The following is a 144,179-nucleotide window of genomic DNA, read 5'->3' as shown; positions in this document are numbered from 1 at the left end:
AAGGGTCCTGTGTACATTTGGAAGTGTAGTTCTATTTGCAGTGTGCGACAGGTTTCCATCAATTTGCTTTGTGATTTTATACGGACATTTAATAAGAAAAGTTTGAAGCAGAAAATGAAGTTGTTGCAAGATTTAGATCCTTGCAGAGTGAGACAAATGACAGGTTTGCGTGGTCATTCACTGGCTTGTCTTTCCAGGAGAGTATGCCAGAGTGTTTTTCATCATTTCAGGATGCTAGCAGTGCATCATAATAAAGTGAGAAAATTAGTGAGAATGTTGTATTATGCTAAGAGTCCAGCAATTATGCTTAAACAGTTATGTGCTGCTCTTTTGCATGGTTCTGAAATAGATGTGAAGAATCTTTGTGAAGAAATTGAGTTTTGTTACTTTGGTAGTAAAGATGAGAATGTTCAAATTGACCCTGAAGTAGAGGGTAATGTGGAAGATAATGTACAGGTTTCCAGTACAGATAATTTTCAGAAGGAAATTGCCACGTTTCAGATGAAATCAAGTGAGAGGCCTAATTTCACTTGTGTATGTTGTCGACGCACTTATTATAAGAATCAGACTAAGGTAGTGGATTTATATGCAAAAAGTGAAAGGGTAAATAATAGTGAATGGAAGGATTTTGCCACATACTTGATGGTAGAAAATTATTTTGATTTGGGATCGGATCAACGTGTGTGTACTTATTGTTGTAATAAATTAAACCAAAACCAGATGCCTGCTAGGGCAGTTCATAATAATCTGGAATTGGTTGAGATTCCTTCTGAATTGAAGGATTTAAATACTTATGAATCTATTTTGATTCAAAGTATCCATCCCTTTCAGGCTATTGTAAGAATGGAGCCAAAGACAGGGAAGTTGCCTCCAGCAGATTTACAGAGAGGATTAAAGGGAAGAGTTGTTTATTTGCCTCTAGATTTGAAGAAAAACATTAACACAATTCGAATAGAAAAAGTGGAAGAGGAACCTCTGGTTATCTTGGTTAATGGGGTTCCGACAAAGAATAAGAAAATATGGCAAGATTTAGTGGATGTTAGGAAAGTCAAAAAGGCAACAGTGTATTTGAAGAAAAATAATAAGTACTATAAGAATGTATATGTTGCAGAAGAGGAAGTAAGTGATGAAGAGGATAGCGATTTGTGTGCTGGCCAAATTGAGAAAGTAGAGGCCTCTAAAAGTGAAGAAATATATGAACATTATAGTGTTTATCCTTTGCATTCCAAGGAAGTCATGGGGAATGCTATTGAGTTGTTTCAAATGAAACAAGCCAAAGGGAGTCCCATTAGTGTTTGGGAGGAAAGTTTGGAAGCTCGGTGTTTCCCACAGCTATTTCCCACAGGTCAAGGAGGAAGATATGATGAGCGACCTCGTGAAATTCCTGCGTCTGAATACCGGACTTTACGATTGTATGCAGAAGATTCTAGGTTTCGGCAATGTATTCCCTATTTGTTTCATCTCCTGTTTGAAAGCGATCTGTCTGGACTTTCATATGCAGTGAACCACATCTTAAAAAGTGGTATACAGATGCGAAACATCTCGGCAAGTGACTTTATGCATAAAGTCAATGTCCAAGACAGTATTTTGGATTCTCACTTAATTAATCTCATGGCGTGTCAGCGTGGTACTAATGAGTACTGGTACCGTCGTCATGGTGATTTAAAATGTATGCTGAGGAACTTAGGAACTCCGACATGGTTCCTCACTCTGAGCTGTGCCGAGTATGGCTGGGAAGACTTACTTGAATTTCTACGAGAGGCAAATGGAAATATTGAAAACATTGAATTCAAGACACCTGGAGAACTGTGTTCTTTGGATCCTGTGAATGTATGCAGGTACTTCAATCATAGATTTGAAGCAATGATGTCTTTCATCACAAATAAAAAGAATCCACCTCTTGGAGAGGTGTTGGATTTCTTCTGGAGAAAGGAGTATCAAGCAAGAGGTGCCCCTCATATACATATGTTGCTGTGGATCAAGGATGCACCTAAATTTGGAACAGATCCGGATGACTTAGTGATGAATTTCATCGAACAGTATTCTACGTGTGCTGTTCCAAACGCAACGGAGAAGAAAAGTCTAAGAGAACAAGTTCTACGTTTCCAAAGCCATCGTTGTGGAAAGTACTGTCGTCGTAAATTCAGAAACAAGGACAAGTTCTACACCAAATGTCGTTTCAACTTTCCACGACCGGTGATTTCTAAAGGAAGAGTGAACAGTTTGATGTCTTCGCTGCGACATAATGTGACGAGGAAATCACCCAAGAATACATACAATTTGAAAAGGAACGAAGAGTCCAAGTACATCAATGACTACAACCCAGTGATTTTGTCCATGTGGAATGCCAACATGGATATACAGTTTGTGGCTGACAACTGTATGGCTGTGGCTCGGTATGTGACATCTTACATCACCAAAAAAGAAAAGACCGAACTGAAGGATATGTGGGAGGACATTTCCCATGAAAAGAGCCTCAGCAAGAAGTTGTACAGTTTCAGTCTGAAGATGTTGTCGCATCGAGAAATCGGAGCTTACGAATGTTCTGATCGATTGTCTTCAGCAAGTCTCTATGCCAAATCCAGGAGTCTCGTTTGGGCGAGTCTTGGTCTTGCTGCAACGCGAAATCGAGTTCTAAAACCTGTTCGGGAAATTGAGTATTTGGCAGAAAAGGAACCAAACAGTACCGACATTTTGAAGACCAACATGTTGGATACATATTATCCAAATCGAAGCAGTCACCTTGAGAATGTTTGTCTATATGAGGTTCTCCAAAATTATATATTCAAGAGGAACATCAAAGAAGATATTGAGAAAGGAGTGTATGCTGTAATTGGAAGTGAGGGATGCCTGGTCAAGCAAAGAAAATGCCAATTAGTAAACCATCGAAAATTAAGTGGCGAATCTCCAGAAAAAAAGGAGTTTTTCTATTTAGCACTTTTGCAACTTTTCAAGCCTTGGCGTGCAGAAGAGGAACTGCTTGGAGATTTCCTCTGTTACGAAGACTCTTTCAATGCAGCCAAGGAGTCCATAGAATGTCCTGCTTTTTCTAAATATCAAGAAATGCTAACTTTGGAAATTGAGCAGGAAGCAACGATTGCAGCCGAGATTGCCAGAGACAGTTCTCAGGACAGTCAGAGTTCTGTTTCATTGAGTCAAGATCCACTTGGAGGACCTATTATCGAAAATGAAGCTGCCACTGCTATGAATGAAGTAGAAAGAGCCATGGCACATGCTCAGGAGGATTCAGTTAACTTACAAGACTTGGAAAAACAACTCAACGTTGAGCAGAGGAAAATATATGATGAAGTTACCAAGGAAATTGAGCACGGATTAAGTCATGAGAAGAAAGAGTGCTCGTGTACGTCGTTGAAGCCTGTCCGACTGTACGTGAGTGGAGAAGCGGGAACTGGAAAAAGTTTCCTCATTAAAGCAATCTCTTGTTATTTGCAGGAAAGGACTGAGTCATCGCTGTCTTGTGTTGTCACCGCTCCTACTGGACTGGCAGCACATAATATTAAAGGTATTACTTTGCATCGTCTATTGATGCTGCCGGTGGAGCATGACAACAAATTAGAATACAACAAGTTATCTGGAGATGCTTGCTGTGAAGTTTCAAGAGTTTTGAGGAAAATGAAACTACTTATCATTGACGAAGTAAGCATGGTTTCCAATGTCATGCTTGCCTTTGTGCATTTGAGAATGCAAGAAGTACTTAAAACTGAATATGATGTCTTATTTGGTGGGAAACACATTATTGTTTTCGGAGATCTTCTACAGCTGACACCAGTAAAAGGTCAACCTGTGTTCAAAATACTCACGCATGAAGATACCAGGAAGTGCCTAGGGAGCATTGGCAACGTCAATATATGGTTAAACTTCAATTATGCAGAACTGCATCAAAATATGCGTCAGGCAAAGGATGAAGATTACAAGAATATTCTACAAGATATCAGAATTGGAAAAGTGACCGAGCATGGGAAAGAAGCTTTAAATGCACGGTTACTGTCAAATTTGTATCCCAAACAAGAGATTGTGCCTGAGAATATTTTTCAGAAAATTACTGAGAAGAAATCCGGGATATGTCTCATGCCAACTCTTGCAGAATGTGCCATCTTCAACAACAAAATGTTGAATTTAGAAAAGCAAGACATTGTGAAACTGGAAGCTATCGACAAATTAGAGCATATGGGATCAACAATTATTTTGTCAGATAATTTGAAATCAAAATTGGATTCATTAGAGAAGACTATATCTAAGACAGCGGGTTTTGAAAAGACTCTGAATGTGTGTTTAAATTGCCGAATCATTTTGAGACGGAATTTACATGTAGAAAGAGGTCTGGTAAATGGATCAATGGGTAATGTTGTTGATTTTGAGAAATACAGAAATAGAGATGGAATAGAATTTTTAAGAATTAAATTTGATGGCATTGAGGAAGTACAGCAAATTGGTCGTTGTTCTGCTAGGTTTTTGCTTGTTAAAGACTTATATGTTCGCCGTAAACAGTTTCCTGTTTGCTTGGCATATGCGGTGACAATCCATAAATCGCAAGGTTTAAGTGTAGACTGTGCATTGGTGAATATTGGCAGTTCTGTGTTCAAGGAGGGTATGGCATATGTGGCATTGTCACGAGTTAGAACTTTATCGGGATTGTACTTGATTGACTGTGATGTCACAAACATTTGTGCAGATCTAGATTGTGTTAAGGAATACAATAGGTTAAGAAGAGAGTATGCGCCACATTTGCCTCAATATCCTTTGTTTGAGAAACGTGTGGTAGGCCGCAAACGTAGAAATAGCAGTAATAGTAGGGAGGTTGTTGCAAAAAGACTAAAAGTCAATGAACCGAAAATTGTTAGCAGAAAGAAAGTGGATTCTGTTGAAGATGTTGTTGGTTTTCAATTTGAAAACAGTTCTGGTGTCAACTGCTATGCAAATGTAGTGGTTAATGTTCTCTTCTCACTAGAGAGTTTAAAAGAACAGATTCTGTTGAATTCAGAACAAATTTTATGCTGTTTGTTGAATTCTGTTTTCGAGAAATGTAGCAGTGATCGAACAAAAGTAGAAAGTGTGTCTGAAGTTCCTTATCTTTTAGATGAATGTTCAGGTCAAACAGACTTCTCTGAAAATAATCAGCAAGATTGTCAGGAGTTTTTAATGTATATGCTTGATATATTGCAAGTTGAGGGTGTAGATGTAGATCAACTGTTTGGGCTTTCTTATCAATGGCAGCATGACTGCGAGAACTGTATGGTATCAAGTACTACTAGTGTAGACTCAGAAAGATTTATATATTTAACTTTGCCAGACAGTAAATCAGTGTCCTTTAATAAGCTAGTAAATGCAGCGGATCACAACATGGAGTGTAGCCAATGTAAATGTGATATGATGTCAACATTATTTATACGTAGATATGGCCAGTATGTCATTTTAATGATTCAACGATGTAGGCCTGATGGATCAAAATTGTCAACTTTAATAAAAAATTTTGTGGCTTCTCAGCTGTCAATATCAGGGAGGACTTTTGTTACTGTAGCAATTATCTATCACGATGGTCCATCAACAACATCAGGACATTATACAGCTTACTTAAAGTCTGGAAACGGCTGGTCATTCTGTAATGATTCTGTTGTAACTTTCAAAAAAAAATTGCCGTTTGACCTTAAAAATTCTTACCTGGTGTTTTTAAAACCAAAATTTTAAGTAGAGGGAATGTAAGTCTGCAATGCTGTCTCGATTAAAAATCCAACTATATAAACCTGATGCAAGTAAGTCTGCTTCATAGTAAGCAGTATCAGTGTCATAGGAAAAGGAGAACATGAGTGACAAAGAAGACTAAGATATTAGTAGTCCAGGATTGTGAAAATAATCTCAAATATTTTATTTTTGAAAGTTGCGAAAATAGAAAATGTCGGGATTTGATTGGAAGAATTACAAGACTTGCGAATCACGGCAACATGATTTGGCCTAGTGGAAACATGTGATATAATGAGAGAAGTTTTTTTTCTATGTAACATATTTCACGTATCGATGGAGGTTTTCTTTCAGAAAGTGGCGGGCTGAAAATATTTAAAGCACAACAGAGTGGATGCTGTTTATAGGAGATCGTTTGACGTCATTGAAAGTAAGTTAATTTTAAGAAGTTTTGAAATCAGATTTCTTAGGTTGTATGGGTTTTTTAAACACAGTCATTTTGATTGTGTTTTTTTTTCCCCGCTGTTACATGATGAATACCTTCAAGTCACTGATTTAAGTGAAATTTGATACATTCTGAGAACAGCAAAAATAAACCATTTAACATGTATAATTAATGTTATGCTTTTTGTCCTTATGATATACATTAAGAAATGTGTGGTACATATGGGTAAGCTGAGTTCTGTAAATATCAATTTTAATGCTTAGAGTGCTGTACTTCTGGGTAGTGTTTTTTTTTTAATAAAAAAAAGAGGCCTCACCTCAAAGAAAGCTCTTGAAAGCACACATCTTATTTGCATCATAAAACAATCATTTACAATGTTAGACACAATTTTATTATGGCTTTACATCTTTTTTGCGCTGCTATTGCATCACTATTGTGAGACATTAGCAGTGCAAGAAAAACATCATGTTCCAAAATAGGCCTCAGTTCAGCAACATCAAGATACAGTTTCTTTCGAATATATATCTTTAGGATTGTGTAGGGGACGTAGAGAAGCAGAGACTTCTGTAAATGTCAAAGTTGTTGAAAAACTGTTTGTTTTTGAACCTTTTCCCTTGTCTTTTCTAATTTTTAAATACATGTTTTAATATTTTTTGAAATGTTTGTTCTTTGTTTTACAGATTGAAAGTATGAAAAAATATTTAAAAAAGGTAACAAGAATTATAAGGTAAATGTTTTCCACTCTTTTTACCCGCAATGCACTGCTGATGATGTCATTGACACTATCTCTCATTTACTCTCTCTAGCTGTCTTTCTTTTTACATTATTCTCTGATTACTTCCCTTATACTAACTCTTCTTTTTTTTAAAAAAATATTTTTTTAGTTCGCTTAAATTTCGCGAACCGGTCAGCGAACTTGAAGCGAACCAAAAGAAATAGAGCTTGCCAGAGTGATAAACATTCTAGCAATTTTGTTTGAAAGGGGAGGTAGTTCTGAAAAGAACTGTTTTTTTTTGTTTTTGTTGTTTTATATATTTTTTTTATTTTTTGAACATTTTTTGATTTTTTTGTATTTTTAGAACTGTTTTATGTTTTTTTTGTTTTTTTTATGGAGGGAAGACAACAAAAAACAGGCTTTCAAAACGGCTCAACTGGAGCAAAAAAAAGAAAATTACTTTTTGGGTGCATTAGGGCATTTATGATTTTCATATGCAATGTTCATGAGGTTGACACTCATGTTGCCATATGACAGCATATCACCACAGTAAACACAAGATAACTTTATGTGCTGGAAGTTAGGTTGGATGTTTGGCACAGTCTCTTGTGCCTCTCTTCCCGTCAAAGACAATGTAGATGTAGATCTTGCCACAGGAGTTGCCGTCGGATTGTCTACAAGATCCCTTAACTCAGCCCGGCTGTAGTTCAAGGGATGCCACCTGCTCATGTGACGATGCATTGTATAGTTCCCCATACTGTACTTCTTTTCTGTGCCTCTCGACAATCTGTAGTCACAGATGAGGCAGGTGGCATATTTTGCATTCACTTTCTTTGTTCCAGGAGGGATGGTGAAAAACTACCAGATGAAACTGGATTTTCGTTTAGAAACCCGGGGCAACTCATCAACAAATTGTTGTTCCTCTCTCTCCTCTTCTTCTTCTTCCTCATCTTCCTCCTCTCTGTTAGTCATAATTTGACTAGGTGGTCCTCTCTTCTTATGAGGAGGTGGAGGTGGTGGTGGGGGTGCACCAGCTGCAGCAAGAATGGAAGCCATTGTGGATCTTCAGATAAATGGTCTTTCTCTCACCAAGATGAAAGTCAGAGTGAGGAAATAAGGAGGGGTTTACATGATTTGGGGAAAACAAAAGTTCTGAGCCAATGAAAAGTGTTATTTTTAGGTCACATGACCTAGTCATACATCATTTGGAAACCAAAAGTGAAATGAACCAATGAGAAGTTTGATAAACAAGTCACATGACCTGTTCCGCTTACGTTACGCGGCACGCGCTGCGTCCCAGATCGCTTCTGGTTCGCGGTCCGGAGCCCTTCCGGGAGCGCTAACGCGATGCGTCATTAGACGCATTACGCGATAACGTGATATGTCGCACTTCCGCGACGCGTCACTGTTCCGCTAACGTAACGTTGACCGGTTCGCGGACTAGATCGCGGCATCAAGATGAGCTAACGGAAAGCTTCCCGATTCGCGAACTAGAAGCGAAAAAAAAATTAAAAAAAAAAATCATCAATAAATATCTATATATATTTTGGGATTTAAAGAATAATACATTTTACAGCTACAGATGTTAGCTTTTAAAAAACCAATGAAATTCACTGAAAAAACCATAGGTTATAGACCATATATAGTTAGAAATTTGCATTTAAAAAACCATTGAAATTCAATGAAAAAACCATAGGTTATAGACCATATATAGTTAGGAATTCGCATTTACAAAACCTTATTTTACTCGCACAAAACCATTGAAATTCCATATATAGTTAGTTGCACTAACTATATATCGCGCACCCGCAATCCACTGCTGATGATGTCACATATTACATCATTCATGACATGGTCAGTGACATCACTGATGACATCACTGATGACATCTCAAATGACATGACTGATGACATCACTGATGACAACATCCAGTGACTGTATGTTTCTGTAAAGTTAAAATATCTTTTACATATTGAAGAATGAGTGGATGTATAAGTGTCTGGATGAAGGATTTAGTAGGTGCATGACTGACTGTATGAGTGAGTGATTAAATGTGTCTCACTGAGTGCATGGGTTAGTGACTAAACTGTGTTAATTTGTGCATCATTATGTCTGTTGTTCTGTAAACTGTTGCATGTGTTGATAAGTAGCTATATGAGTAACTATATGGGTTATTTATTGGTTGCCCAAGTATTTGTATGGGAGACTGTGTGTGTTTGTGGGTGGCTGGGAGGTGTATGACTCTGTGCATAGATGTGTGAGCAGTTGATTCACTAGATGTATGGTTTCAAAAGTGCATGTGGAAACAGCTGTATGGGCGGTTGACTGTGTGCATGAGTGTATTGGTGAGTGAATGGATATCTCAGTGCTACATGTCAAAGTAAGTACATATGTAAAGCACAGTACATGTGAGAGTTGACATATATAAATAACTGTGCATAAGAGCCAGTGAATGTGTGAGTGGCTGTATGGATCATTGTGAACTTGTATCAGGGATTGTATAAGAGAGTAAATATGTGTTAGTATATGTTTGATTAAGTAAGGTGTGTATAACTGTATAGTTGAGGAAATGGAGGTGTGATTGATTCTTTGCATGACTGACTAGGTGTGTGAGTAACTCCATGGATGAGTGACAGTCTGTGAGAGTCTGTTTACACTGATTGTATCTAAGGTTATATAAGAGTCTGAAGAGGTTGATCGTATTATCACATGAATGATATCATCAGTGATGTGATCAGTAATGACAAATGAGATGTTATCAGTGATTTTACTAGTGATGTCATTTGAAATATTATCACTGATGTCATCAGTGATGTCACTGACCATGTCATGAATGATGTCATTTGAGATGTCATCAGTGATGTCATCAGTGATGTCACTGACCATGTCATGAATGATGTAATATGTGACATCATCAGCAGTGGATTGCGGGTGCGCGATATATAGTTAGTGCAACTAACTATATATGGAATTTCAATGGTTTTGTGCGAGTAAAATAAGGTTTTGTAAATGCGAATTCCTAACTATATATGGTCTATAACCTATGGTTTTTTCATTGAATATATATATATATATATATATATATATATATATATATATATATATATATATATATATATATATATATATTCCAAACAGTCACACTCACGTCCTTTTGATGAAAGGACAGTGCGAAGTACGGACACAGAATAGCGTGTTCCAAAGTTTCTTTATTCAGCAATGGCAAACAGAAACAATGTCTCTCCGACGCGTTTCAGGGCTCCTCCCCTTGGTCACGAGTGGTTGAACGGTGATAGGTGCAAACATAATATAGTTTCAATCACATGGTGTGCCACAAGAGTGCACATAAAGAAAATACTATCGCGTTCACAGACGCGAAAATAATAATAACAACAAAAGGGATCGGAGTAATTATCATTCAAAATTGAATATATTTACCACATACACACCCAGTCACTCACCCATAGAGTCTTTCACACAGCCACTCAGTTAACCATACAGCCACTCACACACATACTTACCCACACATAGAGCCACTCAGAGCAACCACAGTCCCCAAAACAGTCACTCACACACACTTACCCACCCATACAGCCACTCACAGTCACTCACAAACTCATACAGCTACTCACACACCCACTTATTCACTCATATAGCCAATCACACACACACACATCCATATAGCTACTCAGGCACCCACTCCTACACTGATACAGTCACAATGCCAATCAGATTACAAATATCAGAACCAGCATCACTCATTGGTAGTCAGAAAAAAAGAATAACAACTTAACTTATGCATTGGCTTAGTATATATCGTTAATTCTCAGAAACATTTATGAAACACTTACACTCTGAGGTCATTTTAATCCACCTACCACTGTCAACATCCAGTCTCCCTCCTGGTGGAGGTTATGATGTCACTTCGAGAAAAGGACCCTTCAGTGACAGACCTTATGAACACACTATCTATCAAACCACATTAAGCAGAAATGATATACCTCACAGACTGTGAATGTGTAGTTGAGGGTCTCCGATACAATACTCCTGAGTCTCTGTTATTGAGACCTTTGTGGTTCATTCTCCTCCTCTTTTTGATTGATGAAATGTATTGCTTGGAAGCTGTATGAACCTCTGCTTCTCACCCCACTCTTTTTGTTTGATTTAAAGTAACTGGATGATGTCATCAGTGATGTCACTGTCCATGTCATTGATAATGTAATATGTGAGGTCATAAGAGGTGCATTGACGGGGTGTAAGTTATAGTTAGCTCAGTTATCTATAACTGCTGAATTTCAATGGTTTTGTACTAGTGGAATCTGAGCCTAACTATAACTTCTCCGTAACCGTTGGTGTTTTTCAGTGGATATATATATATATATATATATATATATATATATATATATATATATATATATATATATATATATATATATATATATATATATATATATATATATATATATATATATATATATATATATATATATATATATATATATATATATATATATATATATCTATCACTATAGTGAATATATCTATCAATCTATCTATCTATCCATCTATCTATCTATCTATCTATCTATCTATTTATAGATAGCTGGATAGATAGATCTAACTATCTATCTATTTATAGATAAAAGATAGCTAGATGGATAGAAAGATAGATAGATAGATAGGTAGATAGATAGATAGATAGATAGATAGATAGATAGATAGATAGATAGATAGATAGATAGATAGATAGATAGATAGATAGATAGATAGATAGATAGATAGATAGATAGATAGATAGATAGATAGATAGATAGATAGATAGATAGATAGATAGATAGATGGACGGACGGACGGACGGACGGACGGACGGACGGACGGACGGACGGACGGACGGACGGACGGACAGACAGACAGACAGACAGACAGACAGACAGACAGACAGACAGACAGACAGACAGACAGACAGATAGATAGATAGATAGATAGATAGATAGATAGATAGATAGATAGATAGATAGATAGATTCACTGAAAAAACAAAAGGTCACAGGAACGTTATAGTTAGGCCTTCTACTGGTTAATTATTAAGTGGTACCTCCTTGGGTAAATGCCAAGGATGTATTCTACACTAAAGCTGCCTAATGGAGCATGAGGAAATACCACCAGTATCCTTGTGTGTGTTTTGGCAATATAATTGTTCTTCGTGTGTTTTCATCCAGAAATTTGTGATAACATGAATATTCCTTTAGAAAAGAGGACAATAGTACAAAGAGGTAAATCTCCACCAAAAAGTGCCCTTCTTCATAACCATGTGAAGAAAGTACTGTATTCTTGCCCTGAGGGCCTCTTCATAAGCTCTACATCATCCTGGCAAAAGGCAGTAAGACCTTTGCATACTTCTAAGGGGGAGGGGCCAAATAGATAAAGCTTCCAAGTGATTTTGCACATTTAAATATTCATAGTAAATTAAAGGGAGAACCATGGACTCTGCTCTCACCAGGTAAGAAAGAACCCACATGTCACAGTCACTACAGATTGCGCTCCAACAGATCAAAGATGCATTCACCGCCACAAAGAATTTCGGAGTGTCTTTCAATGTGGAATTGTGGAGAAAAAACACTTGCTTTGCTTTCGTCAAGCCCAGGTGGTCAAGAGCATTTGTCCTTCACAGAAGTGGAGCTTCAATTGGGGCACCTGCTATGTTTATATTTGTAAGTGTTTCCAGTTGAGGTTTATTGTATGCTAAATTAGCATCAGGCCCAGAATGGCCCAACAAAAAACAGGAAAGGGGGACCCCAGACCCCTGGACCGATTTTGGCCTTGGCCTATGTTGGCACCTGGGCCCCATCTCCCGAGGCCACGCCAATATTTGGAAGAGGAGGAGGTTCAACTCACTTCCCCTCACTGGGCTGATTTCTGCCCTGGGGGTCCCATCCCTGGGTCCCACACAAAAACTATTGAGGGGGAGGGCCACGTGCCAACCAGTACATGGGCCAATTTCAGTCTTGGGATGGCGTCTTGCTCCTGGGTGCCCTGGAGCCTGGTTTATAGGAGTAAAGGGTCGGATGTAATTTATGTTTGAATAATTAATAATTAATTGGTAATTTATATTAATTAATTGATTGAAAAGTATTTATGGAAATTGTGTAATTAATTTTAGGTGTCGTATGTGGAGTTTATAGGGGTTAAGGATGGGGTCATTTATGTTTAAAGAATTATTAATTAGTTGTTAATATATATTAATTAATTGATTGTAAATTAATTATGGAAATCATGTAATTCATGTTAGATGCATGTTGAGGGGTTTATAGGGGTAAAGGGTGGGAAGTAATGTATGTTTAATTAATAACTAGTTGCTACTTAATATTAATTAATTAATTGAAAATTCCATATGGGAATTGTGTAATTTATTTTAGGTGTAGGTTGTGGGGTTTATAGGGTTAAAGGGTGGGAAATAATTTATATTGGCTTAATTAATAATTAGTTGATCATTAGCATTATTTAATTAATTGATATTTAATTAAGGTAATTGTTTATATTTTTTGTGTGTGGGTTTTACTTTTATAATTGTAAATATTGGAGAGTAAATTAAGTTTACTTACTTTATAATTAGCTGTTAAATACTATTCATTTTTTAATTATAAATAGGTTTTAATTGTGTAAATCATTTTTTACAGTTTAATTTTAGCTGTGGTTTGTAGGGATTATAGGTGTAAAGTGTGGGATGTTAATTAATTTTTATGAGTTTTTGTTTGCTTTTTAATTAATAATAATTATTAATATTTCTTAAATTGGTAATTAATTATGTGACTTATGGATGTACATTGTTTTTAATTTAGATGTTGGTTGTGAATTGTGTGATGTTATAGGGTAGGAAATAAAAAAAAGCACATTTCTGTAATAATTAATGTTTTTGTTTCTAAATAATTTCTAATTAAACATATTTATTTGTTTGAAAATAATTGTTTATTTCATTTAATATAATATTGTAGGTATTTGTCATATGTATTTAACATGATATGTTTTTTTAAATATTACATATATTTGTATTTAAAACTGTAACATATTTATATATTTTTTCATTTATCTTGTTTTTGAAAATATTTTTGTTGTTAACATAAAGGGGCTGATTAGCATGTCTGCCCGCCATAACCCCGGTAATTGGGACCACACGCAATGCATGCGGCGGTCCCGCATTTGCAATTTGGATGCGCCTGCCATACTGGTGGGTGCATCCCGCATTTTTAACATTGCGGCAGGCGGTGCTGCCAGCAGCACCCACCGCAAGGTTAAAATTGCAAGTTGTGCATTTCAATGCACAACGTGACAGGCACTGCGCGGTGCCTGCCACATAGTACATGAAAATGCAGGGGGGTACAATAGGGATGGCGCGGGCTTACCAGCTCAGTTTACCATACTCGCCTGGGCCCAAAAACATTCACACATTGAACCGGTAATCCAGCTTAACTTCTTGCCTATCAGAATTTTATTCACCTTAGGACTAATACCTGTACACCCTGACTTAAGAAATCCTTGTCACTTGCGCTCTAAGTCCTAAATCTAAGGATATGGGAGTTAGAATATTAGGTAGAGAATAACATTAATCTTCAAAAATTATCACAGACTCAAGGAAGTTTTAAACACATTATCTATGCATTATTTTGTGAGTCAGGTGCCACAGTAGTGAAATTAGGGACTTTGCAAGTAAGAAAACAATTATTAAAACATAAACCGTGCAGGACTTTAAGAAAATGCCTTTAGACATTGGTACCTGGGAAGGGTGAAAGAGGAAAACAGTAAAAGGACATACCAGACAAATTATTGAGCATGGGCTAAACATTTGTTCCGCTCGCTGACAATTTCGCGGACCGCAAATCATGCGAAATTGTCAAAGAATTTGCAATTTGCACGTTGGCAGATTTTTTTTGCTTGGTCGTGCTTCAAAAATACAGTCTTGCGCACACGGCGTTGGCTTACCGTGATTCTGATTTCGCCGAGTTGTTTTCCTCACGGTTTGCGTGCGCAGCGCCATTTTCGATCTTGCTGCGTGATCGCGCGAGACTTTTCGACCGCGACTACGTCATAGCGTCCCGCCATCTTGCACTGCGAGACTTGTTGAACGCGAATACGTCATAAGAGCCAGCAATCTCACACCGCAAGAGAAAACAATTGCGAAGACGTAGATATGACGTGTAGCTGACATCCGTGGGAGATTTGAACAGCTCGCTTTCCCGGAATTGCACAAATTGCAATTCTGCACAAGAAATCTATCGCTGGCAGCATAAACCTCCTGAAAATGATGATTTGGATCAGAATAACTCCTCAGATTGACATTTGGCTGCATTTGATGTGCAAGGAGTACATTTTTGGGGGGGGTTTGGGAGGGAGAAAGTGCCCCACAGTCTCCAACTTCCTGTTCCTGTCCAGCAGGCTCCTCCCAGTGCTTTGTCCATGTCCTGGTCACTTTTCATTTGGATCTGGAGCTGGAAGGATTACTCTTTGTGGCTGCTGCTGGATATTTGTATTTGAGGACTTTTTTGGGGGATCACTTTTGGATTTGAGATTTTACAAGTAAGTTGGTGTTGTTTGTTTGTGGCATTGCAGTTGCTGCAACTACAATTTATAAACCTTTTCAAAACTTTTAAAAATATAAATTGTGGGTACCCACAGTATCCAGTAGGCCCAGGGTTAGTCATGGGTGCATGATAAACTGTTTCTGTGAGTTTTGTTGAACTTAAATATCATTATGGCATGTTATTGAGTAGCTCACTGTTATATGTGGAAGTTTTTTTAAATTTTGGGTTGCGTGTTAAAGCCACACTAGCCAGTAGGCACCAGGGGTAGTCAGTGGTGCATGAACCAAGTCTTTCTGTGGGGTCTCTTGAACCTAAACATCATTTAGGGCATGGATGGCATTGGATTGAGGTGATTTTTGTGTGTATTTCGATTTTTTGGGTGTTGTTGGGGCCTGGTCCAGGGCCTGGCCATGTGGGTGGGGGCCATTTTGAGGCCTGGTCCAGGGCCTGGCCATGTGGGTGGGGGTCTAGGGGCCATTTTAAAGCCAGGCAGTGTGCTTTGTGTCATAGGCCGGCAATTGCAAAAACAACAAGTGATGGACCGAATGTGGATCAGTGTCACACATTCCCCCAGTCAAAAGATCTGGGCCCAAATCCATCGTTTTTTTGCACTCCACACCACCCTGGGTTAGACAATGGCGATATGCAAATCAGCTCTGACCCTGTTGCCCCATGGGAACAGTCCAGTCCGAACTACAAAAGCCATGTCCTTCCCAGAACGGAATCAAGCATCCGAGGACCGGACCGGTTTCGAGGTAACACCTCTCATCAGCCCGGCTAGCTTGACTCCAAGTGGTGTGGAGTGCCTGGGACCCACGTCTGGGCATCCCCAGCGCACTTAGGGCGGCAATTGCAAAAACAACAAGTGATGGACCGAATGTGGATCAGTGTCACACATTCCCCCAGTCAAAAGATCTGGGCCCAAATCCATCGTTTTTTTGCACTCCACACCACCCTGGGTTAGACAATGGCGATATGCAAATCAGCTCTGACCCTGTTGCCCCATGGGAACAGTCCAGTCCGAACTACAAAAGCCATGTCCTTCCCAGAACGGAATCAAGCATCCGAGGACCGGACCGGTTTCGAGGTAACACCTCTCATCAGCCCGGCTAGCTTGACTCCAAGTGGTGTGGAGTGCCTGGGACCCACGTCTGGGCATCCCCAGCGCACTTAGGGCGGCAATTGCAAAAACAACAAGTGATGGACCGAATGTGGATCAGTGTCACACATTCCCCCAGTCAAAAGATCTGGGCCCAAATCCATCGTTTTTTTGCACTCCACACCACCCTGGGTTAGACAATGGCGATATGCAAATCAGCTCTGACCCTGTTGCCCCATGGGAACAGTCCAGTCCGAACTACAAAAGCCATGTCCTTCCCAGAACGGAATCAAGCATTCGAGGACCGGACCGGTTTCGAGGTAACACCTCTCATCAGCCCGGCTAGCTTGAGTCCAAGTGGTGTGGAGTGCCTGGGACCCACGTCTGGGCATCCCCAGCCCACTTAGGGCGGCAATTGCAAAAACAACAAGTGATGGACCGAATGTGGATCAGTGTCACAAATTCCCCCAGTCAAAAGATCTGGGCCCAAATCCATCGTTTTTTTGCACTCCACACCACCCTGGGTTAGACAATGGCGATATGCAAATCAGCTCTGACCCTGTTGCCCCATGGGAACAGTCCAGTCCGAACTACAAAAGCCATGTCCTTCCCAGAACGGAATCAAGCATTCGAGGACCGGACCGGTTTCGAGGTAACACCTCTCATCAGCCCGGCTAGCTTGACTCCAAGTGGTGTGGAGTGCCTGGGACCCACGTCTGGGCATCCCCAGCGCACTTAGGGCGGCAATTGCAAAAACAACAAGTGATGGACCGAATGTGGATCAGTGTCACACATTCCCCCAGTCAAAAGATCTGGGCCCAAATCCATCGTTTTTTTGCACTCCACACCACCCTGGGTTAGACAATGGCGATATGCAAATCAGCTCTGACCCTGTTGCCCCATGGGAACAGTCCAGTCCGAACTACAAAAGCCATGTCCTTCCCAGAACGGAATCAAGCATCCGAGGACCGGACCGGTTTCGAGGTAACACCTCTCATCAGCCCGGCTAGCTTGACTCCAAGTGGTGTGGAGTGCCTGGGACCCACGTCTGGGCATCCCCAGCGCACTTAGGGCGGCAATTGCAAAAACAACAAGTGATGGACCGAATGTGGATCAGTGTCACACATTCCCCCAGTCAAAAGATCTGGGCCCAAATCCATCGTTTTTTTGCACTCCACACCACCCTGGGTTAGACAATGGCGATATGCAAATCAGCTCTGACCCTGTTGCCCCATGGGAACAGTCCGGTCCGAACTACAAAAGCCATGTCCTTCCCAGAACGGAATCAAGCATCCGAGGACCGGACCGGTTTCGAGGTAACACCTCTCATCAGCCCGGCTAGCTTGACTCCAAGTGGTGTGGAGTGCCTGGGACCCACGTCTGGGCATCCCCAGCGCACTTAGGGCGGCAATTGCAAAAACAACAAGTGATGGACCGAATGTGGATCAGTGTCACACATTCCCCCAGTCAAAAGATCTGGGCCCAAATCCATCGTTTTTTTGCACTCCACACCACCCTGGGTTAGACAATGGCGATATGCAAATCAGCTCTGACCCTGTTGCCCCATGGGAACAGTCCAGTCCGAACTACAAAAGCCATGTCCTTCCCAGAACGGAATCAAGCATCCGAGGACCGGACCGGTTTCGAGGTAACACCTCTCATCAGCCCGGCTAGCTTGACTCCAAGTGGTGTGGAGTGCCTGGGACCCACGTCTGGGCATCCCCAGCGCACTTAGGGCGGCAATTGCAAAAACAACAAGTGATGGACTGAATGTGGATCAATGTCACACACTCCCCCAGTCAAAAGATCTGGGCCCAAATCCATCGTTTTTTTGCACTCCACACCACCCTGGGTTAGACAATGGCGATATGCAAATCAGCTCTGACCCTGTTGCCCCATGGGAACAGTCCAGTCCGAACTACAAAAGCCATGTCCTTCCCAGAACGGAATCAAGCATCCGAGGACCGGACCGGTTTCGAGGTAACACCTCTCATCAGCCCGGCTAGCTTGACTCCAAGTGGTGTGGAGTGCCTGGGACCCACGTCTGGGGAAGGACATGGCTTTTGTAGTTCGGACTGGACTGTTCCCATGGGGCAACAGGGTCAGAGCTGATTTGCATATCGCCATTGTCTAACCCAGGGTGGTGTGGAGTGCAAAAAAACGATGGATTTGGGCCCAGATCTTTTGACTGGGGGAATGTGTGACACTGATCCACATTCGGTCCATCACTTGTTGTTTTTGCAATTGCCGCCCTAAGTGCGCTGGGGATGCCCAGACGTGGGTCCCAGGCACTCCACACCACTTGTAGTCAAGCTAGCCGGGCTGATGAGAGGTGTTACCTCGAAACCGGTCCGGTCCTCGGATGCTTGATTCCGTTCTGGGAAGGACATGGCTTTTGTAGTTCGGACTGGACTGTTCCCATGGGGCAACAGGGTCAGAGCTGATTTGCATATCGCCATTGTCTAACCCAGGGTGGTGTGGAGTGCAAAAAAACGATGGATTTGGGCCCAGATCTTTTGACTGGGGGAATGTGTGACACTGATCCACATTCGGTCCATCACTTGTTATTTTTGCAATTGCCGCCCTAAGTGCGCTGGGGATGCCCAGACGTGGGTCCCAGGAACTCCACACCACTTGGAGTCAAGCTAGCCGGGCTGATGAGAGGTGTTACCTCGAAACCGGTCCGGTCCTCGGATGCTTGATTCCGTTCTGGGAAGGACATGGCTTTTGTAGTTCGGACTGGACTGTTCCCATGGGGCAACAGGGTCAGAGCTGATTTGCATATCGCCATTGTCTAACCCAGGGTGGTGTGGAGTGCAAAAAAACGATGGATTTGGGCCCAGATCTTTTGACTGGGGGAATGTGTGACACTGATCCACATTCGGTCCATCACTTGTTGTTTTTGCAATTGCCGCCCTAAGTGCGCTGGGGATGCCCAGACGTGGGTCCCAGGCACTCCACACCACTTGGAGTCAAGCTAGCCGGGCTGATGAGAGGTGTTACCTCGAAACCGGTCCGGTCCTCGAATGCTTGATTCCGTTCTGGGAAGGACATGGCTTTTGTAGTTCGGACTGGACTGTTCCCATGGGGCAACAGGGTCAGAGCTGATTTGCATATCGCCATTGTCTAACCCAGGGTGGTGTGGAGTGCAAAAAAACGATGGATTTGGGCCCAGATCTTTTGACTGGGGGAGTGTGTGACATTGATCCACATTCAGTCCATCACTTGTTGTTTTTGCAATTGCCGCCCTAAGTGCGCTGGGGATGCCCAGACGTGAGTCCCAGGCACTCCACACCACTTGGAGTCAAGCTAGCCGGGCTGATGAGAGGTGTTACCTCGAAACCGGTCCGGTCCTCGGATGCTTGATTCCGTTCTGGGAAGGACATGGCTTTTGTAGTTCGGACTGGACTGTTCCCATGGGGCAACAGGGTCAGAGCTGATTTGCATATCGCCATTGTCTAACCCAGGGTGGTGTGGAGTGCAAAAAAACAATGGATTTGGGCCCAGATCTTTTGACTGGGGGAGTGTGTGACATTGATCCACATTCAGTCCATCACTTGTTGTTTTTGCAATTGCCGCCCTAAGTGCGCTGGGGATGCCCAGACGTGGGTCCCAGGCACTCCACACCACTTGGAGTCAAGCTAGCCGGGCTGATGAGAGGTGTTACCTTGAAACCGGTCCGGTCCTCGGATGCTTGATTCCATTCTGGGAAGGACATGGCTTTTGTAGTTCGGACTGGACTGTTCCCATGGGGCAACAGGGTCAGAGCTGATTTGCATATCGCCATTGTCTAACCCAGGGTGGTGTGGAGTGCAAAAAAACGATGGATTTGGGCCCAGATCTTTTGACTGGGGGAGTGTGTGACATTGATCCACATTCAGTCCATCACTTGTTGTTTTTGCAATTGCCGCCCTAAGTGCGCTGGGGATGCCCAGACGTGGGTCCCAGGCACTCCACACCACTTGGAGTCAAGCTAGCCGGGCTGATGAGAGGTGTTACCTCGAAACCGGTCCGGTCCTCGGATGCTTGATTCCGTTCTGGGAAGGACATGGCTTTTGTAGTTCGGACTGGACTGTTCCCATGGGGCAACAGGGTCAGAGCTGATTTGCATATCGCCATTGTCTAACCCAGGGTGGTGTGGAGTGCAAAAAAACGATGGATTTGGGCCCAGATCTTTTGACTGGGGGAGTGTGTGACATTGATCCACATTCAGTCCATCACTTGTTGTTTTTGCAATTGCCGCCCTAAGTGCGCTGGGGATGCCCAGACGTGGATCCCAGGCACTCCACACCACTTGGAGTCAAGCTAGCCGGGCTGATGAGAGGTGTTACCTCGAAACCGGTCCGGTCCTCGGATGCTTGATTCCGTTCTGGGAAGGACATGGCTTTTGTAGTTCGGACTGGACTGTTCCCATGGGGCAACAGGGTCAGAGCTGATTTGCATATCGCCATTGTCTAACCCAGGGTGGTGTGGAGTGCAAAAAAACGATGGATTTGGGCCCAGATCTTTTGACTGGGGGAGTGTTTGACATTGATCCACATTCAGTCCATCACTTGTTGTTTTTGCAATTGCCGCCCTAAGTGCGCTGGGGATGCCCAGACGTGGGTCCCAGGCACTCCACACCACTTGGAGTCAAGCTAGCCGGGCTGATGAGAGGTGTTACCTCGAAACCGGTCCGGTCCTCGGATGCTTGATTCCGTTCTGGGAAGGACATGGCTTTTGTAGTTCGGACTGGACTGTTCCCATGGGGCAACAGGGTCAGAGCTGATTTGCATATCGCCATTGTCTAACCCAGGGTGATGTGGAGTGCAAAAAAACGATGGATTTGGGCCCAGATCTTTTGACTGGGGGAGTGTGTGACATTGATCCACATTCAGTCCATCACTTGTTGTTTTTGCAATTGTGTCATAGGCCTGCACCCAGCCTGCCTTGCTTTCATCCATTATGCTCAGGGATACTTGGTGGTGCATGGACAAAGTCCTTCTGTGGGGTCTCTTGAATTTAAACATCATTTAGGCCATGGATGGCATTGGATTGAGGTGATTTTTGTGTGTATTTTGATTTTTGGGATGTTGTTGGGGCCTGGTCCAGGGCCTGGCCATGTGGGTGGGGGTCTAGGGGCCATTTTGAAGCCAGGCAGTGTGATTTGTGCCATAGGCCTGCACCCAGTCTGCCTTGCTTTCATCCATTATGCTCAGGGGTACTCAATGGTGCATGGACCAAGTCTTTCAGTGGGGTCTCTTGAATTTAAACATCATTTAGGGCATGGATGGCATTGGATTGAGGTGATTTTTGTGTGTATTTTGATTTTTGGGATGTTGTTGGGGCCTGGTCCAGGGCCTGGCCATGTGGGTGGGGGTCTAGGGGCCATTTTGAAGCCAGGCAGTGTGATTTGTGCCATAGGCCTGCACCCAGTCTGCCTTGCTTTCATCCATTATGCTCAGGGGTACTCAATGGTGCATGGACCAAGTCTTTCTGTGGGTTCTCTTGAATTTAAACATCATTTAGGGCATGGATGGCATTGGATTGAGGTGATTTTTGTGTGTATTTCGATTTTTGGGCCTAGCCATGGGGGTGGGGGGGGGGGGCATTTTGAGGCCTGGTCCAGGGCCTGGCCATGTCAGTAGGGGGGGGTGCATATTGAGGCCAGGCAGTTTTTTGCCATAGGCCGGCAAGCTTGAGGGCCAGTAGGCCTAGGGTTATGAATGGGTGCATGAAACAACTCTATCTGTGTGGTCTCTCTTCTATTAATCTAAACATCCATTTTTGATTAGAATTGCAATTTTTATTTCGGGTCTTTCCGTTTGTGGGTGTATTGTGTTAATATTAATAAAATGCCTAGTTGCAAAAGTATTAATTGAAGCATGACATATGCAACATTTATTTAACTGATGTTCCTCTGGTTTCTTTGCTTCTAGGTGCACAAAGACTGAGAAGTGAGAACCAGGAATCATCCTCCTCATCATTCATCACTTGTTATAGTGCCAGAAAGAAGTCCTGCTGTGGTGTGTGCACAACGTCACGTGACGTCACATGACCACAGACAACTCTGCAACTTGTGCAACTGCATCCTGCTGTTCTTCTGACATCGGAAGTAGATGGGCCCGAAGAAAGGTAGCCGTAGCTCCTCTACCAAGAAAGTTGCCTCGCCACTGCCAGTAAGAAGGAGCAGAAGCAAGTGGCGCCACTTACCAAGGAGACTGGTGTGCAGACTGACACTTTTATTAGGGAAAAAAACTACGCCTGCAGCAGCGGTGTTCACCGGGGACCAAGCTGGGAGCAGAACCTCCGCTTCATTGGTCTCAGTGCCACCACGCCAAGTTAGGGCCAAGCCCATGAGTGGCAGACACATTAATTGTTCTTTCATTATCGACCAGTGATGTTGGCATTGACTCATCACAAACTGGCATCCAATCAACACAGGGTGTAAGTCATCTGACGAGTGTTCAACCACAGGTGCAACAAGGAGAGTCGCAAGGAGCGGCGCAAGGAGCGGCGCAAGAAGAGTCCCAAGGATAGGCGCAAGGAGAGTCGCAAGGAAAGTTGCTAGGAAAGGCGCAAGGAGAGTTGCAAGGAGAGTTATAAGGAGAGTTGCAAGGGAAGGCGCAAGGAAAGGCGCAAGGAGAGGCGCAAGGAGAGGCACAACTGCCCACAATTCTTGTTCCCCCAGAAGTAGTGGCACATGAGGAAATCGAGATTCATGCGGAGGTATCAGCCGAGCAAGCCACTCTGAGTTTTGATGATCCATTGTCTTCCAGATCCCTAGCAAGGAAAAGGAGGGCTATTACAAATTCTTCTTCAAGCCCCCTTTCTTCTGATGATCTAGATCTTGATTGGCACCCACCAATTCAGTCTGAGACGGAGGCACGCCATGAGCCGACAAAGCTAGGTAAAAGGAAGGTTCCTGCAAGGCTTCCACTTATGGGTGATGACAAAGAAGCAGTAGAAGTGGTGTATTCTGCTGCTGATGAAGAGTCTGACGATGATGACCCAGTCATCCCAGTCGTCACTCCAGCCCAAGCGGGCATGCAGCAGACAGACATTTTTACCCTATCAATCAAACACTTGCACCCAGTCAAAAGATCTGGGTTTGATCCATCACCGTTCTTTAGCCCACTCTACCACCCCAGTTCAGACATGGCTATATGCAAATCAGTCTGACCCAGTGCCTCATGGGAACAGTCCAGCCCGAACTGCCAAGCCATGCCTTCCCTAGACCGGAAACAAGCTTCCGAGGACCAGTTTCTGGCATTCCAGCCGTCTTCAGCCCGGCTTGCTTGAATCCAGTGGCAAAGTGAGCAAGGGACTCATGTCTGAGCATACCCTGCCACAATTATGGTGGCCAAAAGTGGTACAAAAGGGGGTGGTAATGGACGGAGCATCCGAACCAATCAAACACTCACACCCAGTCAAAAGATCTGGATTAGATCCATCACCGTTCTTTAGCCCACTCTGCCACCCCAGTTCAGACATGGCTATATGCAAATCAGTCTGACCCTGTGCCTCATGGGAACAGTCCAGCCCAAACTGTCAAGCCATGCCTTCCCTGGACCGGAAACAAGCTTCCGAGGACCGGTTTCTGGCATTCCATCAGCCAGGTTTGGCAGTTCGGGCTGGACTGTTCCCATGAGGCACAGGGTCAAGACTGATTTGCATATGGCCATGTATGAACTGGGGTGGCTTGGTGAGCAAAATAACGATGGATTAAACCCAGATCTGTGACTGGGGGTGAATTTTTGCCATTGTGCAACATTCCGTCCATCATCTTGTGTGGTTTGCTGTTAACATTCTAAAGGTCAGTCCCCGGCTACACATGATGACTAACCGGTACAAAAGGGCCTTTTTTTACCAGTTTGCAGGTTGATTATGCTTACATGCCACCCTGTGAATGAATTGGAATATGTGCTGTGAGTGGGGATCAGTTTTCAAAATGGGTGGAGGCATTTTCTACAAGGAAGAATTATGCAGCAACTGTTTTGAGATGCTTGATGAAAGACACCATACCCATGTTTCGGGTCCCCTAGGGCATATTAGCAACAGAGGGGATAAGTTCATGGCTGCAGTTGTGCAAAAGATGTATGACTGTTTGGGAGTAGGGTGAGAAAGGCATTCCCCTTACCACTTCCAAAATTTGATCTAGGTGCAGCAGATGAACTCCACAATAACAAATACATTAGCAAAGACAACTGATTCAACAAATCTTAAATGGCCTCATTTTATTCCATTAGTGATGCATGCCATAAGGGCGACCCTGTCTAGAACAACTCTTTGGGCCTCTGATGGGGCAGCCTATGTCAGTGGGGGTGAGGTTTCCTCTCACAGCATCCCAAACATCACTTCACTGCTGTGAACTGATGGAAATATTTCTGACTATGCTGTACAGTCGTCAGCGGTCTTGAGGCATCACCATCTCCAGGAGAAAGAAGTTTTGCTCTATCTATCCTCAGAGCCGAAACATCGTTTTAAATCTGGACTGAACCACGCCTTGTGCTCCTGATGAGGCTGACAGCGGTCAAGGTGGCAGGGCGATCTAAGTGGATTCTTGGGAAAAGATCTATTGCTGTGCCAACAGCACCTGAGACAGAGGTAACAGTAATTAAAGAACATCTGTCACCGTAGGAGCTCTGCAACTCATCAGAAAAGGGTAACACAGACCAGACCATTTCCAGGAGCCACACTGAGGGCCTATCCCCAAGTCTCACAGTGGCTGATGCTGTTGAGTCAAGCACACAACGAAGTCTCGAAAAAAGGTACACTTAAAAAAGCACAGAAAGGCAACATAAATATTTCAAAATGCACAAATGCACAGTAGACTCATTAATCCGGACTCTGTGATGATGTTAACTAAGATGCTTTTTATAAATTCTTGGACCACATATGGTGTAAGATGATGGAATAGTACAGCCAAAAATGCAGCCAACGCGTTTCGCCCTAAATAGGGCTTCCTCAGGGCTGCAAGCATAACAGCAAGCATAACATAGATACTATCACATATTCTGTTAGTAGCACAAAGTAATTACATTGTGTATGGCAATATAATAAAATATTCTTCAAAATTCACATATTTAACATTGCTACCAATCTCTTTATTATAATTATCATTTAGATATTTAACACCAACGATTAGAGTTCATTTGCACGTTTCAAGACCCGAAAAAAGAGCCTGAGAAAGAAAAAAGAAAAGCAGAAGTTTTGTGAACACCCCTTGAGTTCTTGAAAGATTCAAGAGAAAAGCCCAACAACAAAGCCAGCATTGAACAATGAGCTATCTAGACTATTTAAAAAAAAAATTCCAAGATTGTCATACAGAGTTAAATGTTAACATGACTAAAACAAACCACACCAGTTACATACACATTTGACACCAACTAGTGCTACTCAATTTGGTCCAAACACCACAACTAGACTCAGATCTCACCAGTAAATAAGTGCTTCAATCTTTTGATGGTCACAATTTTGTCATACACTAACAAAAATATATACGTGTATAGTGTATGCACAATATCAACAATATGGCCTTATTCTCTTTCATAGTAACACAAGCATTACACAATAATGGCTGTTTCTAGGGATTGGTCCTGTCTTTGGTCTTTGCTACTAAAGGGATGGTTAAAAGACTTGGCTCTAGCACTATTGGGTATTTTTATAGTAATAGCTGTATTTTTGTGTTGGCTTCAGTGTAGTAAAGGCATCCTTTCAATTTCTTCATTTGAAGTTCTACCTCCTACAGAACAGGTGATGGCCCGCAGATATTGTAGAATACAAGGGGAGGTAGAGGAAGCATGCAAGGAAATATTTGAGTTAATGACTATTGGCATATAGCATATAAATAAGGCTTCCAGTTTTTAGTTATTTTTACAGATATATACCTATAGAAAATAATTTGTTATGTGTCTGTATTTATTTTTAAAAACAGAAACATTCTGAAAATTGTGCTTTTTGTGAGAGACTATCCATGCTGTCTTTTATGAGTGCCAAGCAAAAGCTGAACAGATAGACGGCGTATAGAGTTAAACCAGAGGATGAGATTTCCTTAAATACAGGCATATGTTGACATATATTTGTAGTGTAATGCTAATATGTAACTGTGGTTGTAGTTTTATATCATATGTGGCTTCTATATTAGCTAAAAGGCGACAGGCACCCATGTATGAGTCCATGTGTAAGAGTTAAACAAATGTGGAAATATATCATTTTGCGAATCCATATGTTCTAAAATAACAAAATGCATAGGATAAATATCAATAAGATGGCAAATAAATATGGTTAAATACAGACGGAAATGTTAAAAAAATAAACACCATAAAACCGGAAGCCCAACAATATAAACATTGAATACCAGTATATAATTTCAACACAGAATAGTCCAACATTTCTTAGACCAACTGAATTTCTCTCAAATGTTGGCTCCCAACTGCAATCCAGTGTGCAAGAAAGAACATATTTTGCAAAAACCCTCAGAATCGGGTGAAAGTGTGGGTAACTAACCAGCACTTCCGATTGGACTTTAATAATTGTATGTTTGTTTGTTTGCTAAAATTCGATTAGTTTTCATTTTTCAAGTTATGACAATGACATGATTTGTTAATGTATCCCTTTGTATGTATAGCGTACATCACTGTGGGTATGAATGTTCCTTTGCATCCATGTACCACTGTAGTTGTGAACCTCATTTTCAAACTAACAGTACAGATCAATGCAAGACTCTATCTAGGCTGCTTGACTAATGTGGATTGACTGGCTATCTCGTGGCTGGTCACAGAAACAAATGGTTCAAAGAAGATAATTGTTTTTGAATTTCTCATCAGCACCATGTCATGCAAACAGAGACGTAGCAAATCTCGGGGTCTATGCGCCACACTCATCCTCCTGTGATTCATTGATCTCAGTGCATCTCACACAATTGCTTCTGACTCCGAGCCCCATATGGCCATTAGTTTAAAAATAGCACTCGGGAGCCTTGCTGAGCGCGTCAGATAGTTTTCTCCTCTTCCCTAAGAACAGCCGTGGTGCGGATATTGAGCGCGTGCATGCTGTCAGGAAATAAATAACTCTGAAACAGCTTCATTCCAGGTGTCACTGACGTATTCAGCCAAAGAAAATGCAAACGCACAATAATTAATTGGAGAACAGGGTTCGCATCGTCAAATGTTTTTCTAGGATTGAAGTCTGAATTTCTGAAGTTTTTTGGGTACCGTATTAAAAGGCCTGGATCGTTGGCTCGCCAAGAAATATTCTTTGAGTGATTGACGTATTGGCAGTTCCTTACAAAAATCAGCCTACCCCACTTGAATGCCTGGCAGTGCCACACCCACTCCGTGCTTCTGCAGAGATTTTGCTCTGATGGTGTTTAAGGGGATGCTCTAAAATGGTTCAGATATAAGTATTTTTCTTCTTACACGTGTAGAAAGCATCATGTCTTATTTGGTCTTTCCTTGTCTTTTACGGGCTGTACTCAAATGTCCTATCTGTGATAGACAAATCGGTAGCATAGCGTTGGATCTTCTCACCTCCTTCCTGCCAGACAGTGAACAAGTGACCCTCTGGAATGGCTATCAATCAAAAAAATTCACCCTTCCTGGAGGAGTCCCTCAGGGATCTGCTCTGTCGCCTACGCTGTTTAATATATATGTCGCCCCTCTGGCAAAATTAATTAAAAATCAATGACTTAAGCTAGTGTCATATGCTGATGACACTCAGCTGATAGTCTCAGTCTCACACTCAGTGGAAACCAAGGAAGCTGACTTTTCCCTCGGTATGTCAGAGGTTATGACCTGGATGAATCAGAACTTCCTAAAGTTCAATACTGAAAAGACAGAAGTCCTGGAATTCGGCCAAAAAGCTTCTATTCGGAACCAGCTCTGGTGGCCTATAGCAGCAGGGGCCTGCCCGGTCCCAGTGACTAAAGTTAGGAACCTCGGCATACTGTTTGATAAAGACATGTTTTGGAGGCCACAGATCAATCAAGTGACCTCAGCATGCTTTTTCACGTTAAAAGGGCTGAGAAAGATACTCCCGTTTATCCCTTTCGACCTCAGAAAAACAGTTATAATTGCCACCATCTTGTCAAGAGTCTACTATGGCAATGCCCTTTTTCTGGGAGCTGGCATTGCTCAAATGCAGTACTTTTTAACTTGCCTAAACACCATCCTACCTCCCGTTCTATCAGGCAACTGCATTGGCTTCCAGTACAACGGCGGGTGGACTTTAAAGCATTATGCTTGGTCCCTAAGGGACTGTCTGGAGAGGGGGCTTTCGATCTGCAATACCTATTCTCCCGGTACCAGCCAACTCGTTCTCAGAGGTCCGCTGCGCAGGGCTTGGTCAATGTCCCTAAGATCAAAAGACTACGATGGGGAGGTAAGGGTTTCTCCCATCTGGCCTCAAGTCTATGGAACGCTATTCCGCTACACCTCAGACAGATCACTAACCGGAGGCTGTTCAGGAAGGAAATCAAGACATGGCTTTTCACCCAATAATCTATCGGTCAGCACTTGTTTAATTACTTTACATAGCGCCAAGACGCCTCGGCAGTAGTGCGCTTTAGAAATACCATCAGTCAATCAGTCAGAAGATGTAGCACAATGGCCGCAGTTACACTTTCTAAAATTGAGTGGGGCTCAAGCCTGAAATTTTAACTTTCTGCCCTAAGTCTGTCACACAAACACCTAATTGGTAGCCATTAGACAGGGAATCCCCATTCCAATGTCTTCAGCAAAGAGCTCCTTTCATAAGACACTAACCTTTCCTTGGAAAGACAAATGATGGCAAACTCTTGGTCCTGCTTCTTTTATAAGCACATGTGCCACAAAGTCTTACCTTATTTGCCTCAACACACTAAGGGGCAGATTTACAATAAGTGACGCATCCCTGCAAATCAGCAGGGATGCGCCACTTATTGTGCGCCATGTCTTCGCCACCATTGATGCGCCGCATTTATAATGCGGGGCACCAATGGGCAAGAACGGCACAGATGCGTGACGCATCTATGCCGTAAAAGCGGCGCATTGCTGGAGATGCGTCACAAGCGCGACACAGCTCCAGCAAGGCACTGGGGGGGGGCCTATCTTGTTAATGCTGCGTCAATCCTTACGCCTGCTTCAAGCAGGCGCAGGGTTGACGCAGCATGGGCCCCAGAGTGACTGAGTGAAATCTTGTATATTTCACTCAGCCACTTTTAGGAGGCGTTCCTGCGCCGGAACGCCCCCCCCCTGCGCAGGAACGCCTCCTTCTGGCGCAGGGCTTTACAACGTGACGCATCTCCCAGATGCGTCACGTTGTAAGTACCCCGCACCATGGCACTTCTTTTGCGCTGCCGCTGCATCACAAAAGTGACGCAACGGCAGCGTAAAAGGCGCGCAAGGGACTTGTAAATCTGCCCCTCAAAATTTGTTCTAATGCTCACTATGTGGATTTTACATCCAAATCCATGTCACTCTTACAACGAGTCCAGAATAGGGCTGCTTGGATTTTGCTAAAAATCCATTGATGTTACTCTGTAATTTTACATAGCAAGCCTGTGCATTGGCTTTTTGTGAATTATTGGGTTAAATTCAAGGTTCCTTGTCAAGCTCACAGAGGCTTTTACCAGCCAGGACCTCCGCTTTTAGATTCCAAACAAAAAAGATACACTTCTAGTAAGGCCACAAGATTTTCAGAATCTCTTTTGAAGGTTCTGCAAATTAAACGTTCAATAGGTCTGACTAGTGTGGATGTACTGATCAACATGGGGGAAGTGACGTAACAAACAGAGCTGCTGACTTTGGAACTGTGGAACCGGGTTTGAGATTCGGTGTCGGCTCAACATCCTGTGATTCTAGGTAAATCACGTAATCTCCCGGTGGCCACAAAAAAGTAATGTGTCCTTGTCAATTGTAACTTGTGCACATGTAAAGTGCTTCCGGTTGAGTTTGCGCAATGTAAAGCTGCAACAACAACAAAAAAAACACTACAAGCAGATATTAGGTCTGATGCAACATACAGGCAGTGCATACATATACAGACACTTAAGCACACATACACACTCAGGCGAAACATATACAGTATATACATTAGTGAAAAACAATATACAAAAGGGAGCGCTTAGGTAGTCCAAAAGGTTTTTACTGAAAGTTCACAGCAACACATATTAATCCATATTATTCAAATATATACATTCTTTCTATAGATGCAATAAAATACAGGAGCCATGGGGTGATATTCCAAAAATGATTTTCCTTTATTCTTCACAACATCAAACTGCAGCCCAGCCAGCGCGTTTCATTCCGACAAGGGACTTCCTGCCAGTTCTGAGGATCATGTGGGGAATTTATGAGCTGCCTGCTACCCTGTAGCCAATGGCTTCAACTACTCCAGAGCGGAGCCCTTGTCTGTCCTTTTGCTACAATTGTGTGTGGAGTTTTGAATTTCGCCTTTACAGGGCGTGCTGGCTCCGTGCTGCCGTTTTGAACTATTGAACAATAACCAAAAAATTACAGCTATTGGTTTACCACTCTGGTGAATAGGAGGTGGCCCACCCAGTCGGAAAAACTGTGCACTATTTGATGTAGATGGTTTCCCCTTTAGCATTATACTGTCATTGTTATAGGCAGACTTTGTTCTACCTTTTCGTCCTTAATTACAGGACTTATATGTTAGTGGTGTCCTACAACATGCCATTCATACTTTTCATTAGTCCCTTTACTGTCTAATACTATAGAAGCACGCGCAGTGGTGACCTTGATTTGCTAAACCAAAATATTGGAGGAGGCCCGCCTGACTCCTAGAGGCCAATCCTGTCCCATTGCAGATTGCAGATAACCCTATCGGGTTTACACAATGCTGAATCTGACCCGAGGTAGTTGCTGAGATTGATGGCTGTTGATGATCCTTCCTGTGAAGCGTCTGTCGCCAACTAGAGTCTTTGATGGATGTGATCTGGTGCATCATGGACTTAGTGGCTACCCTTTAGCGGAGATACACACTAGATGGTACCTGAGAAGGCTTGACCACTACATTAGCATTTTGAAAAGCATTATCATACCAATATTATCTTCTACACTTGCTGCCTAACTAATACCTCTGTGATCGGATCAACCTTTTGTGATAAGCATATTAGATGAGGAAAGGCATCCCATTAGGGTTCCCTAAAACATAAAACCAGTGTAGAAGTATTGACTTGAGGTTCCACCCAAAAGCATAAAATAAAATTGCTATCTGCTGCTCTTCAACAGTTTTCTCTATCATATGACCTAATTCTTTAACTTGAGGCACACTTGAGCTTTACCATACACATTCTTGGAGCAAAAATACGGTATATCTGAAACTTCCAGATGGCGATTTCTCCTCTAAATCTCCTACATTAGAGTACTCCAGTTATCTGTAAAGTAGTTAACGGACCCCTTTAACTAACTGATCCACTTTCTAGTACAGTTATAAATAAGGATCATAGATACAACTACATCTGGTTTGCTCCACATACACGTAAAGCCCATTGATTGCTGCATAGACGACATTTACAGTTCTATACCAGAGGATTGACGCTGAGAAGTTGAAGATGCCTTCTGGCAAGACGAATGGAAAAAAAGCAAAACAACTCTGTAGTGAACACCTCTTCATGAAATAGTCGTACTCTCGATGTGGTTTGAATATTTATTCAATTGAAGTTCAGAAGATATAAAGTGCATGCAGATGTACCAACAGGAAACAGCATACTGAATCATAACATTCTTACAAAGTACAGTACATTACAAAAGGTTCTATTACATATAAGAGTTCTAACAGTTCTTAAAGCAACAAGCGAACACCACACATCCCCCTTCCTTAAAACATAAAGGAAGAAAATAAATAATAATCACTGAAGAACAAAATCATGCAATTTGCTAGGAGTGCGAATAGGTCTACCGAAACTGCTAGACTTAATAACATCAGCATTTTGTGTGTCCTCTGCAGAGGGAAGGTTGGAAACAACATCTGCAGGATTTTCATGATGAGGACAAGAACCAACAATAGTGCTCGTATCAGGACAGAGAGATGCGAGAGAACCATTGAGACACTCAGGAACAGAAGAGCTAGTGCCGGGCACCACTGCACCATCAAAATGTTCAACAACCTCCTGCACATCCCCTTCCTTTAGATTTGAAAAGGCATTCAACCACCAATAATCTCTACAAACATGCTCAATATTTTTTGAAGTCACTTCCTGCTTAGCTAAAGCTATGCGACTCATGTGGTGAATGCTGCCATCCTGAAACTGAACAGTGTTCTTCATAACCTTAGTGATACGCATAGGATCAGAGAATCTGGATTCCAATTTCCCAGATTTTCTTCCAGACTTTACTCTAGCCCACTGTCCAACTTTCACAGCAACTTCTCTAGTACCATGTTTGTTATCAAAGAACTTCTTATTCTTATCTTGAGAGACAGTAATGGAGTGTTTAACACGATCAACATCCCAATGATACCTTTGGCTCCTGCCCATCCAACCTGGGTTAATTTTACAGTGGGGAAATCTTCCACGCATCAAACCGAAAGGGCTCTCACCAACAGTGTCATGAATGGTAATCCTATAAGACCAAATAAGTTTGTTCAATTCATCCTCAAAATTCTTATTAGCTCTTTTTGCCAATTGCAAAACCCCTTTTATAACTCTGTTGACTCTTTCAACGACAGAATTACCCCTAGGGTGATACAAAGCTGTAAACTTCTGTTCAATTCCAATATTGCCCAAAAATACCTTCATAGCCTCAGACTTAAATTGGACACCATTGTCCGTTAAAATTGAGGATGGAAAACCCTCTTTCAAGAAACATCCTTCCAGAAATCTAATTACTGCTTTAGTATCCACAACATGAACAATGTCCACTTCCAACCATCTAGAAAAAAGATCAACTAAAACTAAAATATACTTCAAAGAACCATCCTGCCAACAAACAGGTCCAAGAATGTCTAATGCAACACATTCCCAAGGTAAATTAGGACACCCTAAAGACGACAAAGGAGGATTCAAAGTCTTCTGAGTCTTGTCTGCCTGCTCACAACTGAAACATTCACGAACTTTTCTCTCTATATCGATGTCAATTTTAGGCCACCAATACAACATTTTAATGTTTCTTTTGGTACGAGCTATACCAGGGTGTCCTTCATGGCCAATATCGATAATCTTGTTCCTGATGCCAGATGGGGGAACAATTCTTCCTGCTCTGCAGACAAAATCGCTTTCAACACTTAACTCGTCTCTGACCTCCCAAAATGGCCTTAAATTAGGATCGGCCTTAGATTCATTAGACCATCCACTAACAATTCTCTCCTTGACCTCATGCAAAACTGCGTCATCCTGGTACTCCTTCTGCCAGACTTGTTTAGAAAGACCAGGAACATCATCAAAAAAACCAGCCACACAGTAATCCTTCCATGGATCATTGTCTAATTCTCTTAGCGGTAAAGAAAACCGGCTCAAAAAATCAGCTATGACATTTTTGGTACCAGGCACATACTTCACATCGTATACATAATCCTGTAATCTCATTGACAATCTAGCAATCCTGGCAGAAGCTCTGGAAAGACCATCAGTGGTTAGTAGTTTCGTTAAAGGTTTGTGATCAGACCTTAGTAAAAATTTCTTCCCCCATACATATTTTCTGTAATGCTCCATGGCCCACACACATGCCAATGCCTCTTGCTCTATTACCGAATACTTTACTTCGGAAGGTGACAATGAACGAGAAGCAAAAGCTATAATTACTTCATTTCCTGAACTAGTTACTTGTGTGAGAACACCACCAATGCCAGTAGCACTTGCATCCGTGGTTATAATGGATTCGGCATGAGGATCAAAACCTTGTAGTGATGGTGCCTGTGCAATGTCTCTCTTTATGTTTTCAAACGCTTGTTGGCAAACATCAGTCCATTCAAACACAACCTTGTTTTTCATCAAAAGACGCATATCGTACGTCTTCTGGGAAAAATTATTTACAAACTTCGCATAGAATTCTGCTAAACCCAAAAAGGATCGCAGATCGTCCTTGGATTTGGGTGCAGAAGCTTCAAGAATGGCCTCAACTAATTCTGTCTTGGGTCTGATACCGAAAGTGCCAATCTCATGTCCCAAGTATGTAAGGGACTCTTCTGAGAACTTACATTTGGTTCCTTCAGCCACCAGACCATTGCTTCTAAGTATTTCTAGGACTTCTCTAAGGATAGAGTCATGATGCGTTTTATCTCTCCCCATAATTAAAATATCGTCCTGGAAAAATACGACCTCAGGGATATGGCTGAAGAGATTAGACATCATACGTTGAAATACTGCCGCGGCTGAAGCTAAGCCAAAAGGCATTCGCTTGAACCTATAACAGCCAAAAGGTGTGCAGAAAGATGTCAAATGCCTACTGTTCTTGTCTAAAACCACCTGATGATAAGCAGCTGATAAGTCAAGCGTGGAAAACCACTTCGCGTTTCGTGTCAAGGAGAGCATTTCATCAATCCTTGGTAAAGGAAACTGGTCCACCAAAATGTTATTGTTGAGGTATCTTAAATCTACACAGAGACGGGCCTTGCCATTGGATTTGCGAGCTACGACCAAGGGCGAAACCCACTCAGCTGCTTCAACAGGTTCAATGACCTTATTGGATAACATTTTGTCCAACTCCCCTTTAACCTCATCACGAATTATGAACGGTATATTTCTAGCCTTATGCACCTTCGGGATTGCACCTTCTTTTAAATGAATGCGATGAGTAAAACCTTTGAGTTTTCCCATATGACCCGAAAATACCTCAGGAAATTCCTTAAGTACCCACTTCCTAGTATCCTCAGACTCACATGAAATTAAAACTTGTTCTTTGCTATTGGGGTTAAGAATGATATCCAACGATTTCTGGTCCTTCCACCCTAAAACAGATGGACCAACTCTTGCCACATATAATTTTCCGATTGCTTTTCTTTCTTTAAATCGAAAAATTAATGTTCTAAAACCTAAGAAATCAATGTCATTCCCTGTATAGCTTTCAGCGGAAACATCATTGGTTTCTAACCAAGGACCTATTTTGTCCACAAATTGATCCCTCCAAACATCTTGTGAGACAATTGTGTAAGGTGACCCCGAATCCGCCGCCACTTGGATGACAATACCTCCCACTGATATTAAACATAAAGGTTTAGATGAGGAAGACCCTGTAATGTTTATTACAACCTCTTTTCTTTTTATAAGATTCACATGTGAGTCATTTTCTGAGGAAGATGAATTATTATCACTATCTTCCTGAACACAAGCTATCTTGCTTTTTGGTTTTTGTTTCGACTTGCGATTACAAACCCTTGAAAAATGACCAATTAAACCACACTCTAAACACTTAGCAGCCTTAGCTGGGCATCTTTCATACGTGGCAGAATGCGCATAGCTGCCACACCTGTAACACACCACGTTACTAAAAGTTTTCTGTTCCCTGTTTTCATACTTTTTTTTGTCAAAACTATTTGGTTTTTTCTTTTCATATTTTTTTTGATCAGCATGAAAATTCTTTTTTTCCACAATTCTACCAACCACCTCCTCCTTTCTATCTTGTGACAAGGTAACTTTGGCACACCTTTCTGAAAGTTCCGCTTTTTTCACTAAAGCAATAATATCTTTCAAGCAATTGTCACCCTCCACCCACAATTTCTCTTGCAATGTTCTATTTTTTGAGTACATAACAATTTGATCTCTGATCAAATCGTCATGCAGCTGTGCAAATTTACATTTAGAAGCCAATTTTTTTAAACTAGAAACATATTCTTCAATTGACTCGTGTTTTTGTTGCTTCCTGTGAAAAAAAGAATGTCTAGTGACAGCAATGCAAACTACAGGAGAAAAATGGTCATCAAGATCTACAATAGCTGCTTTGAATACATCCAAATCTCCTTCCGCACTTTGATGTCTGTGCATCTCATTGAAGATGCGAAGCCCTTCTGGACCTAAAGAGTACAATAACATTCTTTTTTTTCTTTCAGGAGTGAAAATGCCATTCACATCTTCCAAATTTGCTATGTAGTTCAAAAAGTACTCCTTCCAGTCTAACCATGACACAACTGGTTCACCCGGGATTGATAGAAATTCTTTAGGAGAATTGATTTGTAAATAAGGAAGATGGTTGTCTCTATTTAGATTGGTATCTCCCGTTGGATTGGATCTTGAGGGTGTAGCTTCAACGGACATGTTGAAGAAAGAAAAATATGTCACAAAATAATGTCAGTAGTTGTAAATAAAGTGAAAGTGTTAATGTTGTCTTTATCTTTTTTTTTTTGAGAAGACGAAAAGTATAGACCTCAGGAATAAACGCTGCATGCACTTTACTAACATAAGGAAATGATAAGCCTCATGAAAAAAAAAATTGTATGATTCAATTTGTTTGTTGTAGAAATCGCTTTCAAATTAGGAAAAATAAATGATAAATACCACACGAAGATCGAGGAAAACGCTCTTAATATTCGTGGTCGCGTTGTCCTAGCAACCACAAGATGGCGGTGGAGAGCGTGATGACGCTAGCACGTTGAAGCAAAGAACGTAGGAGCGCGCTGATGCAATAGAAGTCTTTGCGCGTAGAATCCAATCGTTCCAGGAAATGCTGCGTTGCTGCTACGTGTAGAAGACGTGTGAAGAGCGAGCGAGAGAACGATGGTGGTAAGCGTTAAATGCTTTTCAAAAGATGCGCTGCGCTAACTACCAAATCGCACGCTGGAATCAGCATAGGTATGAAAAGTTTGTAAAAAAAAAAACGATGAAGTTTTCAATACAATATGCGGTGATTCTTTCCCCTCCTCTCTCTTCACGACAGTCACATTCAGTTGTACACGCGAGGGTAACACTTTCAATTTTAAAAAAAAAACGGAACACGTTGGAGCCACAACGTTGTAACCATCCACAACGAGTTAAGAAAAAAAAGGAATGCTTCACAAATACTGCTCCTTTGAGTTACTCACGATTATCGTTGCAGGAAAAACGAAGGTGAAGCGATGAATTCTCAAAGGAGGATAACTCGTTGTGTAATTAGATCACACGTCGTGCCCATCTCGTTGCCAATTCTGTAGTGAACACCTCTTCATGAAATAGTCGTACTCTTGATGTGGTTTGAATATTTATTCAATTGAAGTTCAGAAGATATAAAGTGCATGCAGATGTACCAACAGGAAACAGCATACTGAATCATAACATTCTTACAAAGTACAGTACATTACAAAAGGTTCTATTACATATAAGAGTTCTAACAGTTCTTAAAGCAACAAGCGAACACCACAAACTCCTCTTCTCAGGAGCTCTACTTCAGATGTAAGGGGTGCAACTACCTCAACATAAAATCATCCTAACCCTATAATGTCATCATCATCGGACTCCACTATCAAGCGTATACTCCAGGAAATCTCTACTGTAGGCCAACGGCTGGAGGGTATGGAAAGGTCCATATCAGCTCTTACGACCGAAACCAAATCTATTTGCACAGATATTGCTGGATTTTAGAGTAGGATGGATGGTCTAACTGCACGAGTTGTAGCAGTAGAGAACCACCTCGATGCTGTACCAGACCGAATTCAAAAGCTTCTTGTTAAAAAGATGCTGTAACACCAGGTAAGATCCAAAAATAGGTTTATTGGTAAAACATCACCAACAGCTCTCATCTGCTCTGCCAGCTCCTCCAGGCTCCAAGACTCATCTGAGCATGGAATCACAAGGAAAAGAAGAGAATGTACAGGGAAAGGAATGGCAGTATGTCATAGGAAGAAGCAGGAAGAAGAAACAAGCATATGTACATTACAACACATCCCCTATACTAAGGAAAATGAGGAAAAGAACAATGAAAGAAATGAAAGAAACAAAAGAACAATATATCATTGTAAAGTAGAGATGGAGGCGGATTGTATCTCAAAAGGTTTATTTGAGAGGAACGATAAAACAGGTGGAGCCAGGAAGCACAGCTAAACGGCAGCACAGGAAGGCTTCAACTGGCCTCACATAGAACACGAATGTAAGAACAGTAATTAACATTCTGCATGGTGGCACGCTCTAACGCGAGCCTTAAAGCAATATACAAGGAATAAAGAAAAGCACAACATAACACATCCCCCCCCCTCACAATGATAGGCAAAAAGGAACTGCAAGGGAAAGGCAAGGAACAAGGGAAGGGAGGAAGGAACAAAAAGGGAATAATAAACTACTTCACATAATCCTTAAGCCAACAAGGCAACACTCGTGTCCTACCAGAAACTTTAACAGCAGGTAGTGTGGATGCTGAAACAGCATCACTGTTAACAGAAGAGGAAGATGCAATTGGAAGGGAAGGCACACTATCATGCACATGACCAGTGTCAACAGAATTGGGTTCCTGTTCAATATTGTCAGGTTTATGTGAGAATTCATTTGTCTGACAACCGAGAGAAACAGGAGAATCGGTTACCCCATCCCCCTCCCTTAATTGAGGCAGAGAACTACTAGGCGCAAGTTGAGACTGCAAACTGCTGCCCTGAAAGTAATCCTCAACCCAATCAAAATCAGTAAGTTTGTCTCTCACAATCTCATCCACATTATGGTTTTGACAAATATCCAAAGCCACATCTTTCAGGTTCCAAACCTTCCCGTCACTTAACCTGACTGAGTTCCTAAGAACTTCAAGAATCTGTTTAGGCGAATCAAATTTGTTCTCACCTTTCAAAACCTTGTACGGTTTCCTAATCCTGACCCAATCACCATTTTTAACAATGACATTTTTCACGCCATGGCGCTGATCATAGTAAGCTTTGCTCCTGTCATGCACTAATTCCAAACTTTTCTTGACCTCAATAGGTGACCACTGCTGGACGTTATCTTTGAATAAGCAACCGGGGTTGAACTTACACCTAGGTAACCTGCCACGCATCATCACAAAAGGGGAAACTCCTGTGCAGTTATTTAAAGTCACTTTGTAAGACCACACAGCTTTCTGTATTTCCAATTTCCAATCCAAACCTTTGTAATTCGCAGCTTGTAAAATCCCCTTAATGACTCTATTGAAACGCTCAACAGTTCCATTCCCACTAGGATTGTATAAAGAGGTCGTTTTGTGTGTAATCCCACATTTCGCAAAATAATCTTGGGCAACTTTGGACAAGAACTGTACACCATTGTCCGTTAGGATGTTAACGGGTATACCTTCCACTATAAAAATGTTATCCAAAAACTTCAACACAGTCTGAGTATCCACTCTGTCCACAAACTTCACTACGGGCCACTTGGTAAAGAGATCAATGGCAACAAGCCCATATTCCTTTGGGTCACCTACAGGGCCAAAAATATCTACCGCGATAGTTTCCCAAGGCATGCTAGGAATGAGTCCCTCACTCATAGCTGGTCTAAGAGTCCTCAAAGACTTATCTGCAGAACTGCAAACAGAGCAACCTCTAACAAAGGTTTCCACCTCACTGTCAACTTTGGGCCACCAAAACAAGTTTTTAACTGATAGCTTAGTCCTTACTATACCGAAATGTCCCTCGTGACATAACTCTAAGATTTTTTTCCTCAGCCCAGAAGGTGGAACAATCCTGTCCCCTCTCAGTAGAACTTCTTTTTCAAATGATAATTCAGAACGTACCTCCCAAAACGGCTTCACAGTGCCAGATAAAAATCTCTCTTTTGGCCAGCCGTGGCAAATAAACTTTGAGACTTCCACTAAATCCTTGTCGGCATTGTGTTCTCTTAACCAATCCTCCCTGCTAATGGCCGGGAAACCAGAATCATGAATAAATGCTACACTAATGTTTCCCCAAGGATCATCAACGCATTCTTCCAAAGGAGAGGGGAGTCTAGACAGGCAATCAGCGACAACATTGTCTTTTCCCGGTACATATGTGATCTCGTAAATGTATTCTTTCATCCGCATAGAGATCCTTGCCAACCTGGCAGAAGCAGTAGCTGTGCCATCAGTGGATAAAATGTGGACCAACGGTTTGTGATCAGTCCTAATGTGAACCATTTTCCCCCAAACAAATGCACGAAAATGTTCTAAAGCCCAAGCGCAAGCCAAGGCTTCCCTTTCTATAATCGGGTATCTGCTTTCAGCAGGTGACAGGGCTCTGGATGCAAACAAAATTATTCTGTCTTTACCCTTCTCATCAACCTGTGATAAGACTGCGCCCAAACCCTTGTCACTCGCGTCCGTTGTCAGATAACAATCTAGATTAGGGTCAAAACTAGACAAAGCGCTCACTTTTTGCAATTCCCACTTGATTCCAGAAAACTCTTTCTCACACTCTTTAGACCATTCAAATTTTACATTTTTCTTCAATAGGGATCTGATGTTGTAAACCTTTGAAGCAAAGTCTTTGATGAACTTAGCACAATACTTAGCCATACCCAAAAAGGATTTGATTCCTTCTTTAGAATCAGGTGCAGGTGAGTTGATAATACTTTCTATTAGTGAAGTTTTTGGTCTGACGCCCTCCTCACTAATTACATGGCCAAGATATGACACACTTCTTTCCCCAAATTTGCATTTAGACAGTTCAACAGTCAAACCAGCAGAACTAAGTGTGGTAAAAACTTTCCACAACTTGGTGTCATGATCCTCTTTATCATTGCCAGCAATCAGAACATCATCCTGAAAGAAACTAATGCCATCCATGTCACCAAACAATCTGTGCATTAGGCGTTGAAATACAGCCGCGGCTGATGCAAGGCTGAATGGTATCCTTATAAATTGGAAACAGCCAAATGGTGTGATGAAGGCTGTTAGATGCCTAGACTCAGGATCCAAAACTACCTGGTGGTATGCAGCGGAAAGGTCTACTGTGGAAAACCAAGTCGCTCCCCTTAAGGAAGAAACCATTTCATTAATTTTGGGCAAGGGGAAACGTTCAATCACTATGTTTTGATTAAGATGGCGTAAATCAATACATAAACGGATTTTTCCGTTGGGTTTCCTCGCTACGACTATTGGACTAATCCACTCCGAAGAGTCTACCTCCTCGATGACACCTTTAGCTAATAGACCCTGAATTTCCTTCTTGACTTCATCTCTTATCAAAAGGGGAATAGGCCTAACCTTATGTACTTTAGGTTGCGCATTGCTTTTGAGCATAATTCTATGCTCAAAACCCCTAAGTTTGCCTAACTGTCCGCTTACTACGTTGGTGAATTTATCTTTTAAAATATCTTCCAATTTGCTGCCCTCATCTACGACAAGCACCTTCTCTTTGCTATTCGGGTCTAAGATGATATGAAGACTCTTCTTGTCATACCACCCCAGAACAGAAGGTCCTTTTTTTGCAATGTATAACTTGCCCCTGGTCACCCTACCTTTAAATATGAAGGTGAGCCATCTGAAGCCTAAAAGTTCAATTTTACCACCAGTATAACTTACCGGACTAACATCTGAGGCATTTAACTTATCCCTTATTTTCTGTGTGAAATTCTTTTTCCATATCTCCTCGTTGATAATCGTATATGGAGATCCCGAATCTGCATATACCTTAACTTTAACGCCGCCAAAAGAGACTTCACAGATAGGTTTGCCTTCCATTGCTTCCTCAGTAATGTTCAACATATAATTGCCTTCCTCAGTAATGTTCAACATGTAATTCCCTCTCACATTCTTTACACAACCACCCTCATCATCACTACTTCCATCAACACACTCATCCTCATTCCAAATACATTTGACATTAGTACGCCTGCGGCACATTTTGCTAAAATGGCCAATGAGACCACAAACACTACACTTTTTCCGTAAGGCAGGACATGACTTGTAGTAAGCCATATGTTCTTTGCTACCACAACGGTAACACTTTTTATCTTCCAACTTGTTATCCATTCCTTGGTTCTTATAAGGTTGACTAAAACTTTTGTTATAAGCTTGCTTATTCTGATATTTTGGTGTTCCTTGGATTTTGAAGACAGCCGATGACGCCTTGTCAGAATCTTTAACAGTATCCTTAACAACAGTAGCGCATCTTCCCGACAATTCTGATTTCCTCATTATTGCGAGTACATCGTCGAGAGGTGCATCGCCATTTACCCAAAGACGATCTTGAATAGGAGAATTGTCGTTGTGCATCACCAGCTGATCTCGAATAAGTTTGTCATGTAAGTCTCCAAATTTGCAATCAATAGCCAGTTTTTTAAGGTCATCAACCCATTCATCTACCAATTCATCCTTTTTTTGTTTTCTTTGGAAGAATTTGTGTGTCGATCCCGATCGTCACCAATTGTAAAGTAGAGATGGAGGCGAATTGTATCTCAAAAGGTTTATTTGAGAGGAACGATAAAACAGGTGGAGCCAGGAAGCACAGCTAAACGGCAGCACAGGAAGGCTTCAACTGGCCTCACATAGAACACGAATGTAAGAACAGTAATTAACATTCTGCATGGTGGCACGCTCTAATGCGAGCCTTAAAGCAATATACAAGGAATAAAGAAAAGCACAACATAACAATCATCAAAAGCAAAAAGATGCCTCAACAGAATGATAAGAGTAAACAAAATAACCTAGACATAATCTCTGTAGCGTGCAGGAGCTTGATGAGTTCTCTGTGGAAATCTTCTAGAAGACCCAGCACTTTGACCATCAGGAGGAGAGGAAGGGGAAGAACAATCCAGACTGGGAGAAGAGGAACGAAACACAGGAGAAAACCTAACAAGCCTGGACATGCTCCATATACAACCATTCTGCATAGTAACCACATTCCTGTAAATCTTGGTAATCATGAATGGACCCATGAACTCAGAGAAACCCTTTTTAGAAAACCTAGGTTTTTTTGACCAGAACCCATTCACCAACACTCCACGACACAGGTTTGGTAGAATTCTTCACATCATAACGTTCTTCATATTTTTGTTGATAAGAGAGAATTCTGTCCTCCACATTCCCCTTATCCAAAGGGAGAAGAGATTGAGAAGGAAGCCAAGGAGGGTTCAATTTTGAACAAGCTTGCCTACCCCGTAACCAAAAAAACGGGGAAGACTTGGAAATGTAATTGATAGTGGTGCGATGTGCCCACCAGGTATCACGTAATACATCTTTCAGAGAACCTTTCATCTCAATAGTTCTCTGCACGCACCCCTTGACAACACGATTCATCCGTTCCGCAAGACCATTGGCCTGGGGAGCATAAAGTGAGGTTTTAAGATGAGATATACCATGATCATTCAAGAAAGTCTCCATATCAGTGGAGATAAACTGCACACCATTATCTGTAATGATGCACTTGGGAATGCCTTCAGACACAAACTCATCACGCAAGAAATCAATGACCACTTTAGAAGTGACTGAGGCTACACACTTAGTAGACACCCACTTTGAAGTATAATCAACAAGAAGAATCACAAACCTCTCAGACGGTATCAACAAATCAAATGGACCCATGATATCCAAACCCAATTTAGACCAAGGTTGGTCAGGAATCATTACTGGTGATATTGGGGCCTTACTTACAACCTTAGATTTGTCATTAACAGCACACTGATAACAATCTTTGACAACCAACTCAACTTCACTGTCCATATTGGGCCACCAATACCTTTCTCTCAGATGCGCTTTGGTAAAACTCCTCCTTGTCTTAAGACAGACTTAAGACAGACTTAAGACAAAATCCTAACTTCTGTGAATACCAAAAGTAGTAAGTTCATTCTGTGAATGCCAAAAGTAGTAAGTGCATTCTGTGAATACCAAAATAGTAGTAAGTTTAGGATTGAGTCTTAAGTTCATTCTGTGAATCGGGCCCACAGACTGTTTCTGAAGGCTAAATGGAGACTTGAAAAAAACGGGTGTGTGGGGGGTCGGAGGGGGAATATTTACTGACCTTCCTGCTCGCTCCCCTATGCCTAGATATGAAACACAAACAAGAGCAGGTAAGGTCTATACATGATGTGTATCTACAATAGTGACTAAGCGGCACTGTTGGTGCGCGTATGAGACACAGGGTCTGTCAAGACAGGTTACTAAGGGTCACATAAAGGGCTAAAATAATTCCCATCAGACCACCCATGTGGTGGAGTTTGCGTCATATGGGAACAGTTGATCAGCCTCTCCCAAATCCGACCAATAGTGTCAATAAGGTAAAAGGTTGTCAAAGAAGTCGTCCTGTTGTGACACCATAAAGTATTATGAATAGACAGAGTGCAGTGCTCAAAGGAAAATCATTTGCATTAAAATTGACTACCAGGACACCGAGAAAACCGTAACATAGAGGGCCAAGTGTCAATATTAAAAACACGCCGAGTAGTAATACTGCTCCGAGGCGCTATGAAGTGTGGTCGACATGTTTCAGCTCTAAGAGCCATTGGCTCAGCTTTCTTCAGGACCTTAGACAAAATAATAACTACTGCAACTACATATGATGTGTATAACTGACAAAAAATTGTGCTGATACATAATTACAGAATTACATATACACCAGAAAGTGGTATACTTGAATGTCCACTGGATGGAAAGAGATGTCATCTTCCCAGCTTTGTGTGGGTGACGACCTCACCTAACCCGGCAACCGCTCGGGAGAATGAGGCCCCGCTCTGTCCGTCGGTGCTCTCGTGACAAACGCGAGCGCTTGTCACGAGAGCACCGACGGACAGAGCGGGGCCTCATTCTCCCGAGCGGTTGCCGGGTGAGGTGAGGTCGTCACCCACACAAAGCTGGGAAGATGACATCTCTTTCCATCCAGTGGACATTCAAGTATACCACTTTCTGGTGTATATGTAATTCTGTAATTATGTATCAGCACAATTTTTTGTCAGTTATACACATCATATGTAGTTGCAGTAGTTATTATTTTGTCTAAGGTCCTGAAGAAAGCTGAGCCAATGGCTCTTAGAGCTGAAACATGTCGACCACACTTCATAGCACCTCGGAGCAGTATTACTACTCGGCGTGTTTTTAATATTGACACTTGGCCCTCTATGTTACGGTTTTCTCGGTGTCCTGGTAGTCAATTTTAATGCAAATGATTTTCCTTTGAGCACTGCACTCTGTCTATTCATAATACTTTATGGTGTCACAACAGGACGACTTCTTTGACAACCTTTTCCCTTATTGACACTATTGGTCGGATTTGGGAGAGGCTGATCAACTGTTCCCATATGACGCAAACTCCACCACATGGGTGGTCTGATGGGAATTATTTTAGCCCTTTATGTGACCCTTAGTAACCTGTCTTGACAGACCCTGTGTCTCATACGCGCACCAACAGTGCCGCTTAGTCACTATTGTAGATACACATCATGGCTAAATGGAGACAACAGGGGAAAAAAACAGGTAAATCCACACAAAAAGGGCTTACCTGGAGTACAAAACTGAAGAAGAGTCGAAGCCCAAAATCCAAAAGTCTCTGATTGTAGAACAAGTCCGTAGTGGTAGAAGCAATAAGGATCCAAATCCAATAAAAATAAGTCTGAAACTCTTAAAATCCAAAAGTAAATTATTCTTCAAGAAAAGCAGAGAAGGAGAAAAATAAGTAAATAAATCCAAGTAAAATCCTGTAAATCCAAAGTCCAGTGGGTTCAGGGTTAAGTGGTGATGTGGCTTGTCCCTTCCAAGCTGCCAATCGTCGCCAGTGTTAAAAAGACGCTGTAACACCAGGTAAGATCCAAAAATAGGTTTATTGGTAAAACATCACCAACAGCTCTCATCTGCTCTGCCAGCTCCTCCAGGCTCCAAGACTCATCTGAGCATGGAATCACAAGGAAAAGAAGAGAATGTACAGGGAAAGGAATCGCAGTATGTCATAGGATAAACCAGAAGAAACAAGCATATGTACATTACAACACTTCTCTTTGTCAGGAGCAAAGTAGTAGATCAGGAAGACAGAAGCCGTCGATACAATGTCAGCTTTTTTGGCTTTCCGGAATAAAAAGAAGGTTTGGATGTCAAGAATTTCCTATGAGAAACTCGTCTAAGGCTCACAGGTCTCACTTTTGAACCACCATTAGAGATGCAGAGAGCCCATCATATTGGACCGCCCAACACGTGGAAAAATATGAGACCATGCCTGCTCATTGTCTGCTTCCTACAACATGAACAGGCTGCCAATTGATCACAGCGGCTCGTATTCATGGACCATATATATTCGAAGGTCATGAGATCAGAATGTCTGAAGATTTTTTAAAAGAAACTAACGACCATCACAAAGCTTTCCTCTCTCTTAGACCCCGTCTTCATCAACTTTATATCAAATATGGGATATCCAAGGAGTTCTTTGATCCAGAAGACCTTTGTCATTTCCTGGATAATCTTTCTCCTAAAATGTGGAGTGTGCAGAATCTCTTCCAGAGTTTGGATCCCAACTTCTATCATTGAAATCTACAATGTCCTAGCTCGACCTACACGTTCCCTGTGAGATCGAGCACAGGCCCTTCAGGCACCAGCTGCCCTTACACAGGAAAGATTGACGGACAAATCACGCTTTCCTCTGAAACCCCCTTTATCCAAGGAGGGTGTGTCTTGAACTGTGGCTGATTGATTGACTTCCCTACACTAACGTGAAGATGGAAGTTCTTTCCCTTGAAGTCCGCTGAAGAAGATGATTGGATGAGTACTCGAACACTTGCTTACTTATATTCATTACTTGTTATTTAATGTTCTTCTTTCACATGATTTTCTCACCCTTACTCCCCTCCCTTTTTTCCTTCCTTAATATGCACCAATGATAATACTTAATTATTCTTTCAGTTTTTTGCAAACTTGTTTGATCGTACTTTCCATATTGTTCACTTTATATGACACTGATTAAGATTTTAGATTGTTATACCTGAACTTTTGCTTGTGTTGTACATTATTTAAACTAAAACGTTTCTCTTCTTCTATGCCTTCTCACACATCTTCTCTGCATGTACTTCGAAATAATTAAAGCAAAATGAATTTTGTTCAGTACACGCAGGTCCCCATCAATAAAATTAGCCCCCAGCTCAGCAGCCTCCTAAAATGCCTGGTAGCCAGTCCGGACCTGCCTATACCCCTAGTGCTACGCTCTTCTTGCGTAATACATTCCCTCCTCCTCTTCTCTTCATACCCCTCTTCCCGTTTCTCTAGAAACATACTTTTTCTCCTTCTCACCTCTCCTTTTATGTGTTCATAACTGACTATTGTATTCTTCCTTCACAACCCTTTCGTTTCCTAGGAACTATCAGATATGATTATTCCTCTCATCCTTTGTCTTTCTCCTTGCTACCTACTCTCTTTCTACCTATCTTTCTACCTCCCTTTTCCACTCTTCTTTCACTCACTCTTCTCTCCTTGCTAAGAGTATTTCCCGTTATCCCCACCACTTTTGTTCCTGATATCCCTTCACACGAGCAGCTTTTGCCTCTCTACCCTATTTCCTTTCTTGCTCCATCCCCTTAGTATAACACCTCTCTTCCTTCTCATTAGATATCCCTTAAACACCAATCTCTTTCGACTTTCAATGCACACATGACAGCGAATGTCCCTTCTCCTTCTCATTCACTAAGCATCATCTCATGGAATGTCAATGGTTTCACACATTACATTAAACGTAAGAAAGTCCTTTCTTATTTACAAATTAAAAGAAGTGACATTTCTCTTTTAAAAGAGACATACTTAGATGCACTAGAATCATCCAAATTAATACGAGAATGGGTGGGAAGAGTCATTCACTGTGGATTGTTGACACCATCTCCCATTAAACTGGGTCAAACATGGAAATGTGGAGTGGCTATACTCTTGCACAAATCCCTACCTGTCACAATTGTCAAGACTTGGGTTGATCCAGATGGCAGATATGTTTTTGTTAAGTTAAAAGTAGGTGATAGAACCCTTTGCTTTGGCTCAGTATATGCTCAAACTGGAGCTAACGCTCCGATCTCCTGAACCTGAATCACTTATTAGTAGAAATTGGGGCATCCAGTTATGTCATTGGAGGAGATTCTAATCTTGCTTGTGATGCAGACTTAGATAGGACGAGTCCATTGGATAGGTGTAATGAGGGAGATAGATTCTTATATAGAGATATAACATCGGACCACAGGCTAGTAGACCGCTGGCGCCGTTGTCAACCCACAAACCAGTAGTATACCTTCCTTTACTCTGCTCATGGCAAGCAGTCTAGGATAGATTATTTTCTAATATCCCATGCAGTAGTTCCAAATACTAGTGAATTCCATATTCTGGAAGCTGCTTTTTGTGATAATTCTCCAGTTCTCCTTGCTCTTGAAGTAGGCTTAGTCTCCCCAGGCCATAAACCATGTTGGATGAACACTCAGAGATACTGTTCACCCCAGGGTAAGGTTCAACTGCGTTCTCATCTCTCTGACAACTTACTTAATAATAAAGCATTAGTTTCTTCTTGTAGGACCATATTGGAGGCTGCATTAGCAACTATTCTTGGGCAGATGATAAAAGATGCAGCGGAGGCTAATAAGATGGCATCCCTTTGTCTCATTGAACTTGAGGATCAAATTATTTCTCTCACACGTCAATATTCCTTTCATCCCACAGTGCCCAATCGCTGACACTTAGAACTAGGATGGCACTGAACAATTTGTAGACCTCTAAAGCTGAATACGCACTTCAGAGTCTAAAAAGTAGACGTTACAAACAAGGGGAGAAAGCAGGCTGATTACTTGCTGCACAGTTGAAACAGCATGAGGGGGCCATGGCAATTCTTGCCACACGGACCGATAATAGTGTAATCCTTAATAAACCCCAAGATATAGTAAACACTTTTGCATCATTTTATGAGAGGCTTTACACCTCTGAGACCTTGGCAACTGAGGATCAATTGTCTGCTGTAGTAGGGATTCTGCTCATATACAGAACTGTGCATAGAGACTTGGAACTTCAGTGAATTAGGGTGTACCAAAACTCACCTTAGTAGCCAAAATCCAATACCAGACTAGCAATCAGTGTCTCAATGGTACTTCCGTACCCCGAATGATTAGATAACCCAGAACATGGAACTTAGAATACCTTAGGCAATGTGGAACACATGAGCACTCTTTCGTTACACTCTCATATCAGTCCAAAACAGGGAGTAAATGAAGACACCTGCAAGTTTGAAATATTTATTTCTAATGCCGTGTTCACAGGCGCAGCATCGTAGCTAATACAAGCAGACATATTATAAGCAACAAGATTATCAGCATAGTTACTATTCCATAAAATACAAAAGGAGAAAGCATGTTAAAATGCTAAATGGAAATAGGCTAGATTACACCTAGATTTCACCCTCCCTTGCTAGTAGGTTATTTTATATCTACAGAAGGTCTCCTGAGTTTACAAGGGCGGCCCCATACCTCTGGTCCTAGTAGAAATGGATCACATCATTTTCTACATCAGCTCTCGGCATGCAAATGGTCTCCAAAGTGTGTTTGCATGCCTGCGCAGTGCATTATTAAATGCGCCAAAATCAGAGGTGGCCACAGCTGCATATATGTTATGTCTAGAACGTGCTCTGATCAGACCGAACAACAACCACTGTGTTGACATAACCTTGAAGGCCTCGGCAATCACTGTTCAGACAAAGCTTACCAAGCAAAGCAGCTACTATAGGAAAACATATTATTCTCGTGTGAAGCAAAACAGTCTGCTAGACTCTAAACATTTGTAATACTGTGTGCCGTTTGCAAAGGCAGCAGAAAGGAAAAATGGCGTTTAAACTTCTAATAAGCTCATGCTAACTTAACACAGTGTAAATGCAAGGCTCATCCCCATGACACTGCCTACCTCGCGGATATTGAACTTCTATATCTCACAGACGAAGGTAGAGATGTACTTAATGGTGACATCAGCAAAGAAGAAATTGCTGCAGCAATTGCCAAATTACCATACCATAAATCCCCAGGAGAAGATGGATTTCCTGCAGAATATTATGGAGAAGAGGCAATTGATACTCTGCATTCTGCTTTCCAAGAAGCTGTTCAGACAGCCTCATTAGGCCCCATTTCTTATAGAGCATTAATTGCAGTTATCCTTAAGATGGGCAGAGACCCGCTTGCTTGTAGTAGCTATTGCCCTATCTCTCTTATAATTAGAGACGTTAACATTTTGGCATGTATTTTGGCAGCACAACTTCGTAAAGTTATCCCATCTCTCATACAATATACACAGGTTGGCTTTATCCTAGGCCGCTTTTCCAGGAATCACCTTCGAACACTAGCCTACACTTTCTGGACTGCAAAAGAGATAGGGGAGGATGCAATTGCTCTTTCCTTTGATGCCGAAAAGGCATTTGACCGCACTGACTGAGGGTACCTCTTTGCCACCATGAAGCGCTTTGGTCTAGGAGATCAGTTTATTTCCAAAGTCCGTCTACTGTAAGAAAACCCTGTAACCAAGGTCAATTGTGGTGGATTTATTTAGGATCCTTTCCCAATCCGTTGAGGTACCCGTCAAGGTTGCCACCTTTGCCCTGTTTTATTCTTACTAGTGATGGAACTACTTGCTTCACTTATCCTCCGTTCATCATGGATTCAGGGGGTACCTATTGCTGGAGGTATTTCTAAGATATATTTATATGCCTATGGCATCCTCCTTACTCTAAAAGACCTTTCGCATTCTTTACCAGCCTTGCTTGAGATTATTGATGGGTTTGTAGTCCTTTCTGATTATTAGGTAAACTGGGATAAAAGTGAGGCTTTAACGCTGTCTTCCGGCACCACAAAAGCAGTAATTGAAATCGCTGGAAATAGTCACAACTAAAATATCTGGGAATTGTGAATAATCGTGGGCTGGAATCAATGGTCTCAGACAATCTTTCACCCCTTATAGCACAAATAGAAACTGATTTTGGCAAATGGTCTCTTTTAAGTTTCTCTATGTGGGGAAGAGTACAGGCCGTAAGGATGGTCACTTTACCTCACTTCACTTATGTTCTTGGAATGCTTCCGATTTTAGTCCCCCTGTCTACACTACGTTGCATAGCTGCTCGCATACTGGCTTTCATCTGGGGATGTATGCACCCTCGCCTAGCTTCTGGCAAACTAATGGCTTGCCGCTCATACAGTAGTTTGGGATTACCATCTCTAGAACACTATTCTCTAGCCCTGCACCTCCCACAACTAACCTATTTACTCCCAAGCGCGACTGATCCTCCACAATGGGTCACAACGGAACACTCATTACTTAACCATGATGACAGCCTTAATTTTTTCAATGGAACCTGTAATACACGAATATCCCCTCTGCATTCTGTGATGCAAGCTATATACCAAGCATTATATGGAGCTAACTGTCTTTTTGGGATTTCCCATCATTTGCACTCTAAGGCTCCACTTTAGGATAACTAGAGCATCCGAATAGATGGCCATGCACTTCACTGGTCTAGTTGGAGATCAAGAGGAATACTGACATTAGACCAGGTCATACTAAATGGAGAGTTGCCAACCTTTCATCTACTTCATGAATAATTTGATCTTCCATTCCATCAGATTCTTGACACTTGCAATTACAGCACTGCCTGAGGCGATGTCTGGGTCCACATCTGTGAACCTTGGCAGCCTTGCTGATATTTGACTATCTCCGTCACAAGGGAGTGATGTTAGGATTATATGTAGCATTAACTAATCACTTATATTCGCAACCACTTCTTAAATCTCTTTGCGAGAAATGGCAGGAACTTCTTCACATTACCATAGAAGAAGAGGTTCGGACGGATATAATATAAGCGCTTGGTAAGGGTACTCATGAAGCATGGTAGAAATGTTGCCTTTCCAAAACTTTGCATGATTGGTACTGCACACCTTTGAAATTACAGCAAGCAGAATTGCCACACTCTAAGTGTTGAAGGTGTATGGGCATAAACTGTGACCTCCTTCATATAATTTGCGAATGCCCTACTATACAGTGTTTTTGGGCCTATGTGGGGGATACTTTGGAAAAAGACAATCTCCCCTCTGACTTCCCCTCACCCCTATTCTTATCTTATTGAATGATCTTGGGAATTCCCCTGACATTACACGCCCACAACATCGCCTTTTACACACTGCACTTTCTACAGTCAAAATGTGTATTTTAGGACAGTGGCAATCACCCAACCCTCCTACTCAGGAGAATTGGATGGTAGCAATGATTCAGATGGCACCCCAAGAACATGTAACATACCGACTGTAAGATCAGGAAGAAGTGTTTCAGCAGGTATGGACTCCTTTTCTTAATGATCCTTGAATTCCCTTTTATAATACCTCATTGTGCAGGTACCTTTCCTTTTGTCTCCTTTATTTTCCTTTCCTTTCCTCTCCTTGCCTTTCCTTTCATTTCCTTTTTCTTTCTTTATATTTCCTTTCCTTTCCTTTCCCTTCATTTCCTTTCCTTTCCTTTCCTTTCCTTTCCTTTCCTTTCCTTTCCTTTCCTTTCCTTTCCTTTCCTTTCCTTTCCTTTCCTTTCATTTCCTTTCCTTTCCTTTCCTTTTCCTTTTCCCTTTCCCCCTCTCCCTTCTTCCCCATCCTCTTTACTTTCCCCCTTTCTTACCTCCCCCTCCCTCATTCCCCTATTTTCTCATTCTCTCGTTCTTTCTGTACCCGGTTAAGGAGATAGTAACCACTCTCATTCATGATCATCCAACATCATCGATATCTATCTCCTCTTACATATCCTATATTTTAATGGCCAAATCCTGTTTCCCCTATCCATGATCCAATCTTTTCAACTCATTCTGTGACTTTGAGCAATGGAGATTGTGGGTCACTTTTCATACATACACAATATCCTTTTCTTCTTTTATATTGCCTTTCCTTTCCTTTCCTTTCCTTTCCTTTCCTCTCCTTCCCTTTCCGTTCCTTTCCTTTCCTTTTCTTTTCTTTTCTTTTCTTCCCTTCCCTTTCCTTTTAACTTTCCCCCTCTCCCTTCTTCCCCCATCCTCTTTACTTTCCCCCTTTCTTACCTCCCCCTCCTCCATTCCCCTATTTTCTCATTCTCTCGTTCTTTCTTTACCCGGTTAAGGAGATAGTAACCACTCTCATTCATGATCATCCAACATCATAGATATCTATCTCCTCTCACATATCCTATATTTTATAGGTCAAATCCTGTTTCCCCTATCCATGATCCAATCTGTTCAACTCATTCTGTGACTTTGAGCAATGGAGATTGTGGGTCACTCTTCATACATACACAATATCCTTTTCTTCCGCCATTTAATACGTGTTTCCTATTTTACCGTTTCTGTTCCTTCTCCTCCTCCCCCCCTATTCTGTGTAGTTTTTCTCTTTAAAAGCACACTAATAATCTATACTGGAAATTGACTTTTATTGGTTTGTTACTGTCTGCAGTACTTATATGCATCTGTATGCCTTTAACTCAATAGAAAATTACAAAACAAAAAACAAAAAAAAGAATGCTTTAACATCAAACACTCAGCGAGGCACCTATACGCCCATATAAATACACACACAACCAATATTCACACCAGCACATACACACAGGCGCACGCAGTGATATGTCAACACACAGACACATGTCCTTCAAAGACCAAGCACTGTCGCTGATAAAATTCCGGTTTAATCATTGCTTATTCCAAAAGTGATGGTTGGAATGATTCACAGACTGCACTTTAATAAATAAGCAGTACTACAGTAGTACTACTCACTTATTACAAAATGATGTTCACAAACCCTTTGGTCAGATCCCTTCACTGCTTCCTTTCCTTTCTTTAGTCTGCTGAGGTCTCCGCCGCATGTGCAAGGATGTCCACCCATCCAGATATACATTTTTGTAGTAAATGTGTGAGGAACAAATGGTATGGCTAGGAAATGGATAATACGTAGTACTATAAGAGACTGGTTTCGGTAGCAAGAATGATGGGTGTAGTGAGGGGAATGCTACTACAACAACCCATCCAAAAAGAGTAAACAATTTGGTATTCACAAAATACACCTCTGAAGTTACTACAGTCCTAAAGGTGTTAAACAGACTCAAATGTTCTCCAGCCCATCCTTGGAGTATGTATGTATGTATGTTCTTATATAGCGCTCGACTTACCCTTGGGCATTTTGGCGCTTGCATTGGGAAGCCTTAACAAACAGACTGCAGGTAGTCTTAAATGACGCAGCAAGATTAATCTTCAGACTTCCAAGGAGATCACATGCATCCCCGCTGTTGCTGAATCTTCACTGGCTACCAGTGACGCAAAGGTCGGCTTTCAAGAGCCTCTGCATAGCCCACAAGGCCATCTATGGGCAAGCCCCTTCCTATATCAAGGAAAGACTAGTCATATACAGGCCCGAAAGAAGCCTATGGTCCTCCGAGGCTCAGTTGCTTGTATGTCCTCGGTTCAGGCTAGCAACAAAAGGAGGGAGATCCTTTTCGGTCCTATTGCCCAAAATGTGGAATGAGCTGCCGGAAGCTCTTCGCAAGGAAGGAAACCTGTTTCGCTTTAGGAAAACCCTAAAGACAACCCTATTTAGAACAGCGTTGAGCTCAGTATAGACCTAGCTCGCCTCCTGTTGCTGCCCGAGCTGCGATGTCATTGCGGTCAAAAGCGCCCTGAGACCTGTCGGTGACTTGGCGCTATATAAACCGACATAAACATAAACATAAACATAAACATAAACATAAACATAAACCCGTCCTGGCTTTTCCCTGTGAGATAACCCGCACTGGGCATCCCCAAGGTGAGAGCCAGGCATCCCGCCGCGGGGGGCGTTGTGGAGATTAAGCAAGCTTGTTGCCCAGAGCTGCATAGTGTGAACTCGTGCTTAGAGTGGGCACCGAAGGGAGAATAATCAATTCCGTGGACAATTGGGCTCCGGACCCTGCCGTGTCGGGAATCGAACCCTGGTCCCGGGTCTGACCTCTGCTTCAACCAGTGAGCCACACTTCTCCACCTAGTAAGTCCTCCAAAACACATATCTAGCCTCTGGTACTGCAAAACAATCTCATGGAAAAAATAAAGGCACGGAATTAAAATAAATAACACCCTTTCACCCCATGAGAACCAGTGTTAAATAACTTAAATTTGTCCAGAGTGTAAAATAACATAACATTTAAATTTACCATCCAACACAGAGCTATGTTTGCCAGGATGCACAGCTAGTTGGAACAGTGCCAGCCTCTTAGGAATGCCACTACTCTGATGTATTTTAACCAACCATTAGCAGTACTCATGGTGATCTAGTTCATTAATTGTCTAATGTGTCATTCAAAAGTACGGCACACAAGCACACACAACACATTTTGACCAGGGTCTAGGTCACAGTTTTTTTTATATTGATTAAATATATACCATTTGACCAAGTTTACTAAATATGAAATAAAAATAGGAATGTTAGTGATGGTGAGAAACTGTTTTTACATATTGTTCAAAATTAATACTTATTTCAAATACCTAATTCCAAAAAAAACCAAACGCTGTGGAGACCCTACCTGGGACGCTGCTGAGGAGACCCTGCTTGGGACGGAGTTGCCGTTTTCCCTCTACCACCGCGTCAACGACTTGCAGCACCCGCTTCGCGGGCGCTGCAGCGCGGCTTGCTGACTGCCGCTATCTGGACTCTAGCTGATCTGTGCCTGGGGCTGAGGAGACATCACATCAGGGGCGGTGCGCTGCAGGGACTCCATTTCCCAGGAGTCCCTGCCTGACCTGGGTCATCTGGTCTGCGCCCCCTGGTAGCCACTCCCCCAGTTCGCCTTAGATAACAATAACACGCTCCGCAGGAGCGCGCGGGAGCGCCCGGGGCTAAGCCCGGGCAAAGGGCGGGCCCTCTACGGCCCTCATCGGCCAGAAGAGGCTGGGCTGGGCAACCCCCCTAAAGGCATCCAAGACGTCGCGCTAACAAGGTAACTGTTTGTGTATTACATCATCTGGCTTATTTAAGCTATCGACATTATATCCCTTTTGTCATACTATGAGGAAGCCAGTCAAAAAGTCAAAGATGCCCACACTTAGATCAAGTACAAAATTGAAATCGGATCCACCGCAACCACTACCAACTCTAACCGCCATGGATAAGATGTTGAAACAAACAATAGAGGCGGTATCTAATGCCATCGCAAATACGGAGAGAAGGATGTCTCTACCACCAGTGACCATCATCCAAGACACGCAGGAAGCACCCATTAACCTATCAGTAGTCACTCTAGATCCCATAGAAGACCCTGATATTAGCCTGGCTAGCACTCCTTCCTCCTTTGTTGATCTCCCGTGGGCCCAGGCTCCCACCGAAACTAGGAGGGAGCAAACGGCCTCACACAAAAAAAAGAGGAAAACAAACACCATGGCAAATAAAGGGCCCAGGGAAGATCTGAATGGCGGGAATAAGAAAAGCCAAAGCAAAACCACAAATCACAACTTGGTGACACCTATAAACCCACCAACAGCGGGAATACCTTGCTGGATCACCAACATGGTGGCTGATCTAAAAACGGACCTTGAACATACCATCACCGTGCTGATTAAACCTCTTATGGTCAAAATCGACAGGCTAACATCGTTGATAAATAATAAAGGTGTTGGCCTCAAAGGTCAACCAGCCCAAGATGGAGTACCAACAACAGTAAAACAGGATGGGGGCCCAACCAAAAAACCAATAAAAGATAAGGCTACCCCCACAACGGAACCAGCATCAAACAACCCCTCTAGGGCACCACAAATGAACTTAAAAGATGCACAAAATGATATCACAACATCGAAGATTGGCAAGACCAATAGTCAAACAACCCCCCAAACAAATAAAACATGCCAAAGAGCCGCCCAAACAAAAGCTGGAACTACCGATCAAACCACAAAAGTCAACCCCAAGACAATTCCGACCTCATCAGTAAAGGCTACGGACAAAAAAAATCAACTCGCTTCAGAACAATCAACCTGCCTCCTGAAGCTTTGCCTTTTGTAGTAGTGCTGACAGGAGTCCCCCCATTAAGAGAAGGCAAAAGGGAAACACAAGTGGAGCTAAAAAACAAATGTGCACAGTGGTTACAAATACACAGACCACTACCCCCCAACATTTACGGAGAAATTCTGTCAGTAAGAAGGGGTGAGTGGATTGGTAGTGGAACAAAAAAAATAGCAGGGGATATAATTACAGTGAATTTTAGAGACATTGCAGCAGTTAACTTCATTTGCAACGCACCCCCCAGTAGTGCCCGCTCACAAATCCACCCTGTACATTTATCTTACTTTTATCCCTATGCAATTCAAAGACCTGCGCAGAGAAACAGACCCCGACAAATAGGACCTATCAAATGGAACCCCAATATAGACCGGTCCAGTGGCAAATGCCATTTCATGTGACCCCAAATCATGATTCCTTTCTAATGCAGCATGCACACTGGAACAGGTTTAGTGCACTCGAAGAGGTCGATTGACATGTACGGGGACATTCCCCTGGCATACCAATAAGACCAAGGGAGGAAGGACACTCGATAATAGGAATGGGATTAGGGGCTGTGATTAGCACAGGATCCGCAGACAGCAAGGGAAGTCACAAAAAGACCGCAGAAACTAGGAAGGGAAGATGCGATCTGACAGAACCCCCAGAGCATAGGATAATTAATGAACAAAGCAGACTTGACACTAATAACAGTCCACAACCCCGTACTGATACATTAACCACAGAAGTAGATCAGGTAGTGCATCTAGGGAGTGGAACAACAGAACAACACAGGGTGGACAACTACGAAAATTTACGAATTGTATCCTGGATTATAGCAGGATTAGCGGCCAAATTTGAATCCCAAGAATGGTTTAGCTATATAAATAAATTTCAAATTATATGCCTGCAGGAAACTTGGGCTGCTGAGCCAAACGACTATAGCTTAGAAGGATACAAATGCTTTTTCGTACCGGCTAGAAAGGCATCATCAGGGAGAGCTAGCGGGGGATTAGTAATATATGTTAATTTACACATCCAGGGTACATGGACAAATCTTAACTGGGACTCACACAATTTACAAGTAATAAGGTTTCGTTTTAAAAGACTAAACCTTTTTTTGGTTAACTGGTACAATGCCACTGGCACAATGGCAAAGGGAGCAGCAGTTAATGAGCTGGACTCATATTTAGAAAAACTGATTATTTCGAATAAGACACCAAACCCCCCAAGTTTAATACTTTTGGGGGATTTTAACTGTCACCTTTGTGACAAACTAAAACCATTTAATAAAGACTGGTCAGGCTGCACCATAGTGAAAGGGCCGCATTTTGCTCATGTAAAAGAGGGATGGGACCTTGAGAGATTAACTATAAGGTATAATTTGGTCCACACCTTGGATCTTGTTGAGCTGGGTGAAAATGGAGTCCTCAACCCAACATTTAGAGGTAGAGGTTGCCAGTCTTATATAGATTTTATCTTAGTCTCGCCCCCACTAAAAAGAAACATTAGTAAAATTATAATTGATGCAAGTATCTTTAGTGATCACAACCCGCTGATACTTACCATTAAAGGGTTTGATTTTAAAATAGGCCCAAAGAGAACGGACGTGATAGAAAAGGCAGTGGATCAAGGAAGGAGAATTAAGTGGGCCAGGACTGACGGGGATCAATTCTATAAAAAATTGATATCAGAGGGTCTAAAGGCAATAAACATATGCATTGACCCCAGAATGGAAGGAGCTTTAGTGGTTAAGGCATTCAAAGAAATTGCATGCCACGTAAATAATCTCCTGACGACCTCTAAATCTGGCAAAGTGTCCTCCACCCCTCGCTGGTTCGATTCTCTCTGTACCAAGGCGCATAAAAAACTGAAACTCAGCCTTCATGCTAAACCAAGAGATAAATCCATAATAGCACAGAATAGATCAGAATATAAAAAAGCCCTAAACACTCATAAAAAGAGCCTACAAACTCAAGCCTGGGAGGACCTAAGGGGCGCTGCAGAAAGGCGAGACACACCAGGTTTTTGGAAGATCATCAACACCCCATGCTTCCAGGACCAAGGAGCACCGAAAATAACGAACACCATCCTACCAGAACAATGGCAGAATCATTTTCAGGGCCTTTATAGCCATACAGGACATCCAACCCAGGGTGATGAACCAAGGTTAACACAGCCCAGAAAACTGGATTTTTCCCAGAAAGAAGTCGAAATGGGAATAACAGGGCTTAGCAAAAACAAAGCACCCGGCCCGGACGGAATACCACCAGACCTCTTCCTAAGCAAAATCGAACTATGGGCCCAGTTACTAACAAGGGTACTGAATGAGGCAGTGGTGGCAGGACTGCCTCGTTCCTGGTCAACAGCAACCATAGTACCGATTTATAAAAAGGGGAACCGTGACGACCCTCAATGCTATCGCCCCATCTCCCTCATCGATGTGACAGCGAAAGTACTGGGGCGAGTCATTTTACACCGCCTGCAGGAATGGGCAGTGGAGCACCAGGTTTTCTCAGACATCCAATATGGCTTCAGGGAGGGCAGATCTACCACAGACCAATGTCTGAACCTATATCTTCTGGCAGCAAAATATACCATCGCTGGCAAGGGGTCCATTTTCATGGGGTTCATGGACATTTCCGCGGCCTTTGACCGTGTAAACAGAAGAAAACTCACCCCTTGTGGACACCCTACAATCTCTTCACTGGAATACATCGGCAAGCGTGAGGTATAACCAAGAGGGAAACAAGACCGACCCCTTTGCTTGCACCAGTGGAGTGAGGCAGGGCTGTATCCTAGCGCCTTTCCTTTTTTCCATTTATATCAACTCTCTGGAAAAAGAACTCCTCAAATTAAAGGTGGATTTGCCCCAAATTGGCCACCGTGCAGTGTCGGTACTACTTTATGCCAACGACGCGGTACTACTAGCCAGAACCCCCCTAGGTCTACAAAAGCTGATTGACGGTTTTGTCAAGTTTATGGATAAACTGGATTTATCAACAAACCTGGAAAAATCCTATATCATGTCAACAGGGCCAATGAAAAAGGGGAATTTTATTTACCATATTGGATCACATAAGATTGACCAGGTCAAAACCTTTACATATTTGGGTGTACTGTTCGACAGCCTTCTTAACTTTAAACCTTTGGCGGAGAAACACGCAACGAAACTGGCGGCCTCAACAGGAGCCATCATGGGGTACAGCCAAAGACTAGGAAGGTGGTCTCCTGAACAAATACTAAACCTGTATAGATCAATTTGCTGTGCGAAGGTAACCTACGGTGCAGAAATTTGGGGTTTTATTGACAACAAAATACAGCAAATACAGGTAGAAGAAAATAAATTCCTAAGAAGAATCCTGAAAGTGCCACAGAGTGTCCCGGCCTATGTCTGTTTGTAAAAGCTTTTATTCGACACTTTGTCATAAAGCCAACACACACATATAATACATACAGACATAAACATGATTAAAATTTTGTTTACAATTAATGAGACATTCGAATATACAAAAGTGCAATAAGTGCAGGTCCCGGACCATCATTACAATTTGTTTGTAATTTTAAAGTAATTCATTACTCATATGCTAATAGAAAACCTACAATCGAGCTAACATACAAGACCAGATATAAAAAACGATTTAATACAATTATAAATAATTAAAAATGCCAGCGATAAAAACACTTTTAATCCTACATTATCATTCCAAGTTTCTTTCTAGTTAAGCAGACACCATGGAGATACCTACTCACACCAAATGTTATCAACCTGGTGGTTGAAGATCTGAGTAGCCGCTCTGCCTCTTTATACGAACGTGTGCCCAGGTTTTTGCAGAGAGGTATGATCCATTTCTTATGTTGCAATTTATATGATGGGCAGAAAAAAAGGATATGAGCCTCATCTTCTCTTTGTTTTAAATCACATAATTTACAATTTGGATCATTATTTGCTCCTCCCCACCGGCAAGTATTTGCATTAATCTGTAGAACCCCATATCTGTATTGGAGGTAAACAGTTTTAGCCAAGGGTGGCTCAATTTCGTCCATGAAATGTTCGAATGTGGGGTGGTCCTTAAATTGCAAAAACTTATGCGTTAGTGAGCCAGTGACACGTTCATATACATTGATGTTCACATAATTCCAGTAGGCAGATTATACTTCTTCTTTACAAATATTTAACGAGGTGATTGACATTGCTGGTGTTTTCCAGAAGTGCGAAAGGCCTATTTTTATGAGCCAATGGGATACATGTCTCAGCCACTTGATTGAGTTAAAAGAGTCCAGCTCCATAATTTCCAATAATCCTGCTCTATAGTCAACGAGTTCCGTGGTAGACCATAATCTTACCCAGTAGAGCAATGGCCTCAACCAGCACAAATGGTCTGTACGTTTTAGACTAATGTCTAAATAGACTGGCACTAGAGGTGTTCTTCTTGGCAGTCTTAATAGACGTCTAAAAAACACATTTTCATCGATATCAAATGTTTTTTTTGTATAAGGCCCCAAAATCTCGGCCCCATACAGGGCGGCAGATTGTGGTTTGGCTTTAAACACTTCAATCGCAGGAGTTATAGCTTTTCAAGTACTCCCACCGTGGATTTTTAGAATTGGGAGGGAGTTTTGCTTAAGTGTTATCCTGCTTTTTTCTAATTGGTTTATCCAAGACATTCTGCTATCTAGCCTGATACCAAGATAATCAAAGGAGTCCACGTACTCAAGTTTAGTGTTGTTTAGGGCCAAGTTCTTCTTAAAACTTTTAGGGGGATTAATGGCCATATACTTCGTTTTAGAAGAGTTAATTTCTAACCCCTTTAGCTCGCAATAACTATTAAATTTGTTTATTAAATTTTGCAAGCCTATTGGTGTTTGGGATATTAAAATGGTGTCATCCGCAAATAACAATGCTGTGACTGCCTCATTACACAATTTAGGGGAATCATGATTACATTGTGCTAGGTAGGGGGGAATATCATTTACAAATAAAGAGAAAAGGGTTGGGGCCAACACACGCCCTTGCCTAACCCCCCTTTTTACTGGTATGGCTCGGGTGAGTTCGCCAATTCTTCCCCACCTTACTTTGGCAAAGTTGTCAGTGTGGAGTTTTATAAGGTTGGCCAGCAGTTCATCCGGGACACCCATCTTCCTTAAAGTTTCCCATAATAGGTAACGGGGGACGAGATCAAACGCTGAGCGTAAGTCCACAAATGCTACATATATACTACACTTCTTTATCTGAATATATTTCCAGCAAATACACATAAATCTATACACCTGGTCTACAGTGCTTGTCTTAGTTCTAAAACCTGCTTGGTATTTAGAGAGGATTTCGGATTCCTCTATCCAAGTTAAAAGTCGATTTAAAATATGTCTGGCAAAGATTTTTTGTAAAATGTCAATTAAACTAATTGGTCTGTAGTTACCTGGATTGTAGCGGTCCCCTTTTTTATAAATAGTAACTATTTCTTCCCCTTTCCATGTTTCTGGGATCAGGGTTCCCAACAGGATGGAATTACACAGAAAGTTTATGTATGGGCACCATACTTCGATATTGTGAGTAAATAGGTCACCAGGTAGTTTGTCCGGGCCTGGTGCCTTACCTGCCTTAATTGCTTTTATTGCACACAAAGTTTCTTCGATACTAAATTTCGCTGTGTCAGTGCACTGGGAAAAGAATCCAAAGTAATTATACTCAGGGGATGGCCCAGCCAGATCATATAGAACTACAAAATGATCAAACCAGATTTTTTCGTCCAGGAAAAAATCCCTATTGGAGCTACCTGTTTTGTTATTTTTGGCTATCAAGTTCCAGAAGGTGCATTGGTCATGCTTCCTAGCGGCATTCAAAAGGTCTTCCCAGATTAAGTCATCCCATTCTTTTTTTGCATTACACAAGAGTCTTTTATATTCTTGTCTACATTCTCTAACCCTCATCTGATCTTTAGATTTCACGGCAGTGATTAGGTTAGTTTTAGCTAGACGACACTGTTTAATATACCATGGTGTCTCTAGTTCCAATTGCCTCCTTGTATTATCTTGTTTATTGGTACAAGTTTTGCTCAGGAGGGGAGTTAATGATTCTACTAAGTGGTAATGCATTTTCAGGACATCATGAGATCCCAACCTTAGATTTTCATATAAAGGGATGATATCTGAGAAGGTGTTATAGATGCCCAAAAGCGTATCTTCTTTAGCTAGGATGTGAGGCCATTTTATTGCTTTCCTATTGTTAGAGACAACAACCTCAGCCACCTCCCTCTCACATTCGGTCTCGCTAGCAAGTGTCAAAAAGGGGACCGGTAGTAACCCCAATTGTAAGGGAAAGTTGTCACTCTCCGGTCTGTTCACGATCTTAAAGGCTAACAATAAATGCCAAAGGTTGGTTGAAATCAACATAAAGTCGATCAGGGATTTAGACAGCCCTTTACTAAATGTATTATTAGCTGGTTTATCTGGGTCTAGTCGCCCATTACATGCCCTCAGATCATAGGATACGGTCAGTTCATAAATCTGCATGGCTGCCACTGTACATTTTACTGGCTTTACACTATCTAGGGGAGGAATATCATATGCTCTATCTTCGTGTTCTATTAGGTTATCGAGCCCCATTATGGGCTCGAATTGGCAGTTAAAATCCCCGGCTATAATTATTTTAGAGTCTGGCTCTAAATTACACAAATAAGAGCTAAGTTGTTCTATGACCATTGATTCCTTATTTTGTGGGTTTGGTCTATTATAAACATTTATCATGTAGACATCGCCCAGATCTTTCGTGGCTATCTTAACCCCAAGCAAATCATTAGAAACAAGGTACAAGGGCGATACAACAACATCCAAGGATATACTTATCCAGATTATTAAGCCCCCTGAAGGTCTACCTCTTACTGATGCAATTGCCCCACAATGAAATGCTTTATAACCAAGTCTATGTACAGTGTTAGTTGCCCATGTTTCCTGTAGGAGTATAATGTCATGCTCCTTCAAGAAGGAACTCCAATTCCTGTCACAGAGGTTTCTTGACAACCCTGCGATGTTCCATGACATAATTTTTAGATCTCGTTTGGGCTTGCATTGTACTAGGTTGGCTGGGTGCCTATTGCTTGTGTTCGATATTTCCCCCTCGTTGGGTTCCTCCATAAGCTCTTTTCCACGCACCTGGTCCCAGGGTTCTTTATTTAACGCTGGTGATATATCTTGAGCCTGTACACTGCAAGGATCAATTAAATCCCTCCCTTGATGGCCAACCAGTTTTCTTCCGGACAAATTCCCTACCCGTGTAGATTCAACTGACTCTATTACAGAGGACAATACACCAGTACGTGTGTTTGATATTATACTTGATTCCCACTGGTGCGCACTAACCATAGGGAAAGATGATCCATTAAGTTCATAGTCTTCTTTTGTTTGTCAGTGACCCCACCATGACCAATTTTTGTCCGTTTCCATGTTTGGTGGGTATATTCTGCTAACCGGAGTCGGGGGATCAAAAAAGGAGTATCTGTTGTCCATCAGAACTGGCTGTTGTGGGACTCTGCTATCTTGCTTCCATTGCATTGGGTAAAAGTAACTAAGATCGCAGGTTCCAATTCCTCGGTTGCCTCTTCGTGGTTGTTGGCTATACACAAGTTGTGCTACAGAGGGATCTTTAAAGTTGACCAAAATACAGTCCCCTTCAATGTCTTTTGGCCTAAAGCCCAGCCAACTAACTCTTCGAACTTGGATAACCTGGCAGTTAACAGTGTAGGGTAGGGGTCTGTTTTCCCTTAGCCAGTATAAGGTCTTATTTTTTAGCTCGTCGTAAGACTCCCTTTTGTTGGGTTTCAATGGGGGAACTCCAGTGAGTACTACCACATATGGTTGACACCCTGGTGGGAGGTGTGCATTTGGTACCTTCTTTGGCGCTTGGGTTCCTATATTGCAGTCGGATGTTTGAGCATTGTTGTTATTACCACAAACTGGTGTGGAGACTGTAGGTCCCATCCCATTCATGGGTTTTGTAGGCACCGAGGTTTGAGAAGTGGTAGTATTTGTTATTTGTTTTGCTTTACGCGGTGCAGGTTTTGGAGGAGCTGCCAGTTGAATTTCGCCGTTGGGCGATTGTCCTTTGGGGGGCTCCGCTCTTAATCCTCCCAATACAGCATTAGTCCCACTTAGGTCTGACACCTTATCGTTCCTAAGTGGGCGAGCTGGTTGCGCTGGTTTGGGAGTCGTTGAGCTCCTCTCCATCCTTACAGTATCTTGCCCAATCTTAGAGTGGAGTTTAACCAGTGATTTTAGGGCAAAAAAGTTATCCAAGGACATTTGCTCGAATTTATCCAAGCGGTCCGTTAGTCCTTTCAGTCTTTCTGTTACTGGTTGCACTAAGGTTGTCATAAGGGATTGGATCCGTTCCATCAACAAGTCTGGTACTGGTAGTTCTTCAGAATTATTTACTAGCTCGATGACCGCGGCGGTACCAACAGAAGCATTTGATAGGTTGCACTCCGGAGGTTCACTTCGTTCTGTCCCATTGTTCGTAGAGTCAGTATCTAGTGGTTTGCAATGTGCACCCCCATTCGTGTAATTTTTATGAATTCTTTTTAAGGCCTTTAGTCTGTAGGCTTTACGTGGGGTAACTAATCTTTTCCTTTTTACTGCAACCCTACTTGTTTTCTGGGGGGGTGATTGTAAAATTTGTTCTGTTGGAATGTCATGTATCGTTATTAAAGGCAAAACCGGTGGGGCAGGCACTGTGGTAATAGAGACATTTCTTGTTTCAACATTAGCTGATGTTTTATTTAAGGGTGCTGGATCAGGTGTAATTTCAAAAAAGTCACTATCCGATCTCAAGTCAACGACACAAGGTTGCTGGTCGCTAGGGATTAAAGGGGTGGTTGATTCCGATGGAATAATATTTGTCGGAGATTTGGCCTGTGCGAGTGACCCCATAGAGGATCGTTTATGAGCCAGATATTCACGTGATAGTCTACGTTCTGCTAAGATGATTTCCTTCTCTACAACAGAAACGGCACGAGTAATAAAATTATCCATGGTCCCTAGCGTAGAGTTTCCCCCTCTCCGTGAGCATCTACCTGAACGGGTGGCCATTGGGGAATATGCAGACATGACAGTCGTGTTGCACAATTAGCAATGTTATATAACCCCGCACAGTAATCCTCTATTTTACCTGAGTTGGTAGAGGGGTGGCCCGTCCCGGCCCCTGCTGGCCACAGCTGGCCCGCCCTTTGCCCGGGCTTCGCCCGGCGTCCCGCTTGCGTCCCCCAAGACGGTCTCTCCTCTGGTCTTATAGGATGGGCGGTGGTGGGCGGGGCACGCAGGGGGGCGCTGACCGGATGTCACGTGGTCAAGCAAGGACTCCTGGGATAGTGAGTCCCTTCCACGCTACCCCTGCAGCCTCCACAGGTGTTCTACTCACTCGGCAACCAGGCAGGTGCAAACAGCGTTGGTGGGTTGATGGATCCTCCCACAGACGAAGCGGCTCCCGTGCAGCGGGAGCGGCGAGCTGCTGGCAGCAAGGCAGAGGGGACAAGCAGACTCCCACGTCGTTTTAGTCCACAGCGAAAAGGGTCACACAGGCAAGTGTTCCAAGTTTCCTTTTACCGGTTTGCCGGTGGGGGCGGGGCACGCAGGGGGGCGCTGACCGGATGTCACGTGGTCAAGCAGGGACTCCTGGGATAGTGAGTCCCTGCCGCGCTACCCCTGCAGCCTCCACAGGTGTTCTACTCACTCGGCAACCAGGCAGGTGCAAACAGCGTTGGTGGGTTGATGGATCCTCCCACAGGCGAAGCGGCTCCCGCGCAGCGGGAGCTGCTGGCAGCAAGGCAGAGGGGACAAGCAGACTCCCACGTCGTTTTAGTCCACAGCGAAAAGGGTCAATGCGATCTCAACAAAATAAAGAAACAAAATCCTCCATCGTGTCAAGAGTCTGTGCCAGTGCTGGACGAATCTTGCCAATAAATCCTCCTCTAAGATGCGAAGCAGTAGGAAAAACCGGCCTATGTCATTCACAAGGAAGTCGGAGAGCCATTTATAGAAGATCGTATTAAAGTTAAACCTCTATTGGCTTGGATCAAAATATGGACCAACCCTGAGGCGGCTCTAACTAGACAAATCATTAAGGACTGCCTCAAACGTGATAAGGGACATAACATCCCCTGGCTAAAGTATGTTAAGGACTCTCTAGAAGAAATTGATTGCATAAACTTTTTCATATCCCTAGAAGCCCTAACTGTTGAAAGCAAAACAATGGTAAAAAAACTTTTTCCAGAACGGTTACGGATGATCAGGACAGAGAGAGAAAGGTATAAATCTACTGTTTTTTCTTACTGCCAACTCACTGCGAAGCAGGGAATGGAACCATACCTGAGGGTCATGTATAATGCTCAGGATCGTTATCACATGACTCGTTTCAGACTCAACATGCTCCATCACCTATTTGCGGTTCCTCCTGGATTCTCCCACACCGTGGCGGAGAAGGGTACCTGCGGCTGCGACAACAGGTCTCCGCAGGATACCCTTCACTTCGTCTTATTGTGTTCCTTTTACTCAGTTCCAAGACGTTTTTAGTGGGGATTCTTAAAGAATCAAAGTTAAGACAAGCAAAATCGGCTGTGAAGTTCCTACAAGAAGCAGAAGACGCCCACACACTATTTTGTATTATAAACTTTATTCGGGTAGCACTTCGGCTAAGAAATACCAGAGAAATTGGACTCTAATATTATCAGATCCCCGAAAAAATGAATTCCTTTTCCCCACCAGTCTAAATTGTAATACAGTTTTAGCTAATTTTTAACATTTACCCTCTTTTTAATAGAAATTGTTTTTATTAATGTGTGTATAATGTACATGTGCTTTTATGGTGTCTTTTTAAGCATCGAATAAAGATTACAAATAAAAAAAATAATAATACTTATCCATTAAAGCAATACATATAAATGAGTTTTTTCTTTTTGAAATAACAAACCTTATTAAATTGCCTGTACTTTCTCATTGTGGTGGAGGTTTCTGCCTATGTGGTGGACATGTCCACTAACTAGGCAGGCCATAAAATCGCATGGTAAAATTGCTTGTAGTAACTTTACTGTCATAAGTACGAGAATGGATTATAATTTGGGGACGATGGTCATCTACCTTAAGGAATGATGAGACTAATTTACCAGAGTATACCCCAAAAGTCACTAAATTTATCTGAGCTCAACCCACTCTTAGCTATGGCACACAGCAGTAAGGCTTAACTTAGGGCAATGTGTAAAGTATTTATGCAGTGCCCAAACAGTAATAAAGTAAAAACACTAAAGAATAAAAATCTCAATCAGAATTAGATAAATAGAGTACATTTTAATGCAAAGAATATCACCAAGACAACAAAAATCCAATGAGGGGAGCTAGAGACATGGGTTTATTAAAGTTGTAAGTAAAAATAGGGCCAAAAGTACTAGGCAGACAGAATGTTGAATAATATCAAGCAATCATCCAAGTACAGAGATCTGGGCCTAAATCCTTTGTATTTTTGCTCCCTAAGCAAATCCAGTTTAAACCCAGCCATATGCAAATCAGTCTTGACCCTGCTCCCAATGGGAACAGCACATCCTGCATCGCCAGGCCTGGTCCTTCCCTGGACTGAAAACAAGCATCCTGGGACCTGTTTTGGGGTATGACCCCTAGTCAGCAAAGCTAGCTTGACTCAAGTTGCATGGAGAAGACGGGACCCATGTCTGACCATTCCTCCTTGGGTGACTAATGCAAAAATAACACTTGATGGAAAGAATGTAGATCAATGTCAGACATTTACCCCAGTACAGAGATTTGGGCCTAAATCCATCATTTTGTTGCTCCCCATGCCATTCTAGTTTAAACCCAGCCATATGCTAATCAGTCTTGACCCTGCACCCCATGGGAACAGTCCAGCCTGAACTGCCAGGCCAGGTCCTATCAGGACCAGACACAAGCATCCTAGGACCAGCTTTAGGGTTTCACACTTCATCATTAGCTAATCTTGACTCCAGTGGCATGGAGAGCACAGCACCCATGTCGGGGCACATGCATCCCACTCGGGTGACAATTGAAAAAAGAACAATTGATGGACAGAATGTTGAACAAAGTCAGACATTCTTCCCAATACATAGATCTGGGCTTAAATCCATCGTTTGGTGCTCCCCATGCCATTTCAGTTTAAACCCAGCCATATGCAAATCAGTTTCGACTCTACTCCCCAGGGGAACAGTCCAGCTTGAACTGCTAGGCCAGGTGAGCAAAAAAAAACAATGAATTTAACCAAGATCTCTTGACTGGAGGTGAGTGTTTAATTTATTCCACATTTCTTCCATCATTTGTTTGTCTTTTTTGTCACCAGGATTTAAGCAGGGCAAGTGAGATTCTGACATCATACAGTGTTATAATCAGTAGGAGTGAGCTGGTCTATTTTTAACCTGTGTCACCGGAGTATCGCCTAGAGGCCCATTCCCTTTTAAAGTTCTGCTGCTGTGTGCCTAACTCACTCTTGGCCTACATCAGATAGGTGTGAAGTGCTCTGCAGCACAGCACTGGTGTATCTGAACAGGGTGCATGTGTGCATTTAAAGGGTGCAGGATAATGCAGTACAAAGCACTGTGTGCAAGGCGTAACTGTATGCTGGGCATCTATGTGCCTTTGAGTGGTGCAATGTCTAAAGTATTCATTGCTTTCAATGTGTGCAGCACAAATGCATTTGCTGGGTGTATGTGTGCCTGTGAGTGGTACATGACATGAAGGATACAGTACTGGGCAATGCATGCATGTTAAATGCAAGAGCTGGATGTATGTGTGTCTCTGAGTTGTACAGTACATAGATGGAGGATACAGTACTATGCAATGTGTGTACACTGTATAAATGCACTGGGAGTATGTGTACCTGTGAATTATAAAATACAAGGAGGTCCGTGGGTTCCATTTTTGGGAGACCCGGGCCGTACAGTGAAACATGGAAAGGAGACAGAGGGATCCAACCAAACAGATTTCCATGTATAGCTGCATTCCTCTTAGCTGGGTGGGACACACACTGGAGAGTGTCATGTGGTCACATTCAGTTTGAGTGAGAACACCACCATTTTACATGTTCACGTTTAAACTTGATATCTTTTCTTGAACATTGAACATCGACATTTGACACACATTTCATTGCATGCCTGTGCAGGATAATATTCCCTGAAAAGGATTTTGCCTACATTTACACTTAATAGGCATATTATCAAATACCTTGAACATTTTGTACAAGGGCTAAGTTCACTGTGCAAAATGTTGTTGTTATTATTGTCCGCTTGGTGACAGAGCTATCACAATAGAATCAACAATAGTGGCCTGAAAGGCACTTGGGCATGACAAAATGGATGATGTTTAAGTTATGAATGGCATCACTTACTTGTTTAGTTAGTGGAGCATTTTGCCGGCACTGAGAGGTCCTCTCATGCTGGTATTAAAGCCCAGCTAATTCCTTTTTACCTCTCGCAAGAGAAGCTGCCCATCACTCCACAAAGATGGGCACCCTGATGACAATCACCCGCAGGTAACAGGGAAGATAGATCACCCTACAGGGATTTGGCAGATTCACTTACCCTGGACACACTAGAATAGGTAGCACTAGGTAGGAGTACAATATATTACAGTACTTATATGCAGGCTTATATTCTCTGTATCAACCAAATTGTTGAAACTTTTTATCTTCTTCACCATTCTTGTAATGCTTATCACGTTATTTTGTTTCCTTCTATTGATTATTGCAGTGCACATATTTTACTCGGTAATCCCAATGCTTGAATACATATTGAAACTGCATATTATGTATTTCTTGTGAATCTCTTTATGTATGCATGAGAAACCAAACAAAAAGTTTCTAGATCTGTTACCTCGTTTCCTTAGGGAGTCAAGATTGTTATGTTCTGAGGTTGCACAATCCATTTGTTACCCTGTCAGGTTTGGGGTACAGATGGTACACTGTGAGCTAGCAGGACTATAGCCAGCATATCCTGGTGGTGTGTGTAGAATCAGTCTTGCACAGTTCTGATGTGTATATTGTCCAACGAATGCTTAATTTTACTGAGAAAGTATAAGCCTATTTATTGAGAGATCACAAGGAAGAGTCATGGGCACATCTCAGGAAGGAAATGAGGCTGATAAGAGAATCATAAAGAGTAGGGCTGGGGGTCAGATGGGGGTGTGTGAGGAGGAGATGTTCTGCAAGACTTCTGCCTGTGACAAGGACTGGGGGCCAAGGCCAAGGCCTGCTAGTAAGCATGAGCGGATTTTGCGGATTGGCAATCCGCGAATTTGCGGATTTGCAAACTCGCAATCCGCAAAATCCGCGAATTCCCGCGAATTTGCGGATTTTTTTTTTTTTTTGTGTTCGCCCGTGTTTCTGCCAGTTCGCGAGGGTTTTTACAATTTCGCAATTTGCGAACTTACCTGTCGGGTCGCAAGTTTTGCGAACTTGTTGTTTCTACGTGTCCAACCTGTTTGGGACACTCTTCTTCATCACTGCCACTCTCTGTCACCACTGCCACTCTCTGACTACTCATGCCACCCTCTGGCCCACCCATGCCACCCTCTGTTTCATCACCACACCCTCTGGTTGTCCAGTGTACATTATTTTTGGCAAAGCAAAGCACACCTTCCCTGCCTCAAGTGACCTGAATTAATTTGGGGCTGATTAATGTGTCACAGAATATTTTTTTAGCTGGCACCTGCTTCCTTAGTGCGCCCTGATTAGTGATCTTTTGCACTTGCTAAGTGCTTTCATTGTTGCAAAATTAGTTACAACACCTGCCCTGCCCCAACTGACAATAATGAATTAGGGGCTGATTAATGGATTTTAACTTCCAGCCTGGCTCCTGCTTGTCTTCCTTAGCTGTAATTCAGGACCTTTGTGGCATATGTGTAACTATTCTGAGGTTCAGAGCAGGGTCACATAATAGTTGCAACTGGCAACTGAACTCTGGAGGGGCCCCTCAGGAAGCACTACAGGAAATGGCTACTAATGATGAGCCTGAACTTTTGAACCTGGTAAGTAGTTACTTTCAGTTTTGCTAAAATCGTATTTCTGCAATTTCGCACTTATTCGCGGGGCGCGAACTCACGCGAACAGTGCGAGCAGTGCGAGCAAAATCCGCTGCTCGCGGATTTGCGGATTTTTCAGGAAATTCGCAAATCTCGCGGATTGCGGATTTCCCGAAAATCCGCAAAATCCGCGAGCGGAACGGATTTTCCGCCCATGCCTACCTGCTAGTCACCTTGCTGGGTGATCAATCATTTGTAAAGCGCACTACATACCTATTAGGGTTTCATGGTGCTGGTGGGGGGGCAATGGGGTGCTTTTGCTACTGGTCGAAGAGCAAGGTCTTGAGTTGTCTCCTGAAGGTCAGCAGGTCTTCGGTTTGTCGTAGGTTGAGGGGGAGGGTGTCCCAGGTCTTGGTGGCGCAGTAGGAGAAGGACCTGCCCCCGGATGTGGTTCTATGGATGCGCGGGACCATGGCCAGGGCGTGGTCAGCGGAGCGGAGTTTCCTGTTGGGTACGAAGAAGGAGAGTCGACTGTTGAGATAGGCTGGGCCAGTTTTGTGGAGTGCCTTGTGTGCGTGGACCAGGAGCTTGAAGGAGATTCTTCTGTTGATGGGGAGCCAGTGCAGGTTCCTCATGTCAGGGGTGATGTGCTCGCGGTGTGGGACGTCAAAGATTAGGCATGTGGAGGCGTTCTGGATTCTTTGTAGTCTGTTGATGAGCTTGGACTAGGCCCCGGCGTAAAGGGCATTTCCGTAGTCGAGTCTGCTGCTGACTAGGGCCTGGGTGACTGTTATCCTCGTGTTTGTCGGGATCCATCTGTAGATCTTGCGGAGCATGCGGAGGGTGTTGAAGCAGGTGGAGGAGACTGCGTTGACTTGTTTGGTCATGGTGAGTTTTGAGTCGAGGATGACTCCCAGGTTGCGGGCGTGGTCGGTAGGGGCCGAGAGGGTCCCCGGTGATGCGGGCCACCAGGAGTCCTCCCATGCTGAAGGGTTGGGCCCGAGGATGAGGATCTCCGTCTTGTCTGAGTTCAGCTTAAGTCGGCTCTCCTTCGTCCAGTCGGCGACTGCTTACATTCCCTGGTGGAGTTTGGATTTGGCGGTGAGAGGGTCCTTGGTGAGCGGGAGGATCAGCTGCGTGTCATCGGCATAGGAGATTATGTTGAGGTCGTGCTGTCGGCGATGTGGGCTAGTGGTGCCATGTAGATTTTGAACAGCATCGGGCTGAGAGGAGATCCCTGTGGGACGCCGCAGATGATCTCAGAGGCTTCAGAACGGAACGGGGGGAGGCGGACTCTCTGAGTTCTGCCGGTGAGGAAGGAGGTGGTCCATTACAAGGGCTTCTCTTGGATCCCTGCGTCGTGGAGGCATGTGCGTAGTGTGTGGTGGCAGACGGTGTCGAAGGCGGCAGGGAGATCCAGGAGGATGGGGGCTGCCGTCTTGCCGTTGTCTAGAAGGATCCTGATGTCGTCTGTGGTGGCGATGAGGGTGGTCTCGGTGCTGTGGTTGCTGTGGAATCTTGATTGAGAGACGTCCAGGATGTTGCTGTCTTCGAGGTGACGGGTGAGCTGGATGTTAACTATATTCTCGATTACCTTTGCTGGGAATGGGAGCAGGGAGATGGGCCAGAAGTTTTTGAGTTCGCTTGGATCCGCCTTGGGTTTCTTCAGTAGGGCGTTGATCTCTGAGTGTTCCCAGTTCTCAGGGAAGGTAGCGGTCTCGAAGGAGAGGTTGATGATATTGCGCAGGTGGGGTGCAATGGAGCTGCCGGCTTTGTTGAAGATGTGGTGTGGGAGAGGGTCGGACGGGGATCCGGAGTGGATTGTGCCTATGGTCTTGATTGTGTCCTCGATGCTCACGTTGGCCCAGGGAGTCGTGGTCGGTGCGGTGCGGTGGGTCTGTCGCATTGAGGCCCGCAGGGGTCATCTCGGGTTTGAAACTGTCATGGATGTTGGTGATTTTTCAGAGAAAGAAGGTGGTGAGGGAGTCGCACAGGGCTTGTGATGGCGGGATGTCGTTGGTGCTGGAACTGGGGTTGGAGAGTTCCTTGCTGTTGTGTGCGTTTTTGTCAAGGCGGTCTGTGAAGGGGGTCCTTTTGGCAGTCCTGATGAGGTGGTGTTGGTTGCGGATGGCGTATTTGTGGTCAGCGCGGCTGTCCGGCGTCTTGTCGCTGTGCCATATGTTCTCCAATTTCCGGCCGGTGGCTTTGAAGCGAGAAGTTCTGGGGTGAACCAGCTGGCTCTTCTGCTGGTGTCTCTGTTGGTGGGCTTTTTTAGCAGGGCTACGGTGTTGGCGCAGTCGTCCATCCAGCGTCCGAGGGTGAGTGCACCATCATCGGGGTAGGTGGGGTTGGTCGGGGGTTGAGTGCAAGCCTTGGATGTAGTTGTTCTTAAGTGACTTTGCCCCAGCAGCAGCGGGGATCTGTAGGATGCGGTGGTGTGTGAGGGGTTTTGAGAAGGAGAAGTGGATGCACTGGTGGTCTGTCCAGGTGAGTTCGGAGGCGTGGCTGAAGGTGACGTGGGGGCTTGAGGAGAAGATGGCATCAAGTGTGTGACCGGCGATGTGGGTCGGCATCGTGACGAGTTGTTTTAGTCCGAGATTGGCGAGGTTGTCGATCATGGTGGAGGAGTTGTTGTCGTTGTTGTTCTCCAGATGATAGTTCAGGTCTCCCAGGAAGATGTAGTCGGGGGAGGTCAGCGTGTGCGTGCTGTTGAGGTCCGCGATGGAGTCGCAGAATTGAGGCCGGGGTCCTGGCGGTCTCTAGACGAGGGTGCCTCTTAGGGTGGTCTTGGGGTCCGTGTGGATCTGGAAGTGCATGTGCTCGGCGGTGCTGAGGGTGTCGTTGGTGTTTGTTGAGACCCTGATGGTGTTTTTGTGGATGAAGGCGATTCCTCTCCGGCCCCGTTGGTGCAGTCTCTGCTGGTGATCTTGTTCCCGCCGGGGATGGCTATGGCGATATCTGGCGAGGAGGCTTTGTTCATCCGGGTCTCGGTCAGGAAGGCGACGTCCGGGGATGCGGTGTTGAGTAGGTCCCAGAGCTCGACAGCGTGTTTGCGTGCGGTGCGGGTGTTGATCAGGATGCATCTGAGCTGGTTGGGTTCCGTCGTGGCAGGTGTCTCGGCACCTTCGAGGCAGGAGAAGCTGCAGTTCCGGCAAGTGAAGGGACCCTGGGTGCACTTCGGGGCGGCGTTGCAGCTGGTGTGGGTCCTTCCTGGGTTGAGAGCAACGAGGGTGTTGGCGTCGTAGCCGAGGCGGTCTTCGTGGCTGGTGCGGGGCAGGGGTCCAGGTGCAGACGGGCGCAGACGGGCTTGCCTTAGGTGCGCCAGCGGCGCAGCTGCTGTATGGGGAGGTGGGGAGAGAGGAGCAGCTGGGAGGTGGGAGGTGTTGTCAGGAGCAGCGAATGGGCGCTGAGGGGGCGGGCCGCAGGGGAAGCAGCGGCAGGGCTGGGGGCAGGGAAACGGAGTGGAGCGATCGCGGGAAGGAGACAGGCAAGGGGTAAGGATCACGAGCGCACAGAAGTCAGCAAAAAGGGCACAGAAGCAAGAGGGGGCACAGCAGTCAAAAACGGGGCACAGAATCAAGAGGGGGCACAGCAGTCAGAAAATGGGTCACAGAATCAAGAGGCGGCACAGCAGTCAGCAAACGGGGTACAGAATCAAAAAAGGGAGCACAGAAGCAAAACGGGGGTTAGGGGAGCACAGAAGAGGAGCGGGCAGACCGGGTTATAGGCACAACAAAGCAGATGCGAACCTAAGGCCACCACTGGCCACCAGTGATGAGGCGCAGGTGGAAGCCTGCGGGTGGAGGAGGGCCTCGACTTCAGTAGCGGCAGTAGTCATCAGCGGGGGTGCAGGCGGAGCTGCAGCGGGGGGGGCAACCTACCAGGCAAGGTCAAGGTGATGGGACATTACAGAGGGAGTTCAAAGCTACCTACCCTGGAGCCTGGAACTGTGGTACCTGCCTGCTTACCATGGCCAGAGCACTCTGTGAGGAAGAGGAGAGTTCTGGAAGGAGCAAGGTTCAGTGGGGTTGAGTGGACTCTCTGTGCGGGGAAACAACTACTACACTGATAGGATCATTACGCATGTGCAAACAGATATGCCAGGAGAGGGCAATCATGAAATTCGTAGTGTCTCATGCTGTGCAGATTGGGCCAGAGTCCATGTGTAGAAGTGTGGTAGCAACAATGTATCCCAGGAGGGGCCACTGTGGAGAACTTCACTGTGCTGGTTGGAGACCATGGACAGTGGACAAAGAAACACAAGAGTCCTGATCTCAGGGCAAGGTTGTGCACTTGTTTGTGGATGTCATATTTTTTTGTGTGTAGATAGCGGTAGGAATAAAATACTACTCTTTTGTCATAAAAATAAGTATATGGCTGGGCAATGATTTATTGTTTCACTTGCGTGCATGCTGAGTTGTGAGTCTCTGTTCACTATCCTGTATGAACACCTTCCTCCCAAGGGAGCCTTGGACTGTTTGGACCACGCTACCCTGAGAGTCAAGTGCAGAAGAGGTATTTGAATCCCAGAATCCATAGTAGGTTGAGCCCTGGACACCATGACGAAAAGGCCTCAACCCCACGGTTGGGTCCAGTTGCCGTGCATGTGCCTTAGGCCTCTAAAAGAGGTTCTGACATACACCAAGCAGGACGACCTGGCCACAGATTTTACATGCATCTTTTTCTGCTGCACTGGCAGAGGAGCGCCACCCCACTGCCTGCAGCACTGCAAAAAAAGGAAAAAGAAAATTAAAATAATCCAATGTTATTATCATTTTATTGTTCCATGCTCAGGCAGCTTTGTGAGAGCGGAGGAGTGGTTTGTCCACTCAAGTGAGCATGAATGTTTGGCCGTCCCTCTTGGGTCAGCCACACACTCATGTGCACCTTGCATGTTCTCCATCCAGGCTGCATTACAGCCTGGGTGGAAAACATTCTCCTTGCTTCCATTTAATGGCTGAGCACTGTAGCTTTGTTGTTGGTCATGGGAGCCTGGGTGGGTGCTTCCTGATCCTGCCTCCTGTTAAGCAGAAGGAAGGAAGAGAGGGCGCAGCAGACCAAGGAGAGGTGAGGCCCGGCCTGCAGGTAAGTGTTTCTTCTTTTTTTTTAACCCCCCTTCCCCTCCCTTCCCCACTAATGCCATTGGGATGCAGCCACCACTGATACAAAACAGTTAATGCGAATTGAACCAGATGCTGTATGAGGTCCTGCTGTAGCTGTTGGCTTAGCCTGAAAAAGCTCTGAGAGGGAGAAATTCGAATACCCCACCTGCAAAGGGCAACTGTTGCCTGGATAATTTTCATGTTTTTAGGCAGGCACGATTTTATTGCTGGGACCTAGTCTCTAAAATGGGCATCCTTTTCTTGTAGAGGGACAAGGCATCTGGCAGTATTCGACCAGGGCTCCACTGTTCTGTATATAGCCTCCCTCCCAATGGGCTCGGAGCATCCCTAGCAAGTAAGGGTCTAGCGAGCAAAGCATTTTACTTCCTCAGGTCTCCCCTTATATTAAAATATGAATTGGCAGGGTTTTCTGTCCTTTTCAAGTTAATGAAGTTCCTGGGCGCACCTATATCTTCCAGGATCCAGGACATGCCCTGTCAGTTAAAAAGTATTTTGGGGGATAATCAGTAGAGGAAAATAAAAACGTTCATGTTACACATGTTCCTGTTGTGAATATCAAGAGCCCTGCCTTGTGGAGAACAAGGTGTTCTTAGTGCTCACATTAATAATTATATAGGGTTTCCTGCCTGTCGAAAGTCTAATTATTATTAAAGCAGGGTTTCTTGCCTATCAAAAAGGGTTATTTTGACAGGTTTGACAGCAGGTGTTTAGGTTGCTGCAGACAAGCTGCAAATGGGAGACCTGAAGTCATGTTTTACCATTCAACCCTAAGTATAGCACCTACGTATTTCAGAACTCAGAAATGGTCAATAGCAAAAACGTGTAGAGTATATGCACATGAGTTAATATACACATGAATATTTACCTTTGTGATATGGGCCCTGTGTGTCCCGGCCAGCCTTATCAAAGGAAATGCCTTCTTCTTCCTTAGATCCTAAGGAGCTTTAATTTAGGTACAAAACAGTAATATTATTGCTTTCCTAACAGGGCATCTACATCACTCCACAGACTGTGAACCCAGTCGCAGCTGGTGCAGGTAAGAGCGGTGGGGCGGGGCAGGGAATAGGGTGGGTGAAGTCGACAGAAGACAACGAGGGAAACACAATTTACAAAAAGAAAAACACATCTTCCGCGATGCAGCGAGCGCAAGTGGTCTTCTTTATTTTAATTTCCCTCGTCATAATCTGTTGACTTCACCCACCCTATTCCCTGCTCCACCTTCACCGCTCTTAACTGCATCAGCCGCGACCGAGTAAACAACAGAGAATATAAGATCAAGTGGATTTTACTATTTTCGGGATGGACTGCATGGTATTGCATTGCAAGAAGTAGAAAACAGCAGTCCCACAAGTGGTACATATACCTAATTAAGTGATGTTGTCAACAACTACCTGTATTCCTTATCTTAGAAAGGACAACTACAGGAGACATGTAGCATGTTTTCCTTTTCAAGATAACTTAGTTAAAAGATTCGGAAAAGGTTTTCCAGCCATTCCTAAATTCTGCCAGTGACAATAAGTAAAAATGGATTCTAACACATTTTCTTCTAATTGATCTGAAAAGAGAAGACCGAAGATTATCAAGAGTTTTTAATTGAAAAGTACAGACAATTCTTTTCAAATAAACTGAACTTTGGCTTTTCACTGACCATGTTCCTGAAAGGCCTCCAAGGACATGCCGGGACCTCAGTCGGCTAGAAGCTTGTATCAGGTAAAGAAGGCAGCAATTAGGTTTCGAAATGGCACAGGAAACTGAATTCAACTTGAGAGCTTCCCACATCTATGACTTTGACGTTTTGAAAGGGGCCTCCCTCAATATAAGGCCAAATTGAGCAAAATTAACTTCCTAGGCCAGTGACTGTCTCGCCAAATTAAACTCTAGTCGTGTATGAGACTAAATGATAGAATTTGACAGGTGAAATAATAAGCAAAATTTAGACCATTGGAATAGGCAGGGCCACTAAAACATCCTAGCCAAATATGCCTCGGACCCATAATAGTATCTGTCACACCTTTGGGGCATTCATGATGGCGGTTAATGAATAAATTAGATGTTTTGAGTGCAGCTGCCGAAATGCAAACTTTTGGGATACAGACCTCATTTACAAAGGGCCATGTGACATTTGTGGCTGACCCTGACGTCATCTGCATGTTGGTCCAAATAAAGTAATCTTGGCCTTGCACAGATGTCCTTCAAGGGTGTTATTTCTTTTGTAAATGTCTGAAGCATAACGTGATCTAATGCGCAATACAGTCTGCAAACAGTCTAGAAAAATGGTGTACTGCCAAAGGGAAAACACCCAGTTGTGGTGGACAGAGTATAACTTTGGACTGTTCTATTTTATTCCTGTCACGTCTGCATACATTTTGTTAAACCTACCTTGATATTGACTTAAGTCTGGATTTGATGAAATGTGAGAAGCCCATCTGGAGGACGAATCAAACCCAGACAGTGAGAAAGATTTCGAGAGAGACGCATACTGCATTTGAAACCCCACTCCCACAGAAAAGGTGAATATGTGAGATAATAGCTTTTTTATTACCAAAAACACCTCTCTTACTTTCATTCAAGTACACAGATGGCACATTTTCTCGTAAACTGAGCTTTTTAACTAATGACTGGCCAACATTTGATTAATACATTATTAACATATAATCAAGGCCGGACCGGGGAACTAAACGCAGCACGGGCAAAAGAGCTCAAGTCAGCCCTGCTCCCCTTTGTCTCCTCACAAAATCTCTCTCTTTGCAATCAGGCATTCTCTGTCCTTCATTCCTTTCTTTCATCTCCCTCTCTGATGGCTTTCTCTCTACCTCCCCCTTCTTCCATCCCTTTCTCTCTCTCTCTCTCTCTCTCTCTCTCTCTCTCTCTCCCTCTCAGGCTTCACCCCTGGAGAGCTGTGGAAAGTGACTGATGTACCAGGAGTGACCCTTAGCTTTCAAATATGGCCTTGGGAACTGTCTGGTGGAATAAAAGGCCTGTCTGGACCTACTTCTAAAAGAATGTCCTCATGTAGCTTGGCATTCCTTTACCAGGTATTTAAAAAAGAATTAAACGTGATTCCAGGGGCACCGCATCTTCCATCTGATAAATGGCTGTTCTAGTAGAATTAGAAATATATATTCTGTTCAGAGGAAAAGATACTTTTTATTTTGTTGAATGTATTCCACAATAAAAGTAACCTTGGAAGGGTGAGATAAGTGCTATGCATACAAACACTTATGTAATGCAGGTTATGCAAAGAAAGGCTTGATAAATTTGACGTGGTCAGAAATAAGTTCATGACAAGTCAGAAAACATTTCGAAAAATACTGTTTAGAGAAATGAAAGGGTTTCTTCAAAATATGGTTAAAATACCTTAATCCTACTGAAGGAAGATATATTTGTTTCTGAAGGCCTCTAATGCTATGCTCATTAAAAGCAACCTTTAACAAAGCCAATAGGTCTTGGCAGTGAAACATATTGGCTTTGCGAATACTTAATTTTGTTTGATTGCTACTGAGGATCTGTGTTTCTCCACAGCAGCCACCATCTTTCGATTTGCTACTCTTCCATAACCTTTACTATGGTACCAGTGATTCTAAAACAACCCAGGGAATTTATTTTATTAAAAGAAATCCTTCTGCAGGCCCTTCTGCTTATCCTTGTACTTTCAATCAATCTAATGGTAAAAGTTGTCAATCAACAGTATCCCACTTTCTTGAATGTAGTTCCCTCCCATTCTGGCTTCTGCGCCTCTCAAAGCATGGTGTTATGGTCTGTAGTAGGCATAGTATTCTGTTTGTGTTGATAACACATAGAAGACTCCATATGTAATGGGCTTTAAGGTTCTGGAATCTGTCAGTTTGGACTGGAGTTGGAGCATGGCATGAAGCACGAAACTGCTGGTGGTGTTCGAGCATTATGTGTAATAAATCTATTAACCCCTTGGCCGTGTCGCGAATTTCGCTGTGGCGCGGAAGGGTGGGGGTTGAGCACGGCGCCACTGTGCTCGTGATGGACCACGCTGTCATAAGTCACGGCCGGCGTGTGCTCATGACGGCGTGGTTCCGTCACGGCCCCGCCCGCTCATTAATTCGCCCACACAGGCGGGGAATAAATGCCGTGTGGGCGGAGCGGCAGCCGCATGACGGAACCACGCCGTCATGAGCACACACCTCCCGTGGCTCATGACGGCATGGTCCATCACAAGCGACGAGCGACTGGAGGTTGAGTATTGATAGTGAGTAACGTAAAGCAGATGAGCACTGATGGGGGATGGTAGGAGGAAAGATGATATCTTCAGCAGGGGGTCATTACTCTTGTTTTGGACTAAAGGGCATCACCTTATGTCATTGCCGCTGCTGGAGTTGGAGTGTCTGTAATGGAGTTCTTGTCAGTGTCGCTCTTCACTTTCAGGAAAGGTGCCCATATCTGAAGGAATAGGTTGATCTGCTTGTGGAGATTATCACTGACTCGTTCATGGGAGGCCATGTGTATCATAGTTACCAGCCATTTCTCCTGCGATGGTGGGGTCAGTTATTTCCATTGTCGCATATTTTGGCTGCAGCTAGTGCTATCTGAAGGAGGCGGTGTTCTAGTGCATTTTTGGGGATCTCCATTTTATCACTCTTCTATTTTGCAAAATGTCAGGAGCAACATACTGTCATAAAGAGGTAAGCTAATGCCAGGAGCGTAACACAGACCCCAGCAGCCCCCACAGTGCAGGGGGGTCCAAGCTCCAGTTAGCCCCCTCGGCACTGCACTCTGGCCGGAGAGCTCCTGATAGAGCCCGGAGGGGGTCCCTCTAAGTATCGTGCAGGGAGGCCTCCTCAAGTTTCATTCCGCCAGTGGCTAGTGCTTTCATGCAAACATTGTAAACAACAGTTTGACTCCTACTGGTGGCTATAGGGGGGTGAATATTGTTCTTCAGCTGGCAAGCAGGCAATTCATTTCCAGAATTTAGACATCAAAGCCCACAACATATATGACAGCTGTTAGACCAGGCATTCTTGGCGTGGTTTCCCCAGACTCCCTGACCTTTTGCCTCTCACTCCTGTATTTTTGATGCTGTTCTGAATTTCGTTTTTGCTGGCTTAGATGCTTTGGGCACTTTGCCATTTTGATCAGTGTCAAACTGCAAGTGCTTCCTGTGTAAATTGTCATTATGATTGGTTATCCATGATTGGCATATTTGATTTACTGATCATTCCCTAGTAAAGCGCACTGAGTGTGCCAGGGCCTGCAAATCAAATGCTATTAGTGGGCCTGCAGTACTATTTGTGCCACCCACATGAGTAACCCTGACAAAATGTCTCAGGCCTGCCACTGCAGTGCCTGTGCGCTGTTTGCCAACTGCCATGTCGACCAGGCAAGTGCATTCACTTGCCAGGCCTTAACCTTCCCTTTTCTTACATTTTAGTCACCCCTAAGGTAGGCCCAAGGTACCCCTGTGGGCAGGGTGCAGTGTATGTGAAAGGACATGGCTAACACAAGGAGATGATAGACGGAGTGCTGAAACTTTTCAGACAATCACCACAGTCACAGATCTGGGTTGAATATATCATCGTTCTTTAGCTTACTATGCCACCTCCGTTCAGACTCAGCTATATGCAAATCAGTCTTGACCCTGTGCCTCAGGGGAACAGTCCAGCCCAAACTGCCAAGCCAGGTCTTCCCTGAACCAGAAACAAGCATCCAGGGAACGGTTTCGGAGTAACACCCCTCATCAGCCAGGCTAGCTTGAAACCAGTGACAAAGTGGGCAAGGGACTCACGTCTGGCCATACCCTGCCAACTTAGGGCGAGCAAAGCGATACCAAAGGGGATAATGGAAGGAGCGCTTGCGGAAATCAAACACTCACCCCCAGTCAACTGATCTGGGTTTAATCCATCATCATTCTTTAGCTCACTCCACCACCCCTGTTCAGACATGGCCTTATGCAAATCAGTCTGACCCTGTGCCTAATGGGAACAGTGTAGCCCGAATTGCCAAGCCATGTCCTCCATGGACCAGAAACAAGCATCCTGGGACCGGTTTCTGGCTAATCAGCCGTTATCAGCCAGGCTAGTTTGAATCCAGTGGCAAAGTTAGCAAGGGACCCACGTCTGGGCATACCCTGCCAACTTAGGGTGAACAAAGCGATACCAAAAGGGTTGATGGATGGAGCGCTTGAGCAAATCAAACACTCACCCCCAGTCAACTGATCTGAGTTTAATCCATCATCATTCTTTAGATCCCTCCACCACCCCAGTTCAAACATGGCCATATGCAAGTCTGACCCGTCCCTCATGGGAACAGTCCAGCCCGAAATGCCAAGCCAGTTTGTTAACTGCCATGTCGACCAGGCAAGTGCATCCACTTGCCAGGCCTTAACATTCCCTTTTCTTACATTTTAGTCACCCCTAAGGTAGGCCCAAGGTACCCCTGTGGGCAGGGTGCAGTGTATGTGAAAGGACATGGCAAACACAATGAGATGATGGACGGAGTGCTGAAACTTTTCAGACAATCACTCCCAGTCACAGATCTGTGTTGAATCTATCATCGTTCTTTAGCTCACTTCGCCACCTCAATTCAGACCAAGTTATTTGCAAATCAGTCTTGACCCTGTGCCTCATCGGAACAGTCCAGCCCGTACTGCCTAGCCAGGTCTTCCTCTGAACTGGAAAGAAGCATCCTGGGACCCGTTTCGGGGTAACATCCCTCATTGCCAGGCTAGCTTGAATCCAGTCGGAAAGTGAGCAGGGGCCCCACGTCTGAGCATACCCTGCCAATTTAGGGCGAATAAAGCAAACACAAGAAGATGATGGACTGAGTGCTGAAACTTTCCAGACACTCACCCCCAGTCACATATTTGGGTTGAATCCACCATTGTTTTTTAATTCACTTTGCCACCTCAGTTCAGACCCAGCTAAATGCAAATCAGTCTTGACCCAGTGCCTCATTGGAACAGTCCAGCCTGAACTGCCAAGCCAGGTTTTCCCTGAACCGGAAACAAGCATCTTGGGACCGGTTTCGGGGAAACACCCCTCATCAGCCAGGCTAGCTTGAATCCAGTGGCAAATGAGCAAGGGACCCATTTCTGGGCATACCCTACCAACATAGGGCAAATAAAGCAAACTCAAGGAGATGATGGATGGAGTGCTGAAACTTTTCAGACACTCACCCCCAGTTACAGATCTGGATTAAATCCATCATCATGCCGTGATGTGTGTGGCATGTTCTGATATTGAAATACTGCCAATTTCGTTTTTCACTATTGTAAGGCTATCTGTTCCCAAAGGATAGTATGGCGAGTTTGCTTGTAACATCTTATAAGCATAACTGCCCCTGGGAACCAGATGGGAAAATAAAGTTTAGTATGCCTGGACTCAGAATGTTAAAATGCATATTATAGTGAGGGTGATTTTTACATTCTGTGTTTGAAAATACCACTTTTCGAAAGTAGGTATTTTCTTGCTTAGCCATCCAGTGTGCCTCGGCTAGGATGTGTATTGACTGTCTGGCTTTGGACTGACAGGGGCTGAGGATGTGCTGTGGCTCCAGAGAGTCTGGATGAGTCAGCGCTAGGCTGAATAGGTCTGGTCTGCATTTGTAGTGGTGGGAGGAGTACCACCTGCACCTGAATAGGGCTGTGCCTGCCTTCCACAATGATAGCTAAGCCCCCCTGTGTTGTGTCTGGAGCCCGCGTTCACACTGACAATGGAGGTTGTTGTGCACTTGCAAAGATCCCCCCAGGACTGGTTTGGACTGGTCTCAGAGCCCCGGGCCAAGAGAGAAAAAAGAGATCTACTGCATAAAAAGAGGAGCCTAGACCCTAGACTGATAGATCATCCTTGGAATTCAAGAGGACCCTTTGCCAAGGAGAAGAGCTGGAGAGACTGAGGAGAAGTACTGTCCCTTTGCTGTGTGCTCTGTGGGGTTGGCCTGCAGTTGCTGTTTCTGTCGAGGAAAGGAGAAGGACTTTGCTTTTTACCCTGTTTGAGGGAGATCTCCGAAGGCCTGGGTGTGCTGGCCTCATGTTCTGAAGTCTCAGGGACACAAAGAATTCACCCCCTGCTCCCCTGAAGTCTACTGCTGTGAGTTCTGACCTGCCAGGAGGTGCCTGTGCCAGTATTGGACCTCTGGAGGTTGTCGCTGCTGTTTCAGAGCTGGAAGAGAGAAGGAACCTGAAGAACTACAAAAACTACGCATCGCTCTTCTTGGGGCTGTTTTTCTGATGCATCTCCACAGCGCGAGAAGACTATCAACGCATCGCCGTGCCACTACAAAAACCGACGCATCGCCTGCCACCGCAGTAAGTATCATCACATTGATGGGTCGTGGCTGAAGAAAACCTATGCAGCGGTGATCGCCACCGCTGCAGCTATTACGCTGCATCCTGGATTTCTATGCATCGCACCTGTGCGAGACGTTTTTCCGACACATCACCTGCAGACCGGAACCGCCATGAAGAATCGATGCATGACTTCCCCTACAGGCCAGATTCAACGCATCACTTCTCCTGCGTGCAGCAGAACTGTTGCATCGCCTCCCCAAGGTCTCAGGAACTGACGCATCTCTTTGTTTTTTACGCTTCTTTACTCTGCTGATGTTTGGCCTTGTGAGTTGTGATGCAACTACACTACAGGTACTTTGTGTAAAAGTCATGCATCCATAGTTTTCTGTGGTACAAGTTCTTGAAACCTTTTGAAAATTATATTTCTAACTGTGTATGTTGGATTTTTGTCGTTTTGGTCTTGTTACATTTAGATAAAGATATTTTATTTTTCTAAACTGGTGTGGTGTCCATTTGTAATGTTTCACTAAGTTACTGTGAGTGTACAAATACTTAACACATTGCCTTTGGGAAAAGCCTGTCTGCTAGTGTCAAGCTAACAAGGGGGTGAGTAGGGGTTATCTAAAGTGTGCCTTACCCTGACTTGAACAAAAGCCTTATGAATTACTGGTTAGTAATATCAGTGGTGAACCCTCAAATATATATGACATGTCAATAAAACTGCAAGAGCAACACTTTGGCCCACATACTAATGATGTATCGGTAAACACCACAAATTCTTTACGAGAGTTCAAGAGACAACTGAGAAGGTGGGCAAATATGCTGGCTCTCTCAAAACTCTTACACGATCATGTGAATTTGGTACACTGACAGATTCTCTGATTAGAGATTAATTTATGCGATGCACTAATAGTAATCGGGTGCGGGTAAAACATTTGGTGAAAAAACCTTCACCCAAAGAAGCATTTACCTTTATGGAAAGTATGGAGAACACATTGGGTTGGGTTAAAGGAACGAGAGATCAGCAAGCTCAACCTGAAATTCGGAGTGATGCACAAAGCAGAATTCATGTTGTTGCTATTGACTCTGAGGCCGCAGTACAAAGAGTAGTTCCTAAGAGTATTAAAGGCAAATCATCTGTTAAAGACATCAAAGGAAAATGTCATAGATGTGGCAGTTCCACACACTTGCCAAACAGCTCAAATTGTTTTGAGAGGACTTTTTACTGGGATATTCCTGAAGTATTCACAGACAAATTGGGCTCATTTGAAGAATTTCCAAAACTAGATCATTCTCAAGAATAGCATAAAGCCATCTGTTCATAAGGTATGGAAGTTTCCCAATCAAATGCTTGAACCACTTAAATATAAGTTGAATAAATTGTAGCATCTTGATGTTATTGAGGAAACAGAGTCTTTGGAATGGTTGGTGCCCATACTTTTGGCCCCTAAAGATGGGGGTAAGTACATACTCATGTGTGATCTAAACAAGTGATCTAAATAAGTGTATCTGGGTAGATCATCAACTTCTGCCTAAACATTTCCGAAACTCTTACTATGCTGACTGGTGCCAAAGTCATCAGTGTAATGCATTTGTCGTCATCCTACCATCAAGTAGCACAGTATGAAGATTCTGAACACCTTACTTCATTTGTGACACCTCTGGGGCTTACAGGTTTGTAAGGATGCCTTTTTTTGACGTCCGTGGCTGCTTGCTTCTAGAAAGTTAAGAACATAGTGCTAGAAGGTGTTCCTTGTTTCTTTATATTCTAGGACCGATTATGATCTTTGGATGCGATGAAAAAGAACATGATGAGATTCTAAGATTGGTGTTGAAAAGATTGTCTCAGAATGGTTTGACTGTGAAAAAGAAGAAATGCTAATTGAGAGTGACGTCTGTAACTTATTTGGGCGATGTAATTTCTGGTGAGTGTATTAAGCTCAACATTCAATTAGTAGACAGTATAATGGATGTTCCTACTCCTGTGAATAAGGATCAAGTCATGTCAGGTCAGTGCAAATATTATTCAAAGTTTAATAAAGTATTTGCATGTGTCGTAGAACCGATTAGGTTGCTGGTAAAAGAAAAATCTTTCCATTCCCTTGGTCTCTGGAGTGTGAAGTTGCCTTTAAAACAGTTGTTGCATTCAGTAAAATAAATATGATGGGTCCTAGTTGTAATGTTCAAGTAGTATATATATTCTTGGGATTGGATGGTCAGGTACAGCATTAAAGTAGAAATGTAGTCTGATAAGAAACCCCACCGGGAGCAGATAACTTCCTGCTCAGCCTCCAGGTAACTGATAAATCCCTTGAATAGCAACAGGTAGAATCATGGATGACATCACAGATACATGACATAGACAAGCAGACATTAACACTAAGGAGGGACAAAGAGAGAGGAAGAGCAGGATATAACAACAGTGAAGGATGAAGTCTGCAAAATTCCAACTTTGGGACATTTTGATGTAAAGAAATAGACCATTTTGGCCACAGATGCAAGTTTAAAAGGGTGTACAGCCATATTTGTTAAAATTGACAATGAAGAAGAGAAAGTGGTGGTGTTGTCCTAGAGGGCATTGAAGGAAGCTGAGAGTCATTACGCTGTAATGCAAAGGGTTGCACGGGCAGTGACATGGGCTATATGTCATCTCAAGGTTTTCCTTTGGGGTCTGTCTTTCCAAGCCTGATCAGACCATTGACCTTTGATTCAGATCTTTTCGTTTAAAGTCAGTGAACTTTTTACTTTTACCCTAAAGAGGTGGAGTGAAGAACAGGAGGAATTTATTTTCAAGTTACAATACCTACCTCGGCTGGTTAATAAAGTGGCTGATTGGCATTTAAGATTGCCCGCTGTAAAGATGGAAGGGTTGTGAGGTAACTGAGGATTTGGAGGATTTGTTGGGTCATTAAGTGTTCAGTATCAAAAGAGCTCTGGGATAACAAAGGAAAATACTGTCACTTTCATTAAATGTAGAGATCATGTGGATAATGGGAGGACTCATCTTGTAAAACTGTATTGTCTGATGATACCTTTTTAGAATGTTATGGATGAACTGATGTTCAGTGGGAGCGCCTCATTGATCGGCCAGAGAACTCTTGCTCCAGAGTAAACAAGGATGAAGGTGTTTAACCTGATGCATGAGGGGCACTTGAGTAGAAATCTCGCCAAGGCAAGAGTTAGAGAAAACTGCTGGTGGCCAGGCATTGATTATCAAGAAAAGTGGTCAGGGACTGTTTTACATGTGTTACCAATGATAAGTCAAAGGTTACCAGAAAAAAATCTTTATTTCCAGTTGTGGTACCTGACCAACTTTGAATGGAACTGGGTTTGGATATTATGAATACACTTGAGCTTCTACATAGTTATGAGAGATGTGTGTTGTTACTTGTGGACTATTGTGAGAGCAGTAAACACCCGGATAGTCATTGATTTTCTCAAGGATGAGTTCTGCAATGAAGGTGTGCCAAAGCATTTGGTAACAGATAATGGTGTGCAGTTTATTTCGAATGACATCAATTTTTTGTTAAAGGAACTCGGTATTGTGCATCAAAAGACAGCCATATGCCCACCTCAAGCCAACTGTCTTGCTGAACGTATGACCATGTGGTGAAGTAATGTGTGCAGATGGCAGTTGAACAAAGACTTCTTCTCAAGGAAGTTCTTAGAGAAGCACAACTCCTAACTGTGTCTAATATTTCAGAGGGATTGACTTTGTTAACGAAATGTATCAAGGAAAACTGTATTAAGAATCCCATCCTCTCACTCCTTTGTTTGATGTATTTCAAGACATTTGGTTTTGCTTCCTGCCGTTTGAAGGTGGGATCCATTTCTGAACTTTTTCAATACATAGTGAGTAATTTTCTTAGTTCTAATCATGAATGTCAATTCACTGGAATGCCAGGGGTGGCAAAAGTGACACCATACACCCTTTAGCCTTAATTACATCACAAAAAGTACAACCATTTGACTTTTGACCCTGAATCATATAACCTTTCACCCATGAAGTAATGTCTCATGCCTTTAACCTCTTGGGTGCCCATGAAGAGCTCACCTCATCATGCAGCACGGTGACGCTGTACTGATGACGAGCTGAACTCGTCATGAACGTTACAGAACGCCCACCGGGGATAATTCCCCCGTTGTGCTGGGTATTCCATTGGAACGGGCGTGGTCATGACGAGCTCAGCTCGTCATCAGCACAGCACCACCTTGCTGCATGACGAGCCGAGCTGGTCATGAGCACCGCACGCGGCCCCCGTCCCCCCCACGCGATGGAGTTAATCATGATGGCACCTGCCCTGAGTGATAGGAAATGAAGTGAGTGAATCCAACTTCTTCCATGTAGGGTTCTATGGAGGGTTCTCCTCACCCATTAAAATATTGAAAAATGGAGCCAAATAGTGCATTTTAAAAAATACAGGTTGGGCGGTCGTCCGGCGGCTGGCCCACGGCAGTGCCTTTCAAAGGATTGTATGTGACCCTTGGAAAGGCAGCGGCATGGACAGTGAAGTCCATGCCGTGCGGGAACAGGGGAGCAGAAAGACATGGGGTCACCACATGTGCCCCTCCTGCATACACCCTCGTAGACCCTCATGCACCCTGCAGGCCCCCCTTAGTTTCCGCACAGCCAATGGCAGGCTCACCACCATGAAAAGGAGGGCAGTGAGGAAACTCCTAATAGCTGTACCTCCAGCATATTGAGCCCTCTGACCGCTGTGAAACTGCCATGGTTTCAATTTTCTCGGCGATAGAAGCGGACCTGTGGTGGTTCCATTGTTGTATTCGAAATACAGCAGGTAAACCACCAGTCTAGCAATCCAGGGACCGCCACCACGGGTTCAGCAATCCTATGGACAGCCAAACTCGTTATTAGGCCCTAAAGCTGTAGCAGTTTAAGACTATCTGTATGCTTTATTATACACCTGAGCAGATTTCAAACTGGGCCACGAATCATGGCTTGAACGAGACCAAATATCCGAAGTCTGGTTGTACGGCAGCGATCATCATATATATGTTTGCCAGCTGTCCTGACCTGCAGGAATGTTGCATTTCATCAAAGAACAAGAGCAACCAATATGTCCCTGTGAACTAGGTATAGCTAATCAGCTTGAGCACAATTGTTCACAAGGAACTCATTTATGTCAAAAGAACTTTTGTTTTCAGCAAGTTCCAACTATCTTGCAATGATTTAAGCAAAAATTATTCGGTTAATCCCATGTGTCTGGAGAGAAACAGCTCAACCACTTTATTTATTTATGGTCACTCAACTGGGGTCACATGGGTCACAATCTCTCTCATATAAATAGAGATATGTATATAGTGTCAATATACAGCAAAAGTCTATTTTTTGTATAGTTGTTCAAGTTGTTGCAAATTAAGAAGCATTCGCTTTGGCTGAAGTGAGTGTTGAATAAGTAAAGTGGTTGAGCTGTTTCTCTCCAGACACATGTGATTAACCAAATAATTTTTGCTTAAACCATTGCAAGATTATTTTGACATAAATGAGTTCCTTGTGAACAATTATGCTCGAGCTGATCTGCAGGAATATTGGGCAGGCATGGTTCAAATCATATTTCTCGTTCATATGATGACTTCCAGTTGTCAATTAGGCAGTGACATTGCAAAGGGGGTGGGAAGGGCGGTCTGCCCCTTCTGGCACGCACTGGCCACCACAGGGACCGCCACAGGTGGCAAAATATCTAGCTATGCCAATGCAATAAGGATGATTATGCTTGGTTATAAAAGTGCAAAAACAAAAGTGAGCACAATTTGAGCTCAAGGCTACTAATTTTGATAAAAATGATCTCTGCCTGGCTATTCATAGCATGATCGTGGATATGTTCATCTTCGAAGTAAGGTGACCGAGTGGTGGGCAATCACCCACCAAATATATGAGTGTGAGCTGTTAAAAAGTGTCAACGAATCTGGGGTGGTCTTAATTGAGATTATAAAATCCCATTAACTGCTAGCAACTTGTTTATGATATTCCCATCCTGTTCTTTCCTTCTTTCTCTATTTTATTCTCTAGCTATGATAAGGTCATTTATATTGTATAATATGTTATACCTATGCTTTCTGTATATTGATAATAAGTGTGTATGACAAATACTGTGGTCATGATGTGCTCGAGATAAAAAAGAATAAAAAAACAACAGCAAAACAGGTATTTTGATGCACATTTTTGCGAGAAATAAGTCCTTGTGGCGATTTATTTTGGATGTGGGGATTCATTTGGACAGAAAATTGTGCTTACATCACATAACGTGACCAGAAACCACTCAATTTTTTATTTCATGTTGTTCCCATGCTCCTGTGGTAGGATTGTTCCTTAAAAGTATGGCAAAATAGTGGACAGCGCATAATGGCGCAATTTCTGGATTTTGCGTAAAAAGCGTCACATCACAATATGCCATTGTAACTAAAGTTTCACTCAGACTTACTTAAATCAGGGCTTTTGAAGAGTGTTGCTAGACAAAGCTTAATCATTGTTTACAAGTGAATATTAATTCAGTAGTTGAGTTGCCTTTTATGTGGGAGGCATTCAGACTATTACTTTCAAAGACTTTGGGCCCAATTTAGAGGTTGGTGATAGGGTACTCTGTTGCAAAGGCAGCAAGGTATCCTACATGACAAACCCTTGGTCCTTCTGCCACAGTTAGAGTTTAGCAAACCTTAAATATTCCATCAACAATACTCCTGTTGGCTCCGTTGATAGACTGCATTCGCCAATGGCCCGACGGAGTAGAGACTATCGGAGGAAGTACTGCCCTTTTTAAAGTGGACAGTGTAATGTCTTTTTTTCCTGTCCATCAGTACCATGAAAACCTGAAGAGGAGAAACAAAAAAGGAAACACTGACCCCTGCACCCTGGGGGACAAATCCTTAGGTGTAGGGGTTATTTTTCGGGAAAATACTCCTGCTTTGGGATGATGTTCCTCAAGTGCTAAACCAATGATCTTACTTTAAATTTCTTCAGTTGGTACCAGTTTTCTTTTCCGATCAAAGACTTACATTCCAAATCTCTTCTTCTTCTTCTTCTTCTTCTTCTTCTTCTTCTTCTTCTTCTTCTTTCTTTTTCTTCTTCTTCTTTCTTCTTCTTCCTTCTTCTTTCTTCTTCTTCTTTCTTCTTCTTTCTTCTTCTTCCTTCTTCTTCCTTCCTCTTTCTTCTTCTTTCTTCTTCTTCCTTCTTCTTCCTTCTTCTTCTTTCTTCTTCTTTTCTTTTGATAACACTTCATTTAATAGCATTCCATGAACACTTTTTGCCTCCTCACACCTCAAAATGTCATACTTCTGACTTTATTCCAACCATTACATTCACCTCCTACACAATCATCAATGGGGTCTTGCCCACCAATATCTCCATCATTCTTGCACACAGGTAACATTAATAAACAAACTGCATTCCTGCTTTCAGATTCTAGACAGAAGTTCTTCAACTCCCATCTGAGAGAAGTTTGGTCAGTGTTCCAGAAAGAAACCATGCAATAATTTCTCAGGAAAAATGTGAATTGTTCATCACCCAGCAACAGGCCCTTGCTTGTCTTTCTAAACTACAGAATATAAGATCGATATACAAAATACAAAAAGTATTTCTAAATTCATCTCCCTCGTGTCGTACCCCCTGTAAGAGTAAGTGGTGTACGACAGTCCAGTGTAGGGGTGTGGTTAATCAACCCGGGGTCTTGGGCATGGTTAAGTTTTGGCCTTGCCAAGGAAGTAACTAATGGTTGTGTCTCTGTTGTAGTGTTGGCGACACCGGTCCTGCAATGGACAATGTTGCAATGTAGTATGCCCCTGGAGTGCGGGCTCGGCCGAAGGATTAAATGAAGGAGTGCAAGCCCGCTCGGTCTCCAGCATCTTACATGCAAACTGTTGTGTGTGTATCGCTATTACCGCAGCATAAGCCAATGGTCTACCCTCAACCGCATCGCGAGTACAGTCAGCCATGAACTCTACATCTGTGTCTGCCCTATCCTTACCATAGACCTACACACACGTGGCTACTCAGCTTTAATGAACAGCATTACAGTGTTGTTGCCAGGCTTGTGGACATGCAGAGACAGGCATGACAATAGTGTGCTGTAGGAGTACAAGTGATGCAACCGCGCTGCGCACACTAGTAAATTGGCTCAGGGAGGGAGGAGCAGCAGTAATACAGATTGATGCTGCTCATTTGCTACAAGCAGTACATGTCAAACAGGAATCACTAAGTCACACATATCACACACCAATGAACCAGTGAGCCTGCCAACACATCATGCAGACCCAACTATTGACTCATGTCTCTCTGCACTGTCACAGGTGATCAAGGATATGCACTCCGCCCTTGGATGATGACACCCCTCCGAGCCCAGAACACAGGCTCAGAGCCAGTACAATGCGGCCCAAAAATGCACCAGGGGCATCGTGGAACGCACATTTGGCGAGTTGAAGTCACGTTTCAGGTGCCTGGACATCACAGGTGGAAGGCTCCTATACAGCCCAGACATTGTGTGCAAAATGATTGTTGCATGTTGTGTGTTGCACAACATATGTGTACGCACCAATGCCCCAAGGATACAAGTGCCAGATGCACCGGACGATGATGTTGCGTTAATTTTAGCGGAGTAATTTGACGCGTTATCGTGAGACTATCACATGGTACTGCCCTGTTGAGAATACAACGTTAACACAGCGTTATTTTCCCACGATAGACTGCAATGTGAAAAGTTGCATTAAGCTAATGTTGCTGTAATTATCACGCGTTCTTGAGAATATCCCCCAAGGTGTTGTATTACCCCGTAGCCCTCCATGGGATTATTGACTTCCCTGACATTTCAAATCCCACGTTGATATCTCTTCATGGCTATTAGAGATCTTTATGTGTCTTCTGTCCCTGATCACCAGTGCCTCTGCAGCTGGTTCACTGCTCATGACAAGCCCTAATATATATATCAAGACCACATACATCAGGCAGGAATATCTATCCTGTCTCCTAACCATACATAACTCTCCCTTCCCTAGTACCAATCCAAATTTTGGAATTACCACTTTCAATACGCAACTAAAACAAGCATCTAAGCATAAAGGTCTTACCCATTGGGGGCTGACTTGCTGCACCCATCCCTGTCTCAGAGACCCTGTCTTGGAGATTTGGGGCTAGAGATGTCAGCTCAATAGACTCTACTATACTCAAAAAGTATCCATTCACATTCTCAAAAAGTATCCGTTACTGTACTATGACAGTTCAACTTGCTTCTATCCACTGTACTCCATGGATCCCTTTACTGTGTACAGAAACATATCAGCAGCGTTTCAATATTACACTGTTATTAAAGCTGTAAGGCTTTAATAACAGTGTACATTACTCATTGTAGGTACATTACTCATTGCAAGGGCTTGACACAAGCCTATTCAGTTGTAAGATATTAGCAATCAAACCAGGAGCTCTGTTTCAGGTACAACATAGTTTTTGGGAGTGGTAAATGAATGCCCTGTCTGACTTATAATCAGCTTTTAACATGGTCTGAAATTGCATGGATAATGGAGCCCATTATTGCTGCAAATTGCAGGGGTGACACAGGAGCCATAGGGGTGCCAGCAGAGCTGTGTGCTCGTCCCCCCCACGCTGCAGCTCTTGCTTTCATCGACGCTGCTGGGGGGTAGGTGACTACACCTCCCAGCAAGGACAGCGCCTGTCATGCCGTGCTGCATCCGGGCCACGCCAGGAGGCATTTAAAGCCAGCTCAGGCCCACGGGAGCCCATTATTACCGCATATTGTAGGGGTGACACAGGAGCCACAGGGAAGCCAGCAGAGCTGTGTGCTCGTCCCCCAAACGCCGCAGCCCTTGCTTTCATCAACGCTGCTGGGAGGTAGGTGACTACACCTCCCAGCAAGCACAGCACCTGTCACGCAGCGCTGCATCCGGGCCACGCCAGGAGGCATTTAAAGCCAGCCCAGGCCCATGGCAGCCCGGGAGCCCATTATTGCTGCAAATTGCAGGGGTGACACAGGAGCCACAGGGGTGCCAGCGGAGCTGTGTGATCATCCCCCCCCCACGCCGCAGCCTTTGCTTTCATCGTCGCTGCTGGGAGGTAGGTGACTACACCTCCCAGCAAGCACAGCGCCTGTCACGCCGCGCTGCATACGGGCCGCTCCAGAAGGCATTTAAAGCCAGCTCAGGCCTCCCGCAGTGCGGGACGTGCGCGGGCGAAGCCCGGGCCAAGGGCGGGCCGTCCGCGCCTGTCAAAGGCCAGAGGAGGCTGGGCAGAGCCTCCCCTCTAACTTTTTACCCCCAGAATCTGCAAACAAGGTACTGTGGCTTTGTCCCCCAGATCGTTATATTATAGTTATTGGAATTGTTTTTCCTTTTACTGACACAGTGTGAACAAAGCTCGCATCTCAATTGACTCTATGCTGAGAATAATCTTGGAACATGTATTCCACACTCACCTTTCTATGTGTTTGCATGAGTTGCACAGACCCTCTTCTATTTTATCTTTCACTTTTGGAATGCAAACTATATAAGTGGTTACCCGCATTGGCTTTGTAATTTTGTATCCGTAGAATTTGGTACTCTAATCGCGCTGGTCCCAGATAGTGCCCCTCATTAGAGGTTTCTCCAATAGGTATCCCAGTAGTTGTGTATACCCATAAAGCCTTTTTTTTTTTGGTAAATATATTTTTATTGCAGCAAAAGCAAGTATTAACGACATATCATATACGCCATTCCAGTCATTACCCAGTGTACATATAGTTCTCCGTTGCTTCCCTCACACAGCCATTTAGCTCACACCCCGGAGGTAGAGCGGCGCAATCGTGGAGAAAGGTCCGTTCTGGGGAATGCCATATGAATCAGCGACATCCTGTTGTCTGGAAGATGGCAGGGCTGCTTTTCGGTCCTCAAAATTACCCTCCATGTTTGCATTGTTACAACAGTTCCAACCAATCTTTGTCGCCAACCCCGAGCAAACCCCTCCCCCTTGCTCAACTCCCCCAGCCCCCCCTTCGTCCTACCTCCTCCCCCCTCTCCCCGCCCCCCACCCCCAGGCGTGTCAGAGTACCACTAATGTGAGTTTGCATACCACTCTACTAACCCAGACCCGAGGCAGACCATCAGGAGTAATCAACTAAAACGGTCAGTCATCACGTAGGAAGCAGGGAAACAAGGGATGGAGGTCAGGCCATCACCACCCCAGGCGGCTACTCCGCCGGAGCAGGGCTATGCGCGGGGGTGTCTTCATCATCTAGGTCCAAGAGGTGGAGGTCGAGGACCAACTGCTCCCACGCCATGGCCTTCTCCGCGTCGTTGCTCGCCCTGAGTGCAGCCTGCATGCAGAGCTCCCCCTCACATCGGGCCCATTTGTGTAGCTCAGCCTTCCATCTCTCTACAGTGGGGCCCCTGCTTGACTTCCATTGGGATGTTATGGCACGCTTCGCTAAGAGTAGACCTAGGTCCAGAAACTTGCTAGTGATTTTGTTCTTTGATGTGTGTGGGAGCCAGTGTAGGATGCAGTGTGCCATGTTAAATTGCAAGTCCCTCTCCTTGATCTCCCCCAGGGATCCACCACCTCCCGCCAAAAGGAGCACAACTGCGGGCAGGACCAGAACATGTGCTGGAAGTCAGCCACTGCCGCCGGGCACCGCGGACAGGCCGCCGGGTGGGTCGGGAAATATGTATGCAATTTGTCAGGGGTCAGGTAGGCCCTGTGCAGGACGTAGAAGTGCACCAGCTGGAACCTAGCGTTGCGCGTCCCGTTCCGGGCCCGTTCCACTATGCTAGACCATGCCTCCACAGGAATCTCCATCGCCAAGTCAGCATCCCATCTCGCCTTCAGAGATAGCAGTGGGGTGATAGTCTCCGAGACCATGCGTCTATATAGGCATGTGACAGCCTTGACCGTCCCCGCCATCATCACTACGTATTGGCAGCCCAGCGAAAGCGGCGGTTCCGACTTGCCCGTCCTCCAGTGCTTGCGGATCGCCGTCGTCAGCGCCGCGTGGAGGAGGAAGTCCCCCCCCCCGCCAGTTCACAGCTGTCTCGCAAGAGGTCAAAAGGCAGCAGCACTCCGTTCTCATATAGGTCTCCCATGGACTCCAACCCCTGCTGCCCCCAGCTCTCAAGTCGGTGCCATGAGCCTCCATGTGGGAGTGCCCCGCACAGCTTCAGCGGGATCTCAGGTGCATATGGGATTGTGATGTGGCCCCTCCATCGATATCTATTCCAGCATTTCTGTGCCATCGCAAATTTCTAGGTGAGGTGGAAATCTCCCATCGGAAGTCCCAGGACAATCCGGGATAATACCTGAACCAGTCCCACCGGCTCCCCTGACCCGTCCTCCTCTCTCCTGGCTCTCGCGACCCACTCTGTCAGCCATTGCAGCTGAGCCGCCAGGTAGTATAGTGTGGAAGGGGAACGAGACATACCTCAACGGAGAGACCCTCGAGCGAGGGTTCCTCGAGTTCTAATCCTCCTGCGTCTATGACAACCAGGAGTACTTCTTCTTTGTTTCCCCTGCAGGCACGCAACCATCGGAACCAACCCAGACTCATCCCGGAAACGGAACCTCCCGAGCACCTTGACCCCGGAAGTCCCGAACCGGAAGCCGCCTACCGGGAAACCGGAAGTCCCACCTCCATCCCAGGGCCAGGAACTATAAAGGGCGCCGAAGAAGAGAGGAGAACGTTCCCGATAGCCGACTCGTGGCAGGAGACAGCGCACAGAGAACCATCGAGAGAGAGAGAGAGGAGTACGAGGATCGAAGACGGAGAGTTGGAGGACGTCTGGACCGAGGAGTGGTGGAGTCCTCAGGAGGTGGCTGGAGAGCGGCCGTAACTCGCGGGAGAGTTACGGCGGGGCACGTGAGTACCTTGTTACCGTCTCCGTGTACCCCCTTTGTAGAAACCTGTAGATATTTGTATAGAGTTCGATCTCACTGTTAGAGCACCTCTGCACTGTATATAAACTAAATTTAGAGACACTTCACTAGTCAATCTTGTATAATATTCCCTACACCCCCCCTTCACCAGCGCACCTCCCTTCTACCCTCTCCCGCCTCTTTTTCCCCCCCCCCTCTCTGCAACCCTATCCGCCCCCTCCCTCACGGTTCTCTCTTTCCCCGCACGCCCCGGTGTTGGTAACGGTACCAGAGAAGTCTTTACCAAAGGACTAACCCCTGCTTCTCTAATTTCCCTCCGAGGTCATCCCAACGCCCGGAAGACGTGAAGACCTCTGGAAGATCCCCCGGACCACGTACCGCTGGGAGGCGACCAAAGCTACACCCCGGAGTTCTTTGTATATATGCACCCGTACTTTTGTCAAAGAGAACAATAAAAGAGCTACCATAGCCCAATATATACGGCCTCCACGCCTGTTATTCCGGCCCACAGCAACCCACAGTCCACACCTGGTGTCAGAAGTGGGATCCGGAAGCATGGAGGCCGCTGTGAAGCAACTCGCTGAAAGCCAGGAACTCCTAGGGAAGATGATGGAGCGGTTTCTTAAAACCGCTGAGGATGACCGTGGCCAGCTGCACGATGTCCTGAAAGACCAGGGCACCTCTCAAGATCGAGCCTTTGGGAAGCTCGTGGACGTCATGGGGCAATCGAGACCAGCAACTACCCTGCCCTCGGTGGTATTACAGAAGTACGTTCCAGGAGAGGATCCGGACTTCTTCTTTACGAACTTTGAGCGCTTGGCTGAGACCGCTGCTTGGCCCGTTGACCGATGGAGCCACTACCTTGGGCCACTGCTGACGGGCGAACTCCAAGCGGCGTACCAACAGGCCAATATTCAAGGGCAGACCCCGTACCAGGACATAAAAACGTGCATCCTTGAGCGACTTGGGATCGACGACGAGACATACAGGACAAAGCTGCGGCAAGTACGGGAAGGACCGCAGGAAAACCCCAGGGCCTTGGCGTTCCGCATCCAAGACCTCACCAACCGCTGGCTGAAGCCCGCCACATCCACCAAAGACGAAATCCTTGCAAAAATTTACTTGGAACAGTTTTTGGCCTCCCTGCACCCAGCTACGCAGAAGTGGGTCCGTCAGCACTCGAGACTCACTTTAGATACCGCAGTTGAAATCGCCAGTGCCTTTAGCCGGGCACAGGACATTCAGAAGAAGGACGAACATCCGTCACGAACAGTCCATGGAAGCCATCCTCGACCCCCGAGGCCGTTAGCACCCCGAAAACCGGAGCCTATTCCTTTTGTTCCCTTCCCGGTGACCCCAAGGCCAAGTCTTCCTGGCCCTCAATGCTACCATTGTGGGGGTTATGGACATATTGCAAGGTTCTGCCCTCAAAAGGAAGAACCGATGGAGGTCGGCCTTACTCGGAACTATGTATGTCTCACCCAGGAGGCTAGTCCACCTCCCTTCCGATGTCCGGTAAGGATCGACGGACATCCAATGATGGCCTTAGCTGACTCAGGTTGTCGGCAAAGCGTGATACGACCGCAAGAAATGCCCAACCCTCTGGGGCCGATGACTGGCACCGTAGACATCCAATGTGTACACGGTGATACCCGGAGATATCCCACCACCCGAGTGCAGGTACAACAGTACTCGGGAGAACGTAGTCCCCTTAATGTGGGACTAGTACCCAACCTGCCGGAACAGGTAATCTTGGGCAGTGATTACCACGGACTTCCCCGACTGTTACATGACGCCACCAACTCCTTGGAGAAATGGTGGTCTGAGGCTCCTTTTTCCCGTAATCCTCCTCCTGTAGAGCCCGCAACCAAGGCTCCGAAGACAAAAGGGCAAAAGAAGAAAGAGAAAAGGAGCTACGCCGCTGCCTATCCTGTGCAGGTGGAACCGCATCCCTGGGAAAATGACCGAGAGTTCCGTGCAGCACAACAAGAAGACCCAGTACTACAGGACGCCTGGGGACGAGCCCTTGATAATGAGGATCCCTTGCACGTATGTCCCTATTTCTTTAAACGAAATGGTCTATTGTATAGGAAAGGTGGACCCCAACAAGAATCCCAGCTGCTCGTTCCAGGTCCCTTTCGTGAGAAGGTACTGTTCTTAGCACACAGCCATTTGTTAGGAGGCCATTTCGGGGACGACAAAACCGGACAAACGATACTGGAGAAATTCTATTGGCCGGGCATACATAAACAAGTGAGTCAATACTGCAAAGAGTGTCCGGTATGTCAAAAGAACAGTCGATACCGGCCTCCAAGAGTCCCCCTTCAGCCACTCCCCCTTATTGATGTCCCTTTCACCAGGGTGGGGATGGACCTGATAGGCCCCATGTTGCCCTCGAAAAGTGGATGTCGGTATGCTCTCGTTCTCGTGGACTACGCCACTCGGTTCCCTGAAGCCATCCCGTTAAAACATCCCACCACTCAGAACATTGCAAGAGCCCTGGTAACCATCTTCACCCGAGTGGGTTTTCCCCGAGAGATTTTAACAGACCAGGGTACCCCATTTGTTTCGTCTCTCATGCGTCAGGTGTGTTCACAACTGGGCATAAAACAAATAAGAACTTCTGCCTATCACCCCCAGACCGACGGACTTGTAGAGCGGTACAACGCGACTCTAAAGACCACTCTCAAGAAGTTGCTGGGACTAGAAAGCCGTCGCTGGGAGGAAATGCTTCCTTTGGCCCTTTTCGCTATCCGCTGCAAGGTCCAGAGCAGCACAGGGTACTCCCCCTATGAACTCCTCTACGGAAGACCCCCGAGAACCCTCCTAGATATGGCTCGGGAAGCCTGGGAAGCCGAGCCTGACCGTACCCGACCCCTGCCGGAATATGTTGCCAACCTTAAAACTCATCTGGGCCAAATTAGGGAAATAGTGAGGCAGAACCTATTGACCGCCCAAGCCACACAAAAACGGCAATATGACAGGGGAGCCAAACCCAGAACCTTTGTTCCCGGAGACCTAGTGCTTCTTCTTATACCCTCATCCGACCACAAACTACTCGGACAATGGCAGGGCCCTTATCCGGTGACGAAACAGGTAACCCCTGTTACATATGAGATTGAACTAGATCCTGTCCGTAAACAGAGGCAAATCTACCACATAAATTTGCTCAAGAAATGGGAGGGGCCTCAACCCGTGCTCTCCAGCATGCTCAACCCAGGGGATCCGCTCTTCATATACTGTGTTGACCCGGAACTTCCGCCAAACAAACGACAAGACCTCAGGAAAATTTTATCACCCATACAAAAGGTGTTTTCCACTTCTCCGGGACACACCACAGTCATCGAACATGCGATCCGTACAGAACCTGGAAGAGTCGTGAGACAACGTCCCTACCGCGTCCCAGAGGCCCGCCGCAAAGTCATCCAAGAGGAAGTACAAGAAATGATGAAAATGGGTATTATCGAGCCATCCGTTAGTTGTTGGAACTCACCCATCGTGCTTGTTCCGAAACCCGATGGCTCCACAAGATTTTGTATTGACTTCCGGGAAGTCAATAAAGTATCAAGTTTCGACACGTATCCACTACCCCGAGTAGATGAAATGATAGAACGCATTGGACGGGCTCGCTATATCAGTACGCTGGATCTCTGTAAAGGATACTGGCAGATCCCCATGAAGAGCGAAGATAAAAAGAAAACGGCGTTCTCTACGCCGGACGGACTATTCCAGTTTCGAGTTATGCCCTTCGGGCTTCACGGGGCCCCAGCAACCTTTCAACGAGCTATGAACATTGTCCTGCAACCACATGCCAAATACGCAGGAGCTTATCTTGACGATATAGTCATTTATAGCAATGACTGGCCTGAACACCTGTCCCATCTCGAAAGAGTAATCACTTCCCTGGGTGAATATGGGTTCACCATTAACCCTGCTAAAACTACTCTGGCGGCCCAAACCGTGAAGTACCTGGGTTACCTCCTCGGGAAGGGGGTCATACGACCTCAAGATAACAAAATAAAAGCCATTCAGTCCATACCCTTCCCCCAAACCAAAAAGGACCTCCGGGCCTTCCTTGGGCTTTTAGGATACTATCGGAGGTTCATCCCAAACTTTTCTCAGACTGCAGTACCCCTGACCGATCTCCTGAAGAAAACCCCTGGAACAGAAACCCTACTACGACAACCCTCCCCTCAAATGTTGACGGCTTTTCAGAACCTGAAAAATGCACTGTTGTCCGAGCCAGTTCTCATCAGTCCTGACTACACACAACCCTTCGTTCTCCAGACTGATGCCTCAGAACAGGGACTGGGAGCGGTCCTCTCCCAAAAAGACCAGTCGGGCATAGAGAGGCCTATCCTCTACCTCAGTAGGAAACTCTTTCCCCGTGAGATGAACTACGCGGTAGTCGAGAAAGAAGCCCTAGCTATTAAATGGGCCATTGAGAGCTTGCGTTATTACCTAGAAGGGCGAGAGTTCATTCTGTATACGGACCACGCACCCCTAGAGTGGATGGCACGCAACAGGGGACACAATGACAGGGTGCTACGCTGGTTTCTGTCCTTACAGCCCTTCAGATTCCAGACAAAGCATAGAAAAGGGGCCGAGCAGGGAAATGCAGACTACCTATCCAGATATCCCCCACCTTCCACTCCCACAAGAAGGATAGCTAGGGAAAGGGGATGTGGAAGGGGAACGAGACATACCTCAACGGAGAGACCCTCGAGCGAGGGTTCCTCGAGTTCTAATCCTCCTGCGTCTATGACAACCAGGAGTACTTCTTCTTTGTTTCCCCTGCAGGCACGCAACCATCGGAACCAACCCAGACTCATCCCGGAAACGGAACCTCCCGAGCACCTTGACCCCGGAAGTCCCGAACCGGAAGCCGCCTACCGGGAAACCGGAAGTCCCACCTCCATCCCAGGGCCAGGAACTATAAAGGGCGCCGAAGAAGAGAGGAGAACGTTCCCGATAGCCGACTCGTGGCAGGAGACAGCGCACAGAGAACCATCGAGAGAGAGAGAGAGGAGTACGAGGATCGAAGACGGAGAGTTGGAGGACGTCTGGACCGAGGAGTGGTGGAGTCCTCAGGAGGTGGCTGGAGAGCGGCCGTAACTCGCGGGAGAGTTACGGCGGGGCACGTGAGTACCTTGTTACCGTCTCCGTGTACCCCCTTTGTAGAAACCTGTAGATATTTGTATAGAGTTCGATCTCACTGTTAGAGCACCTCTGCACTGTATATAAACTAAATTTAGAGACACTTCACTAGTCAATCTTGTATAATATTCCCTACACCCCCCCCTTCACCAGCGCACCTCCCTTCTACCCTCTCCCGCCTCTTTTTCCCCCCCCCTCTCTGCAACCCTATCCGCCCCCTCCCTCACGGTTCTCTCTTTCCCCGCACGCCCCGGTGTTGGTAACGGTACCAGAGAAGTCTTTACCAAAGGACTAACCCCTGCTTCTCTAATTTCCCTCCGAGGTCATCCCAACGCCCGGAAGACGTGAAGACCTCTGGAAGATCCCCCGGACCACGTACCGCTGGGAGGCGACCAAAGCTACACCCCGGAGTTCTTTGTATATATGCACCCGTACTTTTGTCAAAGAGAACAATAAAAGAGCTACCATAGCCCAATATATACGGCCTCCACGCCTGTTATTCCGGCCCGCAGCAACCCACAGTCCACATATAGTTCATAGTCCGGCACCGCTAGCCCTCCCTCCGCTCTAGGACGGAGAAGCGTGCTGTGTGCCACCCTGCATCTGCCCGCCCCCCATAGAAAGCCGAACACCATCGACCTCAGCTTCCGGAAGTAGCTCACCGGGATCCAGATCAGGAGGGTTCTGAAGAAATAAAGCAAAAGCAGTTGCAGGGTCACCATTTTAAGGAGTGCCACTCTCCCCATTAGGGACCATGGGAGCGTGCTCCAGAAGTCAAAATTCACCTTCGTGAGCCATATTGCCGACCCAATGTTGGCCTCGAGGATGTCTGCCTGATCATGAAAGATCGAGGTGCCTAGGTAGCGAAGACTCCTCTCTTCCCATGTCACTCCTTCCGCAGACTGAGAACAAAGTCTGCGTGGGCGGGTCGGGAACAGGTAGGACTTCGTCCAGTTCACTCGGAGGCCCGACACCCTGCTCAAAGATTGCAGGAGGGACTTGGCCCCACGCAAGGATGCTGCCGAGTCCGCTAAGAACATCAGAGGATCGTCGGCGTACAAGGCGATGTGGTGTACTTGTCCGTAGACATCCTGCCCCTGATATGCCTGCCCCTGCCTGGCTCGCGCCGCTAGGGGTTGGACCGCTATGGCAAATAATAGGGGGGAGAGAGGACATCCCGAACGGGTGCCCTCGCCCACCACACACATCTCAGAGATTTTTCTGCCAGTCCTGACCCTCGCTGTTGCGTTCCGGTAGAGTAGCGACGTCCAATTGACGAAACCCTCACCCAGTCCCAGCGTGCGCATGACATTGAAAAGGTACGGCCATTCCAGGCTGTCAAAGGCCTTTTCATTGTCGACTGCGAACACCGCCGCTTCATCACCGTCATAGGTGTCAGCCTCCAAGACATGTAGGAGCCGTCGTATATTAAGCGCCTTGTTGCGGGTCGGGATTAACCCGGACTGGTCCGCGTGGATCAGCGTGGACATATGGGGGAGCAATCGCGTCGCTAGAATTTTACTCAAGATCTTATAGTCCAGGTTGAGCATGGACAGTGGTCGATACGCCGCCCTGTCCCATGGCTGTTTGCCCGGTTTCAATAGCGGGATGATGAGCGCCTCACCAGTGGTCACAGGTGGGCTGCCCAGCCGCCTTGCCTCATTGTAAAGCCACGTCAGGCGGGGCGCAAGGAGGTCAGCGTAGGTGAGATAGAATTCCGCGGGGAGCCCGGCGGAGCCCGGCATCTTATTTCTCGCCATGCTCTTGATAGCAACTTTCACCTCCCTCTCCTCAATTTTGCCCCCGAGCAGCTTTGCGTCTTCTTCCGCCAGCTCCGGCAAGTCTAGTCCCTCCAGGAAACCCCGGAATGCGTCCACCGATGGCAGGACCGTGCTACGGTAAAGCTCTGTGTAGTAATCATAGAATATCTCATTAATCCCCTTATGGTCAAACCGCGCCGCACCGAGTGATCCCTGAGCTCGAGGATGACCGAGCTCCGGCATGCCGGATTGGCCAGCCAGGCCAAGAGAGCTCCTGTCTTATCACGCTCCGAGTGTGCTCGGGTGAGATAGGCTTTGTAGTCGAAGCATCGTAGGCGCTCCACCGTCGCCACCACTAGTTCCTGCGCCTCCAGTAGGGCCTCATGGGTGTCTGGACGCTCAGGCCTCGCTCTCTCCAGAACCCGGAGTTTCTCCTCCTCCCGCGTAATGTCTGCCAGCAGGGTCTTTCTAACACCCGACGCCGTCGCGATGCATTGCCCCCGCACTACTGCTTTAAAGGCGTCCCATTCAATTGCGGCTGAGCCCGCGGTGCCCGCATTGAGCTGAAAGTACTCCTCGATGTTTGAGGCTATCATGGTGCGGAAGAGCTGATCATCCAGCGCCTCTGGGTGCTGCTTCCAGGCAGGGACTCTGGGGCGGCACTGCGACTAGCGCAGTTGCATAAGTAGCAGGTTATGATCTGAGATTGTGCGTGTGAGATACTCACTGTGGCACACCTCCGCATGCACGTCCTGGGAGCACAGGAAGGCATCTATGCGGACGTGCAAGTCATGAAGGGCGGAAAAGAACGAGTAGTCCCTATCTGATGGATGGCCAGCTCTCCACGAGTCAACCAGATCCCATTGGGATTGCCAAGCGGAACACGCAAGCGCCAGTCTGCCAGCCGGTGCATTCGGTAGGGGGGGTGTGATCTGTCCAGCGCAGTGTCAGTAACACTATTAAAGTCCCCTCTGAGGAGCAAGGGTTCTACCAAGAAAGGGGCCAGCTTGTTGGACAGAAAAGAGAGAAAGGCCATTTGTTCCACATTCGGGGCGTATATACAACCCAATGTCAGGTCCCTCCCATCCAGTTTGCCTCGCACCATAACATACCTCCCCTCTGGGTCAATTAATTGCTGTGTGCATTGGAATGGTACTCCCGCCCGTACCCAGATAGCCACCCCCCTAGCATACGCAGAGTAGCCAGTATGATAGACCTGCCTTCTCCATCTTCTTTGTAGCGCCTTCCCCTCCTTAGCTAACAGGTGTGTTTCCTGGAGGAAGGTGAAGTGAATGCCCCGTCTAACTAGATAGGAGTGGATCTTGTGGCGTCTGTGCATAGTGTGCATCCCTCTTATGTTCCACGTGAGACATTTGTAGCCTAGGTCGGGTCCCATTGCAGTACCCATCGTGCTTCAAACATCCTTGCTGCGACCTCCCCGACACGCCCAGGTCCCACCCCCAGCCCCCCCAACCAAACCAAAGAAACCCCCCCAACTCCCGCTCCCCAGGACAGACAACCAACGTGGAAACCCCATCCAAACTCTAGTAATGCGAGTGTATCTCAACAGAAGAGGGCTAGGGTGGCCAGTACGCCGACCAAAACAGGTCCGAAGCCCCCCGCTCCCACCCCCTCCCCCTGGAACATTCAGGAGGCTCCCCCCCACGGCTCGTTCCCCCCCCCGCATTTCAGTGATAAGTCTCAGGAGGCATGTGCATCACACCGTTCAGCCTCTGGAGGCAGCCCCAACTCACAGCCCAGTACCTTGTAAACGTGTCCAGTACCGCCCAGGCCGCATCAGCTAAGGATTTTGTCCGCTGTTTGAGGAGTCACCACCGGTAGGTCCGCCTCTGAGTAATCTTGTACACTACTGGAGCAAGGACTAAGAGCACTATTCTTCGATTGCTCCGATGCACTACTGGAAGGGCTGGCGTCTCCCTGGCTGATGGCCACCACTGCCAGCACCGCCTTAGCTCATTCCTGCTGCCATCCCGACGGGGATCCAGATCTCCTCATCGGCGTCATTTCTGCAGAGTGTTTCCCAGGCAAGGCCATCAGGGGGGCATCCGTGCCTGACTCCCCCCTAGTGTCCAGCCAGCTCCAGGCCTCATGCGGCGTGAGAAAAAAATTAGTGAGTGTGACCCCCAGCGATGACCCTCAGCCGGGCCAGGAACAACATGGCATATGACAGCTGCAACGACCTCAATTTCCGCTTGACCGCCGTGAAAGTGTCCCGTTGCCTTTGTACGTCTCTCGTGAAGTCTGGGCAGACCATGATCTTGCTGTTGTCAATCCGCAGGTCCGGCAGGTTCCTGGCCCTCTGGAGAAGACAGTCCCGGTCTCTGAAGTGTAGGAGGCGCATCACTATTGGGCGCGGTGGACTACCAGGCTTGGGCGGTCGCGCTGGGACTCTGTGGGCGCGCTCCAGGGCAAAGAACGGGGAAAGCCCTTCTGGAGCCACCTCAGTCTGCAACCATCCCTCCAAGTAGGAAACCGCATCCTGGCCTTCCACTTTTTCTGGCACTCCCACTAGGCGGAGGTTGTTGCGCCTTGAGCGCCCTTCGCTGTCCTCGGCCCTGAGCTCCAGCACTCGGACCTTCTGCGCCACTTCCGCCAACAATGCTCTCAGAGTAGCCACGTCTCTAGGCAGGTCTTTCAGGGTCACCTCCGAGGTCGCCACCCGCTCCTTCAGCTTCCTGTGGTCGTCCTTCAGGAGGGACAGGTCCGTACCGATGGTGTCCATTCACTTTTCAAGAGCTTCCCGCGACGCTACAATCGCCTGCATAATGTCACTCAAGGAGGAATCTCGCGGGCAGGCCAAGCCCCCCAGGCCAGGTGCCGGTGCATCCCCCTCCACGAGATGGCCTGGGTCATCCAGTTTCAGTGCGTCAAAGCCCTTCTTTCTGCCTCCTCGCACCATGCTGCCAAGTGCCAAGACTGGTGTGCGTCTGTTGCGGCCTCCAGTGAACCAAGGCACCCCTATCCTCTGCTCCGGCATCGTCGCAGGCGCTCAGCTCCTCCGCGCCTCCCCGCCTCTCCCCAGGTAGTGCATCAGCCCATCAGCCACCCCAGGGAGTAGGTCCCCACTTCACCAGGCAGTCGCGGGGCGAGTTCCTCCCTCTCCGAGACGTCGCAGGCTGTTTTCCGCGCCTCTGGGTGCGAGGCCTAGGTCGACCCCTGGTGTGCGGGTGCCCAGCAGTTCGTCGCCCCTGGTCCGGGGGCCGGCTCTCGCCGCTGACAGCCCAGGCACCTCCCCGTCGCCTCTGTGTGCTCTCCTCGCTCAAGGCCGCTCACCGTATTAGCCAATACGAGATCTGCATGTTCCAGGAGACATGGGCGAGAGGGGATGTTTCCAAATTGGGTTTTGCCACTTACAGTATTCCCGCAACATCAGGGGGTAAAGGGAGACCATCCTGAGGCCTTAGGACATGGGTGGGAATTCATTTAGGCTGTACGGCCAACCAGATTGACACAGTATCCAAGGATATTTTATGTGTTATACTGCAGTTTCCATCAAAGTTTTCCGTAGCTCTTTTAAACGTGTACTCCAGACCAACCGCCCAGGGTAAGGAGTCTAAAACGCTGGAGGAACTGACTAAGTTCTTAGCTACCATTGCAGATAAACATATGGTGATCCTAGGACGGGATTTCAATTGTCAGTTTGAGCCACGAGAGGGTATGCTCCAGGATAGCCTGTATGATGAGGACAAATTTTGGGCAATCCCGGAGACCAGGTGTCCACCAGTTAAAAAATGGTGCCCCCTGATCCCGATGAACTGCCTTGCTGTGAAACACTCCCTAAGAGCTTGCAATGGTAGAAATTTGTCTGACACATCGAGTAGTTATACCTTCTATAGAAATGAGCGAGGTTCTCTATTAGACTATATTTTAATCGACTCCAAATCCTGGGACAGGCTAATTGATTTTAAGGTTATTCCAAGGCTAGACAGTGACCATTATGCGTTAGTACTTGACCTAAAAGAGCTCAATCCTGTGAGTTTCCTTAATATGGATAGTCCTATTGATGATAGGTTGACACTTTCAAACTGTAGGAAAAGAGTGCAATGGTCTGACATCAGCCAATCACAAGATAAACTCAGCACTTTATATGAAGCCCTAATACCGGTGCTTCTGACAGCATCTAACTGAATAACTCACCATGGGGATAGCATAGACATGGCAGGTTAGGAGAAGTCACACTAGACTTCTTCTAGCCCAAAAAACAGATCATCCAAGTAGGAAACCCCCCCACCCTTGGTATAATGATCATTGCCGTAATGCCAAAAGATCGCTAGTACTCTCCATCAAGGCCAATGATAGTCCGTTACTTAAAACTGCAAGGACGGCCTATAAGGTGGCCATTACTGAAGCCAAAAAAGGGTGGGAAATGGATAAGTGGGATGTTTTGAGAAGCTCCTTGGGAGCTAGAGATATGAGTACCCTCTGGAAAGTTGTCAACACAGGTAGCGCTGGTGCTAAACCACCGATAGAGCCAAATTTGGAAGCAGAGGTCTGGCTGGACCACTTTGAATCTCTCTACTCTAAGGGAGATATATTGAACGATGAGATAATTGAGGGATGCCCTGGGGGACTGACTATTCCGCCAACATAGGGTAAACCAATGAACACTATGACAATAGCTCTAGTACAAGTAAAAGTTTAAATGAGATTAAAGGAGCCCTCGCTAAAATAGCTCCAGGTAAAGCACCTGGATTAGATCAAATTCATGGGGAACTTTTTTGCAGTGAACCATCTGTATGGGCACCATACCTCTGGGTGTTATTTAATGCCATACTTCAAGGCATGAAGATACCCCTCAGCTGGGCCGGAGCCAAAATAATCCACATTTACAAAAAAGGTTCACCGCTATTACCAACCAATTATAGGCCGATCAGCCTCATAGACATTACACAAAAAATGTTTGCGCATGTACTGCTGCTTTGGTTACAAACTTGAATGGAGGAACGGAAGATACTTACCCCCCTACAGGCAGGGTTTAGAGAAAAACTGTCTACTTTGGACCAGATACTCAGGCTACAACTATTACACTGGAAGATCGTGTGTCTAGAGGGTGGCAGCCTCTACTTAATATTTGTAGACCTGAGATCAGCTTTTGATTTGGTCCCACAGGAACAATTATGGGCAGTCCTCCACGAGATGGGAGTTCCAGCATACCTATCCCAACTCATAAATCGGCTGCATGAGGAAAACTTCACCTAAATCAGGCTTGGTAAGGACGGAGAGCTAACTGCACCCATCCCAATCAAACGTGGTGTTCGACAGGGCTGTTTGCTTGCCCCTACTTCCTTTATTCTATACATAAACTGTCTAATAGAATATGTACTTGTAGAGAAAGACCTTGATGCACCCAAGCTAGTCTCATGTATAATCCCACCAATGGTGTTTGCAGATGACATGCTATTAGTATCTAAATCACCCATGGTATTCAGAGGGTACTCAATAGATTTGAAGTATTCTGTAGTGAAAGAGGATTAGAAATTAACCTACAGAAAACCAAATTTTTGGCGTTTAACACCCCCAAAAGCACACAAGCAAACCCTTCACTAAATGGTAAACCCCTCAAGAGAGTTTCCTCTTTCGATTATCTCAGCATTACAATCACAGAGACCATGGATTGAGGGGCACAATTCAAAATATCATCACTAAAGTTGTCACAATCATCAGGTGGTCTCATGAACCTTTTCTGTAAGTCCAACCAGAAACCAGTGAGTCCTGCCATTGAAATATTATAAGATTCAAGCCCGGAGAGGGTCTCTATATGGCATAGAACTATCGGGCCACTCTAGTTATGAGAACCTAACGCAGGCAGAGAACAACTTTCTTAGACAGTTTTTAAATCTCCCACGGAGCACCCCGCTAACTCCACTTCGATTAGATCTGGGTGTTAGGGCAAGCGCCGATGACTCTAACCGTAGACCTTTATTATATTGGCACCACCTGTGGGTTACTCCAGAACTTCTATCATACAGGGAGGAATTAAAAGAAGTGATGAACCTGCGGGGGGCAGCCAAACTGCTGTGGTTTGCGTATATCAAGCACATGCTAGCCAGCATGGGGCTGGGGGAACTCTGGGCTCACCCTGAGCTCGCTTACACTTCACTCCCCAGGAAATAATAAAGGCCCATTATGGGGAGTATAACATTTCACAGCTTTATAGTAGCCTCAGAGTAGGCTCAGTCTTTTTAGAAATCAAAGATAGGTACAGCTTTGAGCCGGCCTGAATGACATCAAGTCAGCAGCTGCTAGAAAGCTTTTTCTTCAGTTTAGGCATGGGGTTTTGCCTCTCCGCTGTTTTATACACTAGTGGGGGGTCCGCAAGTCCTGAAGTGCCCGTCATGTGACTGCCCTGCAGAGTCAGTACTCCATGTGTTTTTTTAGCTTTCCTGGCTACCACAAGGCAGGATAACGATGGCTGGTGCAGATTTGTAGAAACCTTGGAACTAGGAGCTGCTCTGAGGCTTTCAGGATACTGAAACACGATAGTAGTATCCCGTTTGATAACTCAGATGCAGGTTTTCTATTTTCTATGTGGTGCACCCGCAGGATATTTTTAAAAGCATTTTTAAATAGTTAAGATAATGATTCTGGAGGAAACAAAATAATCTTATCATCAAATACCCGGAAAAAATATCTATCTATGGTCACCTTGCCAGTTTTAAAACTAGGACTTTTTTTACATGATTGTTTTATCTGAGCTATGTATGTAGGTTTTGCATTTATGTCACAGGAAAATAGTTTTTCTTCTTCATATGTTTTTTTAAGTATGTCTATTTTTTATAAGCTCTTAATGCTTTTTAAAATGTCAGCATTGTTTCCTGTCCTTGAGTAGTTTGCTAGTGTACTACCACAATTGTTGTGAAAACCTCATGCAGAAGCAGCCTGCATCGTGGGGCTCACAGTACTAGGTCATGACAACTGCTGCATAAAACTAGTGCTAATAATAGCAGCCATCTTTTTATGAAAATTGTTTTTACTTAAAATATTTATTTATTCACACTATGCACTTTCCAAAAGTGAATCCCTGTCCCCTGCTTTGAACAACCATCTGTTATATCCACTGCTCTCGCTTTCCTTTGGTGAAGTAACTAGAATAGAGGGCATTTTTAAATTGAGAGTGGAAATGATTTACTTCATATTTGTGCCAGCAATGTCCATTACTGTTTTTATTATTTGTTTCTCACTACATGCAATTGATTTTCTTTGTAGTTTCCAATGTATTTGTATGTACTGTGTGTGTACTTTTAAGGTCATTTTGACCGAAATATAGTTTATTGAGTATTGAGCATTGATAATGTGTCTTTCCCTCAGATGTCTCTTATCCTTGACTTAAGCCCATGTGGCCAAATTGTTATACTAAAGCATACACAGCAGAATCTGTCTTATTAAGGAGCTATTGTTTTTTCTGCTCTCTAAGGAAATGGGTTCCTGGACTGAGCTAAATGTGCTGCAAAATTGCAAAAGTGCAGGTCACTTCAGCTATTATTGGCATCCGCTGATCAGAATGGTCTGAATACAGAGACCGCGTCTGAGTAGTTTAATGGCATCCAGTCAGGCTTGCTGATACAGCAGGTTGTTTCAGCAAATCTGATTGGTTGCTTTTATGGTTTAAATCCTTTTATTGATTTTGAGAAGACAAGCATTACATTAGCTGCCACCTACATCCACCGATTGGTGGAGAAAATTTTTTTGAACTAGAAATAAAGGTGCAAAAAGAAAAGAGTAGGAAAGAGAGGAGAGGGTAAAGAGGTCTATCCCCGATATGTGTGTGTGAAGCAACAGACAAGGGACACCCAGATGTTCTTGCCTGGACGGCCATCTGTTATCCTTAATCCTTGGGAGGGCATTAGTGAGGCGGAGCACTCTAAGGTATTTAGCGCATGTTTGCTCAGTGAAGTCGTTGTAGAAGAATTCTATAGTGGTACCCCATGTTTAGAGTGGGAACAAGTGAGACCCGCTGTAATATTTTCCATCCCCAGCATTTTCCATATCTTATATAGCCAATCTAGACAAGTGGGAATTTCCGCCCTGCCCCATCTAACCAGAAGTGCCTGTTTGGCCACCCCCAACGCCAATGTAATTGCTCTGCCCCGGTTATATCTAAGAGGGCACATTATGGCATTCAGGAGTCCCAAAAGTATGTATGAGGGGAATTTAGGTAAATCAGTGTGATATATATCATCTATATCCCGAAGAATCTCCTCCCAGTAACTCTGTATTTTCGGCCATGACAACAAAATATGAGTGAGCATGCCCTGCAGACCACACTGCCTCCAGCATTGTCCATTCCCACCCGACTTCCATTTGAGAATTCTTGCTGGTGTGTAATACAAATAATGTGCAATTTTCAAAAATATCTCCTTGCCTGCTGTGCTGCATGAGGTAGCCCTAGCCCTGATTGGTTGCCTTTAGACGGAATTTGTCTCTACATTTCAAACCTCCTTAAAGGCTGATACTTAGAGCAGCCTATATTACAACTGTTATGAATATGGATGGGAGACAATGATGTATAGACGGAGAGACTCTTCACTACCATTTACTTTACATTGATGTATTATTTGTAGAATAATATAATCCCTGGAGGGCTCTTTATACTACTAGAAAACAGACTACCAGCAACTGGTTTAAACAGAAGAATCAAATCCATTTAAAAAAGATGTTAAAATCAACAACAAAAAATTCATGATTGCTTTTTAAAATTAATATACTTTGGAGAGAGCAGAAATACATAAGGGTTATTCCACATCTTGGGTGATGATAGAGTGTGACCATCCGTGCAAAGACATTTCATCTATGAGGAACGAAACAACCTAAGCAATTCAGGCTAAAGGCCACGTTAAGATTTAGTGCTGCGGAAACATTTGTTCTTTTTACATTTTTCACCCAGAGTGGAATGGGTATGCCCAGGCGTGGGTCCGTATTCTCCATGCCACTGGAGTTAAGCTAGCCTGGCTGATGATTGGTGAAACTCTACACCGGTCCCAGGATGCTTGTTTCCGGTCCAGGGAGGACCTGGTCTGGCATTTCGGGCTGGCATGTTCCTGTGGTGAGCCAGGTCAAGACTGATTTGCCTATTGCTGGGTTGAAAATGGAATGGCATGGGGAGCAAAAAACTATGGATTTAGGCCCATATCCCTGTACTGGGGGTGAATTTTTGACATTGTTCAACATTCTGTTCATCAAAAGTTATTTTTGCATGGTAAGATTTTGGCATCAGACAGAGAACCTAAAAGTTGAATCGTGTGTTTTCTGGGAGCCAGTGCAATGCTCTGCTTGCTGCTGTGACAGTGCCAAAGTCAGTTGAACAGTGATTTTGCGAACTGCTAAATTTTGGCTCTCCTCCAACATCTTCAGTGCTGAATCTGGGAGGCACAAATAAAGACTATACTTATAGTTGATGCATTAGAAAATCACAAAGCATTTATCATGTGATGAAGATCCAGTGGTCAAAAACGAAGGAAGCTATCCAGAAGATTTAGACACAGGATGAGGAGACAGCCTTTATCAAGGATGTAAAGCAAGGCTCCTAACCAAAAAGATGTGCAAAGACTTTGCCTTTGCTGTTGGATATGAGAGGTCCCAAGAATCAAGGGTGATAGAGACTCGAGACAGCGATGTTTCAGACTAGAGACTAGCACACTCTCAGTTTTGTTTATATTTTTTCTTACAAATGTAATGCTCATCCACTGATGGATGCTTAAGATACATTCACTCTTGCTTGAAGGGAAGCTTGCATTGAGATGGTCCAGATGCACAATCAATTGGGCCTCAACCTCCTGGCCATCAACACATTTTTTAAGTTGTGACAGAGGTCTAACAAAGTGCCTCCCCCCAGCGCCTTGAGAACCTCACGGGTGAGTAACGCACTATATAAATCCCTGATTGATTGATTGATTGTGGTAATCCACAAGGACGAGAAGTCTAATCCTTGTAGAAACTCACAATGTTTGTCCAAAAGGGGGGAGTTAAGACACAGTCTTTAAAGAGGATGTAAACCTGGCTTCAACCATGCCAGTGATGCCTACCTCTCTGAGTCTCACTGTGAGAATAGCATTGTTTATTGTCTTGAAGGAGTTGGACAGCAGAGATTTTTTAAGGAGTAGGCAAAGTGGGTCGTAGCCCACGGCCGCAGCCATTTTGGAGCCTGCTGATAGATCTGACTCTATTCTACAGAAAATCCTTTTCTGTTGACTTTGAAGGATTCTTAAAAATAGATTGTTTTACAAAACATGTTCCTTTAATGTATTTTTAATATGGGTAACGTGTGGGAGTTCATTACAGATATTTTCTATGAAATGTTGTGTTTATGTTTATCCCCACCTTGCAGCATCCTTAAAAAAAGTTTCTTTTAGATCGAAACTAGACCTCATAAATGAGAAATGAAAGGTGGTCCCATAGATTGGGAAACAACCTTTACAAAGCAACTTTTACAATGCACTACCATTACAACGAAACTTTTACAACGCAACATCCATTACAACGCATGCCATTACAACGCAACCATTACAATGCATGACACTACAAAGCATACCACTACAACGCATGTCATTACAACGCAGTCATTACAACGCACACCATTACAACGCATACCATCACAACGCATAGTACCCTTACACTATCCAACACTTACCCTACTGTTGCACCCCCTGGAGTTAGAATAGTAATTTTTACCCCTACACTATCCAACACTTACCCTACTGTTGCACCCCCTGGAGTTAGAATAGTAATTTTTACCGCTACACTATCCAACACTTACCCTACTGTTGCACGCCCTGGAGTTAGAATAGTCATTTTTACCCCTACACTATCCTACCTTTACCCTACTGTTGCACCCCCTAGAGTTAAAATAGTATTTTTTACCCCTACACTATCCAATACTTACCATACATGCAATGTAATGGTATGCGTTGTAATGGTATGCATTGTAAAGGTAGTATGCGTTGTAATGGAATGCGTTGTACAGGTAGTTTTTAAAAATTTGTTGTAATGGCATGCGTTGTAATGGAAAGCGTTGTAATGGATGTTGCGTTGTAAAACATGCGTTGTAAACGTATGCGTTGTAAAAGTATGCGTTGTAATGTCATACATTCCACAGATTATTTGCAATACCATTCATGAGTTGCTGCTGTATTACACTATTGTAAACATACATTACAGTCCCTAAATATTAGGGAACACATTTTGAATTAGTACCAGTGTGCCTGTGCACTGGTAATGATCTGACCAAAGAGGGCCTGAAAGAGCTGTAATTGGTTAATAATTTTAAAGCTGTTCCAAACAGTGGCCCTACAAATCCGTTTGGCCCAGGGTCCCCAAAATCCTTAAGAAGTCCCTGGTGGATAGATCAACCAAGATCACACCCTTCATGTCCTCACCATCCATGATGTTCCAGAGCGAGGGGGGCTTCCTTTTAAAATTAAGAACATTTGCAAGCATTTCTATGAAGGGTCAGATGCTTGCTACAAAAAGGTAAGCAAGGTCCGAATTTCTTTACAAATGCTGTGACAGACCACCATAAGGCACTTTCAGAATACTTGCTAGAAAAATCTAGGCAAGACATGCACTCACATAAAGATGTGTCAGTTAGCAGCTCAAGTAGTCCACAAAACACTTGTAATAAAAAGTTAAGCAAGGAATGAGCGGATGTAAAAAATATTCATGAATTACTGGTGCCAACTAAAACAGAGAAATTCTAGATTCCATTCGTTTGTGTCGGGACACGTTTAGACATTCCTGGAGTTCTCTCTTATACATGGATGAAGGACCTTCCTAAAGATATGCTAAATCAACGAAAATAGCTGCAAATAAAAACCATTGCTTAGTTTCTTCCTTACTTATTTGCACTGTGAACACAAGCCAGATGAAATGCAATACCAAGGGGTCCATTTCGAACTATGGTGCTCACTTCATAATGAATAGAACAGAAATGAGATGAATGTTTGCTGAGCAAATCTCTCTTATGAGTTTCGATAATTGCCTAATGTAATTTATTCCAAGGAATTCACAGCCACATTTCAGAAACTAGATGTTTCACCCCAGTGACACTGTATTAAACACCCCTAAATCTCAGTATATATTATCCATGGAAGTCTAATAGAAGATGCAGACTTTGTGTGAGAGTTAACATCCAGCTGATTGTAGACTGGCACTTATTAAATGATTTCTGACCGGTACGAGGGGGAATTATCAGACAGAGAAAAAAGATAAAGCCCCCTATAAATCACCACCACCACTGGAAATGCAAGAGCCTTACTGTGTGTATATATTTCAAATGTGGAATAGGACACATGGCAAAATTGTGCATTGGAGAATGGCAGCTCTACCGTGCAATTGCAGACTTTAGTTATTTTTCTTTTCTTTTTCGTTGGTGAAAGCGTACCCCACCAGGAGAAACCCCTCTGCTATATCTATTTACTCTAGTCCGTAAAAGGTCATACACTTCCAGGGTTGCAAAGTATCATTGAGAAGTTTGGGAATGCTCAAAAACCGATGTCTTTGCCAGTCACAAACTTGCAAAGCAGGCCATGGCTTGATTTGACCACTTGACATCGACTAGGTGCATATTACCCACATGTATCCTTCTACGACCAATGAGAAATACTGTGTGGGAGTAAATGCAGCTACGCCTGCAAGGTCGCCTTCTGTGAATGCCTTGCATGCAGTGACTGTAAAGGTACCTTTATGACCGAAAATGCCTGTGACTATAGGCCTTAGATGCGTTGCAATTCTAAGGAACATTCAAAGTTCCAAACAATAAGAATGAAGTCAACTGGCCAATTTTGATTCAATGAATTCTAAAAACTCATACAAAAACTGGAATAAAGCAAATACTCTTGAAAAATCCAAATTCCTCACAACGTGATAAACACAGTCCACTAATCCCCCCACCCGTATTTTCTGCGGCAAAATGCCTAGACCAGCGTGAAAAATGTATCACGCTCGGGACAACACTTGTTCGATGTAAAATAGTGACAATGTCCCACGAGGGAAGCGATGTGTGGGTGGAGTTAAAGCATGTTGTGTATAGCACTAGTACTTCACTTGTAGAACCAGGTTTGTAGCCACACATCCACCATTAATGCAATACTCCCCCCCCCCCATTAATGTATCTCATGGTAGCCTAGTCATAAGAAATTCTAGTTAGACTTTGGTGGAAGGAGAAAAGTCTACTCCCTAGTCTGCTTCGGGTCCTAGACGGATCAGAAGTGTGGTGAGGGCAAGTCAGAACTGGGGCTTCACTTAACCCCTGCCCTCCTCCTCTTAACTAAGGGTCAGGTGTAGTTAATGCTGAAATACCGACTCCTTAATAGCGAATTTTACCGATTCGTTATCAAGAACTTGGTATTCCAGATGTACGTAATAAATCAGAAAAATTACAGCTTCAGTAATACTCGCTAAAAAATAGCGATTCGGAAGGAATTGGTAAAAATAAATACTGATTCCTCATTACCGAATCGTTATCACTGAATCCTTAATACCGATTCGCTAATTAGCGAATTGGTAATTTGAAAAATCGGTAATTGTCGAATCAGCCAATCCTGTGCATCCTCATTACCTCCCAAACAGGAAGTGGCCACACCCATGCAGCTGCACTGAACCTGGAGCTGATTGTGAGGCAGGGAGCAAAGCAGAGATGCCAGGAGCAACTCAACTAAATTTTAGAAACAAAACAGCAAAATGGACAGGCAGGAGAGAGAGAAGGAGGCAGGTGAAAGAAAAAGGAAGCACAAATTCAATGAGAGGGAGCTGGAGGTCCTTATTGCGGATGTGACCAAGGACCACAACGAATTATTTGGCAAACAGTCCCTGCACGTGCCTGATGCACAGAAAACGTATATAAATGTTGACTGTTTCTGTCGTTTTATGTGCTAAAGAATAACATGTTTTGAAGAATATATATTTTCTAATATCTTTCACAGTTCCCCCGAAGAAGGGAGTTATTCCCGAAATGCATTGGGATTTGCAGCAGCACCAATATTGTTTCAAAAAAGGATAACTGAAATATGTTTTGCACAATTATATGTGTTTTGATGTTTAGTTGACATGTTAATGTATTTGGTAATGAATTGAACTAGAAGGTTCAAACTGTGTAAACAGTTTGGAAATGTTTATGTTTAACAAAGGTTTGAATCAATAAAAATGATTACAGAGCTAAAATTGAACTGTTGATTAAGTGGTGCAAACGGAAGTTTGCTATTCGCTGTGCAGGTGGGGTCAAGTGACGGTTGTCACTTGAAAGTTTTTGACTGTAGATTAACACGGAGGGTAGCATCCTCCATCTCGCCAAGCACGCCCATTTGAATATTAGTTATCCAGGTCACAAGATTTTCTAATTGAGTCTTAAAATTTAGGTGTGCACTGCACAAACCTATATTTCATGATTCACAGAAAAGGCAGATTTGCCTTGCAATTCAAGAAAAAATAAATGCCTTTGGAGTCACCCAGCGCTCCATTGAGGACCTTAAATAAAGATGGTATGATCTGAGGAAGTATGCTAAGGCAAGGCTGGCAGAGAGGCAGAATCAAGCCAACCACACAGGTGGAGGGAGGAAAACAGCACCTGCACCAACTGCCCTGGAACTTCTGGTCGAGTCCACCCTCCAGCCGGAGAGTGCGAGTGGGATTGGGGATGCAGACAGCTCAGCCAGAGCTGCCAACAAACAAGGTAAGATGCATCCATGCTTGCAGGTCGGGTCGCTCCCCACACCGCAAGGCTCCCCCTGTGCACCATGACTCCTGCCCCTGCTGCTGCCGCCGATAGTCGCCTCTGGTGAGCCCCTGTGGCCGCGATCTGGTGACTGCATGTGCCTTACTGTTTCTGACTGTGCCTCACTGTGCCTTCTGTTCTTTCTCTATTTTGTTTAATTGTCTTTACCTCAGTGTTGCTGTACTGTAGGTGCCATTAGTGCCCCTTGCCTGCTGTACCCCCCCAGCTCCCTGCTACCCGCTTCCCGCCGCTGCACCCCTGCGGCCCAGCCCCCTTTGCCTTCTTTTCCCCGTCCCGTCCCCACGCCCATTGACCACCCAGCTCCCGCCTTCCAGCTGCTCCTCCATCCCACTTTGCCTCTTATGGAGGACACCGAGCAGAAGCGCAGCGGACGCACGCAGCGGGAGGCAAGCCCGTCTGCGCCCGTCAGCGCCTGGACCGCGCCCAGCGCCAGAACCCCTGGACCCAGAAGCCGCCACAACACCAGACTGCACTACGACTCCAGCACCCTCAACGCACTTAATCCCGGACGAGATCACCCCTGCTACAGGGCCACCCCGAGGCGCACCCAAGGGCCCTTCACCTGCCGGCACTGCAGCTTCTCCAGCATCCGGCCCACCAAACCATCAAACAGAGAACCCAACCACCTCTGATGCAGCCTCCTCAACACCCGCTCTGCTCGCAAGCACGCCATCGAACTCTGGGACCTCCTAGACTCAATCAACCCAGACGTTGACTTCCTGACGGAGACCTGGCTGAACACTACCTCGGCACCAGACATCGCCATAGCCATCCCAGAAGGCTACAAGATCACCCGCAGAGACAGCACCAACGGAGTGAGAGGGGGAATCGCCATCATCCGCAAGGACACCCTCAGAGTTTCGACCAGCACCGACAACACCCTCACCACCGCCGAGCACATGCACTTCCAGATCCACACCGACCCCAACACCACCCTCAGAGGAACACTCGTCTACAGACAACCCAGACCCCGGCTACAGTTCAGCGACTCTATTGCCAACCTCATCAGCACTAACGCCCTCGCCTCCACAAACTACATCCTCCTCGGGGACCTGTACTTCCACCTCGAGAACAACAACGACGCCAACTCAACTGCCCTGATTGATCGACAACCTTGCCAACTTCGTACTCCATCAGCTCATGACGACACCCACCCACGCCGCTGGACACACACTGGACCCCATCATCTCCGCAAGTCCCCACGTCTCCTTCAACCATACCACCGAACCTCACTGGACAGACCACAGATGCGTCCTCTTCACCTTCAGGAAACCCACCACACACCACCACACCCAACAGATACCACGCCGATGCTGGGGCAAGGTCACCGAGGACCAACGGACCAACGCCCTCGCCCTGGAACCACCCGCTGACCCCACCGACCCCGACACTGCTGCCATCAACCTCAAACAGTGGATCAACGACTGCGGCAACACCCTCGCCCCACTCAAGACTTCCGCCACCAATCACACCAACAAATAAAGCCGCCTGGTTCACCGAAGACCTCCGGACCTCCAAGCGCACCTGGCAGAAGCTGGAGAAGAGCTGGCTTCGCGACCGAACACCAGCCAGCCACACAGCCCACAAGAACGCCACCCGCAGACACCATCAACTCATCAGGACCGCCAAGAGGACCGCCTTCAAGGCCTGCCTAGACAACAATGCACACAACAGCAAAGAGCTCATCAAGATCGTGAAAGAACTCTCCAACCCAAGCTCCAACACCAACGACATTCCACCTTCACAAAACCTGTGCGACTCACTGGCCATTTTCTTTCACCGCAAGATCACCGTCATCCACTACAGCTTCAACGACATCCACAACAGCTTCAACACCACAACCCCCACCTCCACTGCCGAGACCACCACCCCTGCGACCACCATGCGCACCAGCCGCCTGACCACCTGGTCCAATGTCAGTGACGAAGACACCGTCAAGACCATGAACTCCATCCACTCTGGGTCCACATCTGACCCATGCCCTCACCCTGTTTTCAACAAAGCCAGCACCACCATCGCACCCCATCTCCGGAAAACAATCAACATCTTCTTCGAGACAGCAACCTTCCCAGAGAGCTGGAAGCACGCAGAGATCAACGCCCTACTGAAGAAACCCAAGGCGGACCCCAAGGACCTCAAGAATTTCCGGCCCATCTCCCTGCTCCCTTTCCCGGTGAAAGTCACGGAGAAGATTGTTAACAGACAGCTGACCCGCTACCTCGAAGACAACAATATCCTGGACCCATCCCAGTCCGGCTTTCGCAGCAACCACAGCACCAAAACCGCCCTCATCGCCGCCACCGACGACATCAGGATCCTCATGGACAAAGGAGAAACAGCCACCCTCATCCTTCTGGACCGATCAGCAGCCTTTGACACGGTCTGCCACCGCACCCTAACAGCACGCCTCCACGACGCCGGAATCCGAGAGAAGGCCCTGGCCTGGACACATCCTTTCTCTCTGGTGGAACCCAGAGCGTCCGCCTCCCACCCTTCCGCTCCAAGGCCACCGAGATCATCTGCGGCGTCCCCCAGGGACCATCCCTCAGCCCAACACTGTTCAATATCTACATGGCGCCACTCGCCCACGTCGCACGACAACATAACCTCAACATCATCTCCTACGCTGACGACACCCAGCTGATCATCTCCCTCACCGAAGACCCCCACACCGCCAAAGCTAACCTCCACAGAGGATTTAAGGCCATCGCCGAATGGATGAAGGACAGCAGGCTGAAGCTGAATTCAGACAAGACGGAGGTCCTCATCCTCCATTCAACCCCCTCAGCCTGGGACAACTCCTGGTGGACAATTTCGCTAGGAACGCCCCAGAACCCACCGACCACGCACGCAACCTGGGAGTCATCCTCGACTCTGCCCTCTCCATGACCAGGCAGGTCAACGCCGTCTCCGCTTCCTGCTTCAACACTCTCCGAATGCTCCGCAAGATATTCAAGTGGATTCCCTCCGACACGAGAAGAACCGTCACCCACGCTCTCGTCACCAGCAGACCGGACTGCGGGAACGCCGTCTACGCAGGTACAACAACCAAGCTCCTGAGACGGCTGCAACGCATCCAGAACGCCTCGGCACGGTTGATCCTCGACGTCCCCCGACGCAGCCACATCACCCTCCGCCTGAGAGGCCTGCACTGTCTCCCCGTCAACAAGAGGATCACCTTCAAACTCCTCATCCACGCACACAAAGCCTTACACAATGCCGGACCAGCATACCTAAATGACCGACTCAGCTTCTACACCCCCACCCGCAGCCTCCGCTCTGCCAACCTCGCCCTCGCGACTGTTCCACGTATCTGGAAAACCACCGCTGGCGGCAGATCCTTCTCCTACCTCGCCGCCAAGACTTGGAACACTCTCCCTACCGGCCTACGACAGACCCGGGACCTGCTGGCCTTCAGAGGACTTCTCAAGACCTGGCTCTTCGATCAGTAGCAGCCCCCTTACCCCCCCAAGCGCCTTGAGACCCTCACGGGTGTGTAGCATGCTTTACAAATGAAATGATTGATTGATTGATCCACAGCATGCTGTGCCCCCAATCCCCAAAGAGGCTTAGGGATTCCCACTCCAGTACATGTTTTAATTAAAACCTGCAATGCATTATGGGAGATGCAGTCAGAAGTAACACTTGTCAGAACAGTCAGTCCACTGAACCCAAAGGCATGTGACACCAATTAGCAATTAGCAAGCAGAGGACAGTCAGTGTGATTGGCAGGCATGACATTTATTACAATGCAAATGCTGCCAGATAAGTGAGCAAATGTATATTTGTCTTCACAGGTGAGCCATCTCGCAGGGCAGCAGAGGGGAGCAACTGGAAGGCACCCAGGACATAGAGGACATAAGAGGAGGAGGTCCAGTCGCCTGCAGGGCACACCACCCAACCACCACCACCGCCACCGCCACCATCACCATCACCAACACTACCACCATCACCATCACTACCATGCAGTGGCCCCCCTCCAGCAGATGGAGGTATCCTAGGAGGAAAGCACAGGAGGACAACAGTCCACAGTGGCTGAGAATGCCAATGGGGCAGGGTCACAGACCCCCACAGAGAGCGCCCACACACGTTCCAGACATCACAGGGCAAGGGCAGCCAGTCCTTCTTCTCAGGGCAAAGATGAGAGTGTGTTCACTGGCCTTGAGGGGAACATGTTGAAGGTTCAGTGCCTGCAAGGAAAAGCAATTAGGTCAGTGCAGCGGCAAATGGCACAGATGAATGGCCACATGCAGTGTATTGAGAAGAGCATCTGTTCTATGAACACTAGTGTGGCTGAGGGCATGAGGGACGTGTCCGAGGCAGTGAGGCTGCTGTGCAGCAAATTAGATGAGTACCGTTTGTTAAGGCGCAGGGAGAGGCAGAAGCTTGTAAATTACACCAACCCGGTGAACCGCCTCTCCACTGCCACCTCTCTGCTCCGCAGGCACTCTGTGGCCATGCAGGAGGAGATGGCCCTCTGCAGCAGTGATGTGGCAAGCGGGCTGGTCACAGTGACCAGTGCACAAACCGACAAGGTAGCCACTACAGGTGATGTGGGTAAAAGTGAAGAGGCTACTTGCCGTAGGAGCATCACGCCCCTTCCACAGGGTCTAGGAGGTGCAGCGAACGCCACAGCACTGCCACAGGACAGACTGGCAGTGAGGACAGTGGGGTCAAGGAACACAGCAGTGCTGCCCGTGGGCGCAGGAAGTAGAGCCAGCCATAACATGGTTTTCCTCATATGGGTGATGTAACCCATTTTATCTATGGACACTGCATTTGATTTAGGCCTAACATGTAACACACTTCAAGTTGTGGTGGTGTGCTATGGTCATTAAACACCATCACTCACATACAGTAACTTGCTATGTCTCCTTACTTACTCAGAAATAATTGCGTGTTATCTTAGCCAGTCTGTGTCTTCCATTCGGTGCTGCTGCCACACGTGCTGCGCTGTGCTCTGGCTGTCTACAGTCCTCACCCTCGTCCTCAGAGTCAGTTAGTTCCACTGCTGTTCCTTTCTTTGTGGCAAGGTTATGCAGAATTGCACAAGTAGCTATTATTTTGCAGCAGATGATGGGGCAGTACTGATGTGCACCTCCACTTTTGTGGAGGCAACAGAACCTGCTGTTTAGTAGTCCAAAGGTGCGCTCCACAACGTTGCACCTGATTTTATGTGCCACATTGAATCTTCTCTCACTTGGGGTGAAAGGGTTGAGGTATGGAGTTAGGATAAATGAGGGCACGGCATATGCGCTGTCACCTAAATGGGAAAGGAAATGCCATTAATTGGAGTCAACAATACATTCATCCAAGGTATACATCAGGGTATTGATTTACCTAGCAGGTATCCTTCTCCAAATTCACCACCAGCCAGACGTGTGTAGATCCCAGTGGTCCTGAATATGTAGGAGTCATGGGTACTCCCTGGAAATTTGACCACGATGTCAGTGATGATGTCTGCATCACATATCACCTGCACGTTGATGGAATGCGTGGATTTGCGGTCGCGGTATATGTATTCTGTAGCAGCAGGTGGGGAGATTGGTATGTGGGTCCCATCAATGCACCCAATTACATGTGGGAACTGTGCCTTTTGGTAGAAATCCAGCTTTGTATTCTGCAGTTCCGCCTGTGTGCTGGGGAAGCGTATGTAGTGATGCATTCTCTGCATCATGGCATCTAAGGAGTTGAAGAAACGGGACTGGCAACTCTGTGACACACCACCTGCCACATTTATCACACCACAGTAACTTCCTGATGCAAGTAGGTACAGGCTACAAAGCACCTGCACATGTGTTGGTATGGCATGTGCCCTTGGTGTCTGATGCTCCAGGAATAGGTGCAGGTCCTGTATCAAGTCTAGGATGGTTTGTGGGTGTAGCCTGTACCTCTCATGTATTTCTGCCTCAGTCATTTGGAACAGTGTGACACACAGTCTGTACACACACTCCTCCCGTCTCCAGACCCTCAGTCCTGCTGCTCGCAAACGTAGCCCCCTTGCTATAACGTGGAGAGCTGCCATTATGTTCAAACTGTTGGATTTTGGGGCTGTTTATATGCCATGCACCTGATTACCACCTGCTTGGAGTCAGTGGGTATTACCGATTCTTCAATACCAATTTTTGGCAAAAATCGGTGTTACCGATTTTTGGTACATCGCATTTGCAATTATTTACCGATTTCTTATTTACCGATTCGGTATTTTAGTGATTCTTGTTTCTGCCAATCGCTAAATAAGGAATCAGTAACTGGTTTCCCTTATTTTTACTGATTCCTTATTAGCGATGGCATTCGGTATTACCTACATCGCACATGGGGAAATACCGGTCGGTAAAGCTGAAATTTAATAAATTTCGGTGTTACCGACCGGTATTTAGCCACCTACATCTGGCCCTAGATGACTTATTTTGCTGCTGACCCAGTGGGGAGCCGGAGGTCCTCGCAGTGTCTTAAGTCAGCTCAGACTCAGACACCACAGGGATGACAGTGCTCACCTCTTTCCTTTTCTCAAGGAATCCCAGGGAATTTCTTCCTGCTACCCAGATGTGCTGTGACAGCCAGGATGGGCTCAAAGAGTTTCTTTGCATTGGGGCAGCTGTATTTACCATACCAGCCATTACCTAGAGACAGTAGCGGCCCGTTACGGGAGTTCCGTGGGGCAGAAAGGCTGGGCGGGGAGGGGCAGGGTGGGGGATAGTAAGCACCGGAATATGGATGATTGGAGCTAAGTAAACAATTAAATAAATTTAAAAAAATTGTAGCGGTCATTGCATCGCATTTTACCTCAATTGCCGCTCAAGTAAAAATCTACTTGAGTGGCAGATAGGAAGCAGCGCCCGCTTGTGCTGTGCATGGTGCCGTTCGCGATGATTGCAGAGTGTGGACAGGCACCTGGCACTGAAAATCACAGCAAACGTCATTTATCTAAAAAACTACATAGCAGAACTCCGCGAACTCCACCCAGGCTTAGTTTTTATTTGCTCAACCTCGAAGCACAGGGGCCGGTTTCAGGAGGCCAGGTGCTTGAATGATTTAAAGTAGGATCACACAATCAGTACCTAAGTGTTTTCAAGCCTATACATAAAATGCTGCTGGTAGCTCAGAAGCTAAGATCTGTTACGTTTTAAGCTGCACTTGCAGTGCCTATTCCACCTTCCAGAGCTTTCAACTGTGAAACACAACTTCTCACAGAATGTATTGAAGTTGCCATTCTCCGCATTGTAATAGTTCATTAGACAAATCTGATCTGCAGGACCTGTTAGAATTTTTACGTAACTTATCTAACTTTTCCAACAACAAATTGATGGGGTACCTTTTTCACTGTTTAAATGTGGTACCTGAAGGCTTATGTGTACTCTGCTCATTGAGTCTCCAAATAATCTACTATATATAAAAACAGCTGACCAGAATGAAAGTAGAATGCAATCCCAACTGCTGAAGACACTGGTGTCCTCTTTTCATTTTCTTTTGGAGATTATGTCAGGAGGACCCTGGTCATGGTCAAGTGCCATGTTAGAAGTGGTGGTACAAAAGGGGGTGGTAATTAAACCCAGATCTTTTGACTGGTTTTGAGTGTTTGATTGATTCAGATGCTCCGTCCATCACCACCCCCTTTTGTACCGCTTTTGGCCGGCATAAGTATGGCAGGGTATGCTCAGACGTGAGTCCCTTGCTCACTTTGCCACTGGATTCAAGCAAGCCAGGCTGAAGACGGCTGGAATGCCAGAAACCGGTCCTCTGTAGCTTGTTTCCGGTCCAGGGAAGACATGGCTTGGCAGTTCGGGCTGGACTGTTCCCATGAGGCACAGGGTCAGACTGATTTGCATATAGCCATGTCTGAACTGGGGTGGCAGAGTGGGCTAAAGAACGGTGATGGATTAAGCCCAGATCTTTTGACTGGGTGTGAGTGTTTGATTGATTCAGATGCTCCGTCCATCACCACCCCCTTTTGTACCGATGTTAGAAGTGGTGCCATGAACAAATAAAGAAACAGAGGCAGAAAGACGTCTTTCATTATTAAGTCCCATGTTCTCAAATGCTTGAACCTTGCCAAGCAGAAAATGCTAAGGTGCAGGATTTATAAGAACGAAAAGGTCACATATGGGCCTTACACTCATGGTATGGTGTCAAAATTCATGTGGATTTGAGAGGAGGGACTGCATAATAAGCCACTGCAAGGATAGCGAGTAAACAGCCATCATAGACATAGACAGCAACAGTTATCAGTACTGCTGCTAAAATCCACAGACCCCTACACCTTTAAGCATTACTACCCAAGGAGGTAGGGTGTTCATCGCAGCACAAGTGTTTGTATTCAGAATATCTATTTGCACTTCTAATGAGCAGTATCTAACATTCTAGGATAGGAACCTTAGATCACATCTGCATAACCAGCATACTAGTCTTAATCTTGTTCAAGAAAATCAACTGCATTGAGGTGTATTGAGCTCCATTTAAAGAGATAACAAAATCATGCATGATGAGAGATTGCTGGGCTATGGTTAGCGGGTGCCTTTGTGCACATTTGCCAAATATTGCATTAGTGCTTAAATAAAGGCTGCGTGTCTTAATACCATACACAGAAATGCCATCTGACATGAATATTGTGTCGTCAGTTACCACAATATCCGTCAATTAGGCGCAGGTTTTCAATTAACTTAAATACGGTGCTCTTTTTGCAAACAATGTATGCTGCGATATTTTTGTCAGACAATATTTTGACAATGATACACCACGTCTGGAAAATTCCATAACTGTACTGTCTTTTTGTGTTTTTAATCTTTGTATGTTTTTATTTTTTATTTGTATTCATTCTGCTCTCCTACAGATTTTACTGTGTGTTACAAAAGGCTGATGCCACAACCTTGTTAATCAATGCATGAATATAGAAGATTCTGAAATAATGGAACAACCTTCACCACACTGGAGGAGTTGTTGAGTGACAGCAGGCAGTCCGTATCAATATCATGGTCTGAGCTTGGCGCTGCTTGGTTCACAGATTAGAATAAACTGCAGAAAGGGTTAATATTGACATTGATGATCATTACATCTTCTCGAATATACACGAAGTAATGAAGGATGATACTTTCCTATTCCACCACTTGAAGTTAAGTGGGCAGACTGGACTCAAAACTACCAACAATGAAGGTAGTTTAGAATAATTGTGGGGCATATTATCAAGGGGGTTTATCTCCGCTTTTTTGGCTTTAAAAGCCAAGAAAGCTGAGATAAAATGATCTCCCTATTACCTAGCTGTCGCTAACACCAGTTAGCGACAGCTAGTAGGAGATAGCTACCATCTTGGGCCCCACTTTGCATGTCAGTGATATTTATCACTAATGACATGCAAAGTGGGCGTGCCAAGATGTTAGCGACTGGAAACAGTGGCTAACATCGCTATCTCCTATTACCAACTTTTGGAGATATTCGCGCTAAGCGCGAATATCTCCAAAAGCTAACACCTGCCCTGAGCAGTGCTTAGCCATGTTATCCAATGGGTGGTGGATAACATGACTAAGAGCATTAGCTCGGTAATGCATGAATATCGCTGACTTTTCAGCGATATTCATGCATTGCGGCCGTTTTTTATCACATTTGCGATAAGCCTTGGTAATACCAAGGTTTATTTGCTATAAAAATCGCCACAGGTCAGCGGTATTTTTTTGTCTCTAACCAAGCAATAGCGATAATTATCGCTATTGCTTGGTAATATGCCCCTGTGTCTACCACATAGAATTAGCAAGTAGCCAATGTTCTTTCATTCTGCTGTCTCACAAGCAACCCATCCTCTTTTCACAAGGAATCAGAGGGTTCCTTTCTTTATTGAGTATGACACAGATAGATGATATACAGAAACAGCAAATTTGCATGAGTTTACAATTTACAATTTATGTAAAGTTTCAAAAAATGGAAATCAAACGTTGACACCATGGGGTTTATTTGCAATCCTATTGCACAAACCTGTGTGTCACTTTTTTGGACGCGATGACATCGCAATGGACTTGCCCATAATTACACAGCCATGTTAAGTCACAAAGTGTGACTTTTCATGTCCTTTTAAATATGGGCCTCTTGCACGCATTACTCTGTGTGAAAGGGGCATTCCATGGATGGATGTTGCTGTGTGTATTCCCACGCAACATCGATTGGAACCTGATGTATTCCCAGATTTACAACATTTTGTAAAGCTGGGAATGCGTCAGAATCCTACACCTTCCGGGGGAGTTGTAAGAATGGCGCAACAAGGAGATACACTTTTATTTCTCCTCACTTTTTCCTCTTTCTGTGATTGCTGTATTCTGCAGCACGAACAGAAAGAAAAAAATGCATTAATGATTGTTCCTGCACAAAAACAATCATCCCCCCAGTGCAGGGACCCTTGTAAAATGATGCTAATGAGCCTGCGGTGGCACATGGCAGCCAATTGTGCACCAGTGTAGAGGAAAGCACAGGGAAGCATCATATTGTTGTCAGTAAGACGCATTCCTCTGCTTTGAAAATGATGCAGCAAGGTGCAGCTAAATAGCTTGCGAGGCCGCGCTGCATCATGTTCTTGTAGGTGAGGCCCCCAATGTTTAAAACAAAAAATAAGTCAGCTACCAAAGTTCAGTATCCTGAAACCAACATTCATAGTATGTAGTCTATCAGGACAATATCACAGAAATATTGTGATGTTGCTCCGCAACATGCTGTGTAAAGACTGAAGTTGAAGTCTGGTATCGGAAAAGTGCAAAAAACTTGGGTTGTGGCCGAAGTTATGCCAGAACTAATCACAAGGTGTATAGTTTGATTTAAAGTTGTTATTGTGCTAAAGAAGAGTAGTGCACAATACTTTAACACAAACACATTGTAAAATCTCACATGCTCTCAGCCGGACTTGATACTCTAGACAGTTTGAACTCAAGTAACTATATGTTGACCATAGTCTATATGAGGCTCAGGAAGTGAACTGAGTGAAAATGGCTATTAGTGACACTTAGCCGTCTGAGCAATTTGCACTTCCAACTGTTACTTTCTGAACTGATTAAACTAATTTTAAATAAATTTCAGTATTGAAGATCTAGCTGTCTATCTATCCATCTATATATTACCTATCGGCGATAGACAGTAGGTACTTATAGTTAGGACCAAAGTTTCAATAGGAAAGCGTTTTTTGCCAATAACTTTGGTGCTGCTTGATGAATCTTCACAAATTTTCTAAAAACAACCCTTTTTTGGTTTAGCTGCTGTGTTGAAAGTTTCAGGGTGAGCCGTTAAGTGGGGGTCAAGAAAAAAGGGGTGTCGCAAAATGCGTATCCCCCACTTTATGTCTATGGGGATTTTTCATTTTTATGAACACGACTACAGCCTGAACCACTGAACGGAATTACTCCAAATTTGGCAGAAAGCTAGATGCTGGTCCAGAAAGAGTACATTTTTAGTAATTTGATGTAAATCCATTCAGTAGTTTCAGAGATATTTAAGTTTTAAAAATATAGATATCTGGGAGCACAAAATCCTACTTGATTGACTGCCAACAATTTAACCAGGAAGTGTTGGTAGCCATCTTGGGACTTGTAAAAAAAAAAAAGAAAAGTGGGCAGGGTAGAAATATGTTGATTCCTAGGTCTCTTGGGGTGTCTAACAGGGACTCTGCATGGCCCAAAAAATAATTAAAAAATAATAATTTCAGCAGGATCTGTGGACCTCGCAGAATAATTTTTTTTTAAAAACGATGTGTGGGTGGACCAGGTCCCGGGGGCCTTGTAATAAAGGAGAGGGCATGTACAGCCCGTATGGCCTCCCCCAATGCTCTGGGACCACCACTTCCCTGGGGCTTATTTATTTAACAATGGGGGGACTGCCACCTTCCTTGGGCTTTAAGTTTAAAGAATGCTAGGGGGCTGCGTCGACCCCCTTTCAGCCAAAGGAGCCACCACCTCCCTGGGGCTTTAATATTAAGTAATGCAGGTAGGCATGGATTCCTAAACAGCCCAGGAACCGCCAACTCCTCAGGGCTTTTCAAAAATTTAATGTGGAGGCCCATGGCCCCTGCAGCCCTGGGAATCACCACCTTCCCGGGGAGAAATTGAAGACAGAAGGGGGGCTATGCACTCCCCATGGAGCCCTAGATTATCCTGGGGACAGCCTTCACATAGGGCCAGCACCTGCTATATCCTGGGGTGCCCACCCCTCGGACATAGCTGTTTGCAATGGCTTGACGGGAGCGTTACTCCTCCCGCCAATCCATAGCAAACTGTGCTCCGCTTTGAGCAAGTAAGAGCATTTGGCTCTTGCTTGCTCAAAGCGGAGCACAAGTGCTTTGACACAGCGGGAGCTGCATGTTAGCATCTCCCTCTGTGTCAAAGCAATGCTGGCTCCCCGCAGGAGGTGGGGAGTAGGCAGGAATGGTGGGGGACTTCAGGCTTTCCCTGCGGTTCCAGTGGAGAGTGGGTGCCCTGGAAACACCAACTTGCAATGGCCAGGCCCTGAGGGTTTGGGTCCCGGGGCCAAATGAGGCCCTGGGAGGAGGGCCGCACTCCCCCACCCCCATCTGTACATGGCCAGACCCCCTCCCCTAAAATAAATATAAAAACATAAATAAAGTCCGGGCCAAGGGGGAGGGGATCCTAGGGGCCAAAATTGGCCTAGGCAGAGGGACCGTGCAGTCCCCTTCCATATTACTGCTAGACTAGGTCTCGGGGATTCGGTCCCTGAAGCTGAAATTGGCCCCTCTCCCATTCAAGAAATGCCTGGCCACAGGAGATGGGGTCACCAGTAAGCCTGGGCGGAGTTTGTGCAGTTCTGTTATGTGGAACTCTGCGAAGTGCAAGAAAACCTGTGCCACGCTATGCGGAGTTCTGCAAGCAGTGGAGTGCATTGGATAAATGCTGTTCGCTGTGATTTTCACTGCCAGGTGCTTGTCTGCACTGTGTAATCATTGCAAACGGCACCATGCACAGCGCAAACGGGCACTGCTTCCTTTCTGCCACTCGAGTAGATTTTTACTCGAGCAGCTGCTTTCTCAACGCGAGCAGACAGTTTCTCAGCTCGAGCGGTCGCGAGCATGTGCAACCACTCACAATTAAAAAATCTGACCGCTTGCATTGAGAAATCTCGCTGGGAGGTTGATTTTCCACACTTGCGCTCACCAACTTGATGTTGGCGATCGCAAATGAGGAAAAATGTCATTGAGAGGTGGATTTTCCTCGCTCGCCAATTTGATGTTGACAAATGCGAGCAAGAGAAAAAACTTTGCTCCTGTTCCGCAGAGTGGAGTTTTTCGTAACTCCACAAGCCCCGCGTAACACGGAGTGCAGAAATCTCTGCAAACTCTACGAGCAGAGTGGAGTTCACCGCCCAAACTTAGTCACCAGGGCCGACAAGTCACCGGAGGCCCTGCACCCTTTCTCCACCACAGTGCAAATGTGCCTCCTGGAGTACAGCTGGTTGAGGGATATCGTCCCCTTAGGTCCAGGGAGTCCTTGTAGGCCAACAAGCCCTCCTGTTACCTACAGTAAGTCCCACACAGTGGGATTGCTGAGAGGACTTCAAAGGCCACATCCCTTTCTCCATTACTCTGTAAACACACTGCCTGGAGCACTGCTGGTTGGGGGATGAAATCCCCTTGGATAATGAGGGTCCTTGGGGTTCAATGAGCTGCTACCTCCAGTAAGTCACATACAGCCTGATTGCTGAGAGGACTTCAGAGGCCATGCCCCCTTTCTCCACCACTCTGCAAATGAACCACTTTGCACAATACTGGTTGGGGGATAAAGTCCCCTTGGCTCCAGAAGGTACTCGGGCCATTAAGCCATTCTGTTACCTTGAGTAACTCCCACACTGTGGGATTACTGAGAGATCTTTGGAGCCACACCCACTTTCCTTCCCAATCTGCTACTGTGCCTCCTGTCACACTACTGGTGGGGGGATGAAGTCCCCTTGGCTCTTGAGGGTCCTTGGGGGCCAAGCACCCCTGCTGTTACCTCTAGTAAGTGCCACTCAGTGGGATTGCTGAGAGGTTGTCGGAGGCAGGTCCCCTTTCTCCACAACTCTGCAAACATGCCTCCTGGTGCACTGATGGTAGGGGGATGAAGTCCTATTGATGCTGATGGCTCTGGGGGGCTCAGGAGCCCACCTGTTTCCTCCAGTAAGTCTGACAAAGCAGGATTCCTGAGAGCTGGTCGGATGCCCCCGCTCTCTTTCTCCACCACTCTGTAAATGCAACTACTAGTTAAAAACCATAGAAATTCCCTTTAAAAAACAAATGTTACGGGGACGTTATAGTTCAGAAATAAAATTTGAAAAAACCTAGAAATTCACTTTAAAAAAAGCAAAGGTTATAGAGCTGTCAAAGTTAGGAAATAGAATTAAAAAAAACATTAGCAATTACTCTGAAAACACCCAAAGGTTACAGGAACATTATAGTTGGACTGAGATCTCACTCGTACAAAACCAATGAAATTCAGCAGTTATAATTACCTGAACTATAACTATAAAGTATACCCCTGCAATGCACTGCTTGTGTTATGACCTCACATATTACATCACTCATGACATGATCAGTGACATCACTCATGACATCACTAATGACATCTCAAATGACATCACTGATGCTATCATCCACAGAACCATTCAACCCCCATACAACCTCTCATATGCCCACTCCCAATCCCACATAACCACTTACATACCAATTCACATACCCAGACCAGTACTCACACACCCACTCACTCCTCCATAGAAGCATTCACATACCCACGCATTCACTCACACAGCCATTCACACAATCACTCACTCACCCATATAGTTACTCAAACAACTAGTCACTCACTTCTATAGACTCAACCATTTACTCACTCATACAACTACTCATACAGTAGGATAGGATAGCGGGTCCCTTCACCTAATTTTGTCTGCTCAACCCTCGGGGTGGTCCCGAAGAAAGAAAAGGATGAATTCAGACTCATACATAACCTCTCTGCACTAGGCGCGCATCTTTGAATGACGCAATTGACAAGGGCATTTGCAGAGTCAAGTATGCGTCTTTTGACCAGGCAGTGGAAATGCTGAGAGTTCTGAGTCCCGGGGCATTGCTGGCGAAATCAGACATTGAATCCGCTTTCCGATTGCTCCCAGTACATCCCTTGGATCAACACCTGCTGGGGTTTTCCTTTGAGGGCAAATACTATATGGATATGTGTATGCCCATGGGTTGCTCTGTGTCATGTGCATACTTTCAGACTTTTAGTTCTTTCCTGGAATGGGTTATGAGGCAAACAACAGGGCATCAGCATGTGATGCACTACCTGGATGACTTTCTTTTGATGGTGGCAGTGGGCTTACAGGAGTGTGCTTGGGCTTTGCAGGAATTTTGCATGCTCATGCAGGCTTTTGGGGTTCCGCTGGCACCAGGAAAAATGGTAGGACCGTCAACATGTTTGGAATTCCTAGGCATTGAATTAGACTCAGTAGAAGGTTGTTTCCGGTTACCCAAAGAAAAGCTCATGAAGTTCAGAGCAGCCTTACAGCAATGTTTGGTCAAAGAGAAAGTCACGCTACAGCAGCTGCAGCAGACTGTGGGGCAGCTGTATTTTGCACTAAGAGTTATACCTATGGCACGCCCCTTTTTCTGCTCAATCGCGCAGGCCATGAAGGGCCTGCGGGAAAAACACCATCTCACTAGACTGTCAGTTGAGGTTCGCCTGACATGCGAATATGGATGGCATTCCTGGAGGATTTCAACGGCAGAGTGGTGTGGTGCGGCCCCCCCACTACGTTAGGTCTATGGACTGACGCAGCTGGCAGTGTGGGTTTTGGTGCCATACTTGGCAACAAGTGGGTGGCACAAGGGTGGCCGGAGGGGTGAGATGAAGGCGGTTAGACAGCGAACATCGGGTTTTTGGAGCTCTTTCCAATATGGGTGGCACTAACGCTCTGGCCTGAACAATTGTCCAACCAATCTGTGATCTTCTGGTCAGACACCATGACTGTAATGGAATGTATAAATCAACAGGTGGCGCGGTGTAAGTTTATACTTCGCCTCATGAAGGAGATTGTGCTAAGATGCTTGAAGTTGAATGTACAGTTTAGGGCCAAACATGTCCCAGGGGTCTTGAACAATGCAGCTGACGCACTCTCTCGCTTTAAGATGCAGGTATTCAGGGAACATCTTCCATCTGCAGAGGCTACACCAGCATACTTCCCAACAACGCTTTGGCAAATTGGTGCCCCCAACTACAGAACCTCGTGGCAGCCAGCCTAGCACCCAGGACCAAAACAGCCTAGTAAGGGGAGTTTATGTCTTATTGTTGTTTTTTGGGACGGGACTGGGAGGCTAAGTGGTAGCTGGAGGGGAGTTTTACCTCGTACATGGACACATTGCACAGAGAGGGGCGTCCGTCTCTTTCTTTGCACAGTTAAAAGGTGCGGGGGTGCCAGCGCTTAAAAACAAGCAGCGCCGATTCCAGACAACCAATAGGTTTGGAACGGTTGGCACTGGTATTGAATGCCTTGTCTGACACGTGTAGCTCCCATGGGGAGGTACTCATATTTAAAGCCGCATTTCCCCAGGCTTTTTATGGGGCATTGCGGGTAAGTGAACCGGTGGCTAACATCAAGCTGGACACGTTAGGGCAGAGGTATTCAAACTTTTCCAGGTTGAGCCCCCCCAGCTGAATTCCCCCAGATGTTGGGCCCCCCCACCACCCGACCGAAACCTCGGGAATCCGGCACACCACATGATCGACTGCAACCCGCAAACCACGGGCCAAATCCGGCAAACAATGCTCAACACAAGAGTGCCTAGCAAACTGCAGGCCTGTGAGTGGGTGTGGCGAAACAACAGAGGCATACCACACAGCTCAAAACACAATCCTCCAAGGCAAAGGAAGTCATCACAACCCTCCCCATCAATCATGTACACCTTGTCATCCACCAACTCCCCCACCATTCATTCCTTCCCTCCATCTGTGCCCCATCCACATCCAAACCCCTTCAACCACTTGCAAACCCATCCACCATCCATCCCTCCATCCATCATCTCACCCATCCATCCCTCCATCCACCCATTCATCCATCATCCATCCATCCCTTCACCCAATCCATCCCCTCACCAATCCATCTACTCTTCCACCCATCCATCCATCCACCCACACATCCATCCAACCACTCACCCCTTCACCCAAGCTATCCTCCCACTCATCCATCCACTCCTCCATTCATTCATCCATCCACTCCTCCATTCATCCAACCACTCTTCCATCCATCCATCCATCCACTCCTCCACCCATCCATCCACTCACTCATCCATCCAACCACCCACCCTCTCACCCATCCAGCCATCCCCCCACCCACTCATCCATCCACCCAGTCACTCATCCGTCCACCCACTCAACCCCCCACTCATCCATCCACCCACCCATTCATCCCTCACGCTCTCCACCCTCCCCCCACTCATGCATGCACTCTCTGTCCCAACCATCTCCATGCTCCTCTCCTCACCCATCTATGCACACACCTGTCCATCCACTCTGCCAATCATTCATCCATGTCCTCACTCATCCATCCATCCATCCTCCCCCTCTCTCTCCATTCCCCCCTCACCCAGCCACCCATCCCTCCATCCACCCTTCACCCATCCGCCCACTCATCCATCCACTCATCCACTCATGAATCCATCCATTGATCTCTCACCCACCCCTTCACTCCTCCATCCATCCCCCCGCCCATCCACCCTCCTCAATCACTCATCCATCCCCACATCCACCCCTTCACTCATCCATCCATCCATTCATTCACCCCGTCACCCATCAATACATCAATACATCCATCCATCACCTCTCTCATCCATCCACCCACCCACCGACTCGTCCACCATCCACCCCCATCGATCCATCCACCATTTCACTGATCCATCCATCTCTCCACCCTTCCATCTACCCATCCAACCATACACACATCCATCCACTCCCATCCATCCCTCCACTCATGCATCCATCCTCTCTCCCACCATCCATCCACCCCTTCACCCATCCATCCATCCATCCATCCATCCCCTCACTCATCCATCCATCCACCCCCCACCCATACATCCACCATGTCACCCACACATCCACCATTCCACCCATCACTCAACCCATACATCCACCACTACACCCATGCATCTATTCACCCACATGGCAACATAACGGACGTCTGGTGGCCGGCTCCAGCCGACATCCCTCGCTCTCCCTCTAGCTGCCTCTGTCTCCCTCGCTCTCCCTCTGTCTCCCTCGCTCTCTCTCACTCTGCCTCCCTCGCTCTTCCTCTGTCTCCCTCGCTCTCCCTGTTTCCCTCGCTCTCCCTCACTCTGCCTCCCTCGCTCTCCCTCTGTCTGCCTGTCTCCCTCCCTCGCTCTCCCTCTGTCTACATGTCTCCCTCCCTCACTCTCCCTCGCGCTGCCTCCCTTGCTCTCGCTCTGTCAGCCTCTGTCTCCCTCCCTCGCTCCCCCTCTGTCTGCCTGTCTCCCTCCCTCGCTCTCCCTCTGTCTATCTGTCTCTGTCTCCTCTTCATCTCACCCTGCCTGTGTGTGCCCGGGCTGACACAGCTTCTGGGCACACACACACTCAGCCAGCCAGCCGCACCCGAGCACTTCACACCTCTTTAAGAGACCATTTGCATGCTAATGAGCTTTGTTCAGCTCTTAGGCCCCTGCAGCCCCACTCTGACCGAAATCGCCCGCCCTCACAGAGAGTCACATCGCGCTGCCACAGGGACAAAGGAACGGGCACAAAGGGAAGATCAGAGTGGATCGCGCGCCCCCCCTGGGATGGTGCCGGGCCCCCCCAGGGGGGCGCGCCCCACAGTTTGAAGAACCCTGCGTTAGGGGGATCACCAGCTGGATGACCCTAGGATAAGGGGTGAGTCACTGTGGGTAAACATAAGGAGATTGAAAACTGACCAGGAGGCTTGGGGGGATAGCCTGGTATTATACCGGGCACCGACCAATCTGTGTTGCCCAGTGGCACATGTAGAGGCATTCATCAGGCAACTGGTAGGTGTGCCAATGGGTACATTGTTAATACATGCAGATGGTACCCCATTGACCAGGTTTCAGTTCAAACGAGTGTTGGCAATGGTAATCAGCAAGGCGGGTTTGAACCCCAAAGATTTTGGGACACATTCATTCCGAATAGGCGGGCCCCTGAAGCAACAGAGAGAGGGTTGCATGCCAACAGTGTAAAGAGGATTGGGAGATGGTCTTTTGACGCCTATAAGCATTATGTGCGGCTGCACATGTTGTGAGGTTAATCTAAGTCACCCTGACACCGGCTTTGTCGTCTGTTTATCTTTCAGTTTCTCGAGCCTGTGATGCAAGGCGGAAACTGGTACCGGGTCATCGACAGCATCCATCAGCAACATGGCGAACGCAAGAAGACAGAACGAGGACTCGTGTAGTATGGGTTGTTGGTCATTCATATGTTAAATGTGCTAAACCAGTTTTCCTTTCAGTCGAATGTAGACCGAGGGCAGAGCATGGGGGTTTCAAGGTTTCCTTTCATGGTAAACGGGGGCTCTGTCTTGATCAGTTTACATGACAGGGAAGGGGTGGTCGGTAGTCCCAGACCATATGAACGGGAAAGAGAGAGCGAGGGACAGACGAAAGGGCGAGAGAGTAGAGACCAGAAGAGGGGAGGGAACAGGCAAAAATAATTGAGGCATGTTTTTAAGGTTTGCCCCGGTGCGGATTTCATCTTTGACGGGCCTGCCAGGCGCAAGCCTCTGCCTCTGGCCTTATTTTGAGAATGAGCTGCCAAGTTCTCCAGACAGGTATAGCAAAATGCTCCACTCTGTCAGATCTGAGGTCCCTTAGTGAATATGCGTGCATCCTCAAACTAGAACTGCAGAGGCTGCTGCCTGTCAGGTTTGAGGAGCATTGATTTGGAAGAGCTGCATGCCTTGGTCCCAAATGAGAAAACGAAAGTTGCACTTCACTGGCAAACTCTGTAAAGTGGTGCTAATTTGTTTAGGTGTGACTATAACCAATCTTGTCACTTTGAGGCCACTTTGTTTTGTTTGATCATTTTTTCTCTCTATTTGTTTCTCTGTCCAAGTGTGCACTTTGGAAGGGAAAAAATGTCTGACAAAGACGACATTTTCAGCGAAGTATTTTTTTTCTTCTTTTTTGCATCTATTTCTCAGGGGAGTGAACAAATGAAGGTAAGAAGAGGAAAAGCAGGGTTAGTGCCTTTTCTTGAGGTCACAGTTTTCAGCAGGTGAGGAGGAGCTAGATAGAGACAGAATGAGGGTAGGGAGAGAGAGGAGAGAGAAAGAGAACTACCAGCATCCTCACCGCCAAAGGTAAAATGTGAGTACACCCCTCAAGCTCTGTTAGATAGGCTTTATGGAATATAACATGGGGCGCAGGGACTATTTAAGTCCATCTGAAGCAGCTGAAAGCTTTCACAAAGCTGAACCTCTTGTAAGAGTGCCACAGAACCGAGTCATTGCAAGCAGAGACTACAGCTGCCGAGAAAGGTACACAGTCAGGGGCTTAATGGGAAGGAATCTGTAAAACCGAATACCGAACCGTAACCTAACATTTAAATTCAATAATGAATTGGAATACATTCACTCATGAAACTGTGAGTGCTGATTTCTCCCTGGAGTCTGGGTTTCCACAGTGCACTTACCCCTGTTGACTAACTTCTCTTTGGTAGGGGTTCAGGTTACGGCATTGGCTGTCAGACAGTGTTGTGTATTTTTTAGGCTTCGCCTACGCAGCGCACATGTGCTGCATAGGGGACCTCTTGTAATCGATTTGCTTTTTCGGCAAAAAAGTGTACGAGTTGCATTGCTTTCAATAGGAACGCGTGCACGTTTGGTGATTCTCTTGCGGGAGCGAGCTTTGGATGGTGCCCCTGCTCACCCCCGCAAGGGAAATGCTGTGTGTGCTCTCGTCCACACTCCACCCCACCCCTCCACCCTCAGTGTCTACAGGTGCGTAGGGGCCATATTTGGTCCGAGTTGCTTTAACCATGCTTAAATTATTGCGTTGGCAAGACAACACTAATAAAATATACTGCCACGAGCAGCTCTAGTAATCACTAGTGGTCTTGTTTGTACCGTTGCGGTATTGTTGTACCTCAAATGCAGGAGATTCCGTGGCTGGATGTCTTTCTTTGGCAACTTACTCTGCTATACTCGAGTACTCCCCGAAAACTCCCCCCTCAACGTGAGTTGTTTGTTTTGCTTACATCTTTATCTACAAATCCCCTTTCCTGTTTTTCCACAGCCACGGGTCATAGAACATAATGATTGTCCGCTTGCGAGAAATAGTTACTTGTTTCACTGGGCATTGTCCTGGTGAACTAGAGCCATTGCAGACGGGTTTAAAGGCAGGGGTGCTGCCGCTGCCTCTGCCACTTTCTCCTGCTCCATTAGGTAATTACCGCTGGCAAAGGGGGGCCGGGGGGGGGTCTTCATGAGCGAGCGGGGCAGGAGGAGAGACCAACCAGTAACGAGCAATGGTTAGTAAAACACTCCTCCCAGCGCTGCTTTCGGTTCCTGCCTACAAGGGTGTCATGGGATGCCCGCTAGGACAGGCATGGGGCTTGAGCCCTGGCACTCCACTGGGCGCCGCACAGCTTCGTTCACGGATCGCAGTAGCTGCTTGGAAACCGGCCTGGACTCCTCCACAGGCAGAGAACGTGTGCCCGCAGTGCACAGAGGTGTGCTCTGCATCGGGCCTGTTGGAAGTTGAGGGACGCGCCGACAGCGGGGCTGGTTTCCAACACTCCCTTGTGCATTAAGAGCTGAAATACAGTAAGATGACAACACACACCCCTGATTTCATTGTGGTAAAAATGGGAGGGTTCCGTCTGCAAGTAAAAGCGCATTTATATTGAAATGGAATTACAACATTACCTTTCTTCTGTGTGTTGAAGGCCGAAGGAGGGAAACCATAATTGGTTCAGCAACGTCTCACTGCAGCATGTAATGATTCGCACGAGGGCCTACACGTTCTCTCCCATGTGCCAACGCATATGCATTCCAGAACTCACAACAAGCAAGCTTCAAATTATACATAAACAATCCCGCAACCCCTTGTCAGTGCATGAGGCATGCCATCATAGGAAACGTACACACGCTCTACTGTTAAAACTTGACAGGGTCACTACCTGAAACAAGCACTGGCAAAGTCAAGTGGGCTGACTAGCTCCCGAGCTGTTGGCTTTGCCAACATGTTTCCTTTGCATGGTTTTAATAACGTATAACACAAACCATTCCAAGATGGCGACCCATGAGTGCATATGCAGGAATGAACATTGTAATAGTTGTAAACCCATTTAACAGTGGGTGATGCTTGCAGTGCATCAAGGGTCTTCTAGCACTCTGGGGAGGTACTGGGACCTCGCAGCCAATAGGTGTGGCCTTAATGTGCTAACACAATTACAAAGAGGCACAGATACTTGTGAAATGTTTCTGTGCGACCAGCATCTTTCTGTGTCTCCTATGACTGTGTGCTGTTCTGTAATTCTTGAAAAATGTGGTGCTGCATGATAGCAGCACTGGAATAAAATATTACAAGCATTTGCAATGCAATAGGTCTCGCATTTACGCGAATTTAAGCTATTGGCATTATAAATGACAATGCTTTTTATTTATGTTTTAAAAACCAAAACATAAATAAAAGGCATTGTCATTTACAATGTCAATAGCGGGACGAATAATAAAGGGGAGGGGAAGCTCTATGAAAGGAGCAGTGGAAGTTATTTTAAAGACTCTTTTGTTCAGATGGGAATGTATATTTTCAGAAAAACACGTATTTAAAATTATTATAAGGAGAACGTGTATCTTTTTTATTTTCATCTATTTGGCATGTGTGTAGCTGCAAAGGTTGACGTGCTTTTTGGACATGTTTTTATTTGACAGGTCATTTGTGAAAAATTCAGACACTTGTATTTTTGTGCCATTAGAAATTCGCATTTTGAGAACTTGGATATCTGTTTTAACAGTAATAAGCGCAGGTTTAAAAATCCCAGTTTGCAAAATGGTGCTGCGAAAAAAAATCTCAGACTGGCTTAAGGTGTCACACTTGACCGGGTTTCAGCAACACAGCCCCCCGATTGTACATCATTATGTGCAACCATTGTAATCACCCTGTGACCCCGAACTACACATCCCTTTCTGATGCAAGAAATCTAGCGGTCATCTCGTGCACAACGATCACTGCTTCCCTCCCCTTCCTAGTGGAAAGTGTGCTTTTATGATAGCTGGGCTTCATTAAAATGGATGGCGTTGGCCTGTGTTAATGATTTATCTGTGCATTTGTATCTGTTCTTTGTGTACCTCTTCATGCATGTTTTATACAAGGGCAATACCTACTCGCTTTGTCAGTAACTTTTAATTTTTTAATTTTAGAGTTTTATATAGCGCGAACGTTACCCAAGGGTATCAGAGTGCTTTGCAGATACATGAGGTAAACAGTTTAGAATACAATGGGTATAGGAGCAGTAATATATATATGATTTTGGTACATGCCTTTTTTACATTTTCGACAATAACAAGTTTTGGATCTGATTGGTGTACAAAGGTATAACAGTAGTATTATACATATGGTTCCACTATGTACCTTTTGAATGTTTTAAATCAGTATTTCAGAGATCCATTAATTGTAGTCCTGTACTGCCAAAGTAGTCTTCACAGGTACCTGGTGATTTTATCTTTACATTCGTTGTTGATCTGTAGGGGTAGCACCCACATCAGCCCTAGTTGCCATCAGTCATTGGTTAGTTTTGGTGTCTTTGCGGTCTTTTTGTGCAGGATGCTACCATGTCTGACAGGGCTACGCGACGTCCGGCTTTTAACCACGATGCAGATGACAAACAGTCTTGCATAAGGAAGGTACTTGCTCATTAGTAAGATCTTCGCCTCCCTCTTGAATGTTGTCATGTTTGGAATTTTTCTAATGATTGGAGGGAGTGAATTCCAGATTCTGGGGGCCGCCCCGGAGAATGCTCCGTCAT

Source organism: Lissotriton vulgaris, chromosome 1_2 (assembly GCF_964263255.1).
Source record: "Lissotriton vulgaris chromosome 1_2, aLisVul1.2, whole genome shotgun sequence".
NCBI classification, from domain to species: domain Eukaryota; kingdom Metazoa; phylum Chordata; class Amphibia; order Caudata; family Salamandridae; genus Lissotriton; species Lissotriton vulgaris.
Note: the sequence above shows the minus strand (reverse complement) of the source record.